Source organism: Lepisma saccharinum, chromosome 16 (genome assembly GCF_977018435.1).
Source record: "Lepisma saccharinum chromosome 16, izLepSacc3.1, whole genome shotgun sequence".
Lineage (NCBI taxonomy): Eukaryota > Metazoa > Arthropoda > Insecta > Zygentoma > Lepismatidae > Lepisma > Lepisma saccharinum.
Window position 1 is genome coordinate 53,252,365 of NC_139244.1, and position 144,179 is coordinate 53,396,543.

The following is a 144,179-nucleotide window of genomic DNA, read 5'->3' on the forward strand; positions in this document are numbered from 1 at the left end:
TTTAATCTCATTATCATCCATCTTCATAGTTTCGATTAAATGTAAAGGTGACATAAAAGCAAAGCAAAATAAGAACAAATACAAATAATTGTAAAATGACTACAACGTCAGAACTACATTTGAAAAATAAAATGCGAGCAGAAGGTTCATCTTCAAACAGGCATTTGGGGAGAATTGTGTAGACAGACAGCATGCTCCCAAAAGTTGCCAATCCACGTGTAGCATGACCTTCGATACTGGAGTTGAGTTGTGCTTTTCAGGAAAGTTTGCTCGACGCTCCTCAAGCCTCTTATCAAGATTGCCTCGGTGTTCGCAGCATTGCCAACTCATTTTTCGTCGAGAAAACCTTTTTTCTCCTAATTCATTTGCTGTTGATTGTACTCTCGCTGTTCCATTGGGAGCTTTGTGTTTATCAACTCAGTAAGTATCGTACGATGGCGAACAGGAAGGAGGTAGTTCGTAGCCAAGGCAGGAAAATAATCAGTAGGGTACATGGATATTTTCGAAAGGAAGCAGAAAACAGTTTTCCCTTGGTAAGTGTGCACAAAGTGCAACAGAGAGTGTCGGAAGCTTGTGGAGTGACGCGAACTGTGCAGCATATTGTTAGGGAAGGCAAAGACAGTCTTGAGGCGTCGGGTTCCACGCCATTTGAATCACCGCGCAAACGAATCAAAAGGAACAGTAGCTATCACAAAGGCAATCGACTGTTGCGATAAAGATATAACAAGAAGAATTATCCTCAGGTATTATGTAAAGGGTGAATATCCAACACTGAACAAGTTTTCGTTGATTTGCATACACAAATAAGCTTTCAGTGGGGAGTTTCGTCGTTGTGGAGGATACTGAAGTATATGGGGTTCAAGTACAAAAAGAACAATGACGGTAGACGATTTCTGATGGAGAGAGCCAATATAGTTACAATAGCATACACTTATCGGTATTCTACTGACCACAAGATGGGGATAATACACATTCTCAGGCCATACGCGAACAATGGGACGTCTGTATTTCATGGTTCTTTCGATTTCAACTCCCCTTTCCCGCTACTCTGGCAACGCTGCAGTCTCTCTCCCTAACCGGCCTGTCTCGTTGCGCTGGATTGGTCGTTTCCCCGCTCCCCACTTCCCCTGCCAGCTTCTAGAGCGCACGCCGTAACAACTGAAAAGAGCTATAGTAGGAAATGAATATTTAGTTTGTGGTATGGAGCATTCACAGTAGATTTTAACCAAAAACTGCTGCATGTTAGCCAAGCTAATAAGAATAAAATCATTTCACCTTAAAATATTGTATAGTAATTTCTTCTCTGCTCTGCAACGGGTGCAAAATTCTGGGGGGGGAGGAATGTTGGATTTCCGCCAACCAACAATCTTTGCCTCAAAAATCCCCCGAAAATTTCCGGGGGGAGAGTTTTTGATATATCAAATAAAATAGAGGCAATTACTTCAATTTAAAATATACTTGACTGCGAATAATATCGAAAACACACAAAAATTAGTGTAATTGTGCGTATTCAATGATTTATCTCTCAAGAGATCATTAACAAATCTACATCAATTCACACAACGAAAGTATAGGAAGAATGCAAGAGAATAATAACTTTGAAATCTAATTGATTTATATTAACATAAAGCACAAACTAATCAAAAACTAACACATGATAAAACCACCAACTATTTAATAATTTTATCATCTATGACCAGTTAGTAAAGGAATTAGCTGCTTCGCAGTATATAATATGTATGAAAGTAACAAATTAATTTACTTTATGTAAATAGAAATAATATATTTTTAATTGAGTAATTTATTTTTACTTTTAGTAACATTACAAATATGTATATTGTATAATTTACACATATGTTTGTGAGTTAGGAGGGTTTGTAGATTTAGAACTTTCTCCCCCCACTAGTATTCAATGATTTCGCACCCTGCTCTGCAGTACTGCATTTATTGCTTTATATAGACATATTTCAGTATATGAAGAGCATGACCAAGTGTCAAAGGCCCCCCTAAAGACTTGATGTTAAATAGCTCTGTGAAGGGACTCTGTAACTAGGAATTTTCCAAGATTGGAACGTTCTTTTCCATCCATTGCAAAGAGATTTTGGTGGCTTATACAAGGAAAGAGCATGCTCTAACATGGAAATAACGTGCTGTCCTGTAAAATCAAGGAAAATGGACAAAGCACGTTCTACAGGGTGGTCCATATGTCTTGTTACCCCCATAATTTTACATAACTTGATAATAATACAATATAATATAATGAAGTGTAAGGTAGCCATTCATTCCATATGTCGTGTGACACCAACAATTTTACATAATTTTATATTATGATAATAACAATATAACAATTTGTAAGACGTATGGATTCAGCGTCAACCAGAATGATGTTCACGCATCCAAAAGATCAGTATGACCACCATTATTTTCATGGCACAAAATGACACGGCGCCATGACCTGTGTGAGATTTTATGAAGCAAATTTTTCGTGATTGTTGTCTAAAAGGCTGCCCTAATAGCGTCCTTTAATTGTTCTGTTGTTTGGTATCGTTGTTGTGATACTTTTTCCTTAATAATGCCCCAGAGGGCATTGTCACGAGACTAGAGATCAGGGCTTCTGGGAGGCCAATCCAGAGGCGCCGGATGATGTACCGATCTGCGTCCTATCCACCTATTTGGAAACACTTCACTTAACCAAGCTCAGCAGACCGTTTGCGCAGTGATTTCTGTGGTGACCGAAGCAAAGATGCCTCCACTCCTGCACATGTGTTCTGTCTTTTGGTTGGTGCACCAGGCCTCGGTTTGTCTTTGATACATCCCAACATAAACAGTTTCTTTTCCCAACGCAGTATGGTCACTTTTGGTGGTGCATTTTTTTGGAATCGTCTTGTGAAATCTCGTCGCACATCCTCCATGGTCTTGCCGGTATGTGGACGTTCATGGGCCCAAACACTGACAACAACGCGATCTTCTACATTGTAGGAGCTTGTGTCAGCCATCTCTGCAATAGAAACACTGAATTAGGGATAACAAGATATTGATTCGAGGGGGTAACAAGACATATGGACCACCCTGTATATTGTTATCTTCATTTGTCAGGAAGTTCTTCACACTTCTAACACTGTCCATCATCCAGCGTCAAATCGTGGCAGTCTTCCCGAGTAAGCTTTTGGCCTGTGGGAGGTTTTGAAAGCAGCTGCTTATATTCCTAAAATAATCATACATACAAGGTATGAACATTTTCATGGACACAGACTATAATTTATGGAGGGAAACATATCAATAGGCCTATCGAAATGAGTTGCAACCAGTTGTTGGACGAAGCGTGCCAACGTAGGCTATCTAGCGAACGTTCAAGGGTAGGCGTTTTTTTTCACGCACAGGTGTACGTTGGATCAGGGTGGATAAAAATCATTATTTTATTTTAAAAAAACATTCTTGTTGATTTATATTATTTAAATAGGATTTTTTTAAAATTTAAATTGATTTTCTTATTTTTTTTTAAAAAAAACACGATTAAAATTGCTTGTATGGTTTTTGGTATATATGTTTTTTTGTAGAAAGGCTTTTTCTAGTAAACACCCATGTGAAATATTTGAACAGTTAGATTAAAGTAACACGATTCAGTAACACGATCTGTATGTGTCTGTGCACGCAGGACGGCTTCAGGAGGCTCATGTCAGGTACAATTAATTGCATGTGTACAGCTTATGGGACGCTGGTAGTGTTGCCCACGAGACGAGACATGTCCCTTCTCGTCTCGTGTCTCGTCTCGAAAACACGAGACGGGACAGGCTTCTCAAAATTCGAGACGAGACGAGACTGACCACCTGTGTCGTCTCGTTTTCGAAACGAGACGAGACGAGACAGCTCGTGAAAAGTCTCGTCTCGTCTCGAAAGTCTCGAAAAAATATATAAACAAAATAACTAATCAATTGCAAATATTTGGGCAAGGGGTCCTGTGTTCGATACCCGGTGGAGGCACGTAGTGGTTCGGATCCCACTTTAAACTGTAGGTCCAGTCCCAATTAGCCTTACTGTACATAAAGTGGACTTAAAACAGTAAATCAGCAGCAAATATTTATTTATTCGGAATAAAGCATTTCCTTTTGGAAACCCAAATCAACTTCTATTACATGAAGAAAGATCTGTAAGATTCCCCCTCGAAAAGTCCTAAATTCCATACGTTGTCAGTAACGAATTTTGCCAGACTTTAGCCTCGTGTCCCACCTATCTTAACTTGCAAAATTCCTACCCTAAGAGTTCTCTTCCATTCATCCTTGCGCAAAACGATCCGTAGGTATATCGCGTTTGTTACAACCTGTCCCGGTTCCCGCGCTAGCTGTTCGCTGGCTTTTCTCCGTGCTGGGGAAAGTCAAAGCCAGGCAGCCAATTAAAATACGCAACGTCCCAACAGCGTCTACGTAAGCGCCTCTCTTCTGGCTTCCATTCGCTCCTCGCTGCCCAGCAGACGATTTTTTCCTCGTTTCTCATTGGCACCGAAACCGTCGAGCGATCGCTAGCGCGGGAAACGGGACAGGTTCTAACAAACGCGGTATAGTCACTGCTATTGTTTACTACGGCCCTGTTCCAACCATACTGGGGACAATCGTCATAAATTTTCTCGCCCAAACAGACCCTTCTTTCATTTGCGACCCTCTTCTCAAATTCCACATCAGCCTCGAGTTCTGGTTGCAAACTCCTAAGATTTCGTACTAAAAACCTAGGTAAAGGCAAATTTCCAAGTGCATATAGCACAGTGCCATCCATGTACGGGATGTGGGGGAAAGGTCCTTTTGGAGGCGAAGCGATCAGGACCACACTCCGGCTGCTTTTGCCATCCAGGATTGCCCACGTGCACAGATTGATATGAGGCTGAGAGCCCCGGAGCTGCTTTATGCTGGGACCATCCGACATGTATTCACCCACTATGGGAATCGAACACGGGTCTCCCGCCTGGCAGTCAGACGCCCTAACGACTACACCACCACCGCTCTAAAAACCTAGTAAAAAACTTAGATACTCTACTTTGACGTAACGAACAAAAAATTGCCTGAAGTCATAGGAGTAATAAGCGACTTGCGACAGCAACAAGTGTAGCTTGTAAATGAATCCTCAGTAATAAATGCATTCTTCCGAACGGAAGCGACTCGACCGACAAGCAGCAAGGGTTGCTTTGTCGCTTGCCTGTCACTCGTACTGGCCCGTTTTATAATAGCGTGCATCGTGTCGTGTCTGTCTGTTGGTAGTGAATTCACAGTGAAAGCTTGCTTATAGACTAAGGGAGATTCACATCCAAGCGACCCGCGACCCGTAACACGTGTCGCTTCAAGATTTCACCATTCGAACGCAGGATTCTGCGGTCTCCCATGCCCCTACGCTGGGAAACGTTGCTGTTGATTGGCTAGTTCCAAAGCGACATCTGTCGCTTGTCGCTCCGGTCTGAAAGCTTGGCGCTTTGGTGCGAAAACTCTGTGTCGCTTGTTGCCTGTTGCTTCAACCTGAAAGCTATCTTGGGGAAATTTCACACCGAAGCGACAAGCGACATGTGTAATTCACACACAAGCGACAAGCGACACAATCCCATCCAGTCTGAAGTAAAACATTCACCCCGCATCCGTGAACAACGGACTGAGACGTCAAGAGACACGTGCAGCTTCTCGTGTGTCTTCTGTTCTAAAGGTTGCATTGACTACTGAAAGTTCGCTTCCAAGCGACTCGTGTCGCATGTCGCCTGTAACTTTGGTGTGAAATCTTCCTCACAGGAAATTTTTCGAACCGAAGCGATACAACAAGTTGCACGTCTCGCTTGTCGCTTGCATGTTGTTCTGCTTAGGCCGTTTTCTGGATGTGTATCGTCGCCAGGGTTGTTATCCGCGCATGCGCGGTGAATGCTTGCTTATAAACTGAAGTGTCCCTGTCGTTCGTTGCTTCAGTGTGATACTTTCGTGTCGCTTGTCACATTCAACAAGCCACAGGAGAGAAGCGACAAGCAACATGTCTCGCTTGGAAACGAACTCTCAGTAAACGTAACTTTCCGAACCGAAGCACCATGTGTCTCTTGTCGCTTGCGTGTAGCTCAAATTGGGTCGTTTTCTTAATATCAAGCGTAGAGTCGCCTCGATCTGTTGATACTGCCCGTGCGGTGAATACTTTTATCATAGACGGAACGTAAGGGGATTCTGTCGCTTGTCACTTCAGTGTAAACCCCCATATGGCTTGTCGCCTGTCACGTGTTCCTTCTGTCTGAAAGCTCCTTATGTGTACGAAGGATAAAGTGTGGATGGGAGCCAGAAAAGCAAGGTAGATTCTATACACTATCTAGCTATTGCTAATCAACAAACTTTATTTAAAAATCAGAGATTTTTGTTCCTTAGTCGGAAGTACAGATGTCCAATATAATTTCAATATGAGAATGATATTAATTAATATACACTTCATATATATTTCGAATTATTGACTGAGAACCACAAGCAGAACATGTTGAAGATTAAGACTAATGAGGGCTAATAAAAGTTTCTAAATTTGCTACGTCTCCGGCTAGGAGTATGAGAACTCTTCTACACCCAGGGTTTGCTGGTATTAAGTAACAATCTTAATATCAGATAATTAACGCTTTATTAAGAGTAATAGCTTAAACTAGAAATTAGTTAAGAACACACGTGACTCAACACGTTTAAAAGACACTTCCACTGAGATTACTTACATTACACAAGCCTTGTAGAGGCAAATCTTTCAATTACATTTCAGCTCTGCTATTCTCATCAGTTTAGAAACAAGAAATAGTCATAACATTACTCATATAAAGCCTTGAAATATCACAAATTTAGACTTACATTAAAGTCATATTTCATTTGTTTGATAACTTAGCAGAAAGGGAGAAAAAAATCTCTATCTTTTCCCATTGTTACCAACTCGCTTACTTTTGCGGAGTTGCCAAGCTCGCACAGAAAAATTATCCTACCTAAATGTGTGATAACACTAGATATCTTCTATGACCATACAGGCCCTCCTATACGTGCGATAACACTAGAATTCTCCTTTGACCATGGATGCCATGTTATACAAATACAGGGTTAACCAAAAGTCCCATTCCCCCATTTATGTTTTTATTATTTTTTCATATTGATGTATAGCTATATAATATTCATGGTTCAGTATAGTATAACAAAAGATACAAAATATTTTCTCGGTAAAACTGTTAAAGCCGGGAATCGGCTGTAACTCGTTTATTCTGTAATTGTTGACATTCGTACTTACTTATTCTGCATGGCGAAAGATCGTTTAACAAGGGATTTCGCCTTTTTTAAACGAAATTAGTATCTATTATCGACATATTGAGTAATTATTGTTCGTTCTTTTCTCGCTTCCTGAACACGCAAAATGGCGGGCAAATATTGACTAGCGTTGTATTTCAAACGGCAAAGCAGTGTTTCAACCTTCTTAACAGAAAAATTCCAGCATAGCCCTGAAAACCATTACCGCATAGTCTCAGAAAAAATTCTGGATCGTATAACCATACACAAATAGCTCCAAAAACCATTCACGATAGCAGGTTGGGCAATATAGAAATCGAAAACGTATGTGAATGTTCATATGTTTCATATATCCCGGTTTTGTAGGAGATTTCGTGAGAGATGAAATAAGTACTCTTCGATCATGTTTATTTTTATTAGTTTTGTTATGTAACATCACTTTTCTTCCTAGTAGCGGACGAGTGACCATTACATGAAATTAACGACGAAATACTCAAACACCTTTTACAAGGACGGTACTCAAACCCGGGAACTTTGTTGACGAAATCGAATGTCGACCACTTAATGAGCTTGCCCACCTAGTCTGCTTAATGTTGCTTGTGTCAGATAATTAATAATAACTGTCAATATCCCACATTCATTATCATTTGTTTTAAAATTTATCTTATTGATGTGATTAACCTCAAGTCGAAAAATTAGTTGAAAGGCAAAAATGCAAGATTGAATGTCTCTGATGTTACTTCGTGCCGAATAATATGACGTGATATATTAATAATATAATATGCCTACTCATTCCATTCATTAATCCCAATTGCTTACACAAAATATGGTATAATGTCCACTCCTAACCAACCTCCGTGGCGGAGTGGTTAGCACAGCACGCTACGACAGCATGGGCTCCTGGTTCGAATCTTGGTTTGGCCATGGTGTTCTTGGTGAGTGTCCCTTAATCAATGTCATCATATCATCATTCATTACTCATCTTCATCGTCGCTATTTGTCAAAAGTGAAAGAATAGCGACACTAAATAACAAACATCAAATCAAATCGAACATCTTCACCGATTTAATTCTATACAGTAGCAAATTCCTACTTTATTACTGCATCTTGCTTAATTTTACAGCATCTCAATTATTTTCCTGTTCGAAAACAAATGGAATGTTGTTTTGAGCAGTTGATTGTGCATTGTTTCTTTGTTTGTATTGTTTAATTAAAGTCGCATTATTAGTTTTAGACCAATCGTGACAGATGGAATCGAGAACACAAAGATAGGGGAAAACCCAAGTTAAATACCACGGTAAAGGTAACATTCCGTGAATACGACTGAAGTGACTGCAGAATATTATGGATAAAATTTGTTTCGCTTTTTCCTTTTATTTCTGTTTGAGTTATTTTACTTCGCTTTTCTTCTACCACTCCTCTTAATCGTCTCGGTGAGGAAAAACTATATACTCGTGAATTGGACGATGGGACAAAAAATCTCTGCCTCTACCAAGGTTCGAAACTGTGACCACAAAATATTGTCTTCTTTTTAAAATTTACGCCAAATATGGTTTCACTCGTCTCTTTCTCAAGGCGTTCCATTGCCTCTCCGATGGCTTAGTGGTAACGTCTTCGACATGTAATCAAAGGCTTCCGAATTCAATACCAGATAGAGGAACATTTGGTTCGGATTCCACTTTAATCTGTAGGTCCAATGCATAAACTAGACTTAAGCAATTAACATGTGGCATGTGGTCGGTTATGGGAACCATCATTTCAGTGAACCTTCTTGACAATGACTAGTATCACTCGAAAGAATATTTCCTTACGAGAAGCTCTTGTTAAGAAAAGAATTGCTGAAATTTTCTTCTTGAGGCCACGTAGCACCCAGCTGTTGTTTGTTGTGCCTGGGGCATGAGTCATGTGACTCATGCTATCAATGCTCAATCCTTCCCGAGAACTCAGATCCTCCAGGCAAACTTAAGCGAATGTTTTGTTATTTGGGTTGCATAAACAAGAGGCTTTAAAACGTTACGAAATTCTAGGTCATGTGGCCCAGGTAATTCTTTCTCTGACTGTACACTTCGGCTCGTCTTCTGTACGCGTGTCTATGTAAAGTTCTTAACACTAAAAACTAGAACTATGAAAACGATAACTTGCAGCCAAATTTGAACCAGAGAAATTTAAAATATTTGCAAATTACAAATTGGAATTGCGTTTTCAAAGTCTGAAACTACTATCTTACAAACTATTTCGTCATTCTTCCTCCACATAAAACTTTCCCAAAAAAAATTTCACGTGGAACTTTGATCCATAAATTATTGTACAGTAAATAAATATAAGTTTTAGTCAGAAATTTGCAATAAATAGAGGAGTAAAACAAGGAGACCCATTATCAGCAATTTTATTTAGCATAGTCATGGATGAAATAATTCAGAAGTTGGAAATCAGAGAAAACATCTCAACAAGATTAAGACAGGTCGGTGCATATGCAGACGACATAGTAATTATTACAAGAACTAAGCAATCAATGGTGGACTCACTAGTGAAACTAAAGCAACAGGCAATGAAATATGGATTAATAGTGAACGAAAAAAAGACAAAATATATGAGGTGTACAAGAAGAAAAATCCAACAACAAAAAGAGGATATAGATACAATGCACATAGAGCAGGTACAGTCATTTAGATATCTCGGGTCAATAGTAAATGGAAACAATGAAATCGAAGAAGAAATTAAAGAAAGAATTGCAGCTAGAAACAGAGCATTTTATGCGAATAAGAGGATATTCCAATCCAAACTAGTTACCAGAAAAATAAAATTAAAGCTGTATAAATCCATAATAAGACCTGTTGTTACATATGGCTGTGAAACCTGGGTGCTGAAAGAAGATATAACTCGAAAACTAATGATATTTGAAAGAAAGATATTAAGGAAAATATATGGCCCAACGAGACAATCTAATAATATATGGCGAATAAAAACAAACGAAGAGCTTGAAATATTAATAAAGAGTAAGAATATAATAAGATTTATCAATCACAAAGATTGAGCTGGTTGGGTCACATTGAAAGAATGCCTGAAGAAAGAATTGTGAAACAAATTTACAATTGGAGACCTGTTGCTACAAGATCACAAGGAAGGCCCAAAACCAGATGGATAGACGATGTCAGAAATGACATAAGAAAACTGAAGATACAGAACTGGAAGAAATGTGCGTTGAGTAGAGATGAGTGGAAGGATGTAATTGAGCAGGACAAAGCCCATAAAGAGCTGTAGCGCCTTATAAGAAGAAGAAGAAATAAATATATGAAGAAGGTTGGGGATTCTTTCGAATTTAGAGTAAGTGTCAAATGCAGAGTAACATTTTATCTAGATTATATATCGCTTCTATCACTTTCACTTGAGAACGGTAAAGATTGGATTTTAAGTACACGTATATCAGTATTGTTTTATTACTTTCTGATGTTATGTAAAATTTGAAATGTTCTTGGAAATGATTGCAACGTTCTGAATGAATAAGAAGGAAAACTAAATATTAGGCTTTTGTACTGCGTTGTGTTAAATGTTGTAAATAGATTATACCCGACAACTATAGGATTAAAAATTACAGATATTCAAGTTTGGACTCCAATTAGAAGTTAACCAGTAGAACCACATGAAAACCGAGTTACATCAAAATTCAACTTATTTAATTCTGTGTCAATCTATAGTTGCCAATTTTTTTTCGATTATGCCTTATATTTTTATCGTCGTGAGAACAAAATAAGATTTTTTTACTTTGGCAAACTATCACTCTCTTTGAAATCTTTTTATTTATAGATTACATATGATATATTATATTTATTTATTATCCAAACTCCAATATCCATAAATTTTAATCCGATAATACTCCTGTGACGTTCTGTGAGGCCCGTAGTACCTCGGAGGCCTCTGTCGATCTCCGTAGGGAAGTTGTTATAATAGCGCACTACGACGCCAGGGGTCCCGGTTCGAATCCAATCGGGTAAGACATTCATTTGTCGGGTAAGACATTGAGAAAATTGAGAACTTAGTAAATGTGATAGTATATGTTGAAACAAAGATTGATTGATTGATTTGCTATATTTTACATCGCTTCTTGTGCCACTTTTGGCTATTTTGCAAAGTTAGGGATGAGTGATTAAATTTGAAATTAATGAATGAACACTCACAAACATCCATGCCCAGGGCAGGATTCGAACCCCGACCCCTGGCGTTGAAGCTCGATGTGCTAACAACTACGCCAAGGAGGCCGGCTTGTCGAAACAAAGAAATAGAACCACGCGTGGGGGGAACTGCCGCTTATGGGTTTTTCTTTCATATTTAACAAAAAGACAGAAAAGCAAAAATAAGCCAAATCTGTCAATCAGATATTTCTTCGTAACTCTTTCACTATGCAATTATTCTTTAGCATGCAACTTTTTTTTATTAAAATCATAATACGATTTATGAAATGATGAAATCTGAAATGCTAATGAGAACACGGACAATCTTCTTCGTAATAATCGATCAGGTTTCAGAAACATCAATTTTTACAATACGTTTGCATGTGCAATTTTCCCTCTTATAAAAGTAGCATGTTTTAATTATGTTATTAATTACTAAAGGAATACCTCAATACATTCCCGAAGTATGATAATTAATATTTCCCCCTAAAAGTAATGAAAACACTTTCCCTCTCTAAAACTCGCATAGATATGATAGCGGCCGTTTGCTTCGGCCAAGCCCCGAACGAACATAACCGAAGGGGTACCGAGCATACCGAAGGGGCTCCGAGCCTCCTATATGACGTCACGCGCTCTTGCATGATCGGCAATTTTCGGATGGCGCTACCTTATATATTAAGTTACCTTGATGTCAAGTATCAACAACCATAAACTATATTGGACTTGCAGCTTACATGGCTGTTTACGCCCAGCTACATGTCAAATATTTGAAAATCTCGTTGCAAGGTTGATATCTACAGGTTTGTGTCCAGATGCCCTGTGGTAATTTTGTGCTGATAACGGAAGTATCCGAGGTTCACGTTGTTACATTACGGGTGAAACACGTACAACCACAGTAACAATCTAATGATGAATCAGTATCAAATATATTGCCCTGTTCACAGTTGCAAACCATTACATGTGTATCCGGTGCATAGATAAACACAGCGGCGGATCTAAGAGGAGAGCCGCCGTTCCATGGCTCTACCCTCAGAAAAAGAAAAAAAACCACTTGCTTCGCCAAAATATAGTTAAATTAATACCTCTACGAACAAGGAGATTCGAATCTCGTAATCGTTCGAGCTTACGGCCGCGACGAATTCCTGCGCCGGATCCCCAGCTGTTCTCTCACTTCTTCTGGTACAGCAAAGTGTTGCCCTTACACAGAGGCATGCGCGGAGGCATGAAAAAGTTTCCGCAAGAAATGGGAAAGGAGGTGGTAGCCATAAGACAACCAGCCGTGCCCATTTTCGGATGGCACGACGGGAAAGCTTTCGCATTGTGTAGACATAGTTGCAAACTCCATAGAGAAGTGACTAATCCTGTCCGATTTGTAATACTCGTTGGAGAAGTAATTCGCGAGAAAGATACTTTCCTGCCTACTTGGCAAGATCGAACGTAATATCTTCCCCAAATTTATATAATCATTTAGATAGATGCATCTATAGAGCCATCCAGACTTTTTTGTTATACATTTCTTCTTTCTTCCTTTCTCTCACGCACACAGACAGACACTCACGTGTTGCAACTGACGTTGACAATATACAAGACATTTTCTGTAGAAAAGAATAGTCTAAATATCAAAGGGAATTGCATCACCAGGGGATTTTTTACTTTATTATTTGTAAAAAATCACAGGGAAAATCTATCAGTATAAGAATTTCACTTGGAGATATAATTCAATTTCCCTGCATTGAATTTTAAAAATTGTAGATCCACAGTTCATTTAGAAAATAATCATATTTCAGTTGTTAGTAACACCGATTGTTGATGTACCGTCTGCCGTGCTGGGGTTGCAAATTATAAACAAAGCAAGGCGAGAATACCATGTTTGACTCGGTGTCTCTAATTATTCAGTGATATTCTTTTTAGTGAAGTGAAAGTGTCCGATGGTGTGTGAAAAGAAGGGTAGTCAGTGAAGATGAGTCACATTAGATTGATTGATTGATTTGGTGTTTTAAGTCCACTTTATGCTCAGTAAGGATAATCGGGACTGGACCTACAGTTTAAAGTTGGATCCAAACCACTTGTGCCTCCACCGGATATTGAACAAGGCGACGACGCTACCACTGCCCCATCATGGAGGCCCAAGAGTCACATTAGAGCATTATTACATACACCATTTTCCATGGGACTATACGATATTAAATTAAAAGTTAAACAACTTGGCCGTCCCACGTTAGATTTAAACATCAATTCTATTTAAAGAAAGAAAGAAAGAAAGTGGTAAAGGTAACAGGCGTCGAAATTTTAATAGTCTCTTTTATTTTCTAGAAACTCTGGCCTACCTCCGTGCACATAATGCTACGACCCCAGGGATCACAGGTTCGAATCCAGGCCTGGGCATCGGTGTTCTTTGCGAGTGTTCACTCATCCTTATCTTCTCGATTAGCCAAATGCGAAGTAAAATAAACCAATCTTAGAAACTCTGAATTTTTGTCTGCAATTTTAGTAAACAAAGATCCATTAAAATTACCTCTTTTATTAGATTTCTATGACATATGCTAGCGAAAAATTTTCTATTTCTAGATCATGTTGGCACTACCCATCATAATAGCTGCCAGCCGCCACTGGATTAACACCGTCGACGAAGAGCTTATATTAGGTACTTCTTATATCCTATTATTTTCAACAATTTTTGTCATTTGCCTCATACGCCCTGAATTATATTATGTGTTGCTTACCTTTGGAATTTTGAGTTCTTTCATTTCTATTTTGTCATCTGTTCAGTGTGTCACAGACAACTAGTATCAGAAGGACGAAGTGGATAGAATAAACTGTAGATGCCATCTTGGTAACTAGATTTGCAAATATTTGACATGTAAGCTGAGACAAAATTCGATATGTCCACTTCTACTTGAATTCTATTTTCTTTCTACCATTTTTCGTATAGTTTGTTTACTTCCTGTTAGGTTACAGAACGTGTTTTCTCGTTTTACTTTACGGTACACAATGTGGCTGATTGTAGCTATGTCATTTTTCAAAGAATATGTGTGTTCCTGGCAACCCTGGAATGCATCGATTCAAGACGGGATATGACGTCACAAATGCAACTAAATGTTGTGTGTGGTTGTCAGCATACAGGCAGCAAAACGGGCTTTTCTGAACGACTGTAGCGCCGAAATGATGCACCAACGAGAATGTTACTGAAAAAATTGTTTGTTTTTATATGTTTTCTATATGTTTCCGTGGTCTGTGTGTGCCATTAAAATGACACCCTGTATATGTGGTACTTGAGACGAAGAATGCATTTCTACAGACATCGCGCAGCGATGCCAGGGGCCCCGGGTTCGAATCCTGGCTTGGGCATGGACGTTTGTGATGTCTATTCATCAATTTCATTATATCATCACTCATCCCCATCTTCGCAAATTAGCCAAAAGTGGCACAAAAAGCGAAGTAAAAATAAATCAAATCAAATCAAATCAATAGCATCTCTACAGTTGGAAGTAGATGAAGATTCGAATAAATATTTGTTAATAAATACTTATTTTGGATTATTTGTCTACAACAGATTATCCTTCGGTTTGCAAGTTAGTCCTCTGATATTTCAACGTGTAATGGATCAAATACTGACAGGAATTCCATTTGGTAAATGTTACTTAGATGACGTAATTATCTATGGTAAAGGACTGGAACAGTGTTATAATAAGGTGAGAAATGTACTGGATCGTCTACAGAAGTATAATGTGAACGTAAATGCTAAAAAGTGTCAATTTCGTTTAATTCTTTTTAGAATTTTTCGTTTTTTATCAGGTAATTAGACCATCCGTGAACAATTTAGAACCAATATTAAAATGTGGTGTACCTAGTAATGCCAGTCAACTAAGGTCATTCTTTGGAGATATTTCATTTTACCATAATCATTGGTGTTTTAAGTCCACTTTATGCACAGCAAGGCTAATTGGGACTGGACCTACAGTTTAAAGTGGAATCCGAACCACTATGTGTATCCACCGGCTACCGAACTCGAGATCCCTTGAATACAAGTAGACGACGCTAACACTGCGCCATCGAGGAGGCCTTTTTATGTACCATAAGCATATACCCTACTTGTCAATGAATATATCTCATTTGCATGAATTGCTAAAGATAGGACAAGTGGGAATGGACTGATATTCATCAACAGGATTATGAATTAGTAAACAAAATAGTGCAGATAACAGATGCTTGTTTTTTCCTTCCGATGCTAATTTGGAAGTTGTACTAATTACAGATGCAAGTCCTGTGTGATTAGGTTGTCAATTGTGTAGTGTGTACAAAGATAATTTACGCACTATAGTTTGTTCATCAGCAACGTTAACAGACGCTCAGAAGAACTACGTATTTTCAGCATAATCGGAGAGCTTTATCTCTTATACATGGCGTGAAGAAATTTCACAAATGAACCTTTACTGTACACAGTGATTCTCTGCCTGTCAAATATATTTTTGGGTAGAAGATGGGGATGAGTGATGAAATGATGAAATTGATGAATGGATATTCACAAACAACCAAGCCCGACCGGGATTCGAACCCGGGAAAGGAAGATAGCGGAAAAGACTTATTATTGCAGCAGAAAAAGTTATATGTTACTGAAGGATGGCCGGCAAAGCTGAACAAAGATCAACAAGCTTCACCATTTGCATATTTTTTTCAGGTGAAGACATTAAATAGTAATTGAAAAAAAATGTTTGATATGGAAAAACAGGTTAGTTATTCCACGATCGTTGCATGATACAGTCTTGCAAAGTAATTATCTAGGCTGGTGGAAATTACAACAATTAGCAAGATATATGTATTGGTGGCCGTAAATTGATTTTGACTTGGAAAGAGAAGTAATGAACTGTTAACAGTGTCAAGCACTTTAGGATAATCCTCCTAGTAATAAATACGTACCTTGTGAGGAAACAGATAAGCCATTTCAAAGAGTTCACATGGATTTCTTTCATACTGCTTGTCGTCATGTTTATTGTCAGTTGATTCATGCACACGATGGATAGAAGTTTGGGAAATTTGGTCTACGTCTAGTGAAGAAACGATTAAATATCTTAAATAATATTTTGAAAGGTACTGATATCCCAGAGTAATCGCGTGTGATAATGGACCTCCATTTTCGGGAAGGAAGCTAAAAGAATTTTGCACTAATCTTGGGATACAAATTATTCATTCTCCCCCATATAATCAATCTATCGAAGGATTAGCCGAGAAGTAGGTCCAATACGTAAAAAGTACTCTGAAGAAGAGGAAGTTGAAAGATTGCCTTTTGGAAGAAGTTTTAATTTCAGAGAAGCGGTGTGAAGGTCCATTAAGAGTAGCCAGATTTACACCTCGTCATGGTACGGGAAAGACGCCTTCAGAGTTATTGTGATCAAAGCAACCTCGTTATATCTATAATTGGTCCTGGTCGCAAATTATGGAGAAGGAAGATATGTGAAATGTGTAACGACCCTGCGTGGTCGCCACATTTAACGACCCTGCGAGGTCGCAATATTATATTTTGTTAAGAAGGTATGGATGAAGAATGCATGCTAAATGTTTAAATGTGTTAACGGATCCACCTCTACGGTTATTAGTTTCGCTTATTATTATTTGACCCTGCGTGGTCGCTGTATTCTGTAAATGTTAACGGGTCCACTTCTACGTTTATTAACTTCGCTCATTATTAGACCTTGCGTGGTCGTTGTATTTGGTAAATGTTATAATTTATTGTCATTTACACTGTTCAACTCTATGTTTAGGATTCCAGAGTCCTGCGAGGCTCATTATTAATTGTATTGTCTGAATGCACACAGTTTTAGTTTATATTGACACGTGCAACTAGTGATTTTCCCACTAGTGTTTTCTTAATGTCACTTCTTGGAGGTTTCTCAGTACGAAGGTTGCAATATGTAAAAAAAAAATGAAAATAGTACATATGTGCAAATATCTATGCATTTAGATGTTGATGTTTGAAACAGTCCAGTTATAAGGGCATATTTTGTAAAATTTTGGGTCATAAGAGCATATTTTATTTTTTATATTTTGATGATTTTTAGGTCATAAAATTCCTAGCCCTAGTTATCACTGTGATATGAGTAAATTAATTTGTACCCATGAGTTCAGTTTTATTATGTATTTTCTTCGTTGCTCCCCGAAAAATTGACTTTTCATAATTTTAGGCACAATTTCGGGCACTTCATGCAGCTGCAATAAAATTGTAAACCTATATAAATTCAAAGTCGAGAATGTTCTTGAGAGTGGGGAAAAAGCACAATTAGTGCATGAAATCAAGCTATGCTATCGTTCCTATAAACTAAAACCAGTATTTCCTTATTTATTTGTTTAACAGTAGAAAAGCACAAGTAAATAAATAAATAAAATATATGAATGACAACCATTCAGTACATAGGAGGATTGTCCAAAATGCAGCCTGAGAGTAGCTTCTGGCTTGCTAAAGTTTCTTTAGTACTTATGAAACCTCATTATTTTTATTCTGTGGTATTATCTTCGGTGAAAGTAAAATGCAATGAGACCTGCGACCAACTGTTCCATTGGCAGTACGCATGAAAATCTTGAAGTACCCTGGTGTATACAGGGAAAAAAAAGGTTGTTTCTTCACACTTGTAAATATTTTTCAAAGTAATAATAGTATGCATGCACAATATCTTCAAGACACTGAAAATTGCACTGGCAAAATGTCTATTTTTGGTAACAAGAAATGGAAATTTTTAGCCTGCTACTCATCCTATGTGAAGAAAATCTAGTACTCTGGATAATTAATTTGAGCTATAATCATAATTCAGATAGTTACTTATCAACTTCATAGTGTCATTATGAATCAAATTTATTTTTAAAACTTTCCTACTTACCGACTTTTACGTAAAAAATCCCCCTTATTTTGTATTTTGAAAATGTTTTCGTAGTTAACAAACATTGTTTGGAACATACTGCAACCAAGTTGTAAAACGGTCCCATACACTTCCATCTTTGAATGTTAGTTTATCACGTCTGCTGCTGGTCGGGAGGGAAGAGGAGATGCAGCAACACAGGGTGCTCTCTTTCCAACATACACAAAAAACGATGGTTGACTACGATATGCATGCAGGAGTAGCACAGGTAAAGAATGCATTAATTTTTCATACATCTTAAAAACATATCTGGTGCTAAATCTCTCTCCCATCCTCCGTGTATACTTTATGCATGAGGCTTTCAGATTGAGAAGGTAATGAGCGAGGCCCGCAGTTCAGTTGGCTTTCAGGTCGGCTCACGGTAAGATCTCTCTTACCAACTGACCTGGAAGAAGGATCACTCCGCTCTTGCGAGAGTCCAAGCATCCTAAGGAAGGAAGGAAGGAAGTAGCACTCCGCTCTTGCGAGAGGCCAAGCACCCGAGAGAAGCCGCACTCCGCTTTCCAGCGAGAGAGGTTGAACTCTGCCTTTGGCAAGAGAACCCACTCCGCTTATTGGCGAGAGAGAACAACTCCACTTTAGAGTGAGAGGACCCGCTCCGCTTGCTGCGAGAGGTTTCCTTCCCCTATCAACCTGCGGCACCCCGCCAGGGTAGTGTGGCGTTGGGTTTCCAGACCACCTACTCTCTCTTTCAGAGGAACCCGTGACGACTGCAGCGACCAGGCCCTAAATAAAATTAGGTCCCCATACTCCCCATTGGCGCCTCACTGCGAGGAATGAATTGGATGTTCCCTGCTCCCCCCTTATCTCTTCGAGTCTAAAGGTGGTACAGGTAAATGCACGTGAGTGGTAAGGGTAAAGATAAAGACACGTGTGTAAGTGTGCTAACGGACATCCTTGTGATAGGATTATAATAAACTGTTACATCTATATATAAACCTGGTTTAGTCTTTCTTTACACCCAGCAAGCCCTGAGATATTTATGAGTCTTTGTACTACGACTGAATCAGTTAGCACATATTGGTAGACTTTTGCCGACCACCCAACTGCAGTGTTTAGCGTGTTGAACGCAGCCAGTACCAGTACTCCTGCGCCGTGGTGCTGAGCACTGTGTGGGTGGACGTTTCAAATGGGAACAACAGAAACCAAGAATTACCAGAGATACCACAAACTGCGCGAGAGGAAGCTGTTGCTAACTCAGTTGTGAAGAGTACACGACGATCTTCTAGAAGGTAGGGAACCACCTGACAGACTGCAGCTCTCATTTGGAAGAAGGAGAAAGTTGCAGTTGATGGAATGTAAAATATCTAGGATATTTTAATATCTTTCTATGTATGTGTTCAATTGTTTTGTTGATTGGTTGTCAAGCATAGAGTTAACCAAGTTGTAATATCTTGAGTTATGGATTAAATTGTTATTTTATATTAAATTGAACCCACATAAGTTATTATATTACCGTGGTTGGTAACACAGCACTCCTATGCAAGTTGGAGCATTCCAGGAGACGGAGGAAATCGGATGTGAAGTACGAAGAATCAAACGTTCTGCACCCGCATCCCTAGACATCTGCATTGCCCTTCAGAGGAGAAGATCAAAAAGACGACAGGAAACTGTGATTACTACATTGTTTACTTGAAATCGATTATTTTAAGCAACCCCACATAGGAGATACCGTACGTGTGAGAACTCCACACGCGAACGATCCCGATGTCTCGATGACGAGGACACGAGATACGATCACACATTCCTGACCTTCTAGACTTCTTGCGTTCGACACGTGGAGACAGAAAAAATATACATGGGATTGCTACGACCAAACCCGAAGTATATAAACCCTATTCGCAGGACTAGAGGTGTGGAAGTCGACTGCAAGATCTGATGAGCGGCCGGTCTCCAACCCAAGCTGACTATTCACCCAGCCAAGTTCAGTCTGTCTCCAGACACTTACAAGATGGACAGGCATCAACGCTAACAACTTAATGCCACTAATCGTGTACCCTTATTTTCAAACAGTTCCCTTACCTTAACACTAGGATTGAGACAATTCCCACATATCGACATCTATTCATCTTGCAATAAACCCTGTTATTGTTATATATGTGCTTAATTTTATCTTCTCAGTACAGGTCTCCCCATTTTTACCTTTAAACCGCCAAGAGGGTTTTCAGAAAAAAAAAACCTGATTCGCCGAGGCATTTCAAAGCGATTTTGTTCTTATCGTACTTATCGGAGAAAATAAGTTATAACTCCTAGACTATTTGACGTATCTACTTCGAGGAACTTTTGTTTGGAAGCTAGAACATCAGGGCATGCAACTCATGCCAATTGATAACGCCAAAGTGAAGAAGACGGGGTGCGGGCGGCGCAACACCCAAATTTCCATGCAAAAAATTAAAATCTGGACTTTGCCCCCTCTTTCTCCACTCTTATGGGAAAAGGCCGCCATCTTTAGCGTTATTTTCATAGAATGGACCTTTGGCAACGAGATGAAATTTGTTTCATGTTTCTGGCTATCATATAAAATGAAATATGAGGCAATATGTGAAACTGCTTTTTTACAAAAAATGCTAATTTGCAAAGTGCACAAGACTATTGAATCTATGAGCCTCGGGCAACATTTGGTTCGAAGATATAACATCAGTGCATGCAACCCATGCTAATTCATAACCCCAAGTGAGAAAGACGGGGTTTGAGGGACGCACTTCCAAAATTTCCATTAAAAAAAATCTGGACTTTGCCCCTCTTTCCCCACTCTTATAGGAAAAGGGCGCGAACTTTCGCGTCATTTTCATAGAATTGACCATTGTCAACGAGATGAAACTTGTTTAATGTTCCTGGCTATCATACACGATGAAATATGAGGCAATATGTGGAACTCTGCTTTTTTTACAAAAAAATGGTAATTTGGATAGTGCACAAGAAATTATTAGACTATTCAACCAATGTACCTCGGACAACTTTTGTTTGCTAGCTAAAACATCAGGGCATGGAACCCAAGCTAATTCAGAACGCTCAAGTGAGAAAGACTGGGTGTGAGGGTCGCATCTCCTTTTATTTTCTGTTCCCTTGTGGGGTCTTGCATTTGAGCTTTGTCTATCTTTAGTCTCTCTTCCGGCCTGATGACATTCCGTTGGTCCTAGAAAGCTTCAAACAAAAGCTAACGCTTCCTCTTAGCTCCGACAAAATCAGCAACTAGTCACATTTCACGTCCCGAGCCACGAGAAAAACAAGGCCATAAACTGCGCTTGTGTATCGTTTCCCCCTGCCAAAGCACGCTTTGAAAACGTGACCTTGACGTGTCACAACTCGAAGTTTTCTTTCGCAATACCCTTCTAAACCTTCTCAGCTGTGTTGTCAGTGTTTCCACCCTCACTTAAAAGTTACAAAGAACTAAAAGAACGTTTAAGCTGCGTGTTACATATATGTAACAAATTACGACAACACCCTTATTTTTTTGTTTCATATATACAACATATTTCGAGTAAAGGGCTCTACCTAAATAATCAAGTGTATTCAATTTCAGCTCAAACCCCAGTCATCTGAGCTACGTTTCCTTAACTGAGACCCGTACCGTTACACAATTCACTTTTTAGTAAAGAATGAAAATTCCCATGATAATACCTTTTGTACAACTTTAATTACATTTCATGGGCCTCCAAGATGGCGCAGTGGTAGCAACCTTGTCTTGTAATCAAGTGGTCCCGGGTTCGATACCCGGTGGAGGCACATAGTAGTTCGGATCCATTTTAAACTGTATGGCCAGTTTCAACTAGCTTTACTGTGCATAAAGTGGTATTCATACACCCAATCAATCCAAATACGTTTCATGTTATTCATTCTCGCTAACGCTTATATAGGTTATAATATTTGGAAACCAGACGTTGCTACAGCAACGAAAATCAACAGTTATGAAAGGTAGCAGTGTATGTAACGAAAACTGAACACAGACCTAAGCATGCGTGTTGTGCATGCACAGTGGTCCAATTCATTGAGTCAGACTTCAGTCTGTACAAAACAAAGTACTGCGGATAATAGCAGCAGCAGACAAATACATACCAAATGCAATGATACGAGATGTCCTAGATAAGGAGACTACATCATTTCATGGTGAGGGCAAGGGTGTGGGCCAGCGGCGTATACTCTGGGTCATCTGCGATTACCTAGATGTATTTCTTTCATTTTTTAATATATATATATATACACACACACACATTTCTTCGCAATATTCTTCCAAACCAATTTGGATGCATACATTTCTTTGCTTCCAGCGCGCGAATGCTTCCAACCGTTTGCCGCTGAATGTCCGGGAACCTTTCTCCAGCCGGTGGAATGACTTCACATAATCTCACCCTGACGTCATTCCTCCATCTTCCCTTACAACCCTTCTCGAGGAGGGAGGAAAGAGGGGGAGGAAACACGGCTTCTCAGGCGCAGTGATTCCGTGCCCAGGGTAACTTGTGAGAGTCCACCGGTCGCACTCTCAACCTTCAGAGCATTTTCGTTCCCTCCGCTGAACTAGGGAAAACATACCCGGTAGAGTGCGAAGAACAGGAAAATTGAATAACATGGGCAAACCAATTCTACGCTAATTTTCACTTTACATTTGCTTCTGTCTTGCTGATTTCTGTTACTTGAACATAAATTTATCAAAAGGAAAAGCTTAAATATTCAAGATGAAGCAAACTAAATTAAAATTCAAAGCTTACGCAATTAAAGCACCTATATGCTGACTCCCCCCATCCTTGTATTTACAAATATAGTGATTGTTTCTCCTCTCTAATCTTCAAAAGCAGCGAGAATCCTTCTTTCACGGAACTGAATATTTTTTAAAGAGAATGATATCAAAAATAAATTATATATATATATATATAGTAGTTAATTTAAGTTGCTATATTACGCCTCTTTAGATTAATAGTGATGAAGATGAACAAATTATACATAAAACAAAAAAACACATCAGCCACGTAGCCAGGCTGAAACCTCCCTCCCCGAAATCATACAAATATCTGATTTAAAGTGTATAGTGGTAATTAATTTTATTTCATTAGCAGGATTAAAAACCTTGCATAATACGTTGTAATAATCTGAGATTCATCTTCAGGACTTCTAACCCCACTGTTTAAACTTTATGTGGCTGCTGCTAATAAGGGATGATCCCCATCCCGAAATAAAATTCTGGCTCTGGCCTGCAATGATTCGAACTTTTAAAACCTGTCATTTCGAGCTCGGAAAGGGATTTTTTTTTTATCATTCATAGAAAATTTCATTCTGAGCCAGGAACACATCAACAGAAGTTTGGCGCGTGAAACTGAATGCGTGTAGTCGTTGGCTTCGTGTGGTACTTCGTGTTTATTATTTATTTAGGTGTTAGTATTTGTCGTGATAGTGCTGTGTTAAAGGGTAATGGATGTGATACAAGATTTGCTGGTGAAACCTTTTGGAACAAGATCTTTTCAGGAGAAGTGGTAAATTGTTAATACCGGTAGGCTATTGTCATCGCTTGAACATATTTCTACACACAAAGACAAAAATCGGGAATATGTGAGGCATTTTCGCAAGCAAATTATGACAAAACACCATGGTTGACAGGAAGTATAAGTGTTAATAAGCTTTGCTTTTTTGTTGGTCGTGCTTACTTTTCGGGGCGGAAAAGAATGTATGGACGCGTGGAGGATACTCTAATCTTTGCAACGCTTGTGTCAAACATGAAAAATCCAAAAGTCACATAACTTCCTTTGTTAAGCTGCAATCTTTCGCACAGACACGTATTCACGTGCAACTGGACAAACAGCGTGCATTGGATGTGGCACAGCACAAGTAATCGGGTCCTGGAGTAAGTTGAATTTTACACTTAAATTAATATTGCGGGTTTTTATTTCACTAGTGCACGTCTTTCATTTTATATTTCACAGGTTGTTTTTTTATAGCTTTATAATACTGTCTTGTTTTATTATTTGAAATTCTACATGTATATTAAACTGCAATAACGAGAATTAACTGATTGTGGTCGTAGCAATAAGACAAACATTCCGACACAATATTCCTAAATCCAATATGGATCCTGACATAAATTGCACGGAAACTTTTGGAGTTTGAGGATCAAGGGTCAGAGATTACCCACTCTTTAGAACCAGCATACGCTACTGGTGTAGACAGCACAACGCACCATCCAAACCCAACGATAAACATGGTTATACAAGCCAACCCCAGACGTCATGTATTCAAGCTTCCTCGTTTGTAGGTTTGCCTAGTTGTCGTAGTCGACCTTATTTCGTCACTGTATACTTTTGTAGTAATCATTGCCGCCAACGCTGTCTTTCCTTATGATAGACATTCAGAAAGAAAGAAATGAATCCGCCCGAAAGGAACGAACATTCTAACAATCAAGATATTCAGGATCTTCAAATGTGAAGCCAACGACCCCAGACAAGAATTATAAATAAAATAGTCCATTACTGTGACAGTTGTGGGAAGGACTAAAGATGCGAATAATTTAACCCAACATGCCATGTACAAATAAGAAAAGGACTGACACTCACCAATAGACCAACCCGACATGATAAGACCTTGAGGCCTTCCCGATGGCGTAGATGTAGCGTCGTTATCTTGAGATCAAGGGTTCCGGGTTCAATACCCGGTGAAGGCACATAGTGGTTCGGATCCCACTTTCCCGATTAGTCTTACTGTGCATAAAGTGGACTTGAAACAGAAAATCAATCAATCAATGATAAGACTTTGACTTTGGACTTCACCGGAGTGAACTTAATTTTGCCTCGTTATTTTGCTAATATATAAACCCACATAAGTAATATATTCACCTTAGTGTTATTTATGAAGTAATTCAATTGTGCAAAAATGATTATAAAGTGATCATTGCTATATATATATATATATATATATATATTATGGATGCTTACACCACATGCCGTTCACCAGAAAAATTTCTCGATCCACCTATGAATAAAAATTAACAGAAATCTAAGAATACCAGTAAATTAGAATTAATAGAAATTATAATATAACAGTATTTCTACTATTTAATGCATTTTATATCATTATCATTATGGATGCATTACAATGTCTAGCATAATCCAATAATGGTTATAAACTTTCATTTAATTGAGAGAATATCGGCGTTCGATTTTATAGTGAAAGTTGAAACAAGATATCATCTTTCCAGTTTCATCGAAAAAAATTATGTTAACGCTGTATCTTCCAATGTAATTTTTCAATAGCTTCGCATATTCTGTTATATCAACATCTCTTGGCACTCCAGGATCCAAAATACCCTGAAACGAAAAGTGTGTCATAGAGTAAATTTATATAATATTATTTGTTGAAGACACCTAAGCATTACCTTAATATTATGACGAACATGTGTTTGCAGAATATTAGAGCTTGTCCTAGAAACACATTACTTTGATACTTTGTCTAACTTGTTGATAATCCCTTTATTTGTTCTAAATCAAGCATTATGATTTTGAGAAAACTGTATGAACATACCTTCTTTCAATATTATCAGCAATGCTTGACATTAAACTCTGTTAATTTAAGAATTGCAATTCAATGTTAATAAACCTTCTGGCATGTAACTTTCTTTGTAAGAGCATCATGCAACTTCCTACTGACATTGTGGTGTGACAAAAATGTGCGAAGGCCTTTGGTCATTTGTCCCACTTGTTGCATTGGTTTCAAATTTAGCTTCCTATCGAACATTTTACACTATACTCATGCGCAAAGTCGATTAATTTAAATCAGGGGATTTTTTTTCAAAACTATGTGCATAAGGAATTTGTAGATACCAGAATAACTTTTGGTGAAAGTAGTTCATCACGTAATCATTTAATGGTGTTTATTAGGCTCTAAGAAAGTAATCAAAAGACAAGGGTCGTTCAAGGTTGACCGGGACTTTTATTTCTGCAGAGGAAATAGGTAGCAGAAGAAACACCAAACTATGTCAGTTTTTCAAAGTATTCTCCGTGCGCGCTGAGGCACCGTTGCCATCGTTCTGGCAGCTCCCGAATTCCTTTGGCGTAGAAAGAACTTGGTTGTTGTCGTAGCCACTGAAGGACATCGCTCCGCAGTGCTTCGTCTGTCTTGAATTTCTTCCCGCCCAGATGGTCTTTAAGGGGTGCAAACAAATGATAATCACTGGGGGCTAAATCCGGACTGTAGGGGGGATGGGGCAGAACTTCCCAGCGTATGTCGGCCAGAGTTGTTGTTGTCACATTGGCCGTGTGAGGGTGGGCATTGTCATGGAGAAGAATGACATTTCCAGACAACATCCCAGGTCTTTTCTTGCGAATGGACTTTCGTACAGCACCACTCAACAATGTGGAGTAATACTGGGCATTAATCGTGCTCCCTTTGTCCAGAAAATCCACATGGATAACGCCCTTCATGTCCCAGAAAACACTTGCCATGATCTTTCCAGTGGACGGCTGCGTTTTACTTTTCTTGGGGGGCGGGGAACCTTTATGCTGCCACTCCATGCTGCGACTTTTGGTCTCTGGGGTTGAACTGTGCAACCATGTTTCATCACACGTGATGATGGATTGCAACAATTCATCACCTTCTGCTCGAAACCGATTCAGAAGCTGTTCACAGACAGTCCTGCGTGTCCACTTCTGATCGAATGTCAGCTGGCGGGGAACCCACCTTGCACAGATTTTGCGGAAGCGTAAGTGGTCGTTAATGATTGTCTCAACACTCCCGACACTGATATTCACCTCGGCAGCAATATCCCGCACTGTTACTCGCCGGTTCTCAAGAATAATTTGCTCAACACGTGCGATATTCACCAGTGTGACTGCAGTCGGGCGAATGTGTCCATGCGCTTCATTTGTCACCAGCTCCCGTCCTTCGCGAAACTGCTCACACCATTCGTACACTCTTGTCCGCGACATCGTTTGTTCACCATACTGTGCTTGCAATCGTCTGAAAATCTCAGCTGGTTTCACTTTCTCCTTCACGAGAAAGTAGATTACACACCGCTGCTCCACAGCCACAGACACACTGCTTGCCGCCATGTTCGCTGCAACTGCTGCGCATGAGTGAAATACGTCATGCCGGGCACTAGTTACTCGCGAAGGAATACATTACGGCACCCGCACGTTTCATCATGATCCGGCTATTCATCAATTTTTTACGTACGAAAATCCCGGTCAACCTTAACGACCCTTGTATATGTACTGATGGGGTGAAGCTCATACGAAAGGAAATGTAATATGTAAGCTGTAAACATCCTTTAACTTCTCTTGATTTAAAATTCAATAATTTTTATAGACAAAAATTGCAAACATTTTGTTTAGAATAATATACAAAATACTAAACATGTTAAACAGTAAATAGTGTCATTATTGCCAAACTCAAAATAAATATTGCAGCTGAAATTTTGCAAACTATCATTCAGAAAATACAAAATTCAGCTACAAAGACTATGAAAAATATTTAAAGTTAGAATTATACAGTACATGCAGAATGTTTTATTTCCACTGGAATAAATGTTATTATTAGATTAGAATAAATATAAATAATATCAATTATTATATAATAATAAAAATTATTAGTTTCAATAACACACTAAACAAACATTTCCATAGTAGGTTCATATATACAGTATCAGAAAAAGAACAATGTATATTTACATCTAATTTGTTATTTGTTTTGATCAAATTGTTCAAATATTTTACATGGCCGTTTACCAGAAATAGCTTTTCTATAAAAGAACATGTATATACTTTATATGTATTGTGCCAAAAACCACGGAAGAAACTTTTTGAAAGTACATCTTACACAGAGAAGAACAAGGAGAGGCTCTCTGGAAACCAAAAACACAGAAAATAACATTGGTGTTCCAGCGACAGAAGCAGTACTTTATTTATTTATTGAACACAACAGGCGAATTTCCAATTACCTTGTTCTAATTGCGTTCATGTTTACATTGTTAACATTTATTATTCCATCCCTTGAATAGCTTTTTGAATGTCCCAATAGGCATGTGAAATATATCTAATTTTGGTTCCCTTGTACAGTTCACACATTCTCCTGATAGGTGATTTATTTATGATTTTCGATCTTCTGTTACTACAGTACTCCTTTGGATCGTATATTGGAGATAGGAACACGTATGTGTATTTGTTCTAGTAGATGTTGCACTTCAATATTATTATTCATGATTTTGTATAAGAAACAGAGCAATTGCATCTTCCTTCTTCTGCTGAGAGAAGGCAGTTGTGGTGTTTACAGAGGGAACTGTATGATTCATATGTGGGATATATGCCTGTTTCTTTGTAAGTGGCGTACCTTACTTAGTTAGACTGTAACATTTCCATTTTATGCGTGTACTATTTGTTCTGAGGCGTCCATATTTCTGCTGCATATTCTACTTTGCTTCGGACTAAGGCATTAAATATTATTTTCATTATTTCTATGTTCATATACTCTTTATTCATTCTAATTGCGTACTCTAGGTTTCTGACCCTTTTAATATGTGTTGCAATGATATTTCTGAATCAAATGTAACTCCTAGATTTTTGGTTTTGAGTTGCTGTTGAGTTGCGTCAAGATCGGTGTCAGCATTGTAGCCAATGTCGTGGTCCTTGCATGCTGCGTCCAGTGGGTTCACTCCCTTGTCTCCTCTTTCCAGTCGCTGTTCGAGTTTCGTACCCGGATCACAGTACTGGTAACCTGGCAGGTGCATCTCGAAGGGTAGCTTGTTGATAATATTGTTCACCAAACCTAGACCCTCGGCTACATTCCAGAATTTGGGAGGCAGGGTGTTGATGATTTTGATAAGGTAACCTATACATTTGTTGTCGTTGACAATGAAGTTGGCAAGCTTGGTGCTAATCATGTCCATCTTGCCCCCTTCTCGTTGTGGAAGTTGCGATTGCCTGCATTATCTTATCCTGCGATAACCAGCAATCGATCTACAAGCTTCCTTACGTCGTCTACCCAAACAAACTCCTTCGGCAAGGTGTTGTAGAGTGTGACACCGCTGCCAGTATTGAGCTGGGTCCATATTGGCTTGATGAGGTTCCCGCACTTTTCTCCACTGCTAGATTTCACGCGATTCTGTGTTGCATCGTTATTTTGGTACAGTGCGTCCTTCATGATCAAAATTTCTGTGTAACTTTAGTAATCCTCGTCTGTATAATCTATAGGTTGCTTCTTAGTAATAATTTCCCACAGTCCCACGGTGCCGGGATACCTGGTCCAGCTGTTCTTCTCGCCCAAATTAACTTTTACATCGTCGCCCTCGAACATGACTTTTGACTTTCCAATCTTCAAAACCACACCCTCGTTATGTTCCATGGTAGGGTTCAATCCGAATACCTCGTCTTTTTCGAATTTCCCAGTGCTTAGGTAATCGCTCGCCAACGGACACAGCTCGACTAGCTTGTCCGAAGAGGTACTGCCTAGGGCCTCACGTCTCGAAGCCGGAGCAAGTTTGAACGAAGTAGTGTGAATGCTGGATATCGGTGTAGGTATGGTATAATTTCGAGCAGTAAGTGGCACAAGCTCGTTGATTAACTCTTTGTTTTGCTCGGGGACATCTTTGATTTCTTTACCAAGTCCATCATGGCATCGATGACAGGTTGGTACTGACGCTTTTTCTCTTCGTAAATTCCACGATTCTCGGATTTCCAACCCTTAAACCGTTTTGTCAGGTAGCTACGCAGCGTCAGGTTGTCGTCTGCAAGTTTGCGTTTCATTTTTTTGTATGTAGTTATTTATAATAGGTGAAGACGTTTCTTGTAACGTTGCAACGTTTAGAAAATTATTAATTTTGTTTCTGTATTTTCCGTTATTGGGTTTCCTCGTCATGTCTATTGTGACAAATCCGAAATCAGCTTGGTTCCAGCATGAAGAGCAAAATTTGGAAAACTGATTGTAGTTTATGTCCCCGCCTACATAATCATCGTAAGCATGTTTTAAATTGGTGTAGTCTTGACGAGACAAACAAATGAAATTAGCATTGTCTCGGAGTAGCTGCTTGGGGATTTTGGAAAAAGTCTATGCAAGGTAGAAGCAGTCGATGCCTCTGTGCCGACCCTGAGTAAAAAAAATGCGAATTTTGTTCTGGTTCTCCAGGATCACATCGTCAAAAACCACCACCGAACTTTCGAGACAGCAGTCTAGTGGTATAACTTCAGAAGCAAATTTAGCTATGCCTAGTCCCTAGTACAGTTTCGACAGCTGGCGATACTTCGGTTGCTCCAAACTTTTGGAGAAAACATACAGGTGCCTGTTCTTCCAGTTTAACCAGTTGGGTGCAAGAAGAAAATCATCAATAAGTAACGTTGTTTTTTCACATCCAGAAGGTCCAACAATGAGGCAGCGAATGTTGTCGGGTAGAAGCTTGCCATTTTTCCTAACCTGACGTTCCGATGGAAAATCTGGCAGTCGCCGTACCACATCCCAAGCACCTGTTACACAATCACCTCATTTGCGTCTATCCAACTTTTTTCCTCGAACCCCAGCCATTTCACCAAAAGTTTGTCACCTTTTCTGCGTAATACCTATTCAATAAGATATGTGTCGGGGTATTTTGTTTTAGAAAGTTCCTCTTCGTAAAATCTTCCTTTCAGAATTTCGTCGCGATTATCTTTTATTATATACGTGTGGCGGTTTCCGGGTAAGACCCGAACTACGGTGAAAAGTTCCGTAGTCCAATTTTTGTGAAGAATTTTTCGAACGCACGCTTAACTTTACTGATTCTCACCTGATCTCCAATTTTGTATTTCGGTTTCTTGCTTGTAAATTTGTACTTTGGACAATAAACCGTAGAAATTAAACGCTGCTCGTCAGATTTATTGACGTCAGCTGGTTTCATGTTTATCGTGCGATGCAAACTGTGATTATAGCTGTTAACAAGTTCCGGAAGCATGCCGAGCCACTTGTAATTCCCCTGAAGCGTGAATTGTTTTCACATGCGTGTTTTGAGAGTTCGGTTGAAACGTTCCGACTTTGATGTGACTAAAGGTCGAGTAATGTTGAATATTTTGTTTTGAATATATTGCCGAAAAACAGAGTTGTAGAATTCTTTTCTGTTATCCGTTTGAAGAAATCTAGGTCGCCTGCCACTTTCATTGAAAATAGTTTTGAATGCTTCTACTACACAGATTCCTGTTTTTGCCTTGAGGGGTAAAATGTTGAAAATGTGTCTGTAACGGTGTGAAAATACTTGTATCCCTTGTTGATTTTATGTAAATTGTTTAAGTTGCCACTGCTCATTTCCACAAGGTCAGCTTGCCACAGGTTGTCTATTCTTTTGGTTACTACCGCCAACCGTTTGTAATATCGTCGTGCAGATTTGTGCAGCTCGTTCACAATAGCCTGTCTAGACATTGTGTGAAAATAAGAACATTGATTGGATCGGATTTCTGGCTGCAGACAATGCCGGGTTTTCTATGTACAACTTGTCACCTATTTCTATGTCGATAATTTGAGAGGCATATTCGGCATAGGCTGTCTCGCAAGTTTCGGGGTGGGTGGAATCGACCAACTCCACTCCTCTTATTTTAGGCTCGTCACCAATGTTCGTCACGGTCGTGGTTGGGTAGTGGTTTGCGTGAGGCAAAGACTAGTATGAAACCTTGACGAACTGAAGTGTGCCAGCGATGAAAAACTGGTGATAGGCTTCGGCAGGAGTTAGCGTGTAGAGTTTGGCACCCGGATGGAAGAGCGAGGAAAATTCCCTGTTTGGAATGCTTTACAGTTCGATGACAACAGTGGACTTGAGGTTGTCGATGCTGGCGTTCAGAGTGTTCACGTTGGTTCGAACCTCACTCTCTACGTCCTCCAATCTACCATTCACCGATTCCAGGTGTTCCTCGATAGCATGAACAATAGTGTCATAGTCAGGCTTGATCTTCACATCGACAATTAGTTTCTTGAATTTTTCGTTTAAGTTATGTAGTTGGGTGCTGAAATTGGTTATGGACGATTCCTGACTTGCCTCGATACTACCAATTTGCTCTTTCACATTGGCGATAATCTGCTGTAGATTTTCCACGAGTGTCAACTTGGAGCTCTGTATTGCGAGGTCGTGGACCTGGGTTCTAATTTCCGCAAACAAGCCATGTAGTTCGCTGATGTTCTGCTTGGTGGGTAAGGTTGCAACAGACTCCCGAAGCAATTCAATTTCGGTTTGGATGTTTTTGATGTCGTCGGATTTGAGTATTCGGTTGAGAGCCCTCTTCACGCTTTTCAATTCCTGCGAGGTAGGTAGGCTGGCCACCGTGTTTTGGAGCGACTCCAAAGCTTTTTCATCGCGTCTAACTATGAGGCAGCAGCAGCAGCCTTGTAATTGTGTTATGTTGTCCTGGGTGGGGGTTGATTGTTGCAAAGTTTCCAACTTAGTCTGTATGTCGTCGATCAAGGGATGAAAATGCTACAACTCGGATTCGGTGTTTAGATTTTCCAACTTGGTGATTTGCTGTTGGACGCTGGCCAGAGTATCCCTGATGCCAGGCAGTTTGGATTCCAGTGCTTCGTGTAGGTTTGCAAGATCATTTTTGATGACGGAGAGAGCATCCTCAATGTGCGTTTTGGTGCCATGCAGCTTCTAGAAATCCTCGTAGGTCTGAAGTTGGAGTTTTATGTTGGTAAGACTATGGGTAATGGCGTTCATCTCGCTGGGCGAAGGTAGATTGTCAATAAAATCCTCTAGCGTTTGGAGTTTAGTTTTAACTTCGTTGATGGCTGCATGCAAAGCGTCTGTTTGAAGCTCAGCCTTGATGCTTTCCAACGTAGGAATTTCGAACGATTGAAAGTGTTCGTTCAATTTGGCAATACTTGCATTCACGCGATCGTAGTCATCTTGAGTTTTTATACTCTGGATAATGTTTTGCAGTTCAGTCTGGATGGTGCTAGTTTGGTCCTGCAAGTGTCGCTTCAGCTGTTCCACATCAAAGGTTTGTGTTTGCTGCAGCTTCAAAAATTCGTTCTGCAGCTTGCCTATGCTCAGCGCCAAGTTGTCGAAGTTGTCTATTGACGCGAGGTCGGTGTACTTTTGCAGCAGCGATTTGAGCTCGGCGTCGATCTTGAGTACGGTGTCCAGGCACTGAGCCTGCAGGCTGGCTATCTCTGACTGGAGGCTGGAGTTGAACGTGGACAGCAGGGCCTGCACGTCGCTTCGCAACTTCTTGACCCTGACGTCGAGCATGAGAAGTTCGTCGCCGTGGTCGTCGCGTTTCGTGTGGACAAAAATATCGTTAGGCATTGTTACCACTGTGGTTATTTATTATAGGGTAGGTGATTCGCATCTCCACAAAAAGTTGGATGAGTTTGTCGTAGTCGTCCAAGAGCTCCACGTACAGGCGATCGCCAGCAGACACATCGTACGCAGTAGTACTGTCCATCCTAACATGCTTGATGCGATAGATGTTCTTGCCAGAGGAAACCTTGACCTCCCCTTTGTTCTCAGGGTTCATGTTGAACTGCAGTTTGCCAGAGATGAGGAACCGGTAATAATTCAAGTTGTTGTTGACTACATAGAAAGTTTTGCCCACGTCATCGTCGTACTGGGTCAAGATGCTATTCAAGTGTATAATTAACAGACCGTTAAGTTTAGATAGTAGGGAGGGCAACAGGTCCAAGTTCGGAGGTGATGATGATGGTGCAGTTTGGATGCGTACCTCCATAGCTTGCTTCCTGAAGCCAAACAGGTTCATAGGCATGGTTATTTTATATGCTTGTGTTGATAGAAATATTGCCAGCCATAAGGTTAGTTTTTTTAAGTGCATTGTATGCATTCTTAGTACTATCTAAACGATAGTGCCCCCAAGGCAACGTGTGGATCCCACAAGACAAAATACATCTTTTATCATCATGCGAAACTAATGCTACTTTCCTAACTTTGTTTGTTGTAACCACATGGTCCACACTTTGAATTCTTCTTTCCCTTCCTAGCTGCGGCTTCAATTTCTTCACACAATCAATATAGTCTTGAAACGAAAGTTTGTTTTGTACAGTATTTCTACCAACACCTTTAGCTTTCTTCGTGATGCTGCTCTCAGTTCTAAATGTATACATTTTGGAACGCAAACCGGCGAACTCGAGAATGATGTCACCGTTACACTCGTCTTTTAATTTACCTAGAACTTTTTTGTTACTAGATGGAAATCCAAATCTGTTTGGTTGAGGGTAGGAAGAAGTATCATAATAATCAAGCAAGGACGGATTTTTTACATCTTCATATGGATTGGATGTTTTAATGCTATAAATAAAACTGTCGGTGTCCATGTAAAGTAATGAAATGCTATAGTTGTAGAAAGGTTTCATAACATTGTAGTGAAATTGAAACATGTGAAGTTTCGATAAATCTAAAACTGTTGCTCCCACATAAATTGGTTTTCGGAATTTTATCACTTTCATATCTAGATTGAAAAGTGACAGATTCTCGTTGTAAATTTTTCGTGATTTAAATCTAGAATCAGCCACCCACTTACTGTATTTATTTTCATCTGAAACCAATCTCACATCCACGTGATTTCTGACGTTCTCCATTGTCTTGCCATATACAGCATTGTTCATCAAATTGAAAAAATCTTTGTCTAAATCGGAAGTGGCAACTGTTATATGTTGTGCGTTTGTTTCAATGTATGGTTTGAGCCACTCGGAATGTATAAACCTGAGGACTCTTCTATTATCCAATACCTTAACACCTATCGCAATCAAAAACTGTAGACTTTTGTAATAGAGAACTTATCTTTCTTTTTTCTCCAAAGTTAATAAAAGCTTGCGTTGATTAGAATTAGATGGATATTTAAGTTCGGGTGCCGGTGGTAAATCGCAAAAAAAATATCATGCAAATTGTCTGGAAATTCAATATCCACTTCTGCAAAAAAAAAACCAAATTCACAATCGTCAAAATCAATAATATTTATGGAAGTTGGTTTTATCCATTCGAAACCTCCATAAGGAAGTTTCTGTACCATAGCATATCCATAGAGATTATTAACGTCGATGTAAAAAATGTAATTCGATGGTTTATTCGCATCATATTTTTCTTCCATGTGCATGTTGTTAGATTCTGCATGTCTCTGTGCACATTGTACCATCCCACCCCGAATCCCTCTCTCGATGAAAAGTAACATGTCTACATCTGTTAATAATTCTAACTTAATTTTTGTTTGCAACAACATTGCAGACCACGCTAATCCCGGAAGCCTGAAGAAATGCGCAGGGTCCAACTTGTAAATAGACATTGACGTTTTCCTGAATGCTTGAAAAACATCCGCAAGTAATGTTACGTCTAATTTCAAGTATGCGTTGTGATAATCTCCGAATGTTTTACATTCTAGTTTATGCCACATCAGTTGTGCATGTTCGTGTTCTTTGTCCGTAATTCCTGCTTTTCTCAGTTCACTGAATAATTCTTTTTGAGGAGGGAGAGTGTCGTCATTAAATTTAGATTCATTGTTTACGTATTCATACGGATAAATCCCTTTACTTCTAATCAGTTTTATATCTATGTTGGGAAAACTAGCTTTCGTAATTTTGAATTGTTCGTCACAAAGTTTACTTGCTAGAGCGTCCAAACTTGCAGAGAGAAATCTGAACGAGTCAAGAAACCGCATCTCTATGGTTTTATTTGTCCCCGAAATCTTAACTTTCTTACTTATAGAAATGTATCGTTCTTCATTTTGAGCAAGAATATCTTTTTTGTGTGTGTCATATCCAAGTTTCCGAATTAAGAAATGAAAATCGTAATTCGATCCATTATGAAAAAATATGGGGACAAATTTGGGCTTTTGAATTTTGAGGTTTCAAGCATTACAGATTCCGCTGATGAAACGACCGTCTGTGTGCGAATGGTGAAATATTTTACGATTCTCGTTTGTGAAGTATTGATTGCACACTGGACACTCGACAGTTTCATCAAATATTTCTTGTTCCTCTGCTGTCAACAAATTCATCGGTTTGGTTATTTGCAAGAAGCTGCCAATTTTCTCAACCTCCTCTTCCATCTTTTCAAAAAAGTGTTCGATAACATTCGGTCCACGGTATACATATGGTTTATTTATTTCATCATGTCGTATGACAATGTAACCAAAACTATTTGGTTCATGAAGCTGGTATGGCGTTGTGGAGGAAATTTTTGGATTTGGTTTGCAGGTGGACAGTGGCTTCAGAAATGATTCAAAATCTGCGACGATAAAAGCTGGATGAGCAAACAAAGCCTTGTTTTTTTTTAATTCTTCGACTTCGTTCTTTTTGGGCATCAACATTCGAGCTGGTTTGTTGTCACCGCAATATATTTCATGTTCGACACGTTTTTCAATAGCAATTTGCCTGCGGTATATATTTGGTGATTGAATTCTCTTCGATCATTAAACATGGTCAAACACCTTGGACAAACCTCGATGTGATTTGCATACTTCGTTGCTTGACTTCTGATTAGTCGTGATAGTGAACGAATAAGGCAGTATTGGTAAATATTGTTGTTTGAAATTAAAAGAAGATTAATTATATGAGCATTATTATCGTTGATATTATTTATCCTGATGGGATGCACAAGATGTTTTTCTGACGAATAAGAATATACATTAATAGCAATGCGTTTTCCATCAGAATCTCGTGCGCGCGACTCGAACTTTGATATGTCTGACAATGCCACGGGGTATTCAATGCTAGACATTACATTTTCAAACTCTGTCTCGTACTGCCTGTAATGATAAACTTGCTCTGGATGATTTTTCCAATGAACAAGATACAGAGCTGCCAAGATGCACCAAAGAAAGCATTTTGAGTCATTATGTTGAATATTTAACACTGCTTTCTTGCTTTGAATGTTCGGTGGTAGAGGGACGTAACTCTATGCAGAAAAAGGCATGAATTTGTTCACGTAAACGGTTAATGTATGAGGACTACCACATAAAGACCATCCCGACCCCTTAGCCTCGAAAGTATCATGATTCATAATCAACTCCATTTGACAGATTAGAGTAAAACTCGTCCAAATTTTCAACATTTGCCAAATAAAGAACCTGGTTTTTGGTACGATGATAAAAAACTTTTGTTGTACCATCGACTTTCTCATATTCGGAACATAAATCAACGTATACTTTTATGGAATTAATTTCAAGATTACTTTTCAAAGTATTCAGTACAAAAGTTTTCGTTTCACGCAAGAAACTAGGAATGTCACGGGCTGCTTCCAACGTAAATGATAAATCCTGAAGTCGACCATTAAATGTAGACCTAACTGGTTTATATTTATTATTTAATTTAATTTGTTTTGGAGCAGAAACTTTAGCTTCAGAATAATCATTTTTTCTTTTCAATGTTCCTTCTCCGGTCGATGGTTTGCAAATTTTCAAATGTCTACTTAGATTTCGAATGCTAATTTCTTTTCCACATTGAGCACAGGATTAAGAAGGTAACAAACGATTTGCTCCGTTACACATTGTCTTATGTATCGATAAATTATTTTTTGAAATTAGTTTCCCACAAGTGACACATTCGATCTTATCATTCTTACGACTAAAACAGGTAGGTGATTCCATTTTTTAAAATATGAGCAAACAAACGATAGAAATTTCAGATATGTCATTTATATAAAATTTAATGGGATAACACCAACTTAAAATACAACCTCATAATACTATTCTCTATGAAAACTCTATGACCTTAATTGGGTTTTTCCGCCAAATTATATGCTTCTAGTCTCCTATACTTTGGTGGAGCCCGTTCTGTTCTATCCCCCGCGATGTGTGTTCCTCTGCAGATCCAGCAAAGGTGAGAAATCAGCACTGTGCTCTGACTTATATAGATTTATGGAGCCAATAGAAATCTTGCTTACTTAAACCAATCAGAAAACACCACGTATAAATTATTAGCCAATCAAAATCTCTGTTTTTTTAGCTATCATATAAAAAAAATTCAAAATATCCCAGTTTCAATTCGATCCATCTGTCTGAATCGAAGAAACCGACAATTCGTATATTCTCATATCACTGTATGCTTGCCCCCTATTAGCACCTCTTTTGCTTAATTAATTTTCACTAATTGGCAATTTTCTTGAAGAGGTATAATAGAACAAGATACGGCGGTATGAGAAATATGCAAATTTAAAGATATTTTAGCGAATTACGCCGGCATAAACTAAGTTCGTATTGCTAGAAGGCCTTCGTCGTTGCAAGTCACACGTCACCCATTCACTGGCAAAAAGAGTTAAAAAATGTTGACGTACTGAAAAAAATGACTTGTCCCCCTCAAGCATTCATCGAGTTCAGGCATTTGCACGTAGATGGCTCTGTTGTTGTCGCTTATCAAATATATATATATATATATATATATATATATATATATATATATATTGGAATATCTCTAAAACGGAGAGAAACAGGCAAATTCTGTTTGCAGATTTCTAATGCACACTCGAAGATAAGTAAAAATGTGAATACAACCTATGCTCGGAAATCCAAAATGGCGACCGGAAGTAGGTTTATCTCTTAAACCGTACGAGTTAGCCAAAATCTGTTTGCAGATTTGTAATGTACACTCGAAGATAATTAAAAGTGTGAATACAACCTATGCTCGGAAATCCAAAATGGCGACCGGAAGTTGTTTTATCTCTTAAACTGTACGAGTTAGCCAAAATCTGTTTGCGAATTTGTAATGTACACTCGAAGATAAGTGAAAGTGTGAATACAACCTATGACCGGAATTTCAAAATGGCGACCGGAAGTAGGTTTATCTCTTAAACGGTACGAGTTAGCCAAAATCTCTTTGCGAATTTGTAATGTACACTCGAAGATAAGTAAAAGTGTAAATACAACCTATGGTCGGAAATCCAAACTGGCAACCGGAAGTAGGTTTTTCTCGAAAACTGTTGGACATAGCCAAAATCTGGTTGCAGATTTGTGATATACACTCGAAGATAAGTAAAAATATGAATACAACCTATGATCGGAAATCTACAAACAGAGTTCGTAGGCATTGTTATTTTAGATTAAAATTTCGAGATGTAATTTCTAAGATGTTTTGTAATTCATAAACTATTAGCTGTAGGAAAACGATTCTTGTTTTATCTGCTATTGCTCGACGAGTTCTATAACTGCGAGCCCCTCCCACTGTGGCCCCCTTCAAAAGTAGTGGGGGGAGGCATTGAACCAATTCCACGACATACATCGTCAAAGGGGGGCTCACATATCATAAAAAAATACATCGTAGCCGTTTACGCTGACGCCCCCCCCCCCCACCTACAAAAAAATAAGGCCCCCAAATACATCGTAGGCGTTTACATTGAGGGCCCCACCTACAAAAATAAGATCCCAAAATAAGATTGAGCAAAAAAATAGGAGCTAGAACATCGTCAAAGGCTATAAAATCCATAAAGAAATCGTAAAAATCATCAAAATATGTCACAACTGAGGCTATATACTAGGTCAACCTACAAGGGTTGCGTAGAATCAACCATTTTACACTTTGTATGTTATTTTAACCTGTAAAAGGCTGTAAAAAGTGAATAGGTTAAGTTATATCAAGTAAGATCATGACATACCTACAAAGAAGAAGCTCCAAAAATGAGATTGAGCAAAAAATAGGGCTAGAACATCGTCGAACGCAATAAAATCCATAAAAAAAATCATCAAAATCATCAAAATATGTCACAACTGAGGTTAAATACTAGGCATACCTACAAGGAGTGTGTAGAACCAATAGGTTTACACTACTTCAAGCGATATTTTAAATAGATGGAACAATTGCTTTAATGAATTTTTAAATGTTCATGTAGGAGATAAATTAGAAATAAATGAAGTACGCACAGCAGAACCTATAGTTCCAGAAACTAACTTGATTCAAGTTAAAGAAGCTATGAAGTAGGCAAAGCAGCTACAGTATTCTGAAGTGTGGTAAGAGTTAATTTTATAGCATTGAGTTCTGTTGCATCAGCTGTATTTTTTAAAATTTCTTGCAGTTGCGTTATGTCATCTTGCGTAGGTGTAGACTGTTGCAGTGTCTCTAATTTACTCTGAATGTCCTCAATAAGATGATGGAAATGCGATAATTCTGATTCATAATTCAAGATTTCAAGTTTAGTAACTTGCTGTTGAACTATAGATATAATATCAGTAATGCCAGGCAGTCTCGATTCCAGAGTTTCCTGTACACTTGTTAGCTCATTTCTCATAGTTGTCATAGTATCTTCTATGTGAGGTATGGTACCTTGTATCTTCCCAAAATCTTCATAAGTTTCCAACTGTAATTTGATGCCGGCAAAGCTCCGAGCAATAGCATTTAATTCAAAAGATGAAGATAAATTATTGTTAAAATTTACCAATGTCTGTAGTTTCGATTGAACTTCTGTTATAGCTGTATGAAGTTCATCTGTCTGTAATTCAGATTTGATACTTTACAATGTTGGAACTTCGAAAGATTGAAACTGTTCTTGCAATTTAGCAATACTAGCATTTACCTGCTCATATTCTTCTTGAGGTTTGATATTCTGGATGATGGTTTACAGTTCGGTACGAATACTATTTGTCTGGTCATTTAATTGCTGTTTCAACTGTTCGGTATTCGATCTCTGGATTTGTCTACATTATCAAGTTCTTTTTTCAAGTTGGCTATATTTTCTTCTAAGTTCTGAAGATTATCTATTGAAGATAAATTAGTATATTTCTCAAGCAAAGATTTGAGTTCTCTATCAATTTTTACTATAGGATCAATCAGTTGAGTTTGAAGATTTGTAACCTCTGCTTGAATATTTAGATTTAGCGAATTCTGTTATATAAGTAAATCTGGTTTCAGTTTCTTTAGACGTACATCTAAACTAGCAATCTCGCTGGAATTATCTGGAATATCCTGTCGCCTTCTATTACCAAATATATCATGTTTTTTTTTGGTTTTAAGTATTTTATATATTAATAAGAGGATAGATTATTCTTATTTCGATAAACAGAGGAATCAATTTATCATACTCGCCAATTATCTCAGCATACAAAAATTCACCAGCTTCCACATCATAAGACGTATCAGGAAATAATGTACTATGTTTAATTCTATACAAATTTCGACATATGTGCAAACTGCCGCATTGGGTGAAGAAATTTTTATTTGAATTTTCCCTCTAACAGGTAACTTATATGATGATAAGTTATTATTAAATACAAATAAGTGCTTTCCAGTATCCTCGTCAACATGAGACCAAATACTATTCAAGTGAACAAGAAATAACCCGTTCAATTGATGATAAATGTCTCTAAATACATCCATGTTTACTGAAATTCTCTCTACAGGCTGATTATGTTGTTGCTTCTTAAACCCAAAAATATTCATGACGTTTTCTTTTATATTAGCTATTTTATATTATATATAAAATATATATTTGTACTAAGTATAATAAAAAAAAATAATAAGTACATCAAAACTCAATCTGATCGAAATTACTATGAAAAAAATCACTTGATACACTTTTTAAAACTTAAAATAATAAATAGTATGTAGATTTAAAATAAATTAAATACTTAACTTTTAACAAAAAACAAATATGAGGAGCACTGCAACAACACATCCGTACTCTTCAACCACTCTCACGATACTAATTGATCTGTAATGCGAAAACCCTTTAAGTAACCTAAGCGCGGACCGCGTTGAAAACATCCGAAACAGTGAAGCAATCAGAAGACACCACATCATCGCATTACGTCATAACCAACCAATCAGAAAACAACACGTTAGATACGGGTCATCATAATATTGCGTAATAATTTGTTGCATAACATTGCAACCCACAGGTGTCTGTCAAGTAAACCGGAAGTAGACTGGAAGTAGACCGGAAGTAAACCGGAAGTAGACCCGAAGTAGGCCGGAAGTAAACCGGAAGTAGACAGGAAGTAGACCGGAAGTAAATTTGTGTGGGTGTAAGTGTAGGTGTGGGTGGGTGTGGGTGTTACGTACTTTAACTCGAAACAAATTATGACACTCGTACTAAGTGTGAGGTGAAAAAACACAGATTTGCAATAATATAAAATCGACAAAAACATCATCAATTAGGTTTACCATTGTGGTTAAATTAATAAAAACAATAAGCCTCGTACCAAGTGATTTTTTGAGGGAATATGATTATACTACTATTTGAAAGAGTGAAATTTTAAAAAAATTTGTGTCATAGGGGAAATTATCTAAATCTTAGAATTTTTATACAATAAAATTCATATTGAAGCTCTTGCGTAAAAAAATTTTTTTACACTTGGGAAATCAGCTAAAATCATGACTTTCAGTTAAATTACACTAAGAGAGCTCACTATAAAATTGTTAGATTTTGGGGGGGTGGCCGCTCGACCCCCGTTTTTAACTACCACTTTTATAAAAAGAAATTTAATTCCACATAATGAACCTCAACCTATACAATTGTACATTTTTTTAATCTGCAGTATTTAAATTAAACAGACTTAAATAAGAATTGGAAGTACGTACATAATAGAACAGAATCAACAGTTAAATAATGTATAAACCAAGAAATGGATTGGTGGTGTTAACGCTATTGCTTATAGGCGGAATTGAGCAGAATCCAGGCCCACGTAACAACGTTGATGTCCAGAGCGAACTTTTCGAACTGAAGCAGGTTATGCTCCAGATAAAAAACTCGAATGAAGCTATTATGTGCGAAGTGAAGCAACTATCTGTCACTGTGAGCAGACTGGTAGGAAGAATGGAAAAAATCGAGGCCGAAACAGACCAACTCAAGTTAGATGTAAGTGAAGTGCAGTCTTATGTTCGATCTCTGGAGGATCATATAGATGACCTTGAGAACAGGTCACGGCGGCAGAACCTTGTTTTTCATGGTGTTCCGGAAAAAGAACGCGAAACGTGGGATGAATCAGCAAACGCGGTGCGAGACTTAAGAGTGGCCTGGAGGTTGGCATGAAAGTAGTTTCGTGGCCCGATGCGATACAGAGACACCTAGCGACATATCAGAGGACTAGGAAGAGAACCTTCCTCCCTTCACCACCCCCTCCCCTCCGCGTGACTCCCGCAGTGAGGTTTCCAGGAAAAGGACACCCACCTGTTTCTTTTCATTCTGGTTTCGGAGGCTAAAATTTCTCCACTGGCAAAGCAATTCGCATTTCACTGCTTGCTGGCTGACTCTTGCATGGAACGAGAAGAGTGGCAGGCTCCCGAGACAGAACCTTCATCGTTGAAGTTTTGATTGAATAAATTTGGTTGATTACAGTGGCTGCTATAATTATGTTGAATTTTCTTGTTGAGGTTAGAATTATCAATTGAGAGTAAAGAAGGAAAGAAGGAGGTAGAGAATATCAGTTGAAAGAAAGTATTTTTTTAAGGGGGTGTTCTTTTATACAAAATCGATATATAATAATAATGATAATAATAAGGCAAAAATTAGTAACAATTATTATTTCAACTATTAACGAATCGAGTCCCTATTAGAGATGGGCAGGAGCGAAACTACCTGGAATTTAAAAAGGGGAAAGGTGGACATGAGTAATTACATATGGAAAAACTAAAAAGGAGAAAGACGGACAAAACAATGTGACAAAATGTACAGTAGTAACAAAGATGTCAGGAAACAATAGTATAATATTGAACATACACTTTGATGAAGTAGTTTTCTTTGTTATGATCTGAATTAAGTTCCTTTGCACAGTTCTCATCGTTGGAGTTCACAGCAGCTTTAATCGGCCAATATTGATTGATTTTGTTTATTTTACTTCGCCTTTCTGCCACTCTTGGCTAATGATGATATGATGTAATCGATGAAGAGACGCTCACGAAGGACACGTATGCCCAGACCGGATTCGAACCCGGAACCACTGGCGTCGTAGCGAAATGAGATAAATACTCCGCCACGGGGCCGGCTAATCGGCCTAGGGTGGGGACAAACTCTCAGTGGTGATGGGAATCCCCTGTGGAAACATATGACCAGTTCCTGCATCACATTAGTTGCTTTCTCCTATTGTGATTTTTCCCAATGTTAATTGATTGCTTCCCAAGTGAAATTTCAGTCCAACTAATGATAGTATGATCTTCAAGGTCAGCACTATACGTGTTATGAAGAATTCGAAGTAATAATTTGTCAAGTTAGAAAGTCAGCAAAAATTATGTTTTTATACTAAATTTTACATTAATTGAAGATTTGCAAAGAAACAGTAAACCTTTTTGTTGGTTGATTGATTTAGTGTTTTAAGTCCACTTTATGCACAGTAAGGCTAAGAGGGACTGGACCTACAGTTTAAAGTTGAATCCGAACCACTATGTGCCTCCACCGGGTATCGAACATTTGAACCCCTTGATTACAAGGCGGCGACACTACCACTGCACCATCGGGGAGGCCAGTGTAAACCTTTTCGTAATCGTTCCACTCCAAAAACAGATGAGCCACATCAAGTTTGTTTGGAAGTAGTGATGTTCTATGACACACACACACACACACACACACACACACACATATATCTCCTCAACAGGTCCTATAGACCAGCAATGTCAAACTCAATTCGTGAGTAGGGCCGCATAACGATAATGTCAAAACTATCCGGGCCACACATCTAGAACCCCAACACCTTAAAATCCAGAACTAAGTGGTTCGACCCAAGGGGGCCGAAGGGAGGGGGGATTCCAGTGATTATTATTGCAGCATCGATATGTCAATTATATAGACCTCCCCCCATATTTTTTCATGGTTATAGTATTTTACATGTTACTTTCGAGTATAAATTGGTTACAATTGTAACTGTTTGTTTGCAATTATAGTTTCGTTTCGCACAGATTTCACTGTTTTTTTTTTTAACAAGCTTCTCAAAAGTGTGCAATAAGTTTTTTGTTAGCATGAAACTCTTAATGCAGACAACAAATGTTTTGTCAGTCATTCTTGACCATTCGGCTGTTTCATTAATCTTCATTATGGAAAACAACTTTTCACCAAGGCAAGTGCAACCAAAATTAATAAAATTTCTACAGCAAAATAGCTTATTCGAGGATCCTGCTATGGGAGATATAAGAAAAATCAAGGATAGCCCACGTATACGAGTTGCACTGCAATTAAATAAGTTCCATTCGAAGTCAGGACTTGCACACGCATCATCAAAAGAAAAGGGAGCAGAGCAGAACAAGATTATTGTCCTTCGCACCCTCTGAAGTCTTGAAACTTGTTTCCAAATTCATCACGTAGTATTTTTACTGTGGACAAATATTCCTGTCATTCCTAGTATTCCTGAGAAGTTGGGAAGGACAAATTATAACTTTATTAAAAAGTTTTAATATAACGGAAGACTGTAACTTTGCAAAATGACCTCCACTTCCTTCAAAATATCAACTCTTGTGTCACGGGGAGGAATCATTCAAGTAGTTTTACTGTCATATCGAGATAAGAATCGCATCCACGAATGAAGGGAGCTAACCGAGCTAGCTCACAGACGTGCGTAATTTCGCATATTGTGAGGGAAAAGGCAACAACATGAACAAATTTCGCTTTCAATTGTTCACCTCCCTCTTAATAACAAACAGACTCCATCTCTCCTTACCGTCGGACTCCATCCAAAGAGCCCATCGTACAGGGAGCGCGCACTCAGGAAAACCCCGGCCCGTCGTGTGTAAGTTTTTGCGGGATACAACCAAGGATGAAGTTTTAAAACATAGCAACAAACTCAAAGGCACCAACATTTATATCGAACAGGACTATTCCTTTGCTGTTCGTCAACAGAGGCAGCGACTGAAGAAGCATCTCTTCGAAGCCAGGCAACAAGGATGCAAAGCCCATCTCACATACAAGTACCTTAATGTAAACGGTAAAAAGTATTCCATATGGGACCTGGAAGACAACCAGAGCGATTATGTAGGAGTTCCTCAGACACAAATTTCTTCGGACACTTCGTTTTCCAAGAACCAGGCTCTCCCCTCCCACCTCAACATTGGAAATCTGACAACATCGGAGGAAGCAAGAGCGACAGCGTCCACACTTCCGTCTGCAAACCAGTGCAAGCAACAGGCTCCCCCCTCCACTAATCACCCACCTGTGACAAGAAAGGAAGAGGACAATGGCCATCTTCGACAAATAGGTCAAGATTCCACCCCTCCTCTAGTTCAACGGTACCCCAGGCGCCAAGGCAACAACCTACAGAGAATTTGAAGGGAGGAACGCGGACTCGGGAAATGTAAACAAGCAAGTGCACTTGCCAGTTTGGACCAGGTAGGATGTTTTGACGTAGTGTATCAAAATGTTAGAGGGCTGCGCACTAAAATGCAGTTATTTCTTAATAATATATTGTGTAAAGACTATAATGCCGTGGCTATTACTGAAACATGGCTCACCGACAAACACGCCAATGCTGAAATATTTGACGATCGATACAATGTGTTTAGAAGCGATAGAAGTGCTTGTAACTCAGGGAAAAATTTGGGTGGGGGAGTGCTCTTGGCTGTTCAGAAGCAATACACGGCAACGCTTATATGTAAGTATGATGAAAATCCTGATATTGATTCTGTGATCGAGAAAATTAAAATTCAGGGACTGCCATCACTATACGTCTGTGTAGTATATATCACACCACGCTGCAATAGTAATTCGTACGATTTATTCTATGCTTTTATTGAAAGACATTGTGGACCCGCGCATAACATTCTCCTTATAGGTGATTTTAACATTCCATGCATAACAAACAATAACTACAATCTTATTGAGTCAACTCCCATTTGTCGCGACCTGTATAATTTTATGTGTTTCCATCAATTGCGTAGTATAAACGATATTCAAAATAGCAACAACAAAACCCTAGATCTCGTACTTACTAACGTTCCCAACCTACAACTGACACGAGAACCGGACCCCCTGGTACCCGAGGAAAAAGACCACCCGTGTCTCATTTTAGAAGCGAAACATGTAAAGCAAACAAGCTGTAAACACTCACAGGGCAATTTATCTTACAACTTTAAAAAGGCTGATTTTCAGAAACTGTACCAAAAATTATCTGCTGTTAACTGGGAGATCTTAAAGCTTTCCAATGATGTTAATAGAATGGTAGACATGTTTTATGATGTAATGTACGAATCTCTCGATGAATGCGTCCCTTTAAGACACGTTAAAGCACCAAAATATCCTAGCTGGTTTACGACTAGTATAATTAAGAAAATTAAATCAAAGGCGTACCACCACAAAAAGTGAAAACAAAGTGTAGGGAACCCAACTTACCATGCTAATAAATTTAGAGGAATTAGATCACTAGTGAAAAAAGAAATATCAGCTGCATATGATAACTATGTATTAAATGTTGAAAAGAATATGCAGGATGACCCTTCTCTCTTTTGGACGTATATAAATAGTAAAAAACGCGACAAACCAAAACACCCTGTTTCTGAGGATGGTGAGCCCCTACCAAACGTAAACGCGGTTTCAGAAGAATTTGCGAAACACTTTAAGTCTGTCTACACAGGCAATGGGTCCACGTATAATATTGAAATTATGACAGAGCATTCACAAAGTAGAGTGCTAGACATACTGAATATTCAAGAAATCAGTATAAATGAAATCGAAATTGCTATCAAAAAGTTAAAACCAAAGAAGTCCGCTGGACCTGATAAAATCCCACCATACATTTTCAAAGGTTGCGCTGATGTTTTTAAGGTTCCTCTGTCTATCATCTTCAACTCTGTCCTATCATCTATGAAGTTTCCTGATAGATGGAAAGTGACTGCTATATGTCCAATCCAAAAGTCGGGTGAAAACAATACAATACAAAACTACCGTCCTATTTCTATTTTATCCACTCCTGCGAAAATACTAGAACAAATACTATACATGCATATTTTTAACCATGTGAAAAATTCCATATCCGAATTTCAACATGGATTCCTACCTAACAGCTCGATTGAAACAAATCTTGGAGAGAAATTGCATTATACAAGTACAGTATTAGACGAAGGGGGGCAAGTAGATGTGATATATACTGATTTCTCAAAAGCTTTCGACACAGTAGACCATGACGTACTACTGAGTAAACTAGGTAGCTTTAATTTGTCACACTCCCTACGAAAACTCATGGCGTCGTACCTAATGAACAGGCGACAGTATGTCACCTACAAAGGCTCCTCATCCGATGAATTTTTGGTGAGCTCGGGCGTCCCTCAGGGATCCAATATAGGGCCCCTTCTATTTTTGTTATTAATTAATGATTTACCCGAACATCTGATTGATTCTCGCAAACTCTTGTTTGCTGACGATTTAAAGTTCTACAAACGAATAACAAGTGCAGACGATTGTGCCTCCTTACAACGCGACATAAATAGGTTGAGTGCGTGGTGTTCGTATAACAAACTTTCCCTAAATGTTAAAAAATGCTTCTCTGTTACATACACCAAGCAAAAGACGCCTATAAATTATCAGTATAAAAAAATAATGTTAACCTTAAGAAAGCGGAAAAGGCAAGAGATCTTGGAATACTTTTTGATTCTAAATTAACGTTCACCTATCATCTGGACAAAGTAATAAGCGAAGCGTACAAGCTTGTTGGATTTATTATTCGCACGGGCAGGGGCTTCAGAAGTACACAAACACTAAAAATATTATATTATTCTCTAGTGCGTACAAAACTCGAATTTGGCTCTGTCATATGGAACACAGAAGTTCAAAAACATACAGCAAATTTAGAACGTGTACAGTCAAAATTATTGCGATACATGAAATTCAAACTGGAAGGCGAATAACCCAGGTTCGAATCATATACCAACTTAATAGAGCAATTCCATATGGACAGACTTGACCACAGGACAGCCCGAGACCTTATGCTACTTTGGAAAATTTTTAACGGCAAACTTCGATCTCCTCTGTGGCTTTCGCAATTCAAAATACGCATTCCGAACATAAAAACGCGACCCAAGCATGGAACCTTCAATGTGAGCAAAGCGCGAACAAATATCATGAAAAGGTCACCTATTTGGAGAATGAGTGCGGTCTACAATGCTATGGAGAAAGAGAATAAAAGCGTCGATTTGTTCACAATGTCATATTCCCAATTCAAGAAAACAGTTATGAATACATTGGCTAGAAAAATAGATGGAAATATGTTATGAAACTCTACAATATTGTTATTCTATGTATTGTATAAGAAATTGTACTATTCTATTACAATGTGAACTCTGTAAATTGGTGTAAACCTGTTGAGTTCAATATAATAAATAAATAAATAAATAAATAAATAAAAAGGTAAGCAATGGTTCGCATAACCTAATAGAAATAGACTTAGGTGGTTAAAGAACAGCATGTTTAGAAGTAACAAAAAAAAAGAGATTACGTGAAAAGTAAAATTAACTCAATTGAAATAAAAGTATCTGAGGTGTAAATGAATTTTGAAAGGGGTGGCAACCTAAAGTAAACTTGATGAAAAATTGCTAACTATTTTAAATAGATGGAAGAATTGCTTTACTGACTTTTTAAATGTTCATGTAGGAGATAAATCAGAAATAAATGAAGCAGAACCTATAGTTCCAGAAGCTAACTTGATTGAAGTTAATGATGCTAGAGAGATAAATTATTCGAACTTGGAATACCTAAGAATCTTGTTAATATGTCTGACAAATGTACAATTTATGAAAGGCTATAAAATAAAGATGCATCATATCCATTGCATTTTAATTTTGCCTTAGAATATGCTGTTAGGAAGGTAAAAGAAACTAACGAAGTACTCTGACTCAACTGCTAGCATATGCAGATGATGTAAATACAATTAAGAATAATGCTAAAATATTTTTTTAAAGCAAGTGAGAAAGTTAGTAAAGAGAAAAGTACAGGCCGAAACTAACTTGTTTGATCCAGTTTCCAAATTTAAGAAATACTTACAAAATGAAAATGATATTAAAGAGGAAATGAAAAAGAAAGTTTAATGCATGTTATTTTTCCCTGCCTTCTTGTTTAATATCTAATAAACTAAAAGTTAAAATATACAATAACAGTAATTTTGCCTGTGGATGCGAAAACTTGATCCCTTCCATTGACATTGAGAGTATTTGAAAATAAGATCCTTAGGAAAATATTTTAGAATAAAAGGGATGAAGAAACAAGTGAATGGAGAAGGTTACATAATTTAGAAGTAAATAATTTCTGTTAATTTCCAAGTATTATTAGATTAATGATTAAATCACGAAGACTTAGGTGCTCACCAATGAGAAAGGAATAAAGGAGACTTTACAGGATTCTTGTTTGGAAACCTGATGGTAAAGGACCAAAACGAAGATGGAGATGGACCTAAAAGAAATCTGTAAAGATGGAATAGAATATATATAAATTTTGCTCAGGATAAAAACAAATTGAATTGTAACCATGAATTTTCGAGTTCAAGAAGGTTAGAGAATTAATTAATTAATTAATATTGAATGAAATATGGTTTCACATATTAAAAAAACAACTAAAGGTAGTAACATGGTATTTATATTGACAAGGGAATTCCTACAAAAAAACAAAATAATTTTCCTCGTAAGTTTAACAATAGCAGTTACATCCTTGTGACACGTTTGACTAATCGCGAAGATGAGGATGACAGCACGTTCCGTCGTTCCTTTTATAAACGTTTCAATGTTTCGGTAATCAATCTAATAATACTTGGAAATTAACACAAATTATGTACTTCTAAATTATGTAACCTTCTCCATTCACTTGTTTCTTCATCACTTTTAGGCTAAAATATTTTCCTAAGGATCTTATTTTCAAATACTCTCAATGTCAATGGAAGGGATCAAGTTTTCGCATCCACAGGCAAAATTACTGTTATTGTATATTTTAACTTTTAGTTTATTAGGTATTAAACAAGAAGGCAGGGAAAAATAACATGCACTAAACCTTCTTTTTCATTTCCTCTTTAATATCATTTACATTTTGTAAGTATTTCTTAAATTTGGAAACTGGATCAAACAAGTTAGTTTCGGCCTGTATTTTTCTCTTTACTAACTTTCTTACTTGCTTTAAAAAAATATTTTAGCATTATTCTTAATTGTATTTACATCATCTGCATATGCTAGCAGTTGAGTCAGAGTACTTCGTTAGTTTCTTTTACCTTCCTAACAGCATATTCTAAGGCAAAATTAAAATGCAATGGATATGATGCATCTTTATTTTATAGCCTTTCATAAATTGTACATTTGTCAGACATATTAACAAGATTCTTAGGTATTCCAAATTCGAATAATATATCTTTTTAGCATCATTAACTTCAATCAAGTTAGTTTCTAGAACTATAGTTTCTGCTTCATTTATTTCTAATTGATCTCCTACATGAACATTTAAAAAGTCAGTAAAGCAATTCTTCCATCTATTTAAAATAGTTAGCCATTTTTCATCAAGTTTACTTTAGGTTGCCACCCCTTTCAAAATTCATTTACACCTCAGATACTTTTATTTCAATTGCGTTAATTTTACTTTTCACGTAATCTCTTTTTTTTTGTTACTTCTAAACATGCTGTTCTTTAACCACCTAAGTCTATTTCTATTAGGTTATGCGAATCATTGCTTACCTTTTTTTGGTTTATACATTATTTAACTGTTGATTCTGTTCTATTATGTACGTACTCCCAATTCTTATTTAAGTCTGTTTAATTTAAATACTGCAGATTAAAAAAATGTACAATTGTATAGGTTGAGGTTCATTATGTGGAAATACATTTCATTTTATAAAAGTGGTAGTTAAAAACGGGGGTCGAGCGGCCACCCCCCCCCCAAAATCTAACAATTTTATAGTGAGCTCTCTTAGTGTAATTTAACTGAAAATCATGATTTTAGCTGATTTCCCAAGTGTAAAAAAATTAAAATTTGTTTTACGCAAGAGCTTAAATTTCAATTTTAAAACTCCTGTTTCCTCTCCCATTCGTGCCACATGGCCTGTCCACCTAAGTCTTCTTTATTTAATTGTTCTAATAATATCTGGACATGAATATAAATTATGTAGTTCTAAATTATGTAACCTTCTCCACTCATCTCTTTTAAGCCTACTTTTTATTTTATTTCCTCTTTAATATAATTTTCATTTGTTAGAAACTAGTTCAAATAAATTGTTATCATGTGCTTTCATTAGATATTAAATTTTTGAATTTTTCAATGAAACAAAATAGGTTTGTTAAAAAATTAATATTTAATTCATATGATATTATTTCTTGTGATGCATGTTTGTTGTCCGTGTTGATGTTTTTTTTTTGTTTGTTTTAACAGGATTCGAATTCTTGAAGGAAGGGAAGAAGGGGGTTAAGTTTTTCGAGAATATCACGCATTCCATATTTATAAGTAATTACATTTTTAATAGAAAGCGTATCTTTTATCAATGTTTCATGAGATTTGGTCACCTGCAAAAGTTAATCCGTTTATCTCCTTGTTCTATCACAATATGGAACTCAAAATGTAAAATTTTCCTTATCCTCTGCTTACACATTTTCTCTTTTCACACAATCTCTATCTTGATCAATTATATCCCTAGGTATTAAAAACATGTTCTCTACCTTCTTTAAATGTAGAACAATCGCAGCAAGGGACAAAAAAGCGAAGTAAAATAAAGCAATTTAATCAATTAAACACTACAAGAATAAATTTACGCTGTCGTTTGTATTAAAACTCTAAAAACATCCATAAACTCAAGTCAGCTTCTTTGGAAAAATGATTGCAATTAAGAAATTATTAGCCCCGTCTAGTTCGCTACACTTTTAGACATATGGTGGAGTGCAGGTGCATCCCAGCGCCAGGCAAGTGCAGTAGAACTGTGTTCAATCAAATAGACGAATAGCTGTATTCAAGTTCAAAAAATTCAACAATTGCCTCTGCTTTAAACATTAATTTGTTTAGTTAGCTCGCACCATGTAACCACACACCACACACTACACCGATCCAGAACGTAGTACTACACTTGCAGACACAAAATACACTACTTAACACCAAATCAAAAACATAGACGAGTTAATGTTGCACTGTGTAACCGTTTATCTGTGGTGTAAAAAACTAGACGCACATAAGTAGTAAGAATATATTATATTTATAACCTCAATTTACTAATCGGGGAAATTCCCCTTAGCGAACCAATCAACACAATTCACGTGACTTCGTCACAGGGGGAGGGGTCGTGACATCCCGAGCCAGTATTATTGATGTGACATTCTTAACAGGTTAATGACCACACATAGTTGTAAGTACATCAATCTCTACACTTCAGAATGTTTAGAATGGAAAGAATTCTCAGGAAATTCCTCTCAGCCAAGCAAGTTACATGACCCTCTCTCTCTCTCTCTCTCTTTCTTTATAGAGAAAAGAGAAGGTCATAACATTCCCAAGCTAGTATTATTGATGTGACATTCTTAACAAGTCAACGTCATACCTACTCACACGCACGCACACTCGGTGATTGTTTGGAATGCAAAACTATTGATTTTGTCTAAGTACAAGTTGTAAAAACAACTAGGTTACATGAGAAATCTTGCCAACATTTCTGTTAGTATTCAATTTGATTAAAGTTACTGGTTAAGAAAAAGTTGTTTTAAATTAGAAAAAAACACTACGAAAACCTATGACCTTACTTAGATTCATTTCCTTCTTAACAGGTCAATGCCTCAATATTCACAAGCTCCCGTAAGTACATCAATATTCACACAGCACAGACCTAAGCGCGGACCACGTTGAAAACATCCGAAACAGTGAGCCAATCAGAAAACACCACATCATCGCATTACGTCATAACCAACCAATCAGAAAACAACACGTCAGATACGGGTCATCATAATATTCCGTAATAACTTGTTGCATAACATGATGCAATAATTTACCCTTACGAGCCATCGCAATGTTGCGTAATAACTTGTTGCATAACATGATGCAATAGAAGAAGACCGGAAGTAGACTGAAAGTCAATTTGCGTTGGTGTGCATGGGTGGGTGTGCGTGGGTGTGCGTGGCTGGGTGTTAGTGTAGGTGTAGGTGTGCGTGGGTGGGTGAAGGTGGGTGTGGGTGGGTGTGGGTGGGTGTGGGTGGGTGTGGGTGTGCGTGGGTGTGCTTGGGTGGGTTTGGGTGTAGGTGGATGTGGGTGGGTGTGGGTGTACGTGGGTGTGGGTGTGCGTGGGTGTAGGTGTTACATGCTTTAACTCGAAAGAAATTATGACACTCATACGAAGTATGAGATGAAAAATCACAGATTTGCAATAGTATACAATCGACAAAAACATAGTCAAAATAGGTTTACCATTGTGGTTAAATTAATAAAAATAATAGGCCTCGTACCAAGTATTACTTTGAAGGAATACAATCCCTCTACTGCTAAGAGAAACCAATGCTGCCCGACGCCCGGACCCGAAACTGAAGCTCTGATGCCTGGAGAAGCAGACGAGATGTCTCCCAACGGACATGACCCGACAACGACTTCTCTTCCTTTTAAGCAGACGTCTTGCTAATATTCGATCCGGCTAACCTTTCGGCCCGTTTTATCAAAATTAATCTTCGATTCGGCTTTGTGTCCAAAATTACGGTTGCCAGTCGGAATGTGTTGGTCCTACTAACATATAGAAATTCCAGATAGCCCTCTGGCTGAACCTGAATCTTTTTCCTAAAATCCCGACATCATCCTCTCCCCTAGGATTGAACCTATAGGGTGTGAGAAGTTCTCCCCCCTTCTAACGTAGGGGTTCCTAGCACACTAGAATCTAGATGAAACTCATGCTAATTCAAGATGCGGCCGAGGTTTTTCCCAGCTTGCTGGGTTTTTACTCGGGAGTTTCCCTTCATTCTCTTGTAGTCTTTTCAACTCTAATTTCGACACCTGGTAAAAGTCTTCTTTATCAAGACTATAAACCTGGAAGCATGACATCAGATGTTCCTGTAGGTATTTCGTAACTAGAGCATGCCTGCATGAAATGGAGGCTTCCCCAACGGAGAAATCCGGCTTGACTGGATCTATTCCGAGGGGAAGATCACGCCTAGGCAAAAGACCAGACATGGGGCTATAATGTGCTTGGGGAGTGCATTAGTGTACCAGGCGAGGTCTGCGCCTTTCGGCGTGGTTGCCGGTTGACTCAGGTCGGGCGCCACTCAGGTCGGGCGCACGCGAGCACCTTTGGGGGCGTTTTTTTTCCTTTTTTCCTTTTTCCAGCGGAAACTCGATTACCAATGCGTAGTTAGAAATCGGTTAGTTCATCGAACTCTGCAGACTTACTATTGCCTATTTTAGAGGGAGTATGAAAAGGTTTTATAAGCTCTTGCCTTGCTCAACCAACACTTCTTTAGGTGTTAGTGCCTGCCCGAGTTGATACCTTCCTGGAATGAGGGCTCTTCGAAAACTTTATAAGTCTAGTTGAAACTCGCAGTGGTAAGCTAAATGGAACCCAAGAAATCAAAACTCTTTACACAGAAATGTAAAAGGTAAAAACAACTAAACGTCACCTAACTGTAGTGCCCAAGTTTTCCCTCTTCTTCGAGAGTTATTTTCCTGGGATAAATAATTCCCCAATTAAATTATGCACTCGTTATGATGCAAGTAGTTAAATTTTGGATATTTTACTGCCACTTCATTGCATGCGACAGGTTTCTTCCTCTACAACGATAAGAATCTATTAGCTTTCCTTTCTTCTACTTTCACTTTATGTTTTGCCTTCTAATTAGATCTCCAGTAAGTGCCACTGAGGCAGACACCGTTTGCAAAACACACACATTACATACTATCAGGTTAAAAATTATAGATACTCTAGTTTGGACTTCAATTAAAAATTAACCAGTAGACCTACTTAAAAACGAGTTAGAATTGTTAGCCAATTCTTTTTCGAGTTTGTTCTCTATTTTTTATCGTCGTGAGAACAAAAAGAGGGCCTTTTACTTAGTTTTGTAAATAATCGCTATCTTTGAAATTCTGTAAATCAATAGGAGGTTTGTCTGATTGTTATAAAATTTTAGTAGGTTGCAGGCAGAAAGGTTTTAAACACAATTCTTACTTTTCAGGTTTTCAAAATTTCTAAAAAAAATGTTATTTTCAATTTTGCCAAACAACTTTTTCTTGGTATTGGGTTGTACTACAAATACAATATTGATCTTGTTTTGAAGCTCCTTGCATCTGTTTTTAAGATTAATTATAATTGTCAATTCACATTGCAAAACTGATTTTATACAGATTTTTATTCTGCGTAGTAAAGCTGTTCGCGCAACGTGCCAATACCGCAAGCATCGACTCGAAGCGCCCATCGGTAGTTCCAGCGGTTCAACGAACAAAATGAGAAAGTTTTTGGCAAAATTAAAAATAACGTTTTTTTGAGAAATTTTGAAAACCTGAAAATTAAGAATTGTGTTTAAAACATTTCTGCCTGCAACCTACTAAAATTATTTAACGATCGGACAATCCGTTATTGATTTACATAATCTCAAAGATAGCGATCATTTGCAAAACTAAAGAAATGGCCCTCTTTTTGTTCTCAAGACGATAAAAAATTGAAGACATACTCGAAAGAATTGGCTAGCATATATTATTGAAAAATGGAATAAGGTAAATTTTGATCTAACTCGTTTTTATGTAGGTCTACTGGTTAATTTTGAATTGAAATCCAAACTCGAGTATCTATAATTTTTAATCCGATAGTAGGTGTGCTATCGTAGAGTTCCAGTAACCGCATGTTGGGATAGTAGGCTTATAGGGAGCTGCGTTCCACTCTCCAGCCTACTCTATTGCCTATTTTGGGGAGAGCAGGAAAAGGTGTTATAACCCTTGCCTTGACTCATCTCACCCAACAGGTCGATAGGGGCCGGGGCGTACCCCGAGTTCATATCTTTCTGGGATGAACCCTGCTCGATGGACAGATTCCGACAGGCGGATAGATGGATACACGGAGATAGACAGAGATATACACTGAGAGTGAGCGCCACGTATAAGGACTCTTGCGTGATAAACTGCGAGAGCGAGTTAGCGCAATGATAAATAGTGCGCTTGTAGCTTTACTTACATGTACAGCACTTAATGAGAAAACTGCGTAGGGACTCTTGCGTGATAAACTGCGAGAACGAGTTAGCACTATGGTAAATAGTGCGCTCGTAGAAGAAAGTCAGGAAATGTGCATTCCACCCTTCGGAACAAAAGGCAACCGGGAGCATTTTATTTGCTACAGCTGTAATGAAAGAATGTACGTATATACGGAGGACGTTTGTAAATAATATGTAATAAATGTGGTATCTCCATGAGACGTTCTTTACTGAACAATTTCCATTTCTATCTCTGCACTTCAATCCCTGAAGACGAGAGTTACGCTACGATAGCTCGAAAGCCTATACTGACATCTCCTGGTTGATATCCTGAGAAAACCTTCTTCACCATTCGCCCCCAGGAAAGCTTCAAGATAGAATAACATGGTTTACGTTAGTGAATATTTACAAACATATTGAGAAAGAAAATTCCATTATAGACGTTACGTCCTCCGAACTCACCTTCGGCCTTGTACAACTATCCTCTTTGGTGAAACCCATTGCTTCGAATGCAATCGCATAAAACGTTCCCTCTCTGTCTTCGCCGTCATAGCACAGGTAATGTATCAAGCTTTCTTCTTTCTCAATGGTGGTGTTAACGACCTTCAACTTCATCTGAAATTAGAATTGCTCTAAAAATGAACTCTTCAATCTGATTTTAGAAAGCTTCCTTCTCAACATTGATTTTTCTATGTAACTGTAACTGTTTTGCGAATATACAGCGTGTTCGAAAAAGATTCTACCCTTTTCTTTATTTTCTTTCCACGTGACCAGTGTGTGTAAGTGTAAGTTACACTGATTGCTATTAGATACTCCAAGTTTTGAACGAAATACCCGCCGTTTCCATGAGCACAAAATTTTCAAGTGGCGCCCACCAAAAAACAGAAGGCATTGTGTGTTGTGGAATATGCAAAGACAACATCTGTTATCACACTTCAACGCAACTTTCAGCGACATTTTGTGGTCGATTCATCTGACAAGAATTCCATAAAGCGTTGGCGTACACAAATCATGGAGACAGGTTGCCTACGCAAAGGCAAAAGCACCGGCCGTCGTTCGCATTCAGAGGAGACAGTGGATAGAGTTCGACAATCCTGCCAACGCAGCCCCATGAAGTCAGTTCGGAAAGCGAGCCGTGAGTTAGCATTCAACCGCTCAACAGTCTGGGATGTGCTTCGTAAGCGTTTGAAATTCAAGGCTTACAAACTGCAACTTGTGCAGGCACTCACTGAAAATGACAAACAACTTCGCACTGCCTTCAGTGTGGACATGTTGGGATTCCTCGAAAATTATGATTTTGGGGACAGAATAGTCTTCGGTGATGAGGCGACCTTTCATATCTACGGCAAAGTCAAAAGGCATAATGTTCGAATATGGGGTTCAGAACACCCTCGGCGAATTACTGAGAATGTTAGGAATTCTCCAAAGTTGAACGTCTTTGCTGCCATATACAGAAGGAAGCTTTATGGGTCATTATTCTTTTCAGAAAGGATTGTAAGTGGACACTCGTATCTTGACTTGCTCCAGATGTTGTTGATGCCATAACGTGAAGAGGACTCCCGAGATTTCATTTTCCAACAGGATGGAGTTCCACCCCACTTCCATAATGACGTAAGAGGGTATCTGAATGAACATCTCCCACAGCGTTGGATAGGTAGTACTGATCCTGATGATGAAGCGTTGCTGCGATGGCCCCCGACGTCTCCAGACATTCCACCATGCGACTTCTTTTTATGGGGCTTTGTCAAAGACAGAGTCTTTGTCCCACCATTGCCTCGAGATCTGATGGAGCTGCGAGAGCGGATCACAGAAACATTTACTGCCGTTACAAGAGACATGTTGATTCGAGTATGGGAGGAAATGGACTATCGACTCGATATCTGCCGTGTCATGAAGGGCATCCATATTGAATCTTTGTGATGTAGGAAAAACTTTTATATATTACCTTACTTTTGGTATATTAAAGATTCTAATATCACATCAGGGGGGGCCGAGAATATTTCTTTGAAAAGGGTACATTCTTTTTCAGACACCCTGTATATTTTTTAAAAACTTTATTAGAGCAGTTAAGAAAATTATGTACATCAAATTACAATCTAAAATTTTTGTGTCAATTGAAGGAAAAAAGTGCTAAATTTAAAATTATCTTCTCCTATTTTGACTCTAAAGAGTAATATATTTTATTTCTAAAGAACGCACCTCTATCCGAAATTAGGGTGTTTTGGAAACGTCAGTTTCTTTCAAGACTACTTTCGAATTTCGTAGAATATAAATGGTTATAAGTGAGAAGAAACATACATTATAAGTGTGATAGCCGGAGGGATAATGTTATTCGTAATATATTAAGTGTTACAGAATGTGCATTAATTAAGTTGAAAATTCATCCAAAAATTGTTCATATATTTTTTGAACGCCTGTACTATATTACTGTAGTTCCAGGTTTATCCGACACTTCTTGTTCAATAAGGTACAAAGTGCATTTACTTACCGTAATATTTTCGTTCAGTTCTATGTCAAGTTTCACACCTCCAGTTAATGTCCACATACAGCCTTTACCAGAAATCGAAAGCGACTCAAGGGTCATTTTCGGGTCATCACATTCGCATTCTTCTATTGCTTCCAGATGGAGTTTGATGTCCTTACACTGATGAATAAATATAATTTGAACTTATTCATTACTGATCTTAATTGTTGACGGGAAGTGATGCCCTCTCTCACACCCACAATTCAATGAAAAGTAAAGGAAAGAAAATTATGATGTAGAATGTTGTTGGATAAGAATAAAAATTGCAACTCTGATAGGGAGAACAATAATTTGATATATTGAACATAACTTTTGTAATTAAACATAATGAAAGTCGCTCCAGTGGCACATAGGAAATGAAAAGAAACAATAGTTAAGGAACTTATATTAGCCTTCAACACGTGATACTTTTGGTTCTGAAATAATACATTTATTATTTATTATTGTAATTAGAGCTCGGAAGTTGATGACCAAAACAATCTTTAAAAATGACCCATACAATAACCTTAAAATTCTTTAAAACTTGACACGTTCTTTAGTCAAAAGAACATGATTTAACTAAAAGAGCAAATAATAAATCACATGAAAGACTTGAAATCATTCGCGTGATGCCTCTCAGGGTATGGGGTAATATCTCTCTGTTAGGTCGTCAAATAAAAATCAAAGTTAAGTTTGCACTAAGAAAAAGGAAGTCTATTTTACTTCTTTGCAAACTAAATACTTATATGCCTAACATATAATCCATGTCACTCAAAGAAATTAAACTTATTTTAATTGAACTTGATCACTCTATTAAAAAACCGAGCCCGAACTTCCAAGTCAAGACAATTTCTTCTTCTTTTTTTTTGTCCCTGTCAGCATTATCTTGTCGACTTTGGACATCGTTATTGTTGTTTTTTTTAATTTTAATGTTTTCTTCTAAAGTTGGTAGTTAGTCTCACAAATTAATCGGAATCACAAATATATAACAATTATAAATAATTCACTTTTTTTGTCCATTTTGCTGTTTCTTAAAAATCACTTTATATTTCAAGTCTACATTTTCGAGAATGTGCATACAGTATCCATATTAATGAAGGGGATAAATCTGTTAAAATGGATGATAGTGATATTGGGAATGGAATTTTTAAACGTTGAAAACCTTTGTAGAGTATGATTTGTTGATCTGAATAGATTGGACATTCTAGAATTAAATGTTGAGCATCAGGATTATTATTGCCACATTTACAATTTTCTTGAGTTTTAATTTTTATTTTTGCTAAATGTGCTGGTGTACGTACGTGTCCTGTTCTTAATCTATTAATAAAACTATGACTTGCCGTGGGAGTATGTATGAATTGAACCAAGGGACTTTAGATTTAAATTCTGCAATCCATCCAAATGTGTTACCCACAAACTTAAATTGATCCTTGCACCATTCATTCCATTGTTCCATAAGTTTGATTTTTACTCGTGGTAATAAATCAGTATACATTAACCTATTGAAACTTATGAGTTGTAGATCTCTGGCCTGTTTAGCATATATGTCCACTCTATCATTTCCTACATTAATATTATGTGCTTTGACATAACTGAATTGTATATCAATGTTTCTTTTGCAAGCAAATTGAATTTGTTGAATAATTAAAATAATAAGATATGATTGGTGACATAATTTGGGATAGGATGTAGATAATGCTTGAAGAACACTCAGAGAATCTGTAAGGAGAAGAATTTTTTTAAAGTCTTCCGCTATTCCATATTGTAAGGCTTTGTATAGGGCGTAACTTTCCGCAGTAAAAATAGATGAATCTATAGGTAATATAAATTGTTGATAAATGTTTTTCTCTGGGATGTAATAGGCACATCCTACACTATTGTTATTCTTAGAACCATCGGTGTAAATCATTACATGCATTGGCCAGTTTTCTCTGTACAATGCATGTAAACCTAGATCTCTGAAGTGGATTGAACATTGAGTATATAATGGAATATCTAGTTGATAAATCAAAGGATGTAAGAGAGTGAAAGTATTAGATCGAAGTTCTGGAAATAAGTAATGACAGTATACAAGACAAGTCAAGACAATACACACCCGTAATTGCAATTATAACAGACCTTTCAAGATAAATATATATAGGTTAGTCACTATCCTGACATTATCAGTGATAAGTAAATTACAGAAATTAAGATTAAAGAACAATAAACATTTGTACAAGAGAAAAGATAACTAATAACAATAAATATTAGTGCAATGGGAAAGGACGTGTAAACGTACCTAAAAATAATTCCGCTCTGAAAATGAGACATTGATATTTTCATAAATTACAAGATACTCGATAAAACCCGTTGTTTGGTGGTTTAAACTACTGAGGCAAAGGGATAAAAGCAATTAAGTGCTAATGTAGTTTTCTTTATTTTTACTTCAAGGATACATAAAATATACCGCAAGGGTTTTTCTGTATAGAGTTTTTCTCCTTTCAAACTGGGCCTTCCACGATAGTCGACCAGCATCTGAAAATACGGTTGTGTTTCGCGTACATGAGTTTATATCATTTAAATATTGTGACTGATTTTACTTTAAATCCACGGTTTAAAGCGATAATAGAGGTCAGGAAGGAAACCTCAAAGTAGGTTTCACACAAAGTATTTTAAGTTATGTGGAGGAGAAATAAATTTATCACAATACCTTTTTTTCGTTAACCTTATTTTCGATTAATGGCTAACTTGCTAAAATGACCATGTCAGGATATAAGTTATGCTAAGAAATGCATTTAAAATTCACGAAACAACAGGGGAGGATAAGAAAAGCCTCAAAAATGAAGAAAAATTAAATAGAAGCGGGAAAAATACAGAAAAGTGACCCAAAAACAAAGATGGCCTAAAAATAGAAAAATAAAAATAATGTTTTCTCGTTCTAACAACGGAAACAAGCTAATATCAGGTTTAATATTGTTCTCAAGGCTGAAAAAAATATGATTTTTCATCAAATTCTAAGCCCTCGTATTAATATTGATAACACCATTAAGCCTTGTTTCCATGCTATAAAAACTAAACAAATATATGTAACATTACTTTTAGTTTATGTTTTATAATGAAATAAATTTCTGCCTTGGTCAACATATTTAGTTTTTAATATTGATATTTTGATCATAAAGGACACCTGTACTTTAAACTAAGGATCAACAAATTCCTGAACACAACGCGACTGCAGTTGCTGTAGCAGTGCGCACTGCTTTGCTCCGCCCACTACCTTTCTCTCCTTCTCTATCGTATGCTCGGCCTTGCTCCACAAATTCCCGACACAGAATATGGAATATTGTAATGGTAAGGCTATTCAGGGATATCAATATCGCATGAAGTTTTCCTTTTTTAATTTTACGACTCCTTCAGCTTGCCAAACTGCATTTCATAATTGTAATGGTTTCAAAGATATCACGACATTAAAAATGTTTCGATTGATGAACTTCAATTGTTTGATAGATTGTTGTCTCTTACGGCAAGAAGGACGGTTTGGTTAGTTTATGTTGTGTTTATGGACCCACTCAAATTTCCTTCTTATAGCTCTTGCAATCTATACAACAATAGTTGGCAACGACTAAGAACAGGAAGGGAGAACACAATAGTCTTAAGCCTTTATCGACTAGTCCTCTAATGTTCGGTTCGAGTGACACTTAAATCAGGGGTGCCCACAGGGGGTTTCATGACTCGTCTGCGTCATGGTAATTTTTTGGGGGGGACAACATTTTATACCAATTCTATATATCTTCACACAAAAATGGGGGATCGTATCGTTTGATTGACTTGTTACTGATTTTTAGTTTTGGTTATTATGTTCAGTTTTTCTACCTACCTGTGGGTGATCGCAGCGAAGGTTGAAATGATACACCACCTCTTATGCCTTTAGAATTGGTTTGGATGGATTGGGAGGGCGTGGTATTCGCATTAATACAAGGTTAGTCGAGCAGACAAACTGTGCAGAATAAGGTTCATTAACATTGAAACTGGAAATGTACGAAATTTCCCTAAGCTCCGGGAATCTCGAATTCTAAATGGTAGTCAGCCTAAGGTATCTAAAGTAAATATACATTGCTTAAATATGTCTGTATTATACAGTGATGCAGCTACAGGAGGGGCACCCTCCACCCTCCACCCCAACTTTCGACGGAAGTCAATTCTAGGGTGGCAACGGGGAACAAACACTGACGGCCAAGGGCACCTGCAGGGGGGCACAGATGAGCAATTACCCCTTCAAATTTTATGCAAATAAAAATTCATTTTGTAAAATTTTATTTCTTGCTTTGCTCGCATTATCTGCTTTTCTAGTTTTCGTCAAGTTCAGAGCTGTAGCTAGGGGCGGAGGGGAGTCGGCCATGGGCGCCGAATGAGAGAATGCCATGGCATCCAGTGAAATTATTTGCGCCCTATTAAATAAATATTGTTTTCAATTGCAAATCTAAAAATTTTCTTGCTCGCTTCGCTCACATTCTCCTTATTTTCTGGAATGAAATGTCTTTCAATAATATGTGTTGTATATTTGTATTGAATAAGCTTTCAATACGTACATAATTTAGTGTTAGCTTGTTGCATATCTATTTTCTATTTTATGTCGCTCCATGTTGCATATGTGTGAAACACAATGGCGGCGATCGGGTCCCAAAACTTAAGGGGTGGGGCAAGGTGCCAAAACTAGGTGGGCAAAGACAGTATATTTCCCTTTGTAGATAAGATTTAGCATAGTGCGGGGGAGGGGGGGGGGCAAAAGTGGCGAAAATTGAGGGCAACAGCCCCCCTCGCGCCCCCCTGGTAAAACATATGTTGTACATGAAAGTTACACATGTATCTTCGGAATGCATTTATCATTAATTTTGTGCCATTCAAAAATACAGTTTTTGTGCTTGATTTCCATTATTAACTAATGTGAAATTGACGGTGTTGAAAAAATATTTCAAATCGTTTGTTCAAAACAAATTCTTTAGCACAGACTTCTACCCCCTTTTTGCTTAATTTGTGAGGATAATAACGTCATTGATACTTCTACTACTACAGCTCACAATTACTGCATATAATTCTAGTGTCTAGCATACCACTCGGGGGGATGGGTTCCCATATGAATTTTTGGTAAGGTTGGGATGCCTAAAGATGGAAAATATTTGATAGCATGTCATAACTCTTTGCCTTCTCTGTGTTATGACTCCATTTCCAAGATACCTTGATGTAAATGGAAAGTTATTGATAATTTTTAATATTGTGACTTTTACTACCAGAAGTGAAAGTTTCAGTAATTTTGATATAAATTATTAATGTTGATGAAAATAATTACGATTATAACAATTACAACAATTAAAATTTATCAATATTTTAATAATTTAATTAACAATGTGGACGGGATTGAACACCATTACATTTTTCGTTCCACTGGCTATTTGCTCATAATTAATGTCAATATACCTGACTTGAGAACTGAAGTGCGCAGCTGTGAGAATGACACTAGCCATCCGAAGACAGTGAAAGAGTTCATGGATGAACCTGGGCAAGTGATTACAATGCCAGAATCGATGGCGTGGAGAGACACGGGAAAGATGGAAGCTGGACAGACGCAGTGAGAGAGAGAGAGAGAGTGTCTCAAAGTGTAATTTCCCGCCTGTAGATTCAGTTCCAAATGACGGGACATGGGTAACGAAGGCAAGGTCAAGGATATTTGTGAGCAACAACAGCAAAAGACAACGGGCACCAATTGTTAACAACCTGTTGAAACAGACGACAGAATGCAACGGAACTACAACATGCCCTTTTCACAGCAACAGGGTGCAGGTGTCATCTCAAACTATCTGCAATCGCCTTCACAATACCGTGAAGTTTTCAGTCAGTAGTAGAAACTTCGCTGAGGAACATCGTAATTGGCCACACCGAATGGAGTTGAGTGCTGCTCTCCGTTGAGTAGGGGGTTGTTTCCAGCCTGGCAATAGCCGTGCCTAATGTGGAGGGAATGTGAAATACACAGAAACCCTGCTTTTGTGTAAGAAACATTCTACAATGGAGGTGCTGGACTGATGGTATGGGATTGAATCAAAAGTGTGGGACGTTCGGACCTCCACGTTATCCAAAATTCCAGTTTGACGGCCCATGGATGACATCATCAGACCTCTTTCCATTGTGTTTGCAGATGCAATTGATGATCGTTCCCTTTTGTTTTCTGTTAGTGCAGATCATGGCAGAGGACAAAGGAATTGAGAGTATGTAGTGACCAGCGTGCTCACTTGACTTAAATCTCTTTGAGAATGTCTGGGATGCGCTGTTAAAAGTATTGCAGGTATGCCGATACCTCCCTCAACCCTTCTAGAGGTGAAGATTGCCCTAAGTGAAGAGTTTCAAGGATTCCCCCAATCTCTTCTCGATCACCTCATCCAGTCCATGCCACACAGATGTGCAGCTGTGTTGTCCATTCAAGATTACACACCATACCAGGGGCGAGCTGCTGCTATAACCATACCCGTTTCTGAGATATTATATTGCTGCACATTACTCTATCGTGATGCACATCATGTGAGCATTGGGCCAAACGACTGTAGGGTCTTTCTGTTACCTCTTCTAATCCATACTCTACCGTATCTTCTCTCTGAATGTTCTTTCAGTCCCATAAACATGGGATATATATATGGTTTTCGTGTAGTTATTTCTGTTCCTCTCTTGATCCCTCAGTTGTTTTGCGCAGCGTACTTTAAAATTTAGAGTCTTGCTAATAATTCACCCATTAAGATGTTTCATGGCCCAGAGAAAATGAATAATAAACCATGTCTAATATATCAAAGAAGAGGGCAGTGGACAGCAATGGGAAGTCAATTTATCAGACGAGGCACTATTTGGTCGAATTATTGTGAAAGGACATAATCAGAATCTTCAAATGGGCCTTCTCTTAGAATCTTTGTCATGGGTCTTAGCAACTCAGAAAGATATGTTATGAAAGACAAATAAATTATGCTTTAGAGACATACTTGCAGAAGAATGTTATCTCTTCTGATTGTATGGCTCTCATTCAGAGAGTGAAAGAGAAGGAGTAAAACTTTGGTGAGGTGGTTACATCTGCCTTCTCCATGTCTTTACGGGAAGGAAATAGGAGTCTAAGAATTGTCATAAAGTGAAGGAAATTGCTAAGTCACGTAATGAATAAAGCAACTCTCATTGTATTTCCTGTCAACGAGTGTAGGGAACCATAGCATTTTGTAAAACTTTTGAATAAAACACTTCTCGCAAACTGTGGCGATACATGATGCAAAATCTCATCTAAAGGGAACCCCAAAGTACCTTATCTCAACAGTACCCAAGTAGTGCTTGCCATATGCGCCAAAATCTCCAGTATATTATGTGAATGATTCGGGATGTCATCTATTCTGTGCAAATAAGGTGAGATAGCTTCCACCTTGGAAGAACTCCCTCAAGAAATATGCCTAACGTGCGAATTATCAAGGCACTATAAGCGAGAGATGTCTTCTGAATGATCCATGTACACATAGTCCAACTGGGAGAGGGTAACATTTAAATAACACGATGGAGCAGTGCAGCTAGTAATAGATTGGATGGAGTGGCAGCCAGCACCTCAACCTGTGTTAGATCTACTAGCTTGCAAATCCATTAGGAACTTCAAACTATCAACGTATGTGTTCTGTCTAGGTAACACCAAGTGCACTGACTAGCGCAGACTTCACTCATGTAATACAATGAGTAATGACACCTATTCAGAAGATGGTGATGAATTAAAATAATGAAATTTTATTTATGTTAAATTATAACATACGTGCGTATGTAAGATTTAATAACTCTTGTTATTGAAAATTTAAAATAAAAATTACACATTTAATCCATGTCAGTATATAAGGAATACCATAAGGTTTTATTATTATTATAAGGATTCTATTAATATTATTGCACTGAATAATTATAATTATTGCAAAATGATATTCAATGTAATCCGTTTGTTGAAATTAAATATATTTATTCAAATATTGTGATGAATGAATATGCTAGTTATAAAAATGTGAAAAACCATTATTTTTCGGCTATGGTTACTAATTCAATAATATTATATAAAAAGCAAAGAGTTATGAGATCCTATCACCCACTTTCCATCTCTAGGCATCCAAATCTTGCAAGAAAATCATATGAGAATCCATCCCTTTTGTTTGGTACCAATCGCCTAAATTGCAGCTTCTGGCTCATGGACTAATATTGTGAATATAATGTACAATTTATATAAACGTCTTTATCACATATGTGCAGCACGTAATATTTTTTTGTTCTTATACTGTAATAGCCTGTATGTATACCATAGCTTGTATTATATTTTCATGTATCTGAAGAAATCCATACCCATGCAAAATGGGTCAACGGATGAATAAAGATTATGATTATTTGTGATCGTAGCGCTAACTTACAAGTGATTAGTGTTAGTGTGAGTGCATATCAAGAAGAAGAATATCTGGCATATCCAAACAAAATAGCTGGAAATAAAGCCGTAGTTAGTCAATGTGAGTATACACAGCAAGTATTTTGTTTATTATTTGGAATATCTATAATTGTCTAGTAATAATCTCGTCTTAATTCACGTATTGAGTAGGATCTTGTAAACCTTTGGGAGCCGAGAATCAGAGTTATATTGAGTAAATTTAAAAAAATTAACAAATGTTCGTAAGCACTATAATGAAACTTGTAAAATTCATAAAAGAAGCTTTTCTTCGTTGGAAGTTGACATGTTTAGCGTATCGAGCTGCTGCATCTGTGAAAAGAAATATTACACTGATTTCCAAGATTCGTTTACAATAGTGATGTTAGTCTGATACATGCAACGTAAAATGTGTCACTTACCACTTTAATGTGAAATCACCCTTCCTAAGACCCGGATATTTATGTACTCAAAACATGCGAAATGTGTACATAAATATGTTGCAAAAAATCACTAAAGTATAAAAATATGTACGTGTATTGGCATATGTAATATTGTTTTTCGTAGCCTTATGTAATGTTTTTCAATCCTGTGCCATCTTTTCATTTTTTACTTCAAGCGAATTCAGTAAGAATCAGTTACGTCAATGTTGACCTGCTGTCACTAATCCTGGAATTAACAAAGGTTTATAGACCAGAAACCTTTCAGCAGTTGTGAACAAGTTGCACACGGAGATTTGATTTTCATGGCTTGTAACAAAATGAAGTGAAAATAAGGTGATAGATTTGTCACATTCAGTAAAAAATTGCAAATGGTTTAGTAAAATCATAGATTTTCCAACAGATATATCTGCATTACGTAATGGAAACTTGAAGAATTGTTCAATTACCTAATTTAATGTATAAACGGAAAACATGTAATGTGAATATACTTAACGCGAAATTCAGGTATTTCCTTTCTAACGGTGTAATTTGCCGACAATTATATTTTTCCTTGGCTACATACAAAGGAGAAAATATACAATTACGTATAATTGTGTACACTATTGGTAACCAACTAACTACTGGTTATCTATGACAATATTAAGGAGGAAAGCAAATGACACTTCTGAGTAATAATTTTACTCACTAGAGTCTTGTGTTTCTATAAGTTCTTGTTATGCACAGATAGACTAATCCGCACTTGATCTACAGGTTAATGCAGGATTCGAATCACTATGTGCCTCCACCGGGTATCGAAACAGTGACCCCTTGATTAGAAGGCGACGACGTTACCACTACGCCATCAACTAAAAAATAACTTATACCAATGCATCTTAGCTTAATAAAAGAAACTTTTACGGCATTCCAGTGGAACTCCTTAGACCTCCACCCCCTGTAGAATCACACACAAGATATATCCATACATTAACCAGGACTAAAATCTGAAATCTCTGACAATTTCCTCACAGATGTCAGAGGAGAAATTGAAACAATGAAAAAATGCAATGGAATAGTTAGTTACCTCAGCAAGAAACACATCCTCAACTGCCAAGACATTTGATTTTATGAAAAGCAGTGAAAAAACTGAAAGAGTGATCTTGTTGAAAATCATATTGCTGTGAGAGAACTCTATCAACTGTTCTCTAGTCAATGTTGTGGAATTTCGAAACATTCATGGGAGAATGTTTGCCAGTAAATATTGTTATGTGTAACAAAAGAGGTATATAAATAGTATAAGTATTGCGTTTTGGACTGGGAGAGCATTGTTATTGTTCACAATGTTAACATTCGCAACATCCAGGAAATGGCTGTTGTGTTTTTCTAAGGCTTATATTTCCTATGCTGCTCGGTTTTCAATTACACACACACGCAAGCGAGCAATCAACTGAAGGTCATGGAAATAGGAACCTGAGCAGAATTGTGCTGGTGCTGACAATAGGTATTATATTATGCAATAATCTAGACATCATCTGTTTTAAAGTGACCTTAAATAATAAGATATACTATATAATTACTGTGTATTTCCCACCTTCCTCAGCAGTAGATGATCATATGTATTTCTATAATTTGTTCGGAAACAATGAAAAATTACAAGTTAACAATATTATTATTATTCGTGATTTCAATTTACCATATATCGTAGATTGAAGTTATAATCTGCAGACAGGAAGAGCTTCATAAAGAGCTTTAGATAATTTTTTGAATCTCTATGATTTGCATTCTAATAATAACATAAAAAATAAAAACAATAGAACATTTGATCTGATTTTAACTAATCTGTGGGATTGTGTTTTAGTCAATACGGACGAAATACCTCTTGTAAAAGAAGATATGCATCATCCGGCATTATTTCCAAGTGTGAATTATACAAAAACATAGACACAAAACTTCAAGAACTAATCCAGTTGTAATGTTAAATTTTGAAAATGCAAATTTCAGCCGAATATATGAATTGTTTCGAGACACATAAATGGGAACCTATTAGGAGTATGAATAATGTAATTGACGCTATAGAATATTTCAATGTTCAAGTTAACTCGGTTTTGAATTCTACAGTACCAACAAAGAGGATCCATTCAAATAGTAAATACCTTCCCTGGTTTACCCGAGAAATTATGGATATGTTAAGACTTAAAGAGTGCTACAGGAAATTAATGGAATAAGATAATGATTGCAGAATAAAATATAAAGATAATCGTAAAAGAGTACACTTATAAATAGAGCATACAACATTTATCTAAGGGAAACCGAGGAGAGTATATATTTTATACGGTTATACTGATTATCAAAGTGCATATGAATAACTGAGAAAGTTGAACTACAAGTATCTAATCCACTTTCAATTAACAGAATTACTGAAAAGGAATAATGGGATGCGATAAAACAATTTATACCAAAAAATATCGGTGGGTCAGATGGAATTCCTCCCTTTATAATCGAAGCTTGTGCGGAGGAATTCAATACACCTTTATATCTGATATATAATTTAATAATAAAGACGCACAATTTTCCTAAGTTATGAAAATTTACAAGAGTCTGTCCTATTTTAAAACTAACTAACTAACTAACTCCCTACCCTTCTTAAACCCGAAGGTTTACGGCTGCAGCAACACAGGACTTCCATCTTTCCCTATCTTGAGCAAGATCTATATATTCTTTTCCATCCCTACCGATTTCCTTTAGGTCCATCTCAACGTTGTCCCTCCATCTTCGTCTTGGCCTTCCTACAGGTCTCTTACCATCAGGTTTCCCAACAAGAATCCTGTAAACTCCTCTTTCCTCTCCCATTCTTGCCACATCACATGGTAAGTCTTCTTGATTTAATTATTCTAATAATATCTGGACATGAATACAATTTATGTAGTTCTAAATTATGTAACCTTCTCCACTCACCTGTCTCCTCATCCCTTTTAGGTCCAAAGATTTTCCTAAGGATCTTATTTTCAAATACACTCGATTTATGTTCCTCTTTCAATGTAAGGTACCAAGTTTCACATCCATATAATATTACAGGCAAATATACTGTTTTGTATATTTTAACTTTTAGTTTCTTAGATATTAAACGAGAAGACAAAAGTTCATGCATTTCCTGAATTTAGCCTACTTTTTATTTCCTCTTTAATATCATTTTCATTTGTTAATATTACTCCTAAGTATTTGAATTTGGAAACTGGTTCAAACGAGTTGTTATCAATAATTAGATTTTGATTATTACCTAACACTTGGTTTCGGCCTGTAAGCATATATTTAGTTTTCTCTTTGTTAACTTCCAAACCTATCTCTTTAGCAGTTTAAAAAAATATTTTAGCATTATTCTTAATTGTATTCACATCATCCCCCAGTAAGTCTACATCATCTGCATATGCTAACAACTGAGTCACACCTTTTAATTTTAGTCCTTCTTTAGTTTCTTTTACCTTCCTTACAGCATATTCTAATGCAAAATTAAAGAGCAATGGAGATAATGTATCTCCTTGTTTTAACCCATCATGAAATGTAAATTTGTCAGACATATTAATACCCACACGAATTTTACTTTCTGTTTCACTGGTGCATATTTTTATCATACTAACAAGCTTCTTAGGTATTCCAAACTCTACTAATATATTATATAATTTATCTCTTTTGACCGAATCATATGCTTTTTTTGAAATCAATGAATAGCTGATAGACATTTTGATTATATTCAGACTTTTTTTCAAGTGTCTGTCTGATGAGAAAAATTTGATCTGTAGTTGATCTGTTACGTTTAAATCCACATTGATAATCACCTATAATTTCATTAGCATATGGGGTTAGTCTTGTTAAAAGAATGTTAGACAATATTTTGTATGTTGTTGAGAGTAGATAAATTCCACGGTAATTACTGCAGTTCATTTTATCACCTTTTTTAAACACAGGAACAATTATGGATTCTTTCCACTGTTGAGGGATTTCTTCTTTATTCCATATTAAACAAATGAATTTATGAATTTGACATGTTAATGAATTTTCACCATATTTAATTAACTCAGCTGGTATTAAATCAATGCCAGGTGCTTTGTTATTCTTTAGCCTTTTAATAACATCTTTAACTTCAGTCAAGTTAGGTTCTGGAACTAAAGGTTCTTCTGTGTGGACTTCATTTACTTCTGATTTATCTCCTACATGAACATTTAAAAGGTCATTAAAGTAGTTCTTCCACCTATTTAGAATATCGCTTGGTTCAGTTAGAAAATCACCGTCTTTATCTTTTATCAAGTTTACTTTAGGTTGCCACCCCTTTCTAAACTCATTTACACCTTTATATAAATCTCTGATATTTTTATTTTTGCTGTTTGTTTCAATTTCGTTAATTTTGCTTTTCAAGTAATCTCTTTTTTACTTCTAAACGTGCGGTTAACTTCTCGCTTTATTCTATTATAATTGTTTAGATTTGTATCATCAGATTTATTTAACCACCTAAGTCTAGCCTGATTTCTTATTTCTATTAGATTATGACATTCATTATCAAACAATGGCTTACTTTTTCTTGGTTTGTGGTATCCTATACTTTCTTTAGCTGCTGATTCTATTGCATTACGTATGTGCTCCCAACTCTTATTTACGTTTGTTTCATTTATATTTTCATCATCATTTAAATTTTGCAAAACATCAAATCTATTTGACAGTTTAATTTGGTAATCTTTCTTAATTCTTTCATCAGTAAACTTTCCGGTATCAAATTTTATAACTTTTAGATTGTGTTGCTTATGATTCATTACTGAGAGTCTTTCTCTTAATTTAGCAATTACTAAATAATGGTTACTGGCACAGTCAGCACCTCTATGTGTACGAACGTCAATTATACTAGTATGCCTTCTCTTATCAATGAGAATATGATCTATCTGATTATGAGTTTTACCATCTGGAGAAGACCAGGTATATTTATGGATATCTTTATGTTTAAAAGTGGTACTTTTCACAATTAAATTCTTTGAGGTTGCAAAAGTAATGCCAATCTGTACATTACAGTCACCTAACAGAATTTTCATATCATACTGAGAAAATTTATCAAAGACCTGTTCTAACTCTGTATAAAATCATCTTTAGTATTATCATCTTTATCTTCCGTTGGTGCATGTATGTTTATTAAAATAATTTTACACCACCTACCCTGTAAAACTGCATATGATATCCTATCATTAATAAAGTCTACTGTTTTAAGAGCCGAGATAATTCTGTTATTTATGAAAAAGCCTGTTCCAAAATTATGATATTCAGTACCATCATAGAAAAAAGTATAATTTTTATTTTTTACAATTCCCTTCTCCTGGCCACCTAACGTCCTGGACAGCTACTACATCTAATTTAAACTTAACTATCTCATTAACTGTTCACTGAAATGCCACAGGCCGGTAAATACTTAGAACATTCCAGGTGCCTAATTTAATATTCTTATTCCTAATGTAGATCTTATCCTTATTCCAGGGACGTCCCAAAGTTGTCCCCACCCGGAGATCCGAACGGGGGACTATTTTACCTCCGGAATATTTTACCTTGGGAACATCCATTGCCTTATATTGCTGTTTCTTGACATATTTTATTACAGTGCAGAGTTGTCAGCTCTACCCCTAACCCCCAATATGAATGGAGGAACTACTACACAAGACAAACACAAACACATTAGACAGCACAATTACTACACAAGATGAACACAAACACATTAGACAGCACAACTACTACACAAGACACACACAAACACATCATAACTGTAACACAATATAAACACAAACACACCACAACTACTACACAATATAAACATAAACAAACTTCACATCACAACTACTACACAAGACAAACAAATAAAAGATGAATATGAACTCAATATATCTACTTGGTTTAAAATGATATTGAACTGATTAAGTAGCTTATGGAATAATGAGTGTTGTATGAGTGAGTGTGGAGCAGTTTGGTTTTGACATTCTTTGGTTGAATGGGGTCTTGAACAGTATCCGCATTTATCTCGGTTTGGACATGTAGCAGTAGTGTGCTTGTTATACTGTTGGCATTTTTCGCCAAGCAATGGAAGAGGTTGTTGAGAAGGGGATGGTTCTACTTTGTGTCTGCGTCTGTATATGTATGCTCCACTGTGTAGTAATGTGTCTACAGCATTTTGTGAGTCTGTTAGGACCCGCACCATGTATGTGGGTCCGTTGTTATTGCGAATGCGGATACATTTGCGGATTTGTACACCTTTGCATTCCAGTTCCTCAAAGATCTCTTTGTCTGTTAGGCTAGGTTCTACACCTCTGATGACACCTGATAGTAGTGGGGATTTATGTGGTGGTGGTGTTTGTTCTTGAGTGGAAGCATTCAGTGTTTGGATGTTTGCTTTGGCTCCATAAATTTCAAAAGAAGCTTTGTTTCTAATTAGTTTTGCAAAGTCTGGATCTGGTGATTTCAATATGATGCCATTACGGGTGAACAGTATTTGTGAAATTTGTGCCCTTGGCACATATTTAGATGTTTATTGGAATACATGTTTTGCTGTATTGTATTTGGTGTCGTAGTTGGTGAGCAGGAAGTTATATAAGCTGGTACCATGTTGTTTGGAAACTAGTTGGTTTGCATGAGCTGTATTTGCTGCATCTCGTTTAATTGGTGATCGAGATCGTTGACGTTGAGGTAATCCTTAATAGGAATTACGACGTCGGTGTTTGGTGGAGTAGCTGGACGTTTGCATTAGATCATTGGGACTTCGTGAATCGAGCATCGTCTCGGAGTTTGGACCGTCCGTCCGTTTAGTACCTCCGGTGAAGGTTTTCACCCCTTCTCGCTGTCGTAACAGCGTTGCAGGAAGACCATGATGCATATCAGAAGACCACAACTGTGAGTTGTTATATGATCCAATGGAACAAACGAAAATCCTGTGTGAAAGCGCACAAACTCAAACCAACCGACAACTCAATCCAATGAAGCAATTCCAAACTAATTGTAGAGCCCAAGACAACCAAGAAGAGGAAGGATTAAGGTAATAAGGGAAAACGGTTTCAAAAATTAGTGTATGTCGTATATCTGCTCCACTCAACGTGCTCAACCAAAACAAGGTTCCTCGCAACCACCTAACCACCGTATAGGCACCGTTTTTCCGTTCCAAACTTACGGCTTCCACCTGGATTAATTGGCAAACGATGCGTGACACAAAATAGACCGACTTACGAATACCTTTACCTTGATCTGTGCGGGACACTTACCTTCTACTTATATAGTCCAGAATCAAAGGGTTGTTCATGGGAGATTCACTTTTATTCACTGCACTACATTTTCTTCTTTAATTTGTAGCTTTGATGTTCACATATCTTTCGAAGAGTGTTAAAGCACAATTTTTCACTTTGATTACGATCAAACGTACCATTATTTGTTGTACAAAAACTTATGTTTCTTGTACATATTTTGACGGGACCATCTAGCGGCCGGTGTAGAAAACTCAGTATAAAGTAAGTATATTCTGAGCTTTTTTTTTTTCAGAATATTAGGATACACGGCAACATAAAGACTAGCTTCGAGTAATTATCTATATACACGAGTTTCAATTTTCGACAAAAGATTTTCATACTACACTTGACGAAACTGGACAATTGTTATTTCAAATTCGAAAGCACGCTCACGCACATACAGGGTGATTCTAAAGGTATAGTACAAACGAAAACCACAGATACCTCCCATGAAATAGAGACGAAAGATCCCCTTCCACTTTGCCGAGAGATGCCACCGTGAGAAGCTAGACAACGACAAAAACGTGTGAAAATGAACTTCACACCTCTGTGAAGTACCAGTGAAGATAGAAAGGCGGAACAAACGAAGTCAAAAGGAACACCAAAGTCGCCCATCCGAAAAAGACTAGGCGGCAGCTGCGCAACGCATGCGCATGGGGTTCCACAAAGGAAATAGGAGTGTCCAGCAAGACAAGTGAAGGGAAAGGGTAGCGATCGACAACGGTAGGGACAAAAGAAGCAATGAAGCATGAAGTAACAATTGCACAGCGGGAAACAAACACATGCAGCGCGTGGGGAATCCCCAAACACAGTGGGGAGACACCGCAGCAAGAACAAAGCACGGTTCAACAAAAGAGAAAGAGGACCGGACGGGGAATGGTACCTGTCAAGGAGACAACAAATGCGGGACGAAGGATTCCCCGTAGCAGCACCGAGGGGATGTCACACAGAGGTCGTGCGCCAGCAGGACAAACACAGCAACTACGGGCACAGGATGTTTATTGCCACGCAAAGGTGCACTTACAGATAGGAATAGTACGTAGTACGTAGTCGTACCCCGAACTGACGTTGTTACAAAAGTTGCTCAAATTGACGACCACCACATTCAATGCAGGCATTGCAGCGTCGCAGGAAATTCTGGCGAACCCTATCAAAAATCCCTGGCATGGTACACACCTCGGCCGATGCTGCAAGTATCCGCGCTACCAATGTTTCCTTATCAGTCACCGGGGTCTCGTAGACGAGTGTTTTCACATGGCCACACAAGAAGAAATCCATTGGTTTGAGGTCAGGGGACGGGGCCCTCACTGCCGATCCAGCGCTGTGGGTAGGTACGGTGCAAAAAGGGGTTCTCACTGTGCCATCAAAATGTGCAGGCGCTCCATCCAATTGAAACCACATACGATGTCGCACGTTGAGGGGTACATCTTCTAGCAGCTCTGGAAGGACTGATGCAAGAAAGGTGCGATAGAGGCGGCCATTTAAACGTGGTGGCAGCAGGTATGGACCGATAATCTGTTCATCGATGATACCTGCCCAGATATTCACTGCAAACTGGGTCTGATGGTGCACCTCGACTGCTGCATGTGGATTTTCATAATCCCACACATGGCTGTGTCGGCAATTTAAGATGCCCTCACGGGTGAATGTTGCCTCGTCCGTGAAAAGCACATGGCGCAAATAACGGGGATCGTCGGTACAAAACTGCAACAGTCGTTGACAGAATTCCACACGTCGTGGGTAATCCCCAGCCTGCAACGCGTGGACTCGCTGTGGATGATAGGGATACTGCAGATTATTATGAAGGACACGCCACACTGTCGACTGTGATACTCCCACTGCACGTGCAATGCTACGGGTGCTAGTGGACGGTGTGTCGTCCACGCGAGCAAGTACGTCCTCCTCGACCGCCGCGGTGCGCACATGTCTTGGGTGACCGGCATGATGGCCTGCACGTAACACATCCGATTCACCAAGGGTACGGTGCACGTTCGAAAACAACCTCCTGTCGGGTTGTTGCCTCTCCGGATACCGTCCGCGATAAAGGCGTGCAACTGCTCGGCCATTGCCATCTGCAAGGCCGTAGACAAAATGCATGTCCCTCAGTTCTACAAATGTGTAGCGTTCCATGGTACGGTGAGGATAGTGCCAATTATGGAATATTGTACTGCAGTGTACAGGTGGCTAACACACACACACTGCCCGACCCTGTGGCCGAGTGGTTATAACATCGCGCTGCGACGCCAAGGGTCCCGGGTTCAAATCCCGGTCGGGCTTGGTTGTTTGTTAATGTCCATTCATCAATTTCATCATTTCATCACTCATCCCCATCTTCGCAAATTAGCCAAGAGGCACAAAACGCGAAGTAAAATAAACTAAATCAAACAATCAAACAAACAAACACACACACACTGGTCACAACGGCTTCGAAACAACGTACTCAATTGTCGTACGTCAAGCACACTACCACCGCACCGGCTCTTACACTGACACGCTCCCTGACGCTGCACTTCCAATCAGCCCACACGTCCGCACGGCGCTGTGGTACAATCAGCTGACGTTCCTGAGCCACCCGTGCTTGTGCTCTTCACCACCTGACCACTGCCGTCAGGTGGGGCCATGTACTCTGGGGCCTTGTCATCGTGGAACACATGTAACGTCCTTCATTCTTGCCCCATTCACCCACAACACGTACTTCGTCCGTCTTGCTCGAGCCGACGGGGAGCACTACGTACGATCGTGTGGTGTTTGTGTACACCAATGTGGGGTAACCCAGCAGTTGAACAGACGTGCATACCCCCACGTAGCTTCATTACACGATTGTCCCACGCAGTTTATCTGTCCAGCCTTGCTCGGCCCGGTCTCACACCCACGCGGCAGTGTGCGGCTGCGGTGGTATGAGGTCACGCTTAGTTTCGGATCGGAAGGCTGCGGCAGAGGAGGGACTCGAGTTGTTCGGCTGGGGTTGCGCTCGGAAGCAAGCAGCCGCGTCAGGTCTGGGAAAGGTGGACCTGGTGATCGGGATGGAAACATTCCGACCTCGTCCATTAGTGTCGTCCACCGTACGGAGTGGTGGGGTCCGTACGACACTCCAGCAGCCTTTCGCCCGCTCCCACCCAGCGATGTGCCTCCGGCTTCATTTCTAAGAGGCTGATTGGGCCCCATCACGACGTTTGTTACAACGTCAGTACGGGGTACATGGTCCTATCTGTACGTGCACCTTTCATTAGCAATAATCTCCTGTGCCCGTAGTTGCTGTGTTTGTCCTGCTGGCGCACGACCTCTGTGCGACATCCCCTCGGTGCTACTACGGGGAATCCCTCGCCCCGCATTTGTTGTTTCCTTGGCAGGTACCATTCCCCGTCCGGTCCTCTTTCTCTTTTGTTGCACCGTGCTTTGTTCTTGCTGCGGTGTCTCCCCACTGTGTTTTGGGTACTCCCCTTGCGCTGCACCGCCAGCGCCGCCATTTCTGCCCCAAACCATGTACGCGTCTGTTGCCTGTCGAGTGTCTTTTCTCCCTACCGTTGTCGATCGCTACCCTTTCCCTTCACTTGTCTTGCGGGACACTCCTATTTCCTTTGTGGAACCCCATGCGCATGCGTTGCGCAGCTGCCGCCTAGTCTTTTTCGAATGGGCGACTTTGGTGTTCCTTTTGACTTCGTTTGTTCCGCCTTTCTATCTTCACTGGTACTGGCTGTACAGAAGTGTGAAGTTCATTTTCACACGTTTTTGTCGTTGTCTAGCTTCTCACGGTGGCATCTCTCGGCAAAGTGGAAGGGGAACTTTCGTCTCTAATTCATGGGAGGTATCTGTGGTTTTCGTTTGTACTATACCTTTAGAATCACCCTGTATAGTAAATTTTACCAAACGTTTTGTTTCTATTTACTTTCGTATGTATCATTTTGTTTACGAATAGCATATTTTGTCTGACCAAATTTTTTGGTATTCTTAAACAAAATTATTTAGTAATTACAAGCAACATTTGGTTATCAGAAACAAAAAGCATAACCAAATAGCTCAACCAAACTTTTTTGGTAATTCCAAATAAAGCAGTTTTTTCTGTGTAAAGGTGTATTCACTCCAACGGATATGACTTCAATGATTAAAATGTAAGACTATTTTTCATTGTTAACCATTTGCTTTCTATTAAAAAGGCCGAGGAATAATTTGTGCACCTAATATGCTTAGCCAGCTGCAAGTCTCTAAACCAGTCTGCTATGGAACGTTTCCCGGGTGACGTACCTATCGTGGCAGTGGAGCTGTTCATCTGAACGGTTTGGTTTGAGTTGGTGTTTTAAGTCCACTTTATGCACAGTAAGGCTAATCGGGACTAGACCTACAGTTTAAAGTGGTATCCGAATCACTTGTGCCTCCACCGGGTATCGAACCCGGGACCCCTTGATTACAAGGCAATGACTCTACCACTGCGCCATGGGGGTGGCCTTCATCTGAATAGGTTCCATTCAGGAGACGCATCGAGCACTGCACTGAGAAGCATCAAACGCCAGAGAATATGCCTCCGCCGGCATGAAGACTTCTGTTTCTGCAAGCTGCTATTTGCTCACTATTGTCTTGACTCACTGTATCATGTAGTGACGTTCTGGCACGGGTGGACCCTAATTGGATCGTCGTCCCAGTGTCGCTGCGTGTCTTGAATAGAATCCATTCGGATGAACGCGTCCGCTGCCATGCTTCGTGTATGAACAGGTGAACGTTCCACGGCAGACTGATTTCGAGACTTGCAGCTGCCTAAGCAATAGCGTTGTCAAACTCCCGATAAGAAAAATTGATGTTTGATCTGTGAAGTTTTGCTAAATGCTGATAAATTTTGATACGATCTACATAATAATAATAATAATAATAATAATAATAATTAGTTATTACTATTATTGATAATTATAGTAATAGTAATTTCATGTAATTATTTTTCCAGTGATTGTAAATTTAAGATATTTTACTTTCCGAGTTGAGATCAACATTGATCTAGTGAAAGTTTGAGATGATTCGTCGACTTCAGAGCGGAACATTTGTTTAACTTCACAACATTCTACTGAATTCTTGCCGTGAAATTTTCCTGGCGAGGTACACTTGGAAGAATAAAGAAAATATGAAGAGAAGAGGGTGTGATTGGGAAACCATGTCCCTGGACCTGAAATAAGATCTGGATATAATTTTATTTTTAATTTCTCAAATTATCGTCTTTTGAAATGAATTTCTCCCTCCCAGAGAAGCATGTTTGAACATTGTGCTAGATTGTCCCATTATGCAAACACAGAATGCTATGCCAACGAAGCTCAAATTGTGCTATGTTTAGCATCCTTATGCTAGGGTTGACATACTGCTAAGCGTGGGACAATTCTGCTCGTGCGGAGCTCCGTTCCGAAAGGGTTGCCAACTGGTACGTATTGGTAGAGTGTGTGTGCACCATCCCTTACTATAATTTCTATGACAACAATAGAGCTAATTATAAGCAGCTGAACCTTACGTGACTGGTATGGCAGGTAATTTATGTACGCTGCTTTTAAACTCTTAGGTGCTATTCTATTATTTGATTGTAATACTGGACTTTTCCAGTCCTTCTTTAAAGCGTTATAGATTCATTTTCACTCAATTTCTAGATCTAATAAAAACATCGATTGAGTTACAATGTAACAGAATAAAATGCAGGCAGCTGAGAAAAACGCATGCAATCCATTCCATATAGGTACGTTAAATATTGCATAATATATTTCTGGCGAACTGTCATTATAAGCAACTTTAAACGTTGTATGTAAATGCATTAAAAAACAGAAGTAACATGTACTTTTAGAACAGAAAATTTGCAAAAAGCCTTTGTTTGAACATTTCTGAAATTTCTCTGGGAAACCTTAGCCTCGAATTAAAGTGAGCTTCCATCTTTCGATTATAAGATTTTGTTAATTTCATTTTCAATTATGAGAAATGGTTATACGTAAGGAAAAAGTAAAAATGACATGTTATTGTCAGTAAGGAATATATTTCGAGGTTGATTCTGTTTGAGGTTATGTCCAAGAAAACTAAACTGTTCTTTAAAATCCAAGAATGTGGACATTTCTTGAAAATGTTGTAAGAAAAACAAAACCTGATATTATTTGATATTCTGGTGCTAATGAAGAAGTATTTGTAAGAGATTCCACAAAGGTTTTAATGTCAAGTATCTAACTTTGATCCCAACTTGTGCAATATGACTGTACTGTTCTACGGAGGAAATGAAGTAGCTTTGTAACTCAGTAACTTTGACGTATGTTCTGATATGGTCAACTGTATCAAGTTATTCAATCATGAAGAAGTAGGATGCGTTGGAAATTATGTCCAACTCCACCACTTCTATGTCCAACTTCCATTACAATAACGTCCAATTATTGTGAAGGTTGAACATTTTTTGTTGACCATGACGTTTATGAAAGATTTGAAAGGCAAAATACCAGTAACTTTCCTTTCCTATCCTGTAATTTATAGTATTATTCGTACTCCCAAACAAGAAAAGAATATTGCACGCAAAACCCTTGAAAATATAACTTCGCGCTATCAAATGGTATTTCCATACATAATCTTCACAGGAATGCTGCGATGTTGTTTATCTTTTTTATTTCCCGGAAAAGCTATATAATGTTTCTAACCTTGCAATTTACCAACAACATATCACAAAGTAGATCTGAATCGTCTCCATATTATTACTGAATGACCATCATGTGCATGAGAAGTGATAAAAACTTTGCCAAAATATCACATTTGAATTAGGGAAAATCTCTCGTGACAGCAATTGAAAGGACAACTGTAGGGGTAACGTACTGACGACATGCAACAGAGTTCATTTACGACAGTTGAGGCACAGATCTGACAGTAGAGATTTATTTGCAATGTCAGGTGTATCTGAAACATCTCTACCTTGAATATAATTTGGATATCTTTGCTTACAAGGGGTAACAATCAATCATACTATCAAGGAGGCCACGTCCGGTGTGCAAGCTATTTACTACCGTTTCGCCGAATTATCCAGAGACAAATACCTCACCTAAGCAAAATTTTCGGCAAATTAGGTTTTCCGTTTGCCGAACGGAAATTTCCTAAAAGTGAAGTGAACGATAATTTAGTAGAAGTCAGAAGGAGAAAATCTGTTATTATTTTACATCTTATCTTTCGCAGCTTCTCTACCATTTATTGGCTAATCGCAACAATGAGGATGAATGATGACTCGATGAAATTGATAAAAGGACAGTCATAAAGATACCATGGGGGGCTGGATTCATATTATTATTATTACTATTATATCTTTCTGTTTTTACTTTACTTTTGGAAAATCGCAACGATGAGGATTAGTGAATGATAAAATTCAGGAAGGAACACGCATAAACAATCATACCCAGGTCGGGACTCCAACCCGGGAATTTCGGCAGCGAGATCAAAAGCCGACTTTTACCACGCTCGGGCACAACGGCGGCCAATTATTATTAGTGATATTGTCTCAAGTAGTGTATTTTTCCACCATATTCTTTCATACAATCATGAAACGGATGAAAATTAAAATGTTAAAATACCTGCCTACTTTTTTTTAAGCTTGCAATATGAATAAGAATTGTGTGAAATGTGTGTGTAGTGGCAGGCAAAAGAGAATACAAAGATCGAATAGAGAGGCAACACTGTCACTGTTCTGTACTGCAGAGACAAACCGGCTCGTCGAGTGGGCGGGACACTGTGGGTTCGAGCGAGCTGCTGTTGCTACTGCAAAGAGAACACTCACAGACAACTGAATGACGCTTCGTTTAAAATCTAGTGAATCGAGAAAGGATTTGTTGAGGAAGTGAATTGAAATATAAACGCCGGAATTTGGTCCAAGCCTATAATGGTTACTCGCAATAAGATCTGATCAATATTTGCATGTGGAATTCCGTAATGAAAGAGGCAACAGGCCGCACTCCACACCCTTAGCATGGTAACACTAATAAATCATCTCATTATATGCGTTCGGTTATGCCCATAGTCATGTTTAATATATTACTTTCAAACATAAAGAATATCATGGACTCACTCAGAGGCAGAATTCAATTTTACGCTTTACTTTCCTGAAGCTCGTATTGTAGCAATATAATCATTCCGCTCCATTTCCGTATTCTCAATTGAACTCGCACAATTTTTTCCAGAAGTTGAGCCCCAGCTCCCTTCTCCCACCTTAAAAATTCTTGGGCGAAAGGCTACAAACTATACTAAAACTGAATTACAGACAATACTTTACGACTCAAAGTGACGTGACCTAGAAAGTAGTGAAAAATCACTGGTGCAAAATTCAACGTAATGATGATAAAATGAAGGTAGGAAAATGGATGTGCTAGAAAGTTTACATACATACACACACATAGTTAGTTCCGTGTAGAAGACATTTCTTCACATTTTTCTCACCTTGGCTTCCTTGAGTTCACGAAACTGTAAAGCCATGAACGCGTCAACCCCCTATAATCACTGAGTCCCAGGTTTGATTCCTGGTAGAGACACAACTGCCTAGTGGTTCGGATCTCACTTTCAACTGTAGGTCCCACTTCGGGTAGCCTTTCTGAGCATGGAATGGAATTAAAACAAAATTAGAACAAGGTAATCCATCACAACACACGCTCAGAGGACGTTGAACTTAATGACTGACAATTTTTTTTATACACATCGAAGTTTCAGCGAAGCTGGTATAAGGTTTATTTGCCATGCCAAATAGTGTGACTTTTCATTCTCGTGCGTGGTGCGTTCTATATGAAGTGCACGCAAGTTATCCAAAAAAATTCAAATGTGAGGGTGAGTCGAGATATATTTCATTCAATAAGACTCTTCACTTCAAACATATTTTGCTCTATAGCCATCGATTTCGAATGGGCATCTAAGACTGGTTGCTTAGCAGAATCACGGACTGTCATTGTTCCAATCACACTACAGACATAGCAAAAATTGTTCGCCTGAAAATGAGAGAAGAGGTGATCTCTTGAAATGTCTCGAAATATATAGACAGAATATATGGTCAATCAAAAAGAAAAACAATGGATAATATTCAATTAAGTAGAAAGGCTGTTAGACCAGGTGTTCATTCAGAGAGCAGAAGGGTTATTTTAACGAAATCCTGTTTCCCTGCTGGCTGCCTCGGAGAAGAAGGCTTTGTGAAGTTGTCGTTTCTTGGCAGCGGTAGGCCTAATTGGCTGATTGACCACGAGTTCCTTCGTAGGTAAATGCGGCAAAAGAGGGTCACTGCCATAAAGGTGGTTCCCGCGCCGGCTGAAAGAGCGACGGGAAATTAAAGAACCATTGTCAATAACTTCAGACAGACATCTAATAATTTCCTTATGTTTCGAAGCTGATCCGAAGGGACAGCAAATACCAAAAAAATCCTTCTGTTGATGGATTGTAATTCATATTAACAATAATAATCGTAAGCTTATCATTTAAGAGTCAACAATCAAAGCTAATACTCATCTATTGATCAGAAATTACTACAATGTTAAAGTTGTTTTTGTATATTTTGTTATGTTAAGTCGCTCTTCTGTCACTTTCGGCTAATAAGGATGAGTGGCGATTGGATTAAATTGAAACCATGATACCAATACTGAAGCCGTGGCTCGAACCCGCAAATTTCGTGGTATCGAAAGTGGACCACTTAACGCGCTTGGCCACCAAAGGGAACCGGCTATGCGGCCAAGCGCGGTTAGTGGTGGACTGACGATCCAGACACCGAATGTTCTGGGTTCGAGCCCCGCCCGGAACTTTGTCAATTTCTTAGTCTTCAGAAATCCCTTCACAATCTAAGACATAACACTTTATCAAAACTTCATTCCCCTCCCCTCCACCTCAAATTTAATACTCAATCTTCCCAACAAAATTTCCATGCCAATTTTATACTTCCTGTGGATATTGCTCCCTCAAAAAAATCAATCTAAGACGTAATACTAATACACAAGAGTTGGGATTCCCTGGCCTCCAAAATAATTATCAATCCCGCTACCTGAAAATCCCACTAACTTCATTAATCGCCCACCAAAATTTCCCTATCAATCTGAGGCCTAATATGTAAGAGTTGGATATCGCCACCCACCAATATCACTTATTTCCCTTAACAATACCCCTGGCAATCTACAAATTACTATTTTTATAACAGCAATGGCTTATTGATCACGTAATTCAACTTGTGCCCTGTTTACTCAGTCAAATTTCCATCAAAGTCTGCTCCATAATGCCCCTCCCCCAGGGCACCCCTGATTTAGAACTGTGACAACGTGATAGGTGTAATGTAACTTACAGTTAAGTGTTAGGAATGGGTGAATGTGTGCTGCGCATTTGAATTTCATGTGAATCAAATCTGTCGATAATGTGAATATTAATATTATACAAGGTGATCCAAAAAGGCCGCCCCTTTTCAATTGGCTACTGCAAAGCCAACACTGGCCGGCGCGCGCTGGCGGCAGTGAAGCGTATTCACGAATAGTGGGAGAATCAGTTGCGATGGAGAAGTGGAATGTGCAAGACCGTGTTCGCGCGGTAGAGCTGTTTATAAAAAGCAAGTCCATTGTTGCAAACCAACGAGCTTTCCGCCGACTAGGCCAGCGTAGAGACGCACCGGACAAACACACCATACGGCGCTGGGTGAGCGAAATGGCACGAGGAGGGTTCAGTACGACACAGGTCGTCTCCTGGACGACCCCGAGCTGTAAGGACACAGGAACACATCAACCGTGTGCGGGATGACATCCAAAGAAGTCCACGAAGATCAGTACGCCGCAGATCGCAAGCATTGCATATGACGTAAGGCAGTTTACATCGCATTTTACACTTGGATTTACATACACGAGCGTATAAGGTGCAAGTAGTGCAAGCAATGACCGCAGCCGACAAAGTGGCACGTGTTCAGTTTTGTGACACATTTCTCGACATGTGGGCATGAGATGCACGCATTGTCGACAACCTTCTGATGTCTGACGAGGCACACTTTTTGCTATCGGGGTCGGTCAACAAACAGAATTGCCGTTTCTGGGGTACAGAAAACCCGCGCCGATTGCATCAGCGTGAGTTGCACAGTCCCAAGTTAACTGTGTGATGTGGGATCAGTACATCAGAAATCATCGGACCATACTTCTTTCGCGATGCCACTGGTGCCACGTGTACTGTCAATTCAGAGCGTTATGTGACCATGCTCCAAGACTTTCTCGTGCCGGCACTCCAACGCCTTCCTCTGATCACATGGTTCCAACAGGACGGTGCAACGGCACACACAGCCCGTGTGTCCATTGCCAAATTGTGCGACCTTTTTCCCGGCCACCTCATCTCCCGATATGGCGACGTGGCTTGGCCGGCACGTTCGCCGGATCTGACGGCAGCTGATTTTTTCTTGTGGAGATACCTGAAGTCCCGGGTCTACGAAACCCGCCCAGGAACGATCCAGGAACTGGAGGCGAACATCCGCCGTGAAATCGCTTCTATTCCGGTTGCTATGCTGGAGAATACATTGCGGCGTAGCTTCGTGGCTCGGCTTCATGAGTGCTCCAACAACGGTGGTGCTCACCTGAGTGATTTTATATTCAAAACTTAAGTGAGACGTGATGTGATGTGACATTCACAACCTGATTGACATATCTTGTATCAAACTCCCATGTCTGTGCAACACTTCTGTCCTTGTAGCTTGCAATTATTCGCCTAAATAAAGTTATGCTCACCAATTGAAAAGGGGCGGCCTTTTTGGATCACCTTGTAGAATATAATATAATGGTGCAGGTGTGCGAAAAAGTAACCATGAGCACCAAGGTACCAATAAAAAAGAATTGGAAAATCAAGTTGCATATGCAGATGTGCGTAATTAGTTTTGTTCTCGGATGTAGCAAAGAACATCGGTTAAACCGTGCGGAGTTTCAATACTGTGTCCACCCGCGGTTGGATTCAGGCTCTGCATCTAGTCGACGAGACAAGGATTCCACGAGCAGATGTTTCGTCTTCTCCTTAAACTCTCCCAAACATCAAACACGTGAGCCAGTTGAGCTTCCATTGTTCTCAGCTGTCTAGGTTCCCACTCTCTCACCATCAACGCCCAAAAGTTTTCGATTGGGAGACTTCTCTGGCCAATCAACTCTTGAAATTCCTGGATGCTGATTAAACCAGGTGGTGGTCGCTTTCGATGTATGGGCGATGTTGTTGTCTTGATCGAAAGTCACGCGAGGAATCTCATATTCAGGGTGTCTCTCTCGCACGCTGGGAAGCATATGTTTTCCAGCACTACTACGTATTCCTGCGAATTCATTCTCGAGGACACTTCCACCAATCCATCTACTCCAGGCAAATTCATACATCCCAACACCGCCATGGATATCCTGCAACTCCAAGCACGGGCAGAAATGTACTTGGGGCCGTAGCGAGTGTTGTTGCGCCTCCAAACATAAACCTGACCATTTTCGTCAGACGAAAATACTTTCTCGTCCTTCAAAATTACGTTCTGCCAAAATTCTTGAGGAGCTGGTAAATATTGTAAAGCAAAACTGAACCGTGCTTCCTGATGGAAATGCATCATTGCTTCTTTCTTTGCCACTCGACGGTGCCGAACTGTTGCAGCATGGCACTCCAGTTTCAACTCTTGAATCTTCGTTGCAGCCGTGAAGGGGTTGCCCTCGCTCATTTCAATGATGCCTGCATCTTCTTCCCTGGTTGTCCTCCTCGGCCGGCCTTTTTTTGGTCTTGACTTCATTCCTTGGTCCCCTTCTTCCGAAGTGTAAGGAATGATGAACTGATATCGTAAAGGGACATTCGGACCGAAGGGACATGCTGCACTTGGCACATGCCTCTTGAAAACACCTTATTATTGGTGCATGTAGAGTTTTACGCCCATTCCAGTGAAGAAAGATTGATTTTATTGGTTCCGTTGCAAGTGTCATGCTCAAGGCATAGATACGAGTAAAACTGCTGAAGGATCTCGAACGAAACACCAACCAGGGCTCGAATTGAAACCAAAGCGTGGTGGCAAAAGGCAAACGTTGAATACTGCATCTGAGATTTACGTCAAGGAGGGCCTGCGTGGTGTGTGCAAAGAAACTCACGCTTGCTTAAGGAAATAAGGATACTATAGAATCAATGCAATACAAAAGAGTATATACCGTAAAATATACATTATTATTGACTCATGCATTCCCTGAAAGAAAGCATTGTTTTCTCGCACATTTCTGCCCGCAATGAATATAAATGTATAATTTATTAAATGAAGCAGGTGCATGCAGATTTAAAAATATTGATAAGATGATTTAATTGAATTGAATTGAATTGTTGTTCTTTAAGTCCACTTTGTGCATAGAAAGGCTAATTGGGACTGAACTTACTGTTTACATTGGGTTCCGAACCACTATGTGCCTCCACCGGGTATCGAACCCGGGAACTCTTGATTAAAAGGTGACGACTCTACGACTGCGCCATCAGGGAGGCTCTAGTCTTCTTACTGAGATAATTCGTTCGGAGCAATAGAAATGCCCTTTCAAAACAATTGGGAATATTATTTTCAATGTGGATATTCTTCGGAAAATATGTTTCTAATACCAGTTTACCTAAATAGTGGGGACGTGGGGTGAGAGATAGGGACGGAGTTGGAAGAGAGAGAGGGAAAGCACACAATTTTCTGTTCACTGCGAACCTTTGGGTTTGCTTTTTCCTAGCGCACCAAAAACACAATACGTATAACCCAAATACAACCCAAACCTTCAATGGCGAAATTGTGAGTCAATCACTCAACTGGAATAAAAAGTACGGATTTAAATCTAGGAGGCCAGAAGATAGTTATTGCGCTACCATGTGCCAATATAAAAAAAATCCACTTTGATCGCGAGAATTGTCATGCCTGAGTAAAATGTAGTTTACGTTAGTTGTGAGAGTTGCTTCAATTTCATTGCCTGCCAAGAATAATGATAGCGCTGAAAGCGTAAAGTACGAAAATGTGCATGTTTGGCGATCTATGAGAAAAGTAGATTCTTGTGTTTTCTATTCGAATTTTACTCATTTTATGTCAACCTTTACATATAGCTAATGGCGACAGAGGATGAATGTTGCTTCAGGGAAATTGATGAAGATTGAAGAAGCAACGAAAAAGAAAAACTCATAATTATCAGAGGCTAGGATCCAAGAACCTGGCTATGCTGCATGTTATGACATTTAAGTATATCCCGGATAGCTGCTAAATCCTTCTCTATATTTTTTAATGAATGAACAGCTGCCCCCGCTACAAGAGAAAGAAATTTTATGGGATGTGAAACAATCACAACGTAATATCATTGCTTTACATCGCTCTTATCTGTATTCCAAATGTAGTAAGAGATCAGCGATAAGTTGGATTTTTTTTCTTTTTTAAGGTATAAGTGTATTTGTATTTTCATCATTTATAAAGAGTTAATTTCGTCGTTACATTAGCACCAGGCACTAATGCATCAATTTCTATTTCGGATATTTTACATCACTCTTCTGACTCTTGAGTTAATAGCGATAATACCGATGATTGATCAATTTATAAAATTGTGACTGGACAAACTTAGTGATACATTCGTATCATTCTATAGAATGATGGGATCAGAACCAGTCACTTCGCAATTAATTGCTGAGTGATGTAAGCTATTCATCATTCATCCTCTGATGAAAGCACTCGTCATTGGCATGACGAGTTAACGCTTGGCAATACGAAAGGTACAAAGAAGATTTAGGAATTAATCAACTAGAAAAAACAATGGTCACTCGTTGGGTTTTATGAACCTTTGAACCTGAATCATGGCTGGGTCTTAGGATAGTTACCTGTCTATCTGATGTGTGAACATAATTACGATGAATAGAAATACACTAAGTCCTCTGTTGGCTTCTGTATCGGTTGACCAGAGCCTCGTCTCACTTCTGCTCCACTGCTCTCCTAACCTCTACTCCCTTCTCAATTCCAATCCAAAGTCAGTCACCTCTCAACTTGTCTCACCTCTATATCCTCCATGCCGAATCGTTTTTTAATTGCCACTATGCAAACCGTTGACTCCATAGGCAGAAGAAACTACCTGTTTCCTGAATAGCTCAGGAGGTTTGCATAGCACAACACTGTGCATTGTTTACATGCCTCAGAGGCTGAGACAACTGAGAAAACAAGTGAATGCCCTGGTCAACGTGAAGCATTCAGAGAGGCTTTTAAAAAATAAACATATAATCTTAGGCATTGATACGTTCTACCGCCGCGCTGAAAATTTTCCATGTTGAAAATTTTAAAAATTCAATTCACAAAGCTTGACATGACCCAGGTTCGCCAATTCCATATATTTTCTTAAAAAAATAAACAAACAAAAATAAAAAAAAATTAATTAAATAACATAGTTATTATACATTATATTATATATATATTATATATATTATTAGATATATTGTTTTCCTAACCCAAAAAAATATTCCGTTACCCAAAACCTTACAATCAATAAAAATGAGTACGCATGTCGATATGATATAAAAAAAATATTATGTATCATTACATGACTGTTATTTACAAACGTTCGTGTCATTATATGATATAACTTTCGACGTAACAAAATTTTGCGTACTTAAGCCTTTTGATGTAGGATAGCTCATTCCTACTGGTTCGCGAGCGCTTCATCGTTTGTCTTTTGTCGATCAAAAGCGCCATGCCAAAGCTTGACTTCCAGAGAATGTAAACAAAGACTACCTGCAAACGACCGACGTGTTTTCGCAAGGAAATTCAAAGTTCACAATGTTTCAATGGGAATGAGCCCGATGTGGACCCTTCAAATAAGTTTATACAAGGGTTGGATAAAACGTAATGGCAACACTGCTGTCCCGTGAAAGGGGTGAGTCACAGCGCCACAAGCTTTTCGTGGCTGATAAAGGAATGTCAGACGAGGAAGTATAGTGAATGGGAGCGATTGTATGTTATTCAGTCAAAAACAGCACTGCTCTGAAGCAGAGGACGAGAGTGCAAGATCCCGAACAATATGTTTAGGCAAGAAGAACAACGTCTCTCAGGCAGACGGTCAACGCAGCCTACTTCTGCACCTTCTTGCAACACCACCTTCTCGCATTAAGAAGGAAGCGACTGCACGGTGTCACATCATCCTGCTTGACAATGCAAGGTGTCACACTGCGAACAATGTGACGGCGCTCCTGCATAACTCGTAGTGTGAGGTACTGGAACATCCGCTTTATTCACCGGTTTGAGACCGTGTGATTTCGACCGTTTTGTCAAAATGAAGGAACCACTGGGCGGGAAGCACTACGACACGCGCGAAGCCATCATACATGCTATAGGGCGGTTACTGCGGGACATCGACAGAGATGGACGCGCTGACGGTGTACGACGCCTTCCATACGTGTCACAGAAGGTCGTAGAGATGAGTGGCGATTACTTTGAAGGAATGTAACACGTGCTCCTCTACCAATACAGTCAAGTACCAATTATACCAGTGTTGCCATTACTTTTTATCCAACCCTTGTAAGTAAGTACACGATAGCGTGGATTCTCAAATATGTAAGTAAAATCGTAAATAAGCGTGTATAAAATATATAAAAAATATAAGTAGTATGTTGCATTGAATCTTCGGGTAGACAACTCTTCGCTGTAATATTATCACAAATACACATATCACTGTTTCTGTATGTAGAAAAGCCTCTGTACACCAAGGTGTAGTACGTTGTGCTTAATTTATAGCCACTTCACTTATTACCAAACGAAAGGAAAATGTTGTTACTCGTATGCACTGTTTATATAAAATCTTCCCTTCGTTGCAAGCCAAATAAGCCTCTTCAAATATATAAACTGTCACTGTCTATTTCGCTTATTCCTGTCTATGAGTAGGAAGTATTCGATGCACATAATTATTTACACTGAATAATAAATCTGTTGCAGGCAAAAAAAAAACAGAAAATCAAAATAACATTCGATTTCCTTCACTACGTTATTATGTACACTGTAATATAGCCTTGTAAATACCGTTGATATATAACTACACAATTAAAAGATCTTGCAAGTGTCCAAAAAACTGTCTGCTCTGATTGTAAACATCAGAAATAAAATTTCACACATGTAAAAATCTGTCACTTACTATGTTCCATCTTGATGAAACAAAAAAACTGCTTGTAATGAACATATGCATAAAACATTGGAAAACTAAAGCGTACTTCCTGGAATGTTCGAAAGTGCCGTAGAAATGCATTGCTATTATTTGCATGTTCGTTTGGCTATTCGTTATGAAAATTTCTTCTTAAAAAAATATACACTAGTTGTTGCTAGCACTGGGTAAGTGGCATAGCTGCTGCTTGTAGGATATCTGGTCTCTCTGCTTCCCTTCTTCTTTTGTATTACTTGTCTTCTTAACTTAGTTTGGGGCAATGGAAAAGGTATACCAAATTACCTGTAGAACTTGGGAGATGTTTTGCCCCAACTGCAAACGATGTGGAGGGTAATTCCACCTGGTTCCTTCACAAAGTGTGGTGGATAAATGTATAATCTGTAGTCCACTGAACTGGGAAATTCATGGTTGAATTCTGCCTTACTGGGAAATGTGTAATCTTTTCATGGTATTCCAAAAAAAAATTCTGCATGCCTTCCTCAAGTTGTTGGTGACGAGTCTCTCCGCACGGACTTCTGAGGAAGTAATTCATAAAAATTCCCATGATTGGTGTAGGCATTGCTCGTCCACGCCGTTTCGTATAGACAGGTTAGGTTAAATAAAAGGAAAATTATGATAATGAAAGGAAACTACTGGGGATATGTGTATTTGATTCAAGTCATACACACAAAACCAAATTCATTCCATTGCCTTTTCTTAAAATTAAATTAAATTAAATTGCCTCATCAAAATTAAAATATGATTAAAATAAATTGATTAAATATCTGCCATAATTCTTTGAAAATAAATAAGGAAAATTTAACTAGAATATACAACCGTAATTAAATAAAAATATTAATGTCCATGATTGACGTGTTGCCTTGAATTATAAATTATTGCTATGTTGCTCTGAATCTACCTGTCTTCCAAGTAACGGTGCTTATAAAAATAATACACAAGTGCTGCAGTTCGCAATAAATTCCAAATAATAAAAACCAATATAGACATGGGCAAAGGGTTTAAAACAAATTCATGAAATGAAATGCCCTTACTAATAGATTGGTTAAGTTTCTTTAAGGCAAGTTCAAGCGGAGTCCATTGGGGAATATTAAAATCAGATAAATTTTTGAGAATATCAACTTCCTTTATTTTTACCTGTTCAAAAGCTAAATTCTGGTATGTAAAATTTGTTGATCCACAATAATCTGAGAAAAATCCTGATAATTAAAAGACATAAATTGCCCCTCGTTAATCTGAATAGATCTGTGGGTGTTCAAATTATTATTCAAATTCTGAAAGACAATAAATTGACCTGTACCTGATATTAAAATAACATTACGTCTTCTAATACACTGAAATAATTTGTTGTCAGCAATAGACTTCACTTCAAAATTACAAAATTAAAATTATTAGACAAAAATAAGTCTTGCAAGCGTGTTCTGAATTCTGTTTAAATTTTAAAAAATGTTATGTTGTCATCCCTTTAAAAAAAATATATAAAATTTGAGTTGCGCAATGCAAGCTATTAGTGTCCTAAGAGGTTGCTTTGGCAAGCCTCTAATGGTCTCCTGATAAATGATATGCCGGTGCAATTTTACCGTTGTTCATTATTATGCAATGGAAAAAAAATCATTAAATGCTACTTCTGTCTTTCGTTGAAACTCCAGGCGGTAACAAATATAGCATCAGGGAATCAAATTTTAAACACATAATAAAATAAACTTTCTCAATTCCAAATTTTCTTTAAACAAAAGAAATTTAACCAGTCAAAACTTCTCGAATCCGCCGTATACTTCAAATCACTTGGTCTTATAGACCCACCGCGGAAAAAAATATACTTGACTCATATAAGGATGGTGTGTCAATCCCTTAGGTTTGTCCAAACAAAATAGGTCGAGAAAAGTTATGCAATATATTAAAATATAAATACAAATTACTAGTTATTACCTACTGTACTAAAATTAACACGAAGTTAATCAGTAAGAAGTAATGAATTTCATTGCTGCTTTGTCGAATAAGGTGCAAATTGGATAAGTGAACTAAATGTCTAATAATAATAATTATAAATTCTCAAATTATAACATTTGTTGTAAACCACACTGTTAAAATTTGGAAAGGCTAACGGTGTCGTGGGGACTTTAGCCGCCCATGCTTGTGCTAATCGCCGAGGCTTAGGCCGGTCATGTTGCTGCAAGTTTTGATTAATCTTATGTTCATAAAATGATAAAAACTGCCCTTTTATAAAAAATGTCCCTGATTTTTATCGAAACTTCGTTTGGCTTTTATCCTGATTAAATCCTTAAGCAAGTCTGTTTCCCACAAAAAATATTTAAACGGGAAAATTTGCGAGAACAACTCGAAGAAAATCTCATCTTGTTGCTCCCTTGGTAAAAATATTGGTCGTGATTAATCTTACGTGCATAAATGCGACGGTTATAGCTAAATTTGATCTATGTATAACTAAAATATCGCTAACATTGTTGATGTGAAATTCTATCGTAAAAAACAAATTCTGATGGCTATATCCTTAACTAAACTGGCCCATGAAAATTTAATGAGCGAACGCAACTGGTTCTGAAAAATATGCAGAGTCTAAAATTTTCCTTGTCGTTTCAATGCTAAATCTTTCTGTGCTTCTAGCGTGCTCTGGAAGGCTTCAACGCGAGAAAAAAGGAATGCGTTGACACCAGATATTCAAAGTTCTTGCAAAGTTGCATTTTCGTGATCGCTTGGAGGGCTTCAATGCAAGTAGCGAGGCTGGCTGGCTAGTTTGCGTGTTCAGGCGAGTTCGGGTACAGTTCGGGTTCCGTCGGAATAGCGGAGGAGAGGGAATCGTTGCTTCGAGCAAAGAGCAAAAAGAATCTCCTGCTTGGACGGTAAAATTACAACGCAGGGAGGAGTTTAAGAAGGAAAAGGAGCACTAAGATTAGCTGAGTCGCTGCGTGACGTGATGTGACAAAATTTTAAATTACTACAAACAAGATTTAGTAATAGCGGCAAGAGTCGAAAGAAAGTCAAGGACTTTTGAAATGAGGTCGTAGATGGGATGGGGGAAAAAAATTGTCGCGCTCTGTCAGCGTGGCTGCAAAACTCGAACCTTCCGTGATCGCATAATATTAAAGACTTGGGAAGGTGCTAGCAAAATAAAAGACTTATAAAGCTTGCATAAAATACAATCAGACCTCAATAATGAATTATATCTTAAAAAGAATACGTAATAAATATAATAGAAATTTTAGGCAAACGTATAGTCGTAAAAAATATGATCAGTAAAAGATACAACAGGTTCGGAAACCTGAGAATTTGGCTTACTTTCTGCTTTTTGAGTAAAACGTGGAACTTTCTCGACTTTTGCTGTTGGCTGACTTACAAATAAATCTTTAACTTTTGCAATTGGCTGGACAATTCAGTTTCAATTCAATTAATCAATTCAGTTTCAATTTTGCGGCTGTTTTGAACAAAACTTGGACCCTTGCTTACGGCAAACTTCTGAACTCGATCTTTGAGAGATACAATATTTTTAGGCAAATTTAAAACGTCATTTTTGATAGCTAAACTATTTCGGGACGAATCTTGAACTTCTTCTTTTACACTTTGATGTTTAATAACAGACTGAGGAAGGGGTGTAGGTATTGGCGGGTGAATTATTTTTAACGGTACCACTTCAACAATTGATGAAACGTCATCGTAAAGCTGTTACACAAAAGGTGGATCATTTTTAAGTTCACTTAACGGTAAATCGTCGGTACACTCCTGGTCATAAGTAATAGGTCTCTTGCACTGACATGAACAGTAACAAATTACGAAAATTTTAAAAATACTAATAATAAATGTTGATAATAATAAACTTATAATAATAATATAAGGATAGACAAAGGACTTTTTCAACAGATAAATAAAATTTGAAGCTTTTACGTATGGAAGAAATCAGTTTAACATAACTAAAATCGCAATTATTTTCATGTTGCTTAGGCAACAAAACAAAGAGTTCTTCAAAACTAACACGTACTTTAAGCCTGCCTTGTTTAAATTATTAGGTAATTTAATTTAACTTATTTATTTCTGAATCTAGGCTCAATTTACCTGCTTAATTTATTTACCTGATGAAATTTATTTAGTCTCTAAATTTTTAAGCACTGTTTATCTTATCTTATTTTAAAATTTACTGCAAACGTATCTTATTTAATGTCAGGTGTTATCTTTATTTTTAAATACTTAAAATCAATCAAACCGTAATGAGGTACAAGGTAATGGAAAAATTGAGACTGGTTTACTTTTGAAATAAAATAATAATTATTAGTTATGCGATCGTTAAATGCATTAAAATACTAACTTCACTAAAACTTGAAGAATATTTAATTCTCTCAACTCATTCTATAATATGCTTAGCATATTATTGTGGCAAAATTTAAAACTAAAACCGTTGTGGTTTAACCATAATCATTCTGCGATGGCAGAATGGATTTCTAGGTTTTTGGTCATGATCCAATATCCGAAGGAAAATACTTGTTATTGGGGCTGACGTCGACGTCTACATATTCATATAAAATAAATATTCTCAATAACTGGAGCATAAAATAAAACTTTGCTAATATAATTACATACCTTCTTCTGAAGTGTAACTATAAATTTTTAGTGATGTACTTTTCTGAGCTAGTATTTATTAATACTGCAAAAAACTTTTTGTGCCTAAGGCACATTATTAATCAATAAGTCTGCTTTTATTTAATCATTAATATTATTAGTGCCATATTAATTGTAAATTATTATGTCACGCGAGTGAAATTTGAAATTTAAACCTGTTACTTATATCAATTTTCATTTTTAGTAACCATTATCCATGCGTGAGTCAGCGTTGTCCTTCTGATGGCCTTCATCTTCATCTTGACCTGTCAATTTCAACGTCATCTGGCGCATAATATTTTTTTGAGTCTCTGGACGGCAATAGATTCCACTATTGTCTTTCCTCGCTTGTGTTGGAATTCCACCAGGTATGTGTTAGGTTTCTCTTCTCGGATAGCTGTGGCCCGGCCCTTGTAAATACCCGAAAAGCACCGTGCGGTACAAATTTTCTGGGTGCTGTCAAAAATTAATACTTCATCACCTGGTTGAAATTTGATCTGTTTCGTCTTCCGATCATAAGATTACTTCAATTCAACGTGTCGGTTTGCCAAGTTATCAGTAGCATTGGTTCTTGCTTTTTCCAATACTCGAAACCGTACATCATTCTCCACATTATCACAGCTTGGTCTGCGTAAAGCAAGCTACCATGGCAAAGTAGGTTGAAATCCATGTACTAAAAAGAATTGGTTTTACCGCAAATTCTGATTCTTTGTAGTGTTATAGCTGAACACACTTGGTTGTAAATATTGGACCCAATCAGTGTGTTCTGAATTAACACAACACTTCATTATACTCTGTAAAACGCCGTGATTGCGTTCCTAAAGCCCTATGGAATTATGTAAACCTACTGGCGAAAACGTGATGGTTATTCCCAATTTATTGCCAAGTTCCTGAAAAAGCTTAGATTTGAATGCTGAACCACGATCGGTATAAATATCTTGAAGCGTTCCATAGCGTAACACTATTTCGTCATACACAAATTCAGCTGCTGTACTGGCCGTACAATCCGCAACTGGTTCGGCTATTAAGTACCGCATCCCAGAATCTGTTGCTGCAAATATAAGTGACGAAAATTGGACGAAGGAGAATAAGGACCTGAAAAGTCTAGGCAAATCCGCTGGAATGGCTTCTGTGCGGGAAAAGTACAAAGTTCTCCTACTGGTGGACCTGGACGGCGTTTATTCTGCTGGCATGTAATGCATTCCCTAATTTTCCTTTGTATAAATAATTTCATATTCGGAATATAAATTCGATGTAATGCAACATTGTAACACTTGTTAAATCCAAAATGAGAGCCTCCTATGGGTGAAGCGTGGAGTGTCTCAATCACAGAATCACGTAACGTCATCGGAATGCATAACAATTTCCTTGTAGTGGCTCCTAATTTCTCCTGTCTATATAATAAACCATCCTCCAATACATGATGATAAACCTGTCTCTGGATGGATAAAGTTTGTGTACCATCGTCCTTTTCTGGGTCCTCCAAAATTGTAATGATTGGGCCAAAGAAGGAATCCTGTCTCTGATGTTCCGCGATATCTGTGGTTGCATCAAACAATGTAAGTGTCCTGGGTTCGGGACTGTCCTCTTCAATGTTTCCATCTTTTATATTTTCTCCACATTCTCTGCTGAGAGGATCAGCGATGTTCTCCGTATTTTTGACATGTATAGGGTGAATGAAGAATACTCCAAAAGGTTACACCATCGAAGGAGCTTTCAGCTTAAATTACGGGATGTCCTAATATACGTAATTGCTTTATTGTCCGTGTGCAAATCGAAATGGAGTCCCACAAGAAAAAATCTAAATGATTTGAGAGCATATAAAATTGCTGTTAATACTTGTTCAATTACACTCAATCTTTTTTCAGTTTCTGTCAAAGTTCTACTACAGTATGCACACGGCAAGTACTCTCCTTCTGCATTGGGCGGCATCAATACGCCACTGACAGCATGAGATGAAGTATCGGTAAAACCTTGGTGTTCTTTGCTGGATCGTAAGGTAACAAAACAGGTGCAGTAATTAGTGCTTCTTTTAATTTCTCAAATGCTGATTGTTGTTCAGGACCCCATGAAAATTTCTTACCTTTACGGATTAAACGTTGTAATGGTGATGCAATGTCAGAAAAATTTTGACGTACTTCCTCACGTAGCTGCAAAGAGCTAGAAATATTTTAACCTCTTTTGTGGTAGTAGGAATTTTATAATTCTTAATGGATGATAGTATCCTGTCGCTGATACGATACCCATATTTGCCCACATTGTGTCCTAAAGCAATTGTCTCGTAGTATCCAAATGAACATTTAGGTACAGCTAATTTTAATCCCGCAGATCGTAAACATTGGAACATTTTTTCTAAATTCACTAACATATCCGTAAATGTGTTAGCAAATACAAACATGTCATCAATATAAAAGGCAAAATTATTATCTTTCATACCCGCTGTAGCGAGCTGGACACACCGGGTCATCGCCACGGGAGATGTCACATGTCCCATGGATGTAAAATTCACAGCAAATTGTCCCTTGGCTGGTATAGTAAAGACAGTGTATTTTTTTGATTCTTCTGCTAAAGGAATCTGAAAGAATCCTTGTTTTAGGTTTGCACTACAGTAGTAGCTCTTACCGGCCATATTATGTAATATTTCTGAAATGTTTCCTATCGAAACTGCATCGAAAACAGACCTTGCATTAAGTAATCGAAAATCCTGCACCATGCGATAAGCTTCTGATTTCTTCTTAACAAGAAAGACTGGGGAATTGTAGGGAGATGTTGTAGGACTGATGAGCCCTGCTTCTAGCAAGTTGTCAATTTGCTGATTAATTTCCGAACGCAGGTGTACAGGTATTGGGTAGGCTGGGACTTGAAATTCAGAATCGTCTTTTAACTTTATACGATGCGTATAATTTGTGAAACAACCAATGTCCTGCTCAGGCCATGAAAACACATCTACATACTTCTCTAATAATAGGTTCAACTTCTGATCGGGTTCTAATGCTGAATTAATATCAAATTTTGTAATGTCGTGCACTCTTTTTGTTATGGTGCCAGTTTCCTTGGTCACCATAACGTTAGGTCCTTCGTCACCTACAGTATGACGCGAAGCTGGGACTGGATTTTGCCATGCCAATGCGGTACCTAAGAGTGCCCCTTTCCTAATTTTAATTTTGTAAGAGTTTGGGTTGGTAATCCAAATTAAAAATCACTTCGGACTTACAATGGCTCGAGACACCATTAAGCCCGTGTCCATTTGAAACTGTAAATCTGGTTCTAAATAAGTTAAATTGTGATTACTAGAATTTGTCAATTTGACAGGAATACACAAATGAGACCTAGGTTTAATGCTAATTTGTCTGGAAGTTACAAATTCTGATCAGACTAGCAACTTTTATGGATACGTCAAAGGTTTTTCTGTGTTCCGTCCTTAACTGGTTCCGCAGAGGAGGTCCAAATCTCCTCAATGTGAGTCGATTCAGTTCAAAATCCAAATTTGCTTTATGAGCTTTTAAAAAATCATTACCCAAGATTGTCCCATTTTCAAAATTTGGAATCATCCGAAAAGGGTGGGTAAAATTGCGGCCGTTTATTGCAAATGTTAACACGACAATCTCTTTAATTTCAATTTGTTCCTTTGCTACTCCACTTATGGCCGTATGAATTTTAAAACGTTTGAAGGAATACCTCGATCACTAGTAACTGATACTTGGCTCCCGGAATCCACAAGAAACCTCTGACGTTGTCCCCTTATCACTGTGTTAATGTAAATTAGTTCCTCATAGGGAAAAGTAGTGACTAAAATTTGCTTTCCTACAAAATCTGCGCATACGTCTCTTATATGGGCAGTCACCGCTCGTTTAAAGACTCCTTGTATGAAAACAAGTGGCTGCCGAGTGATTAGGATAATTACAAATAGAGCAGCGTGGTGTCTCCCATTGCTCTTCCCTACCTTCCTGGCCTCGTTATGCTGAGGACGAGGAACACTGCGAGTTCGGTCCGCGGAAGTTTCCACGTCCTCGCCATTGTTGGGCATTGCCATATCGCCTATTGCGATCTGAATTATTATTATTAAGGCGGGCATTATACTGTGGTCGTCTATTATTATTATTATCCCGGTAGGAACCTCTATAATTATTTCATGACTGATAATTGTCTCTATAATAAGGTTCTCTAAATTGTCTCTGTCCAGATGAGTCGGTGCCAGGGTGCTGTTTTTGATTGTCCATGCTATCCAATCTAAAAGTAAAACTTGCTAATCTAGCTTCCAAACCAGTTTCCTGAGCCTGGGCTTGAACCTTGTTACTTTGACGATTGTTCGCTAATTTTAATTGTTCGACCTCCTCCTGCAAGGCATCGAATCTTGCATCAATCTCTGAAGTAGGTCGCAATTGTGCAGATTCAGCAGTAGCCAGATTGTTATTCTGCAATAAAATCTGCTGCTGTTGCGAAAGTGTTGGTGCGCTGTTCAAAGGAAGGAATAAACTGTCCCTTTGATCTTCGCACCTCAGCTCTTTCAACTTGCGCTGTCTCATCAAGAACTGAAGCTTTTCAAAGGATTTTAAATCCTTAAGCAACCCATGCACTGACTCGTATTCTTTATGATGGATATATTTCATGTAATCCACCTGCAATCCTAAAATGATTTGTTTGATCTGTTGTTGAACGCCCATTTTGGGATCTGCCTTAAGTAAAAGTAACTGCTTGTCCCGAACATAATTTGTAACTGTCTCAGTTTCCTTATGTAACCTGCATCGAATTTGTTCCTCGATCTGGAGTTGATCCATAGACCCTGTAAATTCATCTTTAATTTTTTGCCTTAAATTCTCGTAAGAACTGTCTTGGTTTTCTTGGACGTCTTTCCAAGCCTGAAACCATTGCAAAGGTGGTTCGGCTAAAAGGGCTGGGAACATTTCCTGCTTTCTGGTACTGTTCCTACCATTTAAAATGGCAAGGCTATCTACTTTATCTAAAAATTTTGATACATCTTCCCCGGCTATCCTTTGAAATGGGATACACTCTAAAATTGTTGGGGGAACAAACTGAGACTGAGCCATAGTTGCAAATTGTGTTGGGCCTAAATCTCTAAAATCCTGACACTGTTGCTCTAATTGCTTTTCATATTCCTGTTTTTCTAATAATTTTCGCTGAAGGCGTCTAGTAAATATTGGTCTACGTTTAAATTTGGGGGTTGAACTTGCAGTTGGACCGCTGACATCTAAGTTAAAACTTGTAGTCCCTCGTGCTATGTCTAATAACTGGTCCAATGTTTCATCGAGTTCATCAGCAAGATGAAAGCGCGACATCTATCATGGCATATATAATAAAAAAAAATCCCATCCGGTTAAAAAAAAACTTTAAGCCCTATGTATTTTCAAAATCAAATATGGCAAGGACATACTAAAAACAAATTAGCAAAACAATTAGCATCTGGTCATACAGTGTAGAGTGGGATTCGAACAACAAATATGAGCTTCCGTCGCGAATCGAACCAGCGCTCCTTTCATTATGTTTTTTTTCCTCGTTTATTAAAATTTGCTTCCTTCAGCCTACTTCCGATTGTCGTATATTTCAATTCGTATTAGTTCTTATCCCTTTTTTTATTTGCATTGTTCGAGCAGTGATAACTTTCTCTCTTAATCTGGTTATTCGAATACTTTTATACTCTTTTTTTCCTTTTCTCGATTTTCCCTTTAGTAGTTATGTACCCCCGTTGAAGTCGATAAATCAATTGATTGGAAAAGATCGATCAAAGATCAATTGATGACCAAGCCGTGTGGGCAAGCAAGGGTGTTGGTTTTGAGTGATGACGTCATAAATGGGTGGGGTTTATTTTGTTAGGAGTGATTTAATTGGTGTGACGTCATTGAATGGGTTGTGATTAATTTGTGAGGAGTGTTTTGATTGGGGGGAGGAAAAGTCGGTTGGGAATTGATAAGATGGTTTCCTGTTAATGATGAGGTGACGGTTTGGGGGGAGGAGGAAAAGTCGGTTGGGGAATTGATAAGATGGTTTCCTGTTGTTAATGATGAGGTGACGGTTTTCTGGGAATGTTGATATGGTTTGAGGTTTCCTGTTGTTAATCAGGAGGTGACTACGGTTAGTTTTCTGGGAATGATGATAAAGGTTTCCGTTTCGGTTGGGGGGTGAGAAGATAAAGGAGTTGGAAAGGAAATGTGTTAGGATGTTGAAGTGATATGGAGAGATTGTGGAACACGTGTTGGGACATGTCGGATGTTTCTTGGAATGGGCGTGTGGAAGTTTGTGGGAACGTTGATAAGGTATGACTGTGTGCAGGATACGTTAGTAGGCGGCGGAATGGAGAGCGGGCAAAAAGGAAAAAAAGTTTCCGAGAGGCAGCACGTGAATAGAATAAAAAAAGTTGTGTTCTCGGAGGAGGTGGAGATTCATAGTATACCGGGAAAAGAGGAGGACCGACGAGGCACGTGGGCGTTGGATGCCTTGCGCGAGAGAATGCGCAGAGAATATCAGGGAATTTGAGGAGGGGTAGGTAGGTATATAAGAAGTTTTACCGTGTTTCACTTACACAGTTCGACAGACTGTACGCTATCAGGTAGTAATCATCTGCGATTTTGCTGATACTTGTTCCTGGACGCCCTTGCTGCCACTTGTTTCTGGACGAGCTAGGTATAAAATCTGTATTCCGAGGTGAGTACGATGGGTTTCGTATCCTGGATGCTGTCATTTGTCGGTGGGATGATTGGAAAGTCATCCCCACCTGAACCGGTAACGGATGGTAGGCCGCTACCTACTTCTCAATGTTCACCAGAGCCGCCGATACGTCCAGGTGTGAGTACGGAAAAGAATACGGATGTGCCGAGCTGGATCAGTGAGGAAGAATTTCGTAAATCGTGGGAAGAAAAAAATGCGGCACATCATACATACGAGAAAGTAAAAAAACAGCGTAAGCGAAACTGTATCGACGGTGCTGGTGAACCTTTGAGAAAAAGGAAGCAGTCTGTGTTCAAGAATCTAACGTGCAATCCCTTATATGGATATACGGAACGTCCTCCAGGTGAGACGATGTGTCTGGCATATCCTGCTACGGTTTCTGGTCGAGGAAAAGTGAAGTCTGGTAAACCAGAGAAGGCTGTAAATAACGGTGCAAAATTATTAATTTTCGATGCTCCTGTAAGGTACAGGGAGTCTCTATTGGTTACTTTTTATAATAAAGATTTACCATCGGAAACATATATGGAAATGGAAAGTGACGGTTTTCCGATCAACATGTATTTTTGCAAGAACCGTAGACATGGATTATGCGAGACACATTTTATTTACGAAAGAGCACCGGTATATTGCCACCTACCATACGGTGTGTGGTCGAACCGTGTGGTAGATGAGATAGCTGCTCACGGGTACAATGCAGGACCTTTCGCCGTATTGTCAGGAATTTCGTCATTTGACTGTATATGCCAAGAGAACGAATCGGAATTAAATTCGGAACATGTAAATATAGATTATCTACATGTTCCTCCAAAATGTGAGGTAAAAAAATATCTGATGATGGCGGATGAGAGACTGAATCGTGTTGTTTCAGGAATCGAATTGGTTCGATATGAAAATTTGGAAGAATTGTTAAATGACGAAATTCCACGTCTCTATCGGGTAGGATGCCACAGCCTGTACATGATTGTAGATTACTGCGATGTTTCGACGTTGATGCAGATGTTCCGAAAACATTATCGAGAGTCTGTGTTGACGTTGAACGAAATTTTTAAATGGTTCAAGAGTGGCATAGGTTTGGAAGACCCGACAGGCGTAATGTTGGGGGTGAAAGGTCGTGTTCTGGACCCTGAGGAGCTATCAGAGTACAGTGTTAATCCTGTAAGAAGGAGTGACCTAAGCAGAAAATATGATTTTCTTTCTAGCATCTTCAAGGTTGAAGATCAATTCAGTCGAAGTTTGAGTCCTCCGACACGTCGATTTCCGACCATCATAGAGGAGACGGATACTTCCGAAGCTGAAGAAAACTAGAGTGGTCTAAGGTAAGAAGAAAAAATATTACCTGTATTCTGTACATGTTCTTTTGTTCTTTATTTAGGAGAACGAGGACGTCAGAAATTTTCGTCGTCGTCATCCTCCACCAAATCCACCACAGATGGAGAAGAAGGCGGTGAATCCTCCTCCTCCTCCTCCTCCTGCTGGGGGATTTGTGGAGGAGACGGAACAGGCACTACCTCTCCGCCAGGAGGCGCAGGGTCAGCAACTTCTTCGTGCGGAGCGGCTCCAGGGATAGGAACTCCTGCCCCAGCAGCTACGATGATTTGATGCTGGAAAAGTTGCCGGGGCAGGTCGCCGATTAGACGAGCACCGGCATCAAGAGTAGCTTGGTGAACTCTGAAAAATAATAATAACAGCAATTAGAAAAATAAAATATTATGTATTGAGATGTTTCTTGAACGACGAAGTCTGAAAAAAATAGTCTGTTAAAAATTATGAAATGGAAAAAAAATATAAAAATAGATACCTGTTCCAATGCTCGTCGATCTGCTCGGCAGTTCTTCTCCTATCCTGGACCATCTCCGCACGGAATAGCTCGCCCTGCTGAAAAAGCTCGCGAAAAAGGTCCGCGAGCGTTTCAGCAGCAGCGACTATTCTGGTGCTCTGCTGAGTAGCGAACTCGTGCTGACGCCTGCTAATTGCCTCCTGGTTTTCGAGGTGTCGCAGCATGGTGGCACGTATGTCTGCGACGGCCTGTTCCATTTCGGTTCTTGTAACATGTCTCAAATAATTTATTATGAAATTCATCCATTGTTGCTGAAAAGAAAGATATTTCGATGTAAATTGTATAATACTGACGTGTGCATAAATAACAGTTTTTCTTTTATTTTCAGATGGCATTGTTACCTTTTGATTTCGACCTTTTGTATGCTGACCTTAAGAACGAGAATCAGAAGGGAGAAAGAAGAAGCCTATGGAATAAGAACCAGGCTAAGCATGCGGAGAAACATATTGCGTGTTACGTCGACTTTTGCGAAGAAAACAACTTAGCGGAAGATCTGTTAAAAAATCTGGAAGAAGTGTGCAAAGATATGGAAGTAAGAATCGACAATCTCATAAAAATGTTTTCATGTATAATCGGGAAAAAAGAAAAATCTGCGGCATTCGGGGATTTCGTCGAAAATATAAAACGTGGGCAGTATGTACCTTCCCATCTATCTCTTCGAGTGTGCTTTGAATTGATGGAGTTATTTAAAGGTGTCAGACAGCAGAAAGAAGAGGAGAAAATGGGGGACGAGGAGAAAGGAATGGAGAAGAGAATGGTGGAGCTTTTGAAAAAGAGAAAATTGAACAGCTAGAACTAACATTACTAATACACTAACACACTGTTCAATTTTCTGCGGTGGAATGCGAAGAGATAGATGGGAAGTTTATTGATTTGTTGCAATACAATTATTCACCTGTAGAGTTTCATTATGTGTAACAATTTCTGTGTATATATTTTGTAAACTGATGATCGGCACTATTGATTTGTTGCAACACTGATATTATATAATTACTCACCTGTAGAGTTTCATTACGTGTAAAAATTTCTGTGTATATATTTTGTAAACTGATGATCGACACCAATAAAGGTTGCGATGTGTAAATATGAACTTATTATTTGACAAAATGAAATTAATATAAGGTACTTACATCGTCCCCGTTCTCCATTCTGATTCTTCGTTAACAATTTCAAAGTGTGAAATGATCGTAGAGAAACATATGCAGCTGCCGCAAACACAGATTCCAGTATCATATCGCCTTTCAAGATAGTAAGTTGATTGCTGAATCTGGCTAATTGGTATATCCGGTAAACTCTGATTGCATTATCATATCAAATTGGTGTCAACACTTGCGAGATGAAGTCACTGCTGGCTAATTGGCATATCCGGGAAATTTGGACCGCAGTATCATATCAAGTTGGTGTCAACAGTTGCGAGATATCTAATCGCTGCATGTGGTTAATTCCTCGGCAGACTCTGATAGAAAAATAATAAGGGTCTAATTAAATATACAGCTCTCTGACAGCCCTGTCGAGAAGTGTTGAGATAAACTGTTCTAATATAAAGTTCCTTCTTTCTGTTTCCCCAATGTAATGTTATGAACCGATCGGCAGGAAAAGTCTACAAATATGGATGTTATTAGTTGAGGCAGGTGTCTCCCATAATAAAGATGTATTTTATAATATTGGTTATATATGTTTCATAATGGGTTTGGGGGTATAAGTCCACTTTATGCACAGTAAAGCTAATCGGGATCGGACCTACAGTTTTAAAGTGGGACCCGAATTTCTATAAGCTTTCACAGGAAAATGCACAGTAAGGCTAATCGGGATCGGACCTACAGTTTGAAAGTGGGATCCGAACTTCTATAAGCTTTCACAGGGAATATATATAAGTATAACATATATATATAATATATGATATATATAATTTTTGAACTTGACCTCGATCTTTGACCTCGACCTTAACCTTCGACCTTAACCTTAACCTTAACCTTGGCCTTAAGCTTTGACCTTGACCTTGGGATTGACCTTGACCTTTGACCTGACCTTGACCTTGAAAATTTCAAATTCGAATATCTCGGCTTCTAATTGAGGTAGAGGGATAATTCAAACGCTATTTTACTCAGAAAAACATGCTCTTTCAGATGAACCAGGTTTCATCCTCCGCCAGTTTTCTATTTTCTTTATTTACGGTCGGAGACTTTTGATGTTACAATCAGATGAAAGGTCTTGCCGTGCAGATTCCGAATATGTCATAACTTCCGGTCTAGCTGAATTAGGACCGCCAGGACGACTGTTTAAATTTTATTTCCGGTCGGAGATCTTTGATGTTACATTCAGATGAAAGGGCTTGCGGTGCAGATTACGAATATGTCATAACTTCCGGTCTAGCTCAATTAGGACCGGCAGGACGGCTGTTTAAATTTTTCGCATTTATATAAGTAGTTATGCACCCATGTTGAGTACGATATTTCAAATTTGAATAGCTCGGCCCCTAATCGAGATAGAAGGATGATTGATATGTTGTCGGACTCGGAGTGAAGTCCTCTTTCCGGTGAACCAGGTTTCATTGTTCTAGGACCAGCGGTTTCCTAGTTTCTTTATTTTCAATCGTAGACCCCCCTTCCGACCACTCTAATGAAAGGTCTCGACGTGCAGATTACGAATATGTAATCAGATTCGCTCTACGTCAATTAGGGGAGGAGCTAGAGCCTTTTGAAAAATTCCGTTTTTTTTTTTTTTTTTTTTTTTTTTTTTTTTTTTTTTTTTTTTTTTTTTTTTTTTTTTTTTGCGAAAACTTAAAATCGCTGTAACTCGGCTCCTAATCGAGCTAGGAGGATGATTGATAGCTTGTCGGACTCGGAGTGAAGTCCTCTTTCCGGTGAACCAGGTTTCATTGTTCTAGGACCAGCGGTTTCCTAGTTTCTTTATTTTCAATCGTAGACCCCCCTTCCGACCACTCTAATGAAAGGTCTCGACGTGCAGATTACGAATATGTAATCAGATTCGCTCTACGTCAATTAGGGGAGGAGCTAGAGCCTTTTGAAAAATTCCGTTTTTTTTTTTTTTTTTTTTTTTTTTTTTTTTTTTTTTTTTTGCGAAAACTTAAAATCGCTGTAACTCGGCTCCTAATTGAGCTAGGAGGATGATTGATAGCTTGTCGGACTCGGAGTGAAGTCCTCTTTCCGGTGAACCAGGTTTCATTGTTCTAGGACCAGCGGTTTCCTAGTTTCTTTATTTTCAATCGTAGACCCCCCTTCCGACCACTCTAATGAAAGGTCTCGACGTGCAGATTACGAATATGTAATCAGATTCGCTCTACGTCAATTAGGGGAGGAGCTAGAGCCTTTTGAAAAATTCCGTTTTTTTTTTTTTTTTTTTTTTTTTTTTTTTTTTTTTTTTTTTTTTTTTTTTTTTTTTTGCGAAAACTTAAAATCGCTGTAACTCGGCTCCTAATTGAGCTAGGAGGATGATTGATAGCTTGTCGGACTCGGAATGAAGTCCTCTTTCCGGTGAACCAGGTTTCATTGTTCTAGGACCAGCGGTTTCCTAGTTTCTTTATTTTCAATCGTAGACCCCCTTCCGACCACTCTAATGAAAGGTCTCGACGTGCAGATTACGAAATTGTCATCACTTCCGGTCTAGCTCAATTAGGAGCCGAGCTATTTCCTTATCTATGTCCTTCTTCCTTTGTCGATAGATAAACATTTCACACGTTCCTTCGTTAAGAATTTATCTACATCCTGTTTCCTCTGTTTACAGATAAACAAGAAAACCGTTACATAGTGATATCAATGAGGAAAACATGTGGTGAAGACTGTTAATCATTTCCGGGATAACCACATAGGGTCAGTAGAACCGTTAGGATCGGAGATAACTGTTGCGTCATGTTTGCGTATATAAAGAACGGCGTTCTCTCCACAAAACAGTCTTCGTGAAATAATCATTGTACGATCATGGACGTACACTTATCCGCTGACGATCTGTTAGTGCTATATCGTGACGGATATTACACAACATCTGCACAATTACGGGAAGTGTTGGCGATTATTGCGCAGAAAATCATCACGGGAGAAAGTATCTCTTTGGTCGAGGAGTATGACCACTTACTACGGGCAGTGACAACATCCGCACCCGATCTTTCAGGAGGAGGATGGACAGATATTCCCGAAGAGTCCCCAGGCCCCTCGTCGACACCTGATTCTGTATCCCGAGTCACCAAGGAGGCGCAGGCATCCGACACAGGAACTTCTACAAACGCTGCATCCAGATCACACCCGGAGCCTTTGCCAGGGCCGTCATGGAGACCGGACCCCCCAGCAGACCAGCCATCAAATGGGAAAGGTAAGAAAAGGAAACGTGCTTCAGTGTCTCGTGAACAGATAGGGAATATAACATTACATAACATTCAAGAACGTGAATATCCTAAATTCCGTTCCAAGGGACGACGTGTTGAATTCAGTTTCTCACACCCGCCAGAAAATGTCGATCCTCACACTTGGATTCGCGAAGGTGTTGAAAATCTTCTCACCTACGTTAAAAAAGACAGCAAGAATGAAGACAAAATAGGTTTAACTTTGTCTAACATATCTGACCCAACTGTGAAAGATATTTACATCGGGTGGCATAGATGTGATCAGTTGCATAGTGATATGGTGTGGAACATTATGTACAAAATACTACAAAGTGCAAAAACCTTCACTGCTACAGATCGCTTAATTTTACGAGCAGACCATGTCAATATACCTGTTGGAGGTGGGGGTAATCGAACATATTGTTTACCTAATTATATGTTAAGCACTCAAAAAAGAAGTATCGTCGGTGTGCCGAATAGAAAAAAACCACTCTGTTTAGCTGAAGCTCTGGTCATAGGGAAAGCCCATGCTGATAAAGACCCGTCCTATACTCAATATAGAAGAAACAGAAATCTTCTTAAACCTGTTTTCGAACTGATGCGAAAAGCAGATGTAGATCTGACAGACAATACGTGTACTGGAAGTGGAATTCCGGAACTGAGAAAATTTCAGCAAGTTCTCCCTGAATATAAGATTATTGTATACAACAATCTTCGTGATGTTAAAAATGTTTTGTTTGAAGGACTGGTTGAAAACGCTTCCAAATTTATATACCTTCTCTATGATAATACCAGACAGCATTATGATGTAATAGTGAATCGTGTTGGAGCATTTGCGGCAAAACAAGAATGTCGCGGGTGTAACGAACTCATATTTCAAAAAGCTCATAACCATCTGTGTAAACAATTGTGTTGTATGTGCCGTGCAACTCCTCCGTGTGTACCTGAACAGGGGGTTCGCAGAATATGCCAGACATGTCACAGAATTTTCAAAAATGAAAACTGCTTCACGAATCACGTTTCTACACCATTCCGAAACGGTACAGTCTGTAGTGAAATACAACAGTGTCCCCGATGTTTCAGAATTATTCTAACTCACAATACATATGAAAAAGTGCATAAATGTAACATGAAGTACTGTACTGTATGTAACTGTGTGAAGCCTATCAATCATTTCTGTCACATGGCTATACCGAAACCTAAATTGAATTCAAAATTTCTATATATATTTTACGATTTTGAATGTTATACAGATATTCCTTACTCTGAGAAAGAAAAAACTTTTCTGCATGTTCCGAATCTCATTGTAGTGCAGACAGCCTGTCACGCATGTTACAAAAAAGAGGATTTAACGGTTCCATGTTCTGTCTGTGGAACAAGAGAGTTTGTATTCTGGGATGATCCTGTAGACACATTTCTGTCCTATCTGGAATTGCAGCATAAGTTTTCCGATATAATCATCTGTGCACATAATGCACGAGGTTACGATTGTACATTTTTATTACGGAGAATGTTGGAAAGAGAAATGAAACCTCGTGTCATCTTAGATGGTACCAAAATCATCAGCATGACATACCAAAATCTTCATTTTGTGGACAGTCTCAACTACGTTCAGACAAATCTTGCAGGCTTTTCGAAACTTTTCGGTTTGCCTGTTCAGAAAGGATATTATCCGCATTTGTGGAACACCTACAAGAACAGAAATTACATTGGACCGATGCCTCCTCCTTCTGCATACGGTTATGAATACATGAAAACAGTTGAAGATCAACACCGTTTCATGTCTTGGTATGACGTCGAATGCATGCGAAATATACCTTTCAACAACAGAAACCAACTTCTCCAATACTGCATCAAGGATGTTACCCTGTTGAGACAAGGATGTCTGAAGCTGAGACAGAATTTTCTAGATATATGCAAAATAGATATTTTCAAGGATTGCATCACAATAGCATCTGCCTGTTCACTAATTTACAGACAGAAATTTATGCCGGCTAACACTATAGGAATAATTCCTAAAGGAGGTTACCATCATGCAGATCAGATGTCGAAGTTTGCATTGAAATGGCTAACCTACGTTGAAGAACAGAATGATGTAATACTTCTTCACGGCGGACGTACTCGTGAAAAATATGTCATAGGAGGACGTTACAGAGTGGACGGTTATCACGAGGAGACGAAAACAGTGTATGAGGCCCTGGGCTGTTACTGGCATGGTTGTCAACGTTGCATATCCGTTAACAGGGATATGTATCCGAAAGATGACGATGAAACCGATCAGGATAGTAACAGTCAGAAACACAGTGACATGTTGAACACTGCAGCCTTCAGATACGAGACAACATGTCGTAAACTTGCGGCTTTACGTTCTGAAGGATACCATGTCGTCACTATGTGGGAATGTGATTTCAACAAAATATTGAAAGCAGATCCTGAACTGAATAGATATCTATCGACACATCCTATTGTCTGCTGCATTCCTTTAAATCCACGAGACGCCTTATATGGAGGAAGAGTTGAAACAGTCAGGACTTATTACAAGATCAAGGAAAACGAGAAATTGCAGTACAACGATTTTACAAGTTTGTACCCTTATGTGAACAAATACTGTGCCTATCCTGTCGGACATCCTACAATATTTCTAGGAAATTCTATTCCTCCGGTAAATGAGGTTTTGAACATGGAGGGACTCATCAAATGTACTATTCTGCCACCGAAAACCCTTTTACATCCTGTTTTACCTACAAAAATGCACGGAAAACTGATGTTTGTATTGTGCAAGGAATGTGCTTTTAGATTAAAATGTGAAGGTACATGCAGCCATTCCGATGATCAGCGTATACTTTCAGGAACTTGGGTCATAGCCGAGGTGCGTAAAGCTTGCAGTTTAGGCTACAAAGTGCTGTCAGTGTCGGAAGTGTGGAAGTATGAAACATCGATGTACGACCCTGTCACAAAGACTGGAGGACTTTTTTCTGGTTATGTCAACACCTTCTTGAAAATAAAACAGGAAGCGAGCGGGTGGCCTTCATGGTGTCAGAACAACGAGGATAAGCAGAAATACCTACAGGAATATTTCGATAAGGAGGGTATTCTGTTGGAAGAAAACAGTATCGAAGTCAATCCCGGGAAACGTACTCTGGCTAAACTCTGCCTTAATTCTTTATGGGGCAAGTTCTGCCAACGGGACAATCTTTCCCAGACAACCATCATCAAGGAATCGAAGGATTTCCTCGATAAAATGACTGACCCAAATATCGTAATCGGAGGAGTCGTATTCATCAATCAGGACACCGTTTTAGTGAACTGGAAATATGTTGAAGAGGCTGTCAGTCAGAACAGGAAAGTAAACGTTCCTATCGCTGCCTTCACAACATGTCATGCTCGTCTGAAACTTTATGAACTTCTAGAAAAATTGGGTGACAGGGTATGTTATTGTGATACAGATTCAGTAATTTACATAGATAGTCCTGAAATGGAATACCATCCCCAGACAGGTGACGCACTAGGAGAACTCACCGATGAATTGGCAGATTTCGGCACCGATGCGGTTTGTGAACAGTTTGTTTCAACGGGACCGAAAAGTTACAGCATGAAAATAACAAAACCGTTCTCCGAAGCACAGTATATTTGTAAAGTGAAAGGGATTACATTGAATACCTCCACATCAGAATTGATTAATTTCGATACCATGTGCGACATGATAAACAATGAGAAACCTGAAGTTATGGTCGAAAATATTTTCAGAATCAGAAGAACAAAACAGTTCCAAGTCATCAGTACAAATGAAAAAAAGTTGTTTCAGTCAGTATTGTTGAAACGACAATTCGACCATGAACATTTATCGTTTCCTTTCGGATACTGTGCAGACTAAAATATGTCTGTAACGGTCCAGAGTTCGAACCCTTCGGGGCTGATATAAAACGTGTTCGCAGACTGCCAGACCTTCATTTTTGTTCAGAATCTGTAAGACGTTTCTTCAGCATGATTCCTAAACTTTCTCATCCTTTCACCATGATGGTTTGCGGAGCATCAGGAAGCGGGAAAACTACTTTTGTGACAAACATGGTCGATTCCATCGTTCATTTTTTAGAAGGATCCGTCAAGAAAATCATATGGTGTTACGATCAGGAGAACAGTATTCCACAAAGTCTTCGAGATGTGCAATATCATAAAGGTATCGTCGATTGGCAGTCGTGGAACGGAAAAACTCCTACACTCATAATCCTGGATGATCTTATGATGGTTGCACAAGGGGAAAAAGTCGCCGACCTTTTCACAAAAGGCAGCCATCACAAAAACATTTCGGTGGTGTTCATAACACAGAATCTTTTTCACCAAGGAAAAAATTGCAGGGACATTTCGTTGAACGTGAAGCACTTTGTTATTTTTAAAAATCCTCGAGATATGAACCAATTCACTGTTTTTGCAAGACAACTTCATCCTCATCGCATGAAGGAACTCGAAAAAGTATATATAGATGCTACCACGCAACCTTACAGTTATTTGTATATTGATCTCTCACAGTCAACACCGGATCCTTTACGTTATCAGACAGACGTTTTCAACCAGAATTACTCAACTGTATATCTTCCTCAGGAATGTTTAAAACATCGAGATGAGGAAAACGAGGAAGACACGTACCAACTCACGTTCTAACAGGAATAGACATTCCACTTCTTTCAAGAAACATTCACCTTTGTTGCACGTGTTGAAAAATTCGCCGCCCAAAATCCGTAAATCATTATTGAAAAGTGCTCCGAAAAAAACGATACGTTTCATCAGCGAATGCTGTCTGAACGTTTTAAAAGGAAACGTGAAAATTAAACCGTCCGCAAAACGTCGTCTGACACCTTACAAGTCGGTCATACGCAATCTAGTGAAACCGAAAGTGAACATCGAGAAACGCAGAAAGCTTCTTGTTCAGAAAGGAGGATTTCTACCTTTACTTCTAGGCTCCTTGTTGTCGGGTCTTCTCGGTACTCTCATTCCTCATTGAGAAATGACATCTTCTTACAAAAAAATGATCGTCCTTTCACCGGAACAGTTAGCACGTATTCGTGGTTCCGAATTGTCTGTGACTCAAAAATTATCCGTTCTAGATAAGAAGATGAATGATATTCTAAAAATGAAAAATATATCAGACGATCAAAAATGGCGTCTTTACAGAAAGGAACTGGACGAGTATTTATGGTTGAGTCGAAAATCCAAAGAACCATTACAGATTCCTATTGTGCAAGATAACGACGGTTCTTCTACTATTTCACCAGAATCGACGTATTTTCCTCAGAATCTGGCAGAGACATTACCCCGTAATACACGTCATCAGTTACAGAATATCATCGATGAGTACCAATCCACGGCACAACATTTGATAGACGAACGTCAGGAAAAAACACTTCCGGATCCGAAAACATTGAACTTCTCATCGTCGCCAACGGAAAGCCCTGGACCGTCTCATCGACAGAAGAAGAAGAAGAAGAAAGTGACCGTCCGTGTTTCCAGGAAAACTACACCTTTTCTGAGAACACCTGACGCTTACAAACTGGTTCCTCTGAGAAAAAGCCGTAGACAGAGAGATCGGTCATGGGAGTCTCTAAGTTGAAACACAATAAAATTCTCACCAAAATATATTACGATCCCCGACACCATGCTTCATTCTCATCTGTAGATCGTCTGTGGAAAGCGGTACGGGATAAAAATATATCCCGCGATACGGTGAAAAAATGGTTGATGCATCAGGAAACCTACACTCTCCACAAACCTGCGAGAAAAAAGTTTCCTCGAAATCATTACAACGTATGGAACATAGACATGCTTTGGGAAGCCGATCTCAACGACATGACATCGATACAAAAACATAACGACGGATACAAATATCTTCTGACAGTGATCGACGTATTTTCAAAATATGCCTTTGCATTACCGCTAAAAAATAAAACAAGCAATTCGGTAACCGAAGCTTTCAAAACTATTTTCGAAGAAAACAGACGGAAACCTGTTACACTACAGACCGACCAAGGAACGGAATTTACAAATTCTACATTCCAGAAATTTTTAAAAAATGAACATGTACAGTTCTCGACAGCAACAAATTATCCTGTGAAAGCGAGTGTAGTGGAACGTTTCAACAGAACATTAAAAGAACGGATGTGGAAATATTTCACCTCAAAACAGACAAGACGTTATGTAGATATTTTACCGCAACTTCTCGAAGGTTACAATACAGCAATCCACAGTTCCATAGGAATGGCCCCTCGAGATGTCAACGAAACAAACGTTTACATTGTGTGGAAACGTCTCAACAAACCTGACAAACATGTTTCACAGCCGTCTTCAGATCTTAATGTAGGTGATATTGTACGAATTTCTGTCGTCAAAGGACATTTTGAGAAAGGATACGAACAAACGTGGTCACGAGAACTTTTCAAAATCCATTCCCTTGTTCAGCGAACACCTGTACCTGTATACATATTAGACGACTTAAATGAAGAACCAGTAAAAGGTACATTTTACAAACATGAACTGCAGAAAGTTTATTCGGATCCTGACGAAGAGTATAAAATTGATAAAATTTTGAACACCCGGGGAAAAGGAAAAAATTTGGAATACCTGGTTCGTTGGCTCGGATATCCGCCTAGTTTCGATTCATGGATCAAGGCATCTTCCGTAAAACAGTTATCGGGAAAATAATTTCCAAAACATATTTATATCAAAATATAACGGTACTGCGATCCAGTGAGTTTTCTGTGTTCGGCGAGAATGGATGATAATTTCTACGTTTACCTCCTATCATCTGCATCGGAGGAATATTTTCCAGACAACACACTCACCCATTTCACCGTAAAACTTGCTAAACGGATCGATCTGTCTCCAGAATTGTGGGAAGTCGGATTGGCAGAACTACATTATTCAACTCTATACGACAATGTTTTGGAAACTGATTCTGGAATGTTAACTCTTCCTGTTCGGACATATGCAAGTGCTGAGGACCTAGTCTCTACCATCATCGAATCTCTCCCCGACGACCTGGAAATAAGGAGATCCGTTCTCGAGAAATTCTGGCATTTTTTGACGGAACCGCAATGGGGAACATTTGGATCTACTACCTGTACGGATAACACACTCTATATTAACGAACAACCATTTTATTTTCCTGCAACAACATATACGATAGAGGATCTGATTTATTTCCTGAAAACAGACCCTGCTAATGTAGCTGTTCCTACTCATCTCAGGTTTTTCTTCAAACAGGCCGTGTACAAACATCTATCCGTGATAGGGGTTCCGAAGCCTGAACCTGACGATGCTCCAACAAATACCATTACACCCATAGACGAAACTGATGACTATGCTAAATTTCGATATGACATATTGAAATCTATTTATTCTACGCACGCAATGTCCAATAGTGTTGTGGATAAAAACCCATACATATTTATTTACTCTGATCTGGTGAAACAACAATTGGTCGGGGGAGAAATGGTACGTCTCTTGCGTCTTACCCGAAAACAGTGTTCGGACACAAATACCTCTTGCACAGTACCCGTAGCCCATCAAACATTCGACCCGATTCATTACGTTCCTCTGGATAAAGCCTCTTTCGAAACAATAGAAATTGCGTTGTACGATAGAAAAGGAAATTTCTTACCTTTGAGAACTGGGTCCGTACCCACAATCGCTGTTTTACATTTTCGTAGAAAAGCAAAGTCCTTTTAAAAAACAGTAGACAGCTATTTCTCTCAGTCTTTGTCGAAAAGCGAATGAATCACCATGAATTCGCAGACCGAATATTATAGTAACCAAATCCGTGGAGGAATTGGGCCCATCTACCGTTCAACTAGAAATCAGAAAGGAAGAGGATTGGGGTCACTTTTCGCAGGACTGTTTAGAATGGTGAAACCTCTACTCTGGAGCGGTGCAAAGACAATCGGAAGAGAAGCTTTAAAAACAGGAGCTAACATTATCACCGACATTGCAACAACCCAACAAACTCCGAAAACTATTGTTCGTCAACGGGTACGTGAAGCAGGTCAAAATCTTCAAAATAAAGCACAACGGAAAATCGACTCTCTGGTAGGTTCTGGTATAAGAACCAAACCTGCAACAAGAATTGCTCAGTTGATGTTAAAACGTTCAGCCACCCGTATTAGAACATCTACGATCCGTAAAAAACGAGCATCCAAAAAACGAAGAAAAACATCTGCAAAATCTAGGAGAACACGTAAAAGAAAAATCAAACAGAAGGTCTCAGGGAAAGATATTTTTGGATAATGATGGCGGATAACATGTGCATGATCTCGCAGTTCGACCTCTTCCGGAAAAAACCTATTCAGCAAAATGTGGAAAAAACGTACACAGCCACCTACAAACCTATCGCTTCCATCGATAATCAGAATATAATTCAGTTTGTCATACCGGCGGCAGGAACTGATTTTCTCGATCTTTCATCTGCCTATCTTCGTCTGCAAACGCAGATGGTTAAACAGGATGGAAGTCCCATGAGTGCTTCCGAAACAGAAAATGCCCTCACAAAAAACTGCGGGGTCGTGAATTATCTTCTCCATTCACTTTTTTCCCAATGTACAGTGACTCTCAACGGCATTGCTGTAACAACCGCCGATAACAATTACGCATATAAAGCGATCTTCGAAGCAGCTATCAATTACGGAAGCGATGCCGCAAACACGCATCTCACGAATGCCCTATGGTATTTGGACACACCTGAACATCAAGATAAAATCACAGCCGACAACACAGGTTTCACCACAAGAAAAAAATTTTTCCAGTATGTTCCGACGATCGGAAATCCTACGGAAGTGACAGCCGTGGTCGACCTTATGGGAAAACTTCACATAGATTTCTTCCACCAGTCTAAATACCTGATCAACGGTGTTGAAGTACGCATCGATCTAGCTAGATCACGTGACGCTTTTTACATCTGGGGAGACCAGACATCACCTACAGTAAGAATAAAAATTTTAAAGGCTGTTCTCGAAATAAATCACATCATTCCTACTCCTACCACCAGTTTGGCCATAGACAGAGCACTCACTTACGCTCCTGCTCATTATCCGTTCACCAGAAGTGTCATCAAAGCTTATTCTTACGTCGCCGGAACGCAGCAGATTTCGATCGATAATGCTTTTCAAGGTCCTTTTCCGAATGTTGTTCTTTTTGCTATGGTATCCACCGCCAGCTTTCTCGGAGACAGTAAGAAAAATCCGTTCGACTTTAGAAGTTTTAACCTATCTTCTTTCCATCTTGTGAAAAATGGAGAACTCGTACCTTCCGAACCTTTACAAATCACCACAGGAGGAAACAGCGGATTGATAACACGTGCCTATCAAACTCTATTTTCCGGTACAGGCATTCACCACGCCAATTACGGACACCAGATCACACGGAAAATGTTCGAGAACGGATTCTTTTTCCTGATTTACGACATAACGCCAGACTCTTCAGGAAACGACACGCACACCAGTCTCCAGGAACAAGGCATCATCGGAGCCGAGATGCAGTTTTCTCCTCAGCTGTCGGAAAATATAACATGCCTTTTGTATGCTGAATTTGAATCTGCAGTAGATATACCTAAAGATAGAAGTGTCATCCTCCATCAGTGAGACCTAATTTTCCATAAATATGTGTGCCTGTGTTTCTGACTCCCAGTGTTACCGAAATAGCTCTTATGTAAACATTATACTGCTTGTGATGGAAAAACCCACCAAAGTGATAACCCGTACTATTAAGCATAGTAGTGTTTCTTCGAAAGTGACAACTTCAAAACCTGTGAACATACAATTGTTTCCCGAACTATTTGACAACAGCCCAGGAAGCATAGAAATGACCAAAAACAGACACATTATTATACATTATTGAAAACATAAGCAGCATGAACACGTCGCAGATCAGACAGATTCTATCTCGAAACTGTTCCACCAGAAACATTTTTTACGGTGTTTACCCGAGAGATCTTTTACCTCGGACGTTTCCTAAGCCGGCCTTGGTCATTGCAAACACTGACAAGTCCGACTCCCGGGGTACACACTGGGTGGCCTTCTATTTCGACAAAAACAATGTGGCCGAGTATTTCGATTCATACGGATTTCATCCTTTCTATCAAGAATTCGTAACTTTCCTGAACAGCCATTCCTCGGTCTGGACTTACAACAGTATTCCCTTACAGGGGATATTGGCCACAACATGCGGTCATTACTGTTGCGTGTATGCTTATTACAAAGCACGTCACGTTACAACCAAGGATTTCATCCAGACATTTCCACCAGGTATCAGTAAAGATGGATATATCCTACACCGTTTTCGTCAGATCTTCAAATGTCTACCACATTCCAAGTGTCCCAGAGGGGAACAAGCGTGTTGTTCTATCCACACGATCCAGGCTCGTGTCATGAAGAAATCTATTTAAAATGTGTGCTGCGTATCTTTCTCTCAGTGCCATCGAGATAGTTCTAGTGAACACATCATGGACCCTTCTGCTGTTTCTATAATGGAGAAACACAACAAACTTGTGACACGCATGACCAATCAGGATGATGTTTCCAAACGTAAACCTCGAAAACGTGTGCAACCCATTAAATTAGAAACCGTTACTATCAAGAACGAGGCGGCTGACGAAGGAATGGATGTGACTACGGACTGTGAATTCATAAAGAGACGTAGGGAAATTGGCTTTTCCACAGACAAAATCGAGTGTCCTAAACTACATGACGTAGATGCATGTTTAGATCTCTATCTTGCAAACACATATTTTCTGAACAAGGAAAAAAACAAGTACGTAGCCATAGGATTCGAAAAGGAATCCCCTTTCAATTTAGTGTGGGAGTTTTCGCAACAGGGGAGATCACCCGTACGCATCGATTCTAAACAGATCAGAGAACTGTGTGCTTTAAAATCTGACTTACTGAATTACGTCGACACTGGTCGACGATTCAATTATTTGGTTACTGGAAATATCACCGTTAGTGGTGTAAATTTTTTCGGGAAACGTTGCATCTCGATGTATCAACATCATTCACCGGATGCTTTTATTTTCACATCCTCTGAACTACATTTATTTATGTGTAATCTTTTCAGACCTCTGCAAAAATTAATGAACGAACGTTATCATAAATTACAACCCGAAATGGAGGCTTTTGTATATTGTATAAAAAAGAATATGGTTTCAGAAAAAAAAGAAGTACCCGATGTATTGAACTATTTTTATGTACTTTGGTACAACGAACTTATGATTGAAATATATCTTGAGAACAATCTTGGACACACATTGGTATTGTAAATAAAATCTGTTATATTTGCTGTTGTAAACTATCCATTGTATTTCATATTGTAAATAAACCATTGTTACTTTTATGTATTATGTAAAATTACCATTATCGATGTCCATATGTAAATATATTTCACATTGTGTTCGAATCATATTGTTAACCTATATCTACAATTATAAATAAAACATTTGTAAATGTTCAAAAAATCTTTTATTTCTTGTATTTATTACAATAGAAACTGTACATCTTCCAGACATTTTCAACTGCACAATTTTTTTTCACGTTCTCACATTTACTATGTTCTCTGCATTTTCCTGCAGTCTTTTTCACACTATCCAACTTTGGACATTCAAGTTCTTCGATGTTGCGCACAGATATTTTACCCATACGTTTTTCTCCAAGTAATTTTTCCAACCATTTAATTTTCTCCATACCTTTGACGTACACTTCCTGATTCACAAGCATAAAATATAAAACGTCTCCTAATTTCTCATACGGTAGCCACCCATCTCCCCAGTTCAGACCGTGTTTGTTGGTACGGAGCCAGTAATTCACCCGGCGATACTTTTCACTCAACAAGTGAAAACCATATGGAGATTTCACTAAACAGTCAAATGCGCTGTCGAAAGGAAATTTTAAAATCCCCACTTCTTTCCACACAAATTCTCCTCCTGCTCCGCGAAGACCTTGAATGTCCAAAAAACAGGCATCCATTTTGTTCAACAGGTGAAAACAGTTAAGGTATCTTCAATGCTGCCCCGGCATACGGCACACTTGTCCAATTGAGAGGCACAGAGACCACAGGCTACAAAATGTCGACACGGAAGAATTACCACACTGCAAGAGTTTTCAAAACATATTTTACAGAGTAGCGCAGAATCCACACTCTGATTATCGGATGTTTTTTCAGTAGTTTCCACACTGTCGCAATATTTGCAACTTTTCGAATCACTGTGTAACGCTGCAACACTCTGTATGTAACTACAGGCTGGTATTGCCCGGTAATGTTCTAGAATCGGGCAATCTTCGGATGTCCAATCACACACTCCGTACCCACAATGGAAACATATTACCCTATCACTGAATCCTGAATAATAAAAACCTGCAGTGACTAATTCTTCAGCAGTCTGACGTAATCCTATTGGCCACTTTCTGTAAGTCTTGTATCTCGCATTCACCGACATATAATCGGTGGTAAAAGGACCGCCTGCTATCAGACGAGTATGGTAAGTATACACTCTCATATGTCGAACAAAGAAAACTCGTATGATACTGTAGGTATCGGGTATGAAGGTTCAGCCAGAATATTCTCAAAATCAGATACTGTAGGTGACGGGGTCCTCGGTATCGGCGATAAAGGTTCAGCCAGAATATCCTCAGGATCGTCGGGGAACAGCCGTCTGCGAAAATCGAAACCTTCGGGAGGAACCACAGGGAAACAAGGATGACCTTCTAAGTTAAGTAACAATGGACGATCACAGCCAGAACACCACACGGAATTTCTGTCTGCCAGCAAACAAAGCCACTCTTTCACTCTCTTCTTCAAAGCTTCGCCCAACTCTTCCTTCCTGCGACGTAGTTCGCAGATACACCCGTGACTCGGAAATCCTGTTCTCTCGTCACCTCTTCTTTTCCTCTCTTCTATCTCCTTCAAAGTCTCGCAGCGACGGTGAAGTCTTTTTCCTGAACCGTTGACCACGTGACATCCACACCAGGGAGATTCAGGTATCGCTACATACATAAACGGGAAATAACTCAGCAACCGATCCAGGGCCGTTCGATCGCTGTCCAGATCGCCGCAAGACCGAACAAGTTCCCAGAACTCTTCGTAGCTGATCTCGTAGAAATTCACACCATTATCAGACAAACGTGTACCGCTTACATCCATCCTCACATGATACTAAGATCCTCTTTCCTTTCTATTTATACCCTTTTCCCTCCTACGTCACCATTTCCGTTAAACAAACTTCAAACTACAAGGCTACGCTCAAAACATGTTCGGGCATGTTCACACAGAACCGTTACACCACCCAGAAATTGCAAATTCATCCAAACCTACGCCCAAAACATGTTCGGGCATGTTCTATTCAGACAGAAAAACCCCATCAATCACTCATTAACAACACATCAACGCCATCTGTTTTCAAACACCGGAAACACGTACTCTAATTTATATATGACGTCACACGCCAAAATAGCGTAACAAAAAACAAAATGGCGTCACAGAAATTAAAACAATTCATAATAATAATATAATAATATTTAAATTAATAATAATTTAATAATATAATCTGGTCACGTGACTTCCATTTTGTGACGTCACAGTCACGTGACTCTCAGAAATTGCAAATTCATTCAAACCTACGCCCAAAACATGTTCGGACATGTTCTATTCAGACAGAAAACCGTTACAGCCATTTCCAGGAATCTCAGACTCATCAACGGTCTCAAACGGGAAACACCCCCCAAAAATAGACATATATCTCATCAACACCGGAAACCCTTATCAAGTCCTCAATAACAACAGGAAACCCGCAATCTTATCAAAGTCCCGAAAACCCCACTTATCAATCTCCTCATTAACAACAGGAAGTCCATATCATTAAGCCACGCCCCTTTTCCCTCATCAACCAATCAAAACGCTCAAAACCCCCACCCTTGCTTGCCCACACGGCTTGGTCATCAATTGATCTTTGATCGATCTTTTCCAATCAATTGATTTATCGACTTCAACGGGGGTACATAACTACTCCTTTGCACTCATTACAGATTTCGGTATCGCGCTTTTCCATATTTTCAGTAATTTAATTGTGTTGTGTATATTCCTTTGACTATTTTTAATTTGCCCTTAGCCCCAATCAAGAAAATATGTTAGGAAATGTTTCCCGTGTAAATCTTATTGTATGGTGGTGTAAAATTGATACCCGCTTTTTCTTGCGATAAGGGTTAGGAAAGTGCAAGGGTCTCATTTATTAACCATGGTGGGAAAGGGAGCGGGGCGGAGTGGTTCCAGAAACCTTCCAGACGGAATATGCTTGAAACGAAAAGTAGGTGCAGCATATTACCGTCCTCTTCCATCAGCAAGTGGGGTGATGAGAAGGTTACCTGCGAGAGAGTGGGAGGGGGTGGCGAGCTACACTGCCACAGCAAGTCGCTGTAAATGATTTCATCATCTGTGCTGTGTGAAACCGGTTCTTGGTGCTCCTATAATTTTCCGATACATTTCTGCCAGCCTTTTTATCGAAGCGAGGTCATATGTTCCAGATTCGAACTCTGGCCAGGCATGAATGTATCACTGAGTTTGTCCCGTCACAAATTTATCAATTGATAATTCATCCATATTATCGCGATTAACTCAAGAGGCAGAAGAGTGATGTAAAATAACCGAAATAGAAATTGATGCATTTGTGCCTGGTGCTAATGTAACGACGAAATTAACTCTTTATAAATGATGAAATAGATAGCCCTTGCGCTCAAATCCACACATATCTTAGAAAAGAAAAAAAATCCAACTTATCGCTGATCTCTTACTACATTTGGAATACAGCCAAGAGCGATGTAAAGCAATGCAATTACGTTGTGAATGTTTCACATCCTGTAGTATTTGTTTTTCTCGTGACGGAGGCGGGGGTTCATTCATTACAAATATCTAGGAAAGGATTTAGCAGAAATCCGGAATATACTTAAATACCATAACATGCTGCGTAGCCATTGTTCTTGGGTCCTAGCCTCTGATAATTATGAGTTTTTCTTTTTCGTTGTTTCTTAAATCTTCATCAATTTCCATGAAGCAACATTCATCCTGTGTCGCCATTGGCTATATGTAAAGGTTGACATAAAATGATAAAGGATCTACTTTTCTCATAGCTCGCCAAACATGCACATATCCGTCTTTTATGCTTTCAGCGTTATAATTATTCTTGGCAGGCAATGAAATTGAAGCAACTCTCACAACTAACGTAAACTACATTTCACTCAGGCGTGACAATTCTCGCGATCAAAGTGGATTTTTTTTGTATTGGCACATGGTAGCGCAATAACTATCTTCTGGCCTCCTAGATTTAAATCCGTAATTTTTATTCCAGTTGAGTGATTGACTCACAATTTCGCCATTGAAGGTTTGGGTTGTATTTGGGTTATACGTACTGTCTTTTTTGGTGCGCTAGGAAAAAGCAATCTCAAAGTTTCGCTCTGAACAGTGTGCTTTCTCTCTCTCTCTCTCTCTCTCTCTCTACCAACTCCGTCCCTATCTGTCACCCCACGTCCCCACTATTTAGGTAAACTGGTGTTAGAAACATATTTTACGAAGAATATCCACATTGAAAATAATATTGCCAATTGTTTTGATAGGTCATTTCTATTGCTCCGAACGAATTATCTCAGTAAGAAGACTAGGGCCTCCCTGATGGTGCAGTCGTAGAGTCGTCACCTTTTAATCAAGAGTTCCCGAGTTCGATACCCGGTGGAGGCACATAGTGGTTCGGAACCCAATGTAAACTGTAAGTTCAGTCCCAATTAGCCTTTCTATGCACAAAGTGGACTTAAAGAACAACAATTCAATTCAATTCAATTAAATCACCTTATCAATATTTTTAAATCTGCATGCACCTGCTTCATTTAATAGATTATACATTTATATTCATTGCGGGCAGAAATGTGCGAGAAAACAATGCTTTCTTTCAGGGAATGCATGAGTCAATAATAATGTATATTTTACGGTATATACTCTTTTATATTGCATTGATTCTATAGTATCCTTATTTCCTAAAGCAAGCGTGAGTTTCTTTGCACACACCACGCAGGCCCTGCTTGACGTAAATCTCAGATGCAGTATTTAACGTTTGCCTTTTGCCACCACGCTTTGGTTTCAATTCGAGCCCTGGTTGGGGGTGTAAGGGGTGATTTTCCACGTAGTACACCCAACTGTCAACCTCACTTCCACTTTAGTACACCCTGGACTGCGTTTTGCAGACGAACGAGGCTCTGGCGACTGGCACTCTGACCAGTATAATATTGTGTGTGTTGTCCTGTTTTTTGTCCTTGTGTGTGCTGAGTGCCCCTTTACAGCCTCAGCTTTTAACCAAAGTCAGAACATTTTAAGCTTTTTAATTATGCAACGTTAGAGTTGTTCTTTGTAAAGATAAGGGGCTAGACCCCGTATAATGTGACGGGTGCAAAATAGCCTAAGTGCTGACGCACCCAAAATTTTAAAAATGAAATCAAATCAAATCAAATCGAGCCCTGGTTGGTGTTTCGTTCGAGATCCTTCAGCAGTTTTACTCGTATCTATGCCTTGAGCATGACACTTGCAACGGAACCAATAAAATGAAACTTTCTGCACCGGAATGGGCGTAAAATTCTACATGCACCAATGATAAGGTGTTTTCAAGAGGTATGTGCCAAGTGCAGCATGTCCCTTCGGTCCGAATGTCCCTTTACGATATCATTTCATCATGCCTTTCACTTCGGAATTTACAAGGGAGAAGATAGTCCAGAATGTTCTTGTGCGGCGGATCTGCTGCACTACAGACTGCTACGACCCTTGGTGTGGACGATTCATGCGTCAGGCGTTGGATTCGGTGTTACGAGGAAGAAGGGGACCAAGGAATGAAGTCAAGACCAAAAAAAAGGCCGGCCGAGGAACACAACCAGGGAAGAAGATGCAGGCATCATTGAAATGAGCGAGGGCAACCCCTTCATGGCTGCAACGAAGATTCGCCAAGAGTTGAAACTGGAGTGCCATGCTGCAACAGTTCGGCACCATCGAGCGACAAAGAAAGAAGCAATGATGCATTTCCATCAGGAAGCACGGTTCAGTTTTGCTTTACAATATTTACCAGCTCCTCAAGAATTTTGGCAGAACGTAATTTTGAAGGACGAGAAAGTATTTTCGTCTGACGAAAATGGTCAGGTTTATGTTTGGAGGCGCAACAACACTCGCTACGGCCCCAAGTACATTTCTGCCCGTGCTTGGAGTTGCAGGATATCCATGGCGGTGTTGGGATGTATGAATTTGCCTGGAGTAGATGGATTGGTGGAAGTGTCCTCGAGAATGAATTCGCAGGAATACGTAGTAGTGCTGGAAAACATATGCTTCCCAGCGTGCGAGAGAGACACCCTGAATATGAGATTCCTCGCGTGACTTTCGATCAAGACAACAACATCGCCCATACATCGAAAGCGACCAACACCTGGTTTAATCAGCATCCAGGAATTTCAAGAGTAGATTGGGCAGAGAAGTCTCCCATTCGAAAACTTTTGGGCGTTGATGGTGAGAGAGTGGGAACCTAGACAGCTGAGAACAATGGAAGCTCTACTGGCTCACGTGTTTGATGTTTGGGAGAGTTTAAGGAGAAGACCAAACATCTGCTCGTGGAATTCTTGTCTCGTCGACAAGATGCAGTGCTTGAACCCAACCGCGGGTGGACACAGTATTGAAACTCCACACGGTTTAACCGATGTTCTTTGCTACATCCGAGAACAAAACTAATTACGCACATCTCCATAAGCAAATTATTTTTCCAATTCTTTTTATTGATACCTTGGTGCTCATGGTTACTTTTTCGCACACCTGCACCATTATATTATATTCAATAATATTAATATTCACATTATCGACAGATATGATTCACATGAAATTCAAATGCGCAGCACACATTCACCCATTCCTAACACTTAACTGTAAGTTACATTACACCTATCACGTAGTCACAGTTCTAAATTAGGGGTGCCCTGGGGGAGGGGCATTATGGCGCAGACTTTGATGGAAATTTGACTGAGTAAACAGGGCACAAGTTGAATTACGTGATCAATAAGCCATTGCTGTTATAAAAATAGTAATTTGTAGATTGCCAGGGGTATTGTTAAGGGAAATAAGTGATATTGGTGGGTGGCGATATCCAACTCTTACATATTAGGCCTCAGATTGATAGGTAAATTTTTGGTGGGCTGTTAATGAAGTTAGTGGGATTATCAGGTAGCGGGATTGATAATTATTTTGGAGGCCAGGGAATCCCAACTCTTGTGTATTAGTATTACGTCTTAGATTGATTTTTTTGAGGGATCAATATCCACAGGAAGTATAAAATTGGCATGGAAATTTTGTTGGGAAGATTGAGTATTAAATTTGAGGTGGAGGGGAGGGGAATGAAGTTTTGATAAAGTGTTATGTCTTTGATTGATTGATTGATTGATATATTGTTTTAAGTCCACTTTATGCACAGTTAGGCTAATCGGGACTGGACCTACAGTTTAAAGTGGGATCCGAACCACTTGTGCCTCCACCGGGTATCGAACCCGGGACCCCTTGATTACAAGGCCACGACGCTACCACTGCGCCATCGGGGAGCCCTTATGTCTTAGATTGTGAAGGGATTTCTGAAGACTAAGAAATTGACAAAGATCCGGGCGGGGCTCGAACCCAGAACATTCGGTGTCTGGATCGTCAGTCCACCACTAACCGCGCTTGGCCGCATAGCCGGTTCCCTTTGGTGGCCAAGCGCGTTAAGTGGTCCACTTTCGATACCACGAAATTTGCGGGATCGAGCCACGGCTTCAGTATTGGTATCATGGTATCAATTTAATCCAATCGCCACTCATCCTTATTAGCCGAAAGTGACAGAAGAGCGACTTAACATAACAAAATATACAAAAACAACTTTAACATTGCAGTAATTTCTGATCAATAGATGCGTATTAGCTTTGATTGTTGACTCTTAACTGATAAGCTTACGATTATTATTGTTAATATGAATTGCAATCCATCAACAGAAGGACGGGCCAATCGATCCTTTAATTCATGTCGTTTTTTTGGTATTTGCTGTCCCTTCGGATCAGCTTCGAAACATAAGGAAATTATTAGATGTCTGTCTGAAGTTATTGACAATGGTTCTTTAATTTCCCGTCGCTCTTTCAGCCGGCGCGGGAACCACCTTTATGGCAGTGACCCTCTTTTGCCGCATTTACCTACGAAGGAACTCGTGGTCAATCAGCCAATTAGGCCTACCGCTGCCAAGAAACGACAACTTCACAAAGCCTTCTTCTCCGAGGCAGCCAGCAGGGAAACAGGATTTCGTTAAAATAACCCTTCTGCTCTCTGAATGAACACCTGGTCTAACAGCCTTTCTACTTAATTGAATATTATCCATTGTTTTTCTTTTTGATTGACCATATATTCTGTCTATATATTTCGAGACATTTCAAGAGATCACCTCTTCTCTCATTTTCAGGCGAACAATTTTTGCTATGTCTGTAGTGTGATTGGAACAATGACAGTCCGTGATTCTGCTAAGCAACCAGTCTTAGATGCCCATTCGAAATCGATGGCTATAGAGCAAAATATGTTTGAAGTGAAGAGTCTTATTGAATGAAATATATCTCGACTCACCCTCACATTTGAATTTTTTTGGATAACTTGCGTGCACTTCATATAGAACGCACCACGCACGAGAATGAAAAGTCACACTATTTGGCATGGCAAATAAACCTTATACCAGCTTCGCTGAAACTTCGATGTGTATAAAAAAAATTGTCAGTCATTAAGTTCAACGTCCTCTGAGCGTGTGTTGTGATGGATTACCTTGTTCTAATTTTGTTTTAATTCCATTCCATGCTCAGAAAGGCTACCCGAAGTGGGACCTACAGTTGAAAGTGAGATCCGAACCACTAGGCAGTTGTGTCTCTACCAGGAATCAAACCTGGGACTCAGTGATTATAGGGGGTTGACGCGTTCATGGCTTTACAGTTTCGTGAACTCAAGGAAGCCAAGATGAGAAAAATGTGAAGAAATGTCTTCTACACGGAACTAACTATGTGTGTGTATGTATGTAAACTTTCTAGCACATCCATTTTCCTACCTTCATTTTATCATCATTACGTTGAATTTTGCACCAGTGATTTTTCACTACTTTCTAGGTCACGTCACTTTGAGTCGTAAAGTATTGTCTGTAATTCAGTTTTAGTATAGTTTGTAGCCTCTCACCCAAAAACTTTAAGGTGGGAGAAGGGAGGGGGGGCTCAACTTCTGGAAAAAATTGTGCGAGTTCAATTGAGAATACGGAAATGGAGCGGAATGATTATATTGCTACAATACGAGCTTCAGGAAAGTAAAGCGTAAAATTGAATTCTGCCTCTGAGTGAGTCCATGATATTCTTTATGTTTGAAAGTAATATATTAAACATGACTATGGGCATAACCGAACGCATATAATGAGATGATTTATTAGTGTTACCATGCTAAGGGTGTGGAGTGCGGCCTGTTGCCTCTTTCATTACGGAATTCCACATGTAAATATTGATCAGATCTTATTGCGAGCAACCATTATAGGCTTGGACCAAATTCCGGCGTTTATATTTCAATTCACTTCCTCAACAAATCCTTTCTCGATTCACTAGATTTTAAACGAAGCGTCATTCAGTTGTCTGTGAGTGTTCTCTTTGCAGTAGCAACAGCAGCTCGCTCGAACCCACAGTGTCCCGCCCACTCGACGAGCCGGTTTGTCTCTGCAGTACAGAACAGTGACAGTGTTGCCTCTCTATTCGATCTTTGTATTCTCTTTTGCCTGCCACTACACACACATTTCACACAATTCTTATTCATATTGCAAGCTTAAAAAAAAGTAGGCAGGTATTTTAACATTTTAATTTTCATCCGTTTCATGATTGTATGAAAGAATATGGTGGAAAAATACACTACTTGAGACAATATCACTAATAATAATTGGCCGCCGCTGTGCCCGAGCGTGGTGAAACGTCGGCTTTTGATCTCGCTGCCGAAATTCCCGGGTTCGAGTCCCTGCCTGGGTATGATTGTTTATGAGTGTTCCTTCCTGAATTTTATCATACACTAATCCTCATCGTTGCGATTTTCCAAAAGTAAACTAAAAACAGAAAGATATAATAGTAATAATAATAATATGAATCCAGCCCCCCATGGTATCTTTATGACTGTCCTTTTATCAATTTCATCGAGTCATCATTCATCCTCATTGCGATTAGCCAATAAATGGTAGAGAAGCTGCGAAAGATAAGATGTAAAATACTAACAGATTTTCTCCGCACAAGGAAAAATAAATGCTCCAGAAAACATGCAATAAAGGAAAAGAGTGTCCTGTAATGTCGGTCTGTAAACCAAATGTAACTCACGAATGATGAAGTTTACGTGAAGGTTTCGTCTTCTAAGAAGCAATACAGGCTTGGATGGCGCAGTGTTAGCGTCGTCGCCTTGTAATCAAGGGGTCCCGGTGGAGGCACAAAGGGGTTCGGATCCCACTTTAAATTGTAGGTCCAGTCCCGATTAGTCATACTGTGCATTGTGGACTTAAAACACCACATCAACAACCAACGAACCAATACAGGGTTGGAAACACTATAGTTATAGGTTTGGAAACACTGCTCCTCTCGGGAACTACTCTAGCAGGCGCAACTAGATGATACAAAATTCCGGGTTGCATAACCATTACGTTTAAGATATTAGCTTGTTTTGATTCTAGAGAGTAGGTGAAAAATGAAACGTTTTAGGTAGAATAAGTAACTGTAATCTGAGTAAGTAAAGTAAAAAGCAAGATCAAGTAGCACATTAATCTTCGTTGGAGCGGTATTTACGCAGGGCTATGTACGTCAGCAGATTTTTTTTCAGGGACAGGAAAGCAAGTTAATTTTCCCAGATGGATGGGGTGGGTGAGGGGCGGCGAGTCTATTTTACACTAGTATAATAATGCTGCCCTCTCAAAAAAAAAACATAACTTTAGTTTGAAGTTATTTTGTTCCTTCAACGCCATTATAATATTTAGCATAAGTTGTTGTGACTTGGATATCGCTATATGTATTTTAGAATTCTGCAGAACTTTAAAAAACACTGCACATTCTTTTAAGTTAACATTTACTATCCAGGGGAGAGGACGTCCTCTTGTCCTCCTTCCGGACGTCAATGCCACAGCGAGTTCCGAAACCACGGGAGAAAATTAGTACCTTGGATGAGGAGTTCGAATTCTCAGTAATGTATGTCTTAGTTTGTTTTCCATTTTTCTCTTCTATTATACAAAATTCGTTTAATCATGACAATAACTGTGAGTCACAGTGATGAAATGGTTAGCACAAGCGCTACGAAGCCAGGGTCCCAGGGTTCGAATCGCACCCTGGGTATGGAGGTTCTTTGTGATTGTCCCTCCATGATTTTCATCGCTCATCCCATCGTTGCGATTAGCCAAAAGTGGCAGAAAAGCGATGTTTCATAAAAGTATAAAAACATGACAGTAACTAGTTTAAATATTGGAATGTAACGGGAACAAATCCAATTATTTTATTCATGTTAAGGTTTTCTACAGTAAGCAATTGAAAGTTAAGCAACTAATTAATTGTTTAAAGCGAAAATGTTGAACAATCAACTTTCTTAAATTAATTTCGGTAATTTTCTGCCCAGAAATTCAGCAAAAAAAAAGTATCGTGTTAACTCTGGAAATTGCAACTAATTTCCGATAAGTACAAAGTTTGAGAATGCTTTCTATGCAAGTATACGGTTAGGTCAACTTCCCACACAACTACACATAACGGATAAATTTGGCTGCGCTTTTCACCGATAAAATTTCTTCAAATTTTAAAATCATTTTCGTACAAAATAGTGAATTAGTTTTTCTTTTTCAACTGTCTCTGTATCTTGGTGATCATTAGCATTGTCTTCTACATTTTGGTACTTTACTGGATCAAACAGTCAATTTGTTTTCAATTCATTAATGTTTTTGCTCTGTGAAAATGGATAAACCTAAGTAGGAATGAAATAATTTGAAGTGTGCGAGCATGTAGTTTGAGTTTTTGAAGTTCTGAAGTGAATGAAGAATATGATGAAACTAATCGTAGCTCTTTTTTCAAATTATACAGGGTGATTCTAAAGGTATACTACAAACGAAACCCACAGATACCTCCCATGAAATAGAGACTAAAGTTCCCCTTCCACTTTGCCGAGAGATGCCTCCGTGAGGAGCTAGACAACGCCGAAAACGTGTGAAAATGAACTTCACACCTCTGTACAGCCAGTACCAGTGAAGATAGAAAGGCGGAACAAACGAAGTCAAAAGGAACACCAAAGTCGCCCATCCGAAAAACACTAGGCGGCAACTGCGCAACGCATGCGCATGGGGTTCCACAAAGGAAATAGGAGTGTCCCGCAAGACAAGTGAAGGGAAAGGGTAGCGATCGACAACGGTAGGGACAAAAGAAGCAATGAAGCATGAAGTAACAATTGCACAGCGGGAAACAAACACATGCAGCGCGTGGGGAGTCCCCAAACACGGTGGGGAGACACCGCAGCAAGAACAAAGCACGGTTCAACAAAAGAGAAAGAGGACGGGACGGGGAATGGTACCTGTCAAGGAGACAACAAATGCGGGACGAGGGATTCCCCGTAGCAGCACCGAGGGGATGTCACACAGAGGTCGTGCGCCAGCAGGACAAACACAGCAACTACGGGCACAGGATGTTTATTGCCACGCAAAGGTGCACTTACAGATAGGAATAGTACGTAGTACGTAGTCGTACCCCGGACTGACGTTGTTACAAAAGTTGCTCAAATTGACGACCACCACATTCAATACAGGCATTGCAGCGTCGCAGGAAATTCTGGCGAATCCTATCAAAAATCCCTGGCATGGTACACACCTCGGCCGATGCTGCAAGTATCCGCGCTACCAATGTTTCCTTGTCAGGCACCGGGGTCTCGTAGACAAGTGTTGTCACATGGCCTCACAAGAAGAAATCCATTGGTGTGAGGTCAGGCGAACGGGCGGGCCAGGGGACGGGGCCCTCTCTGCCGATCCAGCGCTGTGGGTAGGTACGGTGCAAAAGGGTTCTCACTGTGCCATCAAAATGTGCATCCAATTGAAACCACATACGATGTCGCACGTTGAGGGGTACATCTTCTAGCAGCTCTGGAAGGACTGATGCAAGAAAGGTGCGATAGAGGCGGCCATTTAAACGTGGTGGCAGCAGGTATGGACCGATAATCTGTTCATCGATGATACCTGCCCAGATATTCACTGCAAACTGGGTCTGATGGTGCACCTCGACTGCTGCATGTGGATTTTCATAATCCCACACATGGCTGTTTCGGCAATTGAAGATGCCCTCACGGGTGAATGTTGCCTCGTCCGTGAAAAGCACATGGCGCAAGAAACGGGGATCGTCGGTACAAAACTGCAACAGTCGTTGACAGAATTCCACACGTCGTGGGTAATCCCCAGCCTGCAACGCGTGGACTCGCTGTGGATGATAGGGATACAGCAGATCATCATGAAGGACACGCCACACTGTCGACTGTGATACTCCCACTGCACGTGTAATGCTACGGGTGCTAGTGGACGGTGTGTCGTCCACGCGAGCAAGTACGTCCTCCTCGACCGCCGCGGTGCGCACATGTCTTGGGTGACCGACATGATGGCCTGCATGTAACACACCCGATTCACCAAGGGTACGGTGCACGTTCGAAAACAACCTGCTGTCGGGTTGTCGCCTCTCCGGATACCGTCCGCGATAAAGCCTTGCAGCTGCTCGGCCATTGCCATCTGCAAGGCCGTAGACAAAATGCATGTCCCTCAGTTCTACAAATGTGTAGCGTTCCATGGTACGGTGAGGATAGTGCCAATTATGGAATACTGTACTGCAGTGCACAGGTGGCACACACACACACACACTTGTCACAACGGTTTCGAACCAACGTACTCAATTGTCGTACGTCAAGCACACCACCACCGCACCGGCTCTTTCACTGACATGCTCCCTGACGCTGCACTTCCAATCAGCCCACACGTCCGCCCGGCGCTGTGGTACAATCAGCTGACGTTCCTGAGCCACCCGTGCTTGTGCTCTTCACCACCTGACCACTGCCGTCAGGTGGGGCCATGTACTCTGGGGCCTTGTCATCGTGGAACACATGTAACGTCCTTCATTCTTGCCCCATTCACCCACAACACGTACTTCGTCCGTCTTGCTCAAGCCGACGGGGGGCACTACGTACGATCGTGTGGTGTTTGTGTACACCAATGTGGGATAACCCAGCAGTTGAACAGACGTGCATACCCCCACGTAGCTTCATTACACGATTGTCCCACGCAGTTTATCTGTCCAGCCTTGCTCGGCCCGGTCTCACACCCACGCGGCAGTGTGCGGCTGCGGTGGTGTGAGGCCACGCTTGGTTTCGGAGAGGAAGGATGCGGCCGAGGAGGGACTCGAGTTGTTCGGCTGGGGTTGCGCTCGGAAGCAAGCAGCCGCTTTAGGTCTGGGAACGGTGGACCTGGTGATCGAGATGGAAACATTCCGACCTCGTCCATTAGTGTCGTCCACCGTACGGAGTGGTGGGCTCCGTACGACACTTCAGCAGCCTTTCGCCCGCTCCCACCCAGCGATGTGCCTCCGGCTTCATTTCTAAGAGGCTGATTGGGCCCCATCACGACGTTTGTTACAACGTCAGTACGGGGTACGTGGTCCTATCTGTACGTGCACCTTTCATTAGCAATAACCTCCTGTGCCCGTAGTTGCTGTGTTTGTCCTGCTGGCGCACGACCTCTGTGTGACATCCCCTCGGGGCTGCTACGGGGAATCCCTCGTCCCGCATTTGTTGTCTCCTTGACAGGTACCATTCCCCGTCCGGTTCTCTTTCTATTTTGTTGCACCGTGCTTTGTTCTTGCTGCGGTGTCTCCCCATTGTGTTTTGGGTACTTCCCTTGCGCTGCAGCGCCAGCGCCGCCATTTCAGCCCCGAACCATGTATGCGTCTGTTGCCTGTCGAGTGTCACGGACCACTTTGCTTGCATTCTCGGTGTGTTTTTACATCCTACGTCGTCCTCCCGTGGTTCTGCAACCCCGCACTACTTTTCTCGACTGCACTGCTTCAGTCATGGTGTTTGTTTCCCGCTGTTCAATTGTTACTTCATGCTTCTTCATAGCTTCTTTTCTCTGTACCGTTGTCGATCGCTACCCTTTCCCTTCACTTGTCTTGCGGGACACTCCTATTTCCTTTGTGGAACCCCATGCGCATGCGTTGCGCAGTTGCCGCCTAGTCTTTTTCGGATAGGCGACTTTGGTGTTCCTTTTGACTTCGTTTGTTATGCCTTTCTATCTTCACTGGTACTGGCTGTACAGAGGTGTGAAGTTCATTTTCACACGTTTTCGGCGTTGTCTAGCTCCTCACGGAGGCATCTCTCGGCAAAGTGGAAGGGGAACTTTCGTCTCTATTTCATGGGAGGTTTCTGTGGTTTTCGTTTGTACTATACCTTTAGAATCACCCTGTATGTTTATTACGTATCTGCATCGATAAAAAATAACCCGGAAATTGCTTCAACGGAAACTGTTGGACTATTCACCTGGAAATCAACAAGAAAATTTGGATGTGCTTTCGGCTGCATTATACAAGCATGAACTGAATGAAAACTGACAAGAACACAATGAAAGATATTAGAATTATGTCAGTATTCGTGGAACCTATTTTCGAGAATGCTGTCATTGATATGGAACATAATTGCAATTCGGCCTTCATATTCGATCACGATGGGAGATCGTTAACTCTCTCGAAAACCTTGAAATACTCTGCTCTCTCTTTTTCATATGTGCTTCGTAACATAGAAAAGCTACTCGGATAAGAAAACAAAAACTACATACGCATTTATCTCCAATCGGTATACATGAAGTGTAAACATTTCGAAACTATCTCTTGTTTGGTCTTAGGGCGGGCGGCCTACATGCTGGCAAGGGAAGTGGGGCGCGGGAAAGTACCAATCCAGAGCGATGAGCACAGTAGCTTGTAGAACGAGGTGCGTGCTGCACCTCCTCCCGCGACGTCGTAACTCTCACCTTCACCGTTGTTGTCTGGTTGATCTGCGGCGTATTCCTTGTTCCCCACTTCCATTGCCAGCATGTAGGCAGTATGCAATAACACCAGACAAGAGTTAAATTTGCTAGAATGACCCAAATAATGTAGCGCATACGAACTAAATTTTTATATTGTTTTGTGCAGTCATTTAAGGTGGGTATTTTATCTTTAATGAAGAAAGAATATCTTTATCGACAAACGTTCTCTCTTTAATGAAGACAGAAGAACAATAGCCTGCCTTTAATGAAGATCGAAGAACATAACTCTATTTTTAATGAAGACCAAAGAACAATTCCCTTTCTTTGACGAAAACCGAAGAGAAAATCTTCAATAAATACCGAAGGACAATACATATCTTTAACGAACTACGATGAAAGAAAACTCTATCTTTAACGAAGACCGAATAACAATCCCATACAGAACACCAAGTTTCAGACATATTTCAGAAATATTACAATGTTTCATTTACGTTTCTAACATTCTGATTTCGCGTTGACGTTACAGAAAGCATCACATGAAGTCCCAGTTTTGTTTCTGAAACATTGCAATGTTATAGTTTCATTGTCTAGTTTCTGCAACGTCTCATTTTTCTTACATCTCTGAGCAATGTTTCAGAGACATTTCCGCAACGTTGGATTCGGTCATCATGCATGCGTGGCGGCCATCCGGGACATTTTCTGTGGCGACCATGTTGTTACCATGAACGCTGACCTGGAGTTGTGCACATCTTATGAAGAATAATGTTGTTTATTGAGCGGTAAGTTGAATTTTATTAATGCCAAAATGTGTTTAATTGTGTTATACTTATGCACGCTATATCTATTTAATCTGTCTTGTGAAACGTGTGTAAAAAAGTGAGTGGAAACAAGGCAGTTCAAGCCAGTGTTTAAAGAAGTATTTTGTTGTGTTTGTTTAATTAAAATATGTGGACGTAAAGAACTTCTCCACCTCATGAAACTATAATCGCGAGAAATAAGTTGCCTGCGTTGTGTGTAGTGAAAAAGTGAATGGTCGAGTATGATCAAAGTATTTCCCTGCATGTTTTTACTGTTAGAAATAGCTATATAGTTTTCGTTTAGTAATTTGTACCAAAACGTGGGTGAATTCAACATATAACAGTTCTGGTGTTTTTGATGACCAGTACAATGTATTCAGAGCCGATCGTAAATCGTTGCAAAGTAACAAAAACCTGGGAGAGGGTGTAATGGTTGGAATCAAAAGGGAACTTATTGCGATTCAAGTAGAATGTTTAATAGATGATCCAAATATTGATATTGTAATAGTTAAAGTTCGAACAATTTCTGGTAGTTATATATATATGTGTGTGCAATTTATATACCTCATAATTCTGATACTGCGCTGTATGATGCTAGTTTCAACTGTATAAATATACATTGCCCGCCGGGGAGTCCTATTCTGATAATTGGTGATTTTAACATTCCGTAAATTCGCGATACAGATTGCAAAGCATTAAACAACAATAAAACCTGTCAATCATTATGTAACTTTCTCCAACTAACTAGTCTACAACACAAAAATAATATTAGGAATGATTATGGGAAAATGCTTGACCTAGTACTAACAAATCTGAACCACATAAAATTGTCCAGAGAATATCCTCTCTCCGTTCCTGAAGATAAGCATCACCCCACTTTATATTTGAAAGTAAGTCATGTACGTTGTAAAACAAGAAATCCGGAACCAAACGAGAAACTCTATAATTGTAGGAAAGCTGATTTTATCAGTATGTATAAAAAATTTACTCCGATAGATTGGGAAGAATTAAAATTGTGCTCAGACGTTAATATTGTCGTTGAAAAATTTTATCAGATCGTCACGTCCGTGTTCGATGATTGCATTCCTCTTTCAACCCCCTCCTCCCGCCACTACCCTTGTTGGTTCACGCGACAGATTATAAGGGATCTGGCATCCAAGGTAGAACATCATAGTAAAATGAAGCGTAACATAGGAAATACTCAAATGCATGCAGAAAAATTCAAAAATATACGAGCCAGACTAAAAAAGAATATTCAGGATGCGTACTCAAACCACTTGAAAAGCATTGAAGCTAGTGTTTAAACAGGGGACATGAAGCAATTATTCATAAGAAAAAAGAAACGGCCATCATACGCACAACTTATCTGTAATTAAAATCAAGAACTCGACAGCAACAACTCAATTGCCGAATCGTTTGCGAAACACTTTCACTCTGTTTACGTACCGGAACCATCTTGTTATGAACCACCAACCCCTCTGTCTGAAACCGACACCCTTTTATCTTCTCTAAATTTTCAAATTATGTCAATCGCTGAAGTGGAAGAACCAATAAAGAACCTTAAAATTAAAAAAACGGCAGGGCCTGATCTTATCCCCCTACGTAATCAAGGGGCGTGGTGAAAGACTAAAATATCGCTACATATACTCTTCAACCTTGTAATACAAACATCGAGATTTCCAGATAAATCGAAATTGTCCCAAATTTGTCCCATACCATAAACATCACATAAATCTCAAATTTCAAACTACAGACCAATTGCGATACTCTCTGCGCCAGCTAAACTATTAGAACAGATTTTTTATAAACACTTTTTTTGCTCACGTAAAACCAATTCTCTCCTCTCACCGGCACGGATTCGTACCAAAGACATCTGTCGTGACGAACCTCGTAGAAATTACAGACTTAATTTCCACTGAACTTGACAACAGAGGTCAGGTAGACGTTATATACACAGATTTCTGCAAAGCGTTGAACACTTTAAACCATGATATTCTCTTGAAGAAATTAGCATTTTATAACTTCTCCTCTTCCCTCATAGATTTAATATGCTCGTATCTCAAAAACAGAAAACAATACGTAAATTATCAAGGTTGCTGCTCCGATGAATTTGTAGCTGTCTCAGGCGTACCTCAAGGTTCTAATCTTCGTCCCTTTTTGTATTTAATATTAATTAACGACCTACCAAAACAGCTTAGAAATTCCGAGAAACTCTTATTCTCTGACGATTTAAAATTCCATAGGAGCATTCACAATGAAGATGATTCCCTTAAATTACAGGATATCGAAAATCTCAACGCATGGTGGAAAGCAAATCAAGTTAATCTAAACTAAAAGAAATGCAGGGCCGTAACATTTACCCCATTGAAATCCCCAATATACTATAACTACGAAATAGTACACAGACACATAGATAGGGCAAACTCAATAACAGGTCTTGGCGTAGTATTCGATGATAAATTATCGTTTCAGTTACATATCACAAAGACTCTTAATGACGCGCATAGAAAATTGGTGTTCATTGTGAGACCTGCAAAGGGATTCAATGAAAATAAAGCGTTGTTATCATTATTAACCTATACGTTAGGCCCAAATTAGAGTTCGAATCTATAGTGTGGAGTCCACAACCCAGTAAACAAATAGATCTTATTGATAAAGTTCAAAATAAATTCACTCGCTATATAGTTTTTAGGATAGATGGTGCATATCCAAAGATGACACCTTATAACGAATTACTAATTAAATTACACATTACCTCCCTTGCAAACAGAAGAACCATACATCAGCTCCTTTTTCTTTTCAAACTTCTTAACGACAAATTGGATGCTTCCTCTCTGCTTTCAGAAATAGCTTTCTATGTCCCCCATCCAAAGTTACGATCAAGAAAGCAACTCTTTGCAATTTCCCGCACCCGTACAAAATCCGCAGAAATGGCTCCCCTGCAAAGAATGTGTAGCTTACATAATGAATGGTTAGAGAGTGGCGTACACTTGGACATATTTGCTAAATTTTCTGAGTATAAATGCTATTTAATGGACTACATTCTTAATTACATTTTATTTTTTTAATTTTTTTTTATTGTTATTATTTTACCTTCTTTATTTGTATATATATACACACACCCATACATATACGAATGCAATTGTGTAAGATTTGATTCATTTTTATCCATGGTAATGTATAAGGATGATATATATAACCTTTATATGTCTTTTTTATATTGTATAAATATTATTTTTATTTGTAATAATACTCAAATGTACGACAATTACTGTGCACTGTAAAAGGGCAGATGCCTGTTGTGCGCAGGATAATAAATAAATAGAATATAAATATAATATATGGATCCCCCTAAATTTTGCACAAAATTTGTCCTCTTCTTTTTAAAAAATGTTGTTTCTCACTTCCCTGTGCGTAGTGAAGAGGCGTAGAATACCACGTGATTTGGTACGTTCAGAGCCTCTATCTAATACAAATTACGAATCAACTAATTTGTTCCGTGACATCGTTATGAAATATAAGTCTACGACAGCACCACAGCCACGGTCATCTTGTTAGATCAGCTCTCCAGTGGTTGCACAATCTATCAATAATAAAATTATCCTATGAAAAAACTTTAATAATAGCTCAAATGAACATAGCAGTCATAATCAAAATTCTGTTTACAATGAAGTGCAATTATAAACAAAACAAACATGATACTGGCTTTAAAAAAAACACAGCCCTCTGAAAGTGACAGTATGCCATGACTACTAGTAGTGTCACACACAGTGCCATGACTAGACAGTGTATATGATTAAAAATGACTAGCTATGCCAGGCTATCAAGCTAGTGTTTATATAAGTATTTTGACCTGTCCCATTATCCACTATAATGTGAGAAATTCTTGTTATGAAATACATGCAAAATCAGAAGAGATTTTTTCATGCTGCTTATCAGGTTAGGTAGATAATGTGCAAAGCTAGCTTTTCCTATATTTCCAGTCATCAATCACCACATGGGTAAATACTTTCATTTTTTCATGATGCTTATCAGGTTAGGTAGATAATGTGCAAACCTAGCTTTTCCAATATTTCCAGCCATCAATCAATCACCACATATGTGGTACATGAGACGAAGCATGCATTTATACAGACATCGCGCTGCTATGCCCGGGGTACAGGGTTCGAATCCTGGCTTGGACATGGACGTTTGTGATGTCAATTCATCAATTTCATTATATCATCACTCATCCCTATTTTCGCAAATTAGCCAAAAGTGACACAAGAAGCGAAGTAAAATAAATCAAATCAAATGAAATCAAAAATCAAAAGCATCTCTACAGTTGGAAGTAGATGAAGATTCGGGTAAATATTTGTTAATAAATACTTACTTTGGATTATTTGTCTACAACAGATCATCCTTTGGTTTGCAAGTTAGTCGTCTGATATTTCAACGTGTAATGGATCAAATACTGACAGGAATTCCATTTGCTAAATGTTACATAGATGACGTAATTATCTGTTACAACGATCCTGCTAGATCGTTACAAAGTTACGCATATTTCTTCTTTTTATAGTCATTGTTGAATAGCATTGTATAATCTTATCGGTTTTGTTATCGCCTCTGCATAGGATTTCACTGCTATGCTTGGTAGGGAGAGTTATTGTTTCTAATAGTTCATTGTAACCTGTATAGATGGCAGTCCATGTTAAGCAGCGCTCTCGTAGTTCACGAGAATCCACTAGAGGCGCTCAGATTTGTTTACAAGCAGAGACGCTGCCCCGGCTAGTTAATTCTGTGTTGACTCTTCGAAGACTCTTGGTCGAGCTCTGCTCCCGCAAATAGTCCAGCATTGCTAGCACACGGTTGCTTAGGGATACAAGAGGGCTTCTTACAGTGTGGCCTACTCTGGTAGACAATATTTCTCGGCCTACCAGGTAGAACATACGCATTGTTTTAAGCTACGGTTTAGCTCGTGAATATAATTAATTACTGTTGGGAGACGGCCTGCTAGTAGATTATACGAAGGGCATCCGTAGTCTTTGGCCTACTAGTAGATTATACATTTCACAACAGTCGATGCAGAAATGACGTCATCTTTTGGCCTACTGTGGTAGATTATACGAGCGATAGCAATATTTCTTGGCCTACCAGGTAGATTATACGAAGGGTGATGTTCATCGTTAGTTAATTTTTCATTAAGGGAAAAATAAGCAGTGTATAATTACTTCTTAAGCTTAGCATTATTCAAGTAATTAATTAGAGTAAATAACTTTAACAAAGCTTTATCTCTTATAAGCTTATAGTAAATTTATTTTTGCTTGTTGATATTACTTTTTACTAGAAAAGCAGAATTAAATGTTCCTTGAGTCGTTTAATTAATGCTTATTGTCCCCATGTCAGCACAGTGGCGACCCAATGCCCTAAAAGAAAAATAAGGTCCCTTATTTCCCACTGCAAGGGTCCCGGGTTCGAATCCCGGTCGGGTATGGTTGTTTGTGAATGTCCATTTTCATCCATTTCATCATTTCATCACTCATCCCCATCTTTGCAAATTAGCCAAGAGGCACAAAACGCGAAGTAAAATAAACTAAATCAATCAATCAATCAATTATTCCCCACTGGAGTAAAAATTGAATGGTCCCTGTCCTCCCTCTTCAAGATGTCTGCAGAGGAGATTCGAACCTGGAACTTCAAGAGGGACAAAGGGCAGTGAAATCTTATCAAGATATAGTGTGAGTTTGTTTTGTGCGAATATCTAATTTCACCCCAGTGTAATAAACTGGTTAAGTCC

The 144,179-nt window shown here is 39.0% G+C and overlaps 1 protein-coding gene across 1 annotated transcript; it reads right to left on the reverse strand.

The window, feature by feature from the left end:
- Positions 1-25,357: 25,357 nt before the first annotated feature.
- Positions 25,358-69,850, reverse strand: LOC146000086 (uncharacterized). Its single transcript, XM_083137417.1, has 4 exons — positions 69,702-69,850; positions 59,744-59,899; positions 57,718-57,870; positions 25,358-25,619 (listed from the first exon to the last, which is right to left on the reverse strand). The coding sequence occupies exons 1-4, from the start codon at positions 69,789-69,791 to the stop codon at positions 25,446-25,448; spliced, it is 573 nt and encodes a 190-aa protein (XP_082993543.1). The 5' UTR covers positions 69,792-69,850; the 3' UTR covers positions 25,358-25,445.
- Between the last annotated feature and the right edge of the window lie 74,329 nt (positions 69,851-144,179).

Excerpts from the sequence above, each read along its gene's own strand:
- LOC146000086 (XM_083137417.1), bottom strand. The coding sequence starts at position 69,791 with ATGATTTTCAACAAGATCACTCTTTCAGTTTTTTCACTGCTTTTCATA. Across the intron at positions 59,900-69,701 it reads AGGATGTGTTTCTTGCTGAG|TGTAAGGACATCAAACTCCA; the intron begins GTAACTAACTAT and ends TTTATTCATCAG. Across the intron at positions 25,620-57,717 it reads ATAGTTGTACAAGGCCGAAG|GGTATTTTGGATCCTGGAGT; the intron begins GTGAGTTCGGAG and ends TTTTCGTTTCAG.